At 42.1% G+C, this 119,944-nt stretch overlaps 3 protein-coding genes and 1 long non-coding RNA gene across 9 annotated transcripts; 2 read left to right on the forward strand and 2 right to left on the reverse strand.

Moving 5' to 3' along the window:
* The first annotated feature begins 402 nt into the window (after positions 1 to 402).
* On the forward strand, positions 403 to 9,911 carry LOC135187892 (uncharacterized). Its single transcript, XR_010307484.1, has 4 exons — positions 403 to 624; positions 5,197 to 5,287; positions 8,775 to 8,892; positions 9,501 to 9,911. It is a non-coding gene; the product is annotated as an uncharacterized LOC135187892 (long non-coding RNA).
* Positions 9,912 to 12,144: 2,233 nt separating this feature from the next.
* On the reverse strand, positions 12,145 to 19,322 carry NUP42 (nucleoporin 42). The gene is made up of 7 exons (XM_064166945.1): positions 19,160 to 19,322; positions 17,779 to 18,028; positions 17,595 to 17,689; positions 17,226 to 17,302; positions 14,746 to 14,832; positions 13,056 to 13,140; positions 12,145 to 12,925 (listed from the first exon to the last, which is right to left on the reverse strand). The coding sequence occupies exons 1-7, from the start codon at positions 19,275 to 19,277 to the stop codon at positions 12,381 to 12,383; spliced, it is 1,257 nt and encodes a 418-aa protein (XP_064023015.1). The 5' UTR covers positions 19,278 to 19,322; the 3' UTR covers positions 12,145 to 12,380.
* A 3,523-nt stretch (positions 19,323 to 22,845) lies between these two features.
* On the reverse strand, positions 22,846 to 48,917 carry KLHL7 (kelch like family member 7). The gene is made up of 11 exons (XM_064167292.1): positions 48,605 to 48,917; positions 44,094 to 44,196; positions 43,154 to 43,247; positions 41,935 to 42,059; positions 40,319 to 40,494; positions 36,153 to 36,327; positions 34,499 to 34,641; positions 29,148 to 29,388; positions 26,107 to 26,308; positions 25,676 to 25,773; positions 22,846 to 24,068 (listed from the first exon to the last, which is right to left on the reverse strand). Exons 1-11 carry the CDS (start codon positions 48,722 to 48,724, stop codon positions 23,785 to 23,787), a joined length of 1,761 nt encoding a protein of 586 aa, XP_064023362.1. The 5' UTR covers positions 48,725 to 48,917; the 3' UTR covers positions 22,846 to 23,784.
* A 20,555-nt stretch (positions 48,918 to 69,472) lies between these two features.
* HYCC1 (hyccin PI4KA lipid kinase complex subunit 1) lies at positions 69,473 to 108,314 on the forward strand. Of its 6 annotated transcripts, XM_064166860.1 has the most exons (13): positions 69,473 to 69,594; positions 70,593 to 70,688; positions 85,728 to 85,807; positions 86,819 to 86,920; positions 90,712 to 90,891; positions 91,867 to 91,947; positions 92,760 to 92,875; positions 93,210 to 93,305; positions 96,662 to 96,778; positions 98,004 to 98,091; positions 98,585 to 98,744; positions 105,972 to 106,339; positions 108,054 to 108,314. In XM_064166860.1, the coding sequence occupies exons 3-13, from the start codon at positions 85,757 to 85,759 to the stop codon at positions 108,078 to 108,080; spliced, it is 1,386 nt and encodes a 461-aa protein (XP_064022930.1). In that variant the 5' UTR covers positions 69,473 to 69,594; positions 70,593 to 70,688; positions 85,728 to 85,756; the 3' UTR covers positions 108,081 to 108,314. The 6 variants fall into 6 exon arrangements, with proteins under 6 accessions (XP_064022930.1, XP_064022927.1, XP_064022925.1 ...); XM_064166857.1 differs by having other exon boundaries at positions 70,593 to 70,734; positions 105,972 to 108,314; XM_064166855.1 differs by having other exon boundaries at positions 105,972 to 108,314.
* Positions 108,315 to 119,944: the final 11,630 nt, after the last annotated feature.

The following is a 119,944-nucleotide window of genomic DNA, read 5'->3' on the forward strand; positions in this document are numbered from 1 at the left end:
CAGCCTAGACCTACCCCGGCACAACTTGAGACTGTGTCCCCTTGTTCTATTGCCGGACAGGTTTAACCCTGGCTCTCCTGTTGTGCTGGGGTCCGGGAATGAGTAGATTGAGCAAACAACAACGGCTCCTCCCCAGCAAAGCCCGGCGGGCTCAGCACCTCGCCTCAGGTGTTTTGCGCTGCTCTCAACGAGCCTGCTTAGCCAAAAGAGGCAGGGAGCTGTGAATTCATTGGCCAGAACAACGGTGCTAGTGCCTATTGGCCAGTTGGGTTTCAAATCGGGCTTGTAAAGGGGAGGGTCGAGGTAGAAAACCGCGCTTGTCTGCGCCGCGCCTTACCGCACCGCGCCGGTGTGCGCCAGCCTGTCTGCGCCAGCCTGTCTGCGCCTGGCCTTACCGCACCGTGCCTTACCGCACCGTGCCTTTGTGCGCACGGAGCATCTGCTCGTTCGCCGCTCGTTAACAGGCGCCCGGGCGTAGGCTGCTCGCACTAGTGCCTTAGCGGCATCTCCTTCCTCCTCTGCCTGAAAGATTTGTGTTTTACCCCGGGAGCAACGCGAGTTTAAAAGCGTCTTTCATGCAGGAGACTTACTCAGGGCCCAAAGGCGTCGTGAGTATATGCTGGAGTAAGTTTTCAGGCTCCATAGGCAGTAGTTAGAATTTTCCCTGTTCTCGCGTTGTTGTTTTCCAAGTTCTGATTGATTCAGCTGTTTAATTCTATGCAGTTGCTTCCTGTCGACCAAAAACCTGAAGAACCTTAGGGATTTTCCCCGATTTTTTAATATTAATAGTAAAAAAAAACCCAAAAACCTCATACAGAAAATAATATTCACAATTTATAAGCGATTATTACTTTCTGATACAATATGCAGACTCTCTAGAAATCTGTGTTGCTTTTTCGTGCTGCAGTTGTGAATGGTGCTTGGATGAAGGCAAAAAGTTGTATTTATTGTGGCCCTGGTGAGGCCACATGTGGAGCACTCTGCTCAATTCTGAGCTCCCCAATTCAACAGGGCCATAGAACTGCTTGAGAGAGTCCAGTGCAGAGCCACAAAGATGATTAAGGGAATGGAACATCCCTCCTACGAGGAGAGAGTGAGGGAGCTGGGGCTGTGCTGCTTGGAGGAGACTGAGAGGTGACCTCATCAATGTTTATAAAGGTGTGCAAGGTGAGTGCCAGGAGACTGGAGCCAGGCTCTGGTCAGTGATACCCAATGACAGGACAAGGGGCAATGGGTGGAAGCTGAGGCATAGGAAATTTCATGTAAACATGAGGATTTTTTTCACTGTGAGAGTGACAGAACACTGGAAGAGGCTGCCCAGGGGAGTTGTGGAGTCTCTCTCTGTGGAGATACTCAAAAGCTACCTGGATGTTCCTGTGTGATCTGGTATAGGTGATCCTGGTCCGGCAGGGGGGTTGGACTGGATGAGCTTTCGAGGTCCCTTGCAGCCCCTGACATTCTGTGATTCTATGATTTAGAATATAATGGGAAGTCAGAGCTTCTTTACCTTGCAGTGACGTTTGTTGTCTAGGTTGAAATTCAAAAGGTTGAACCTGTGAACAGACTTGAGGAAGCTGCTTACCTGTTTTGACAGCTGAATTCCTGAGTTTCACCCAGATGTATATTTCTGTGCCTTTCTTCTCCTGTGTCCTTATACTTACACTTGGCACATACAAATGTTTACGTTTTTAGACAGCAATAATCTACTGATCAGTAAAACTCACCTGGAGGTCACCCTTCAGTAAAAATGAGCAAAGAAACCTCATGATGAGCACACTGTTTCATGTGCTTAGCTGTGGTGATGTTGCTGCTTGGCAGCAGGGTGAGAAGAGTAAGTGGCATCACTGAGGCACCACCTCCCTAGGCTGGAGCACTGGCAGCAGCAGCACTTCTCAGATGGGGCTTTGGCATAGATGTTGTTTTCACCAGTATCTCAGGGAAAAAAAAATCCAGCTCTGGGTTCTGGTAGATGTCTAAACTGTAAGACCCCTCAAAATTGTGGTGTTAAACCACAGTTCAACCTTCAGGACAGTGGGATCAGTTTGCTTTAGTTTCTTGCTTGTGTCTTAGCACTTAGCACAAAAGTGATTTATGAGGAGTACCTCCCTCACTGAAGCAACACAAAAAGCTTCATAACGAATCACAGGGACACATGACTGAAGAGAGAAGGCAAAAATAGTGTAAAAGGGTTCAAAACACTGGAAGGCAACTTCAGTTTATTTCTTTAATTCATATGAAATTGGAAGGTTCTGAAGAAAAAAAGTGATCAAAGGTCACATTTTTGGTCACTGAAACATCATTAACCAGCTTCTCTTCCCTCTGGATAACCCAGCATGTTCTTCCCGGGAGCTAACACAGCCTCTCCCCAGGGTGAACACTGACAACTGCCCCTCTGTTTGAGCAGCTGAAAATGCTTCTGGCTGTCTAAATTCAGTGGAAATCTTCAGGGCTCTTAGGCACAGCAGTCACAAATAAAGTAATTAAGGAACAAGCTGCACTGTGAAATTTTTGAAGTCAAATATAGTAAGTCTTAAGAACTCTATCTGTTTTGAAAGGCATAGGGAGAACATTTGCCCTCTTCTATAGACACGTTTTGGACATCAGGTGACATCTGTTGGTGTCCTGGGTTAGGGTAGATCCCTCCCCCGGTAGAATAAATTCACTAAAACATGGATTTTTTGAAAGTCAGGGGGAAGTGAAATTTTATTCCTTATAGTTTAAATATAACAGTATAAGGAGAATAAACTACTCGAGAAATATAATAACCTTAGCGAAGATGTGGAAGGGGTCAAGTGGTGGCAAAGCAGCAGAAGCCAAAACAGCAGCAGGGGAAGAGAGCAGTGGGCGCAGCTGAGACGGCAGAAGCAGCAAGGGGAAGGTACAAGTTGTGCTCCCACACGTAAAGCACTTGATGCTGCAATGAAATTACATTAACTTATCTGTTGTTTCCATTATATGGCCTATCCCTAGAATGTTCACCTCTCCACTCACAGCTTCTACTTCTAAGTTTCTCTGTTCTGAATATTTTTCTGTCAGCTGGAAATCTAGCTCAGACGGCCACAGCTGGAAAACTTCAAGGCTGTGTCTTCATGCAGATGGCAGTCAAAAGCTCCATAAACACCATGTTGAAACTTTTGCTCAAATTAGAGAAGCTGCCTCTTCACCACAACTGTGTACTGAAAGGAAAGGGACATACAAACTCTGCCTTTTACTTCTAACAATAGTTTGTAGTTTTCGTTTCTGAGTGCATGTTCGGATTACACAGAACTCTCTCTTGTGATGTGTTTGTAATAGGCACTAGTTTAGTTTGTAATAGGCACTAGTTTAAAAGCTTCAGGTTATTTACCACAAAAGAAAGGTGATTTCCTCTTGGGTGGGAACCACCAAGTCATCCAGAGCTTTGAGACGGCTTCTCCTTAAATCAACAATCCCTAAGTCACAAGAAAGGCTTTGGCTCTCCAGAGCTACATCTGGTTAGAACATTGGAGTAGCTTAAGGCTTATTGGAAAATTTCACTAAGAGAAACCAGGACTTTCCTGATAGCCCACTGCAGGGTCTAAATAAATTAGAGTATTGGTTGTGAAAGAATAACAGTGATACAGTATGTGTCATTCTTTGGTTTGCTAAGAGGTGTAAAAAGCCAACGTATAAACTACTTCCTTCTCTTGGCTTTTGGGCGCTGGCTCTGTTCACTGTTCCTTCACTTCTCTCTGACTCCTCCACACTGAATACTAACCTTGGCTGACCAGATAGCATGTGAGTTCTTGCTGGTTTTCTATCTCAGGGGAGAGAAGAAGGTGGCATTGAACCCTTCTGGACTTCCTTTGACTGGGGGAGAAGATTTGATTTCTGTATTATGTCTACATTGTATATAATTGTACATACATGTAAATATGTATGTATATGGTTGTAAACTTAGCTTTGCTGTAAAATCTAGCTTTATCTTCCAAGCCATTTCAGATGGTCTGGTTAATTTTATTTGGTGGGGGGAAGTTCCCAACTCACCATAAACATAAATGAGAACTATTCACTATTTAAACTAGAGACTAAGACAAAGCAGGTTGTAAAAGAGACTCCATCCCTACTCATTGCATTCTCAACAGACAAGCCCTTTCCTTTTGCTGTGCCTCAGTCCATTTAAAACGTCTGTGAGGGCTGCAGTGTCGGTAAGGGTCTGTTTCCCAGTAGTTACCTTTATTAAGTTCCTTTCTGGATCCCAGTTCTGTTGGTATTTAAGTCAGTTCTCTAGTGCTTTTTCAGAAGGTGTGTGGAGGAGGAGTGGATGAACATAAGTTTTCTGCTAATAATAATGTGCTGCTTCCCAAGTTTTGCTACCTGTATTGGCCAAGCCACCACAGATTACCTGCTGGTCAGTCACAAGATCTTGAGTTAATACAAGTGCAACCTTTACTTACAGTCAGTGAATTCAATAATATGCAAGTTCTAGGTAGGGTTGCACTTATCCAGGACATCAAAACTGGCATGGTAGAACACTGGGTGAGCTGAGGCCATACTCTAAAACCCTGAGAACACATGACAATGCTCCTGAAATCCTAGCACTCTGCTGCCTGGATGATCACTGTATGATGATGAAATGCCTAGTACAGAGCAGTGATGGGTGATTATGCCCACTAAGTGCTGCTGTGGTACTAAGTGGTTCTATTAGCAAGTTTGTTTTGCCTGTTCTTAATTGCACAGAAACTTGTGAAGATACAAACATCAAAGGAACCCTTTTCCCTAACCAGGTAAGTCTCATCTTGACAAGGCTGTAAGTATTTAAATAAACTCATGTTTATTTGGAGACTTTAAAGGTAAGCGAAAGGTTACAGAGACTTGTTCAACAGTGCTTCAACAGTTTGTAGGTACACAGGAAATAAATACCTTCTGGTCTCCCAAACTATCCAGTACAATCCCCCCAGGCCAGTCATTCTTTAACTGAATTTAAAAGCTCTCTCTAAAGACTGTGGTGTATCTTGAAGCATAATATGACTGTTCTCACCATTATCTTTTTTCATGTGATTGTCACTTTGATGATTCAAGACACAAACCTCAGTGGAACCTACATGCATACAGAGAGATGATACACAGAGATGTAATCCTCTGCTAGGGCCCCAAGCAAACTTTTAAAGTGATCTTTTTCTCATTAACATTGTAAGGGACTTCTCAGCACCTGAGTCCTTGTTTTCACCCTTTCAGGCTGCAATGGGCCACAGCTGAAGCAAGCAGGAAGGAAGGCTCTGCCTCTCGGCAATGCAGGCATTCTAGGAGCAACGCAGCAGGGTTGAAGGTTTGCTCTAATGTTTCTCTGCTCTTTGCATTCTCTTGTTTCACATTTGAACAGAGACAGTTTTGTCCAACTGTTTCAAAAGTTTCATTGAACTTTATATGATAACTGTAAGTGGTCACCATCTGGAGATGATGGTATATGAGCAGGCAGAAGCTATGCCAAGCTAGAGGAGATGTGGTTACTGCTTCAGCAGGTTTTTTTTTTTCTTGTGGAAAGCCTATTGGAGTTGTGATTAACATGAGGAGAAACTTCTTTACAGTGAGGGTGATGGAGCACTGGAACAGGTTGCCCAGAGAGGTTGTGAAGTCTCCTTCTCTGGAGACTTTCAAAACCTGCCTGGATGCATTCCTGTGCAAACTACCCTATGGGATCCTGCCCTGGCAGGGAGGTTGTACTTGATGATCTCTGGAGGTCACTTCCAACCTCTAAAGTTCTGTGATTTTGTGCTGTTGATGATGCATGAGTTTTAGTTTAGTGGTGAGTCTGGATATTCTTACTTAGACCTAGGTTGCCTTTAATGTTTTGGAGCATTTTTGAGGGGCAGTGGTTGCCCTGCAAAGTAAAAGAGACTGCATGTAGTGATACATGTTCAACTCTATGCAGTTTGGAGAGAGTGAGCCAGCAGCTGTTTGGTCTTCTTGAGTCTGCCACGTGTGACAGTGAAACATCTCAAATCATCTGTGCTCATTCACATTCAGACTCTTCTGTATCTTAAGCCTTATCAAGTAAGTTTTGCTAAGTTTAAAATTAGGAGATGGATTTTGTTTCAATTAAGTATGAAATTGGCATCAGTTAGCAATCCACTGTGTAGTAAAGAACCTCAATTCTTGTTCCATATGTATTTACAAACCAAATATAGTCTTGCTACTTGTTCCTAGGTTTTTATATTTGAACATGGAAGAATTCCATTTTTGAAAGAAGTTGGTATTTGTACTGACTTGTGGAATGTGTGTATGAGACTTGGTTTCCTATAGATTGCTGCCCTTGTAATACCCCAGTGGGGCAGAGGATTAGCAAACTAATCTAGACACTAGATTACATGTGTGCTGATCACCCAGCCAATTGCTAACAGTATTCACAGCAGCTGAGTTTTGCTGGTTTTCTTTCAGTTGCAAGACTAATTTTGTTCTCCTTCCTCATCCAGCTGCCAGCCCTTACAACAGCTGAGAATACAATTATCTTCAAAACCTAAGCACTTGAAAATTTGCCGTGGCATTAGAGAAAAAGCAAATGGTGTGGAAAGAATCACAGACAGATTATCAGGCAGTATAATCAAAATAATGTTATTTTCTTAGGGGACCTGCTAAATTTGACTAATTTGAGTATACACTGGAAAACATAACAAATTGGACTTCAGCAGTTTTCTGGCCCCTGTGTACTGTGTTAGAAACTTGGCAGTTTGGAAGTCTGGATTCCATGGGGAAGTTGAGATGGTTAACAGCCACCATCACAGCTCTGGGGCATCTTTTCTAGAGATGAGTCCACAATGAGGGTCTGTGAGAGCTGGCAGGATGCACAGCATGCACTAGGGCTAATCAGCCCTTAAGTCCTCCAGCTGACCTCTAGGGCTGTGTGAATCACCATGGGCCTGGTGTCGGAAGGAGGAATGCTCTAAAAGGCAATTTATTCCCTGTATACCAAGTGCTGCAATATATAGAGGCTCCTAAGGAAATGATCTGGGATGCATGCCTGTAAGTTACAGCCACACACATACTGTTCCCAAGTACTTTTTAGTTACTTTACTGGGAGTCTTTCCGTTCATGACTATTTCTGCTATGTTATTGTTGGAAGAATAAACCTTCTTAAAGTAGATCATCATAAGGATGGAATGTGTCCAACGACTGCTTAAGTAGGGGAAAATCTCTTTGCTGCCAGAAGCAGTTTACTGCAGCTGTGATCAAGAAGCCTCTTGTGTGCATTTGTTTGTTCTCTAGAACTGTATTTCATACTGAAACAGTCTGGTTAATCTTTTTAATGTTATCCAATATCTTTTCCAACTGTAGGCAGATAAAGACTCAGAGAACCCCTTGCTTTTTCAGACCCATTAGGACAGCTTTATATGTTGTCAGATGACAGTCCAGCATTGCTTGGTTACCTCAGTATGGACCTGTTGTTGCAAAGAGATGCATTTCCTGCTGCAAGGGTTAATTTAGATTGCTTGTGTTACTTGTGCAATGTGTGTTCTTCGATGGGCATTGCTCTGTAGTTTCACTGTGAAAAGAAGGATGGACTCATGCATCAACTGTGTAAAGAAAACTTAGGATTTCCAGGTGTCTTTCCCTGGCAGTATCATGGATTTCAGCAAACTTTAAGTACTTTGTGCCCTTTTCCTCCCTGCTTTTCCTTACTCTCTGTAGAGCATTGCTAAGAAGGGAAAAAAATAGAAGATAGTTAATCTGATCATTAGCAGATACAGAAAATTGAGCAACTATCAGCAGTGAAGCTACAGTTGTTATTGTGTGGAGGCCACACAGACATTACTGGGAGAGAGAGGGAAGCTTCAGTGTCCCTGAGTTTCAAGGTGTGGTCTTGAGGAGTCCAGGCAAAGACAGCTGTGGGGAAGAGCAGGTGGGAAGAGGTGACCAGCGGTTGCAGAATGTGATTAAAGGCTAAGTGGGATTAATTTTCCTAAAATTCTCATGTGATATGGAGTTTGTATGAGTTGAGGACACTAATGGGAGATTGAAACAGCACCAGCTGGAAAGACAAACCACACTGGAGCTGTATCAGCACCCACCTGTGGTGTACAGCTCTGCTTGTGTTCTTGGGCTGGCTTGGAGATAAGTACCATTTGAGACAGCCTTACCTTAAGGCATGATCATTCCTGAATACTATGTCCTGGCAGGTCATCAGCATTGCACGCACAGGTGAATTCCCATGGAAGCTTCAGGAAGAGGCACAGACTTCTGGAGAGGGGGGGATTCTGGTGGCCCTTATTCTCTAGAGAGGAGGGGATCGTGATGGCCATTTTGCCTCCACAAAACCTGAATGGGGAGACCATGGGAGTAATGAAAAAGCAGGAGTCCAGGGAGTTTAGAAGTAGTGGAAGGCATGCAGGGCAGGTGATGAAGCCATCAGTCTCCAGAAAGTCAGGTTCGATATGGCTGAAGCAGACTCCAGCAGGACCTACAGTGAAATGTGAGACAGCCTTATCTCAAGGCAGGCAGATCTGCCTGCAGGCTTGGTCCCTCTTTCATGCTCTGCCAAACTCCTACAGTGAAGCTCAGGCACTGCTTTGCTTTGCCCTTGCTTGTTGGTCATCGGCTCCATGGGAGCTGCTGAGCGAGCACACAGACCACAGGAGAATGCTGAAGGCTCTCCTCTGCCCAAAAGTGATAACATATTGAATACAGAGAGCTCTTCTCCACCTCCTCTACTGTCCATTTATCCCACAGAAACATGAACTGGTAGCAGGCTTTTAAAATATGCAAGGTGATGAACTGTTATTTCTGGTTTGTATGATTGTAGTTCTGCTTCATCATTACAGGTATTTGAAGAGAGGCCCACACTGACAGAAGTCAGCCACTACAAATTCTGGTATGACTGTGAGGAGGGCTGTAAGACTGAAGTGCATCACAAGCCAGAGCTGTACTGATACTTGCCAGGTGAAGAAAAACACAAGAGCACTGGTTAGAAAGGCTAAGCTGTCAGAGATCAAAAGTGTACCTCATCAGCTTCCCTTAAAAGTGATGTGATGCATGGATTTACATGTACACAAGGCAAATGTTGCTTGTTTGGCTCATAGAGGAGGGTGGGTTTGTTTTGCATGATTAGAACTAATCCAAGTACTTTGTGGAGCATATGCAGTGGGTACATTTAATGTGATTTGTAGATACAAGTCTCCACAGAAAACTTACATGACTTGATGTGGACTAGCAAGCAGTGAGTTTGTTATGAATGCAGTGCCATAATGGAACAGAACTTCAGGTGGAACAGGGTATAATTGCTGCAGGTAATTTAAAACCACCAGATCACTCTTCTGACAGCTATCATGCAACTGGCAGCATAACAGATCTGCCTGCTGGAAGGAGTAAGATGTAAAACTTAATTCTTATGTCTCACCTGTGCCATGGTAAGAACAAGTTCTATTGTCCGTGGAGGAAGGGCAAAGCAGTCCACACACTTAAACAAACATGTTGGTCAGCCTGTGGACATTTAACTCCTCCTTGCTGTTCTTTCCTCCATTTTAAAATCTGAGTTTGTTCTTTTGCAGGAGATAAGTTCCACCAAGAAGCCCATTGCATGACACAGTCTTCTAAGAATGTGCCTGGCTTCGTTCTGCAGATCAGACTGAAAACTTGCAACAGCAGACAATAATATTGCCCAAGGTAGAGTTGCTGGGAACTATTCTGTTTTATGACTTGGTTCTTCTTAACAGCAAGCTCAGGCAATTGCATGTGAGTTTCAAGACCAAGAGGCATATTTGCTTCCAGTATTAGGGAGCTAATCTGTCTCTAACTTGGTGCAGGGAGGCTACATCTTTATGGCCAGCCTCCTAAATTATTCCAAGGAGAGCTGGTAGGCACATAGAGCTGACTGCCCCAAATGTTCAGCATTGTGCTTTTGTCACTTTCTTCACAAGTGCTGGTGTGTTTTGACTCAAAGGCAAGGGATCAGATCTGCTTATGTTGACTGCTGGACCTCTGAGTACATGTAGGGATTTGTTTCTAGTGTTGTGGTTTTGGTTTGGACAGATCACACCAGAGGAAGAAAAGGACTTTCTCAGGTGGGGAACTTCCTTAGGCATCTCTGAGGAAGTACTGCAATATTCCAGTCATCAGAATTTCCCTTTCCTCCCTTTGAAGAGGGTATCCTTTCAAAAAGATGCTCATCCCATGTCAGAGCCTCTGCTTTCACCAAGCTGTAATTATGCAGGTCTGCAGTTTCACAGAATCACAGAACGTTAGGAGCTGGAAGGAACTTGAAAGCTCATTCAGTTCAGCCCCCTTCCAGAGCAGGATCACCTATACCAGATCACAGAGGAACACATCCAGGTGGGTCTTGATATCTTCAGAGAGGGAGACTCCACAACTCTCCTGGGCAGCCTGTTCTAGTGTTCTGTCACCCTCACAATGAAAAAATGTTTCCTCATGTTTACATGAAACTGTCTATGCCTGAACTTCTACTCATTGCCCTTTGTCCCTGCCCTTAAGTTTCTTCCTATGTCCTTATTTTCAGCCACTTTGCTCTCTGCAGCTGGCAATTGTGTGCTCAAAATTAAGCACAGCATTTACTGCAGCTGTAGGAGTCTTCTGAAGTTCAAACTACCTTTTGCTGTGCCATACACATGACAAGTCTTCGATACCTGTAGCACATGCATTACTTAAAAAGCCAGGTAATGTGTCTTTGGACTTTTCTCCAATTATTCATAGTCATCAAATCTGTGCCTATCTGTGCTAAGATAAATTATTTACCCAGTCTGCTAGCACATCCCTACCACTTCATCACTTACCTGAATAAGTATCAGAACTATAGCAAGTCCATAAACCAATTCTCTTACTGACCAGTACAGCAAATAATCTGGACTCTCTCTGTGCTGCAGTTAAGATCACACTTTACAAATAGTTTCTTACTTGCCTTTTATTGGTTCCCATGTTACAGCCTCATTGATTTTGTCTGTCCCTCATTTCAAGTATTCTTAAATAGGCTGCTGCCATTTCAGAGTTATCAATCTCACTTCAAGGCTCCTGTATTATTAACAAGGTTTTTGTATTCCCCACTTCCTCTGACATGCTTCAGAAAGCTCTTATCCTTCTGGCTGTTGTTAATTTACTGCTGTTGATGCCCTGAAGCTTAAATCGAGTCAGTTGACTGTGTGCAGTCCATCTTCCCTCAGTCAGTGTAAGGCTACTTTCCCCTGCATATGGTGACACTTGAGAGCACATGGCTGCTCTGACACCTAGTTTTAAAACCCAATTGTAGGTCTGCTTCTAGCTCACATTTTGAGGTCTCTGAGCTCTGCTAGTTACACCTGGAGGCAAAAGGGTGGAGAAAACTCCATCTGTGTTATGCTAGGTTGCTTCCTCTGCTGGAGCAGTAGAGATTTTTGTCTTCTGTACTGAGACAGTCTCACGTGCTGCTGCCTCATGATCTCTTGGAACCCAAAACTTAAATGCAGGCAACTAATCTGAAAAATTACTTCTATTAAGCATGCAGAGACTGTACCCATGGCATATCATTTGAAACTTTACTTTTATTCATGCTGGTTTAGCAAGCCTTTAGTAGGAAACAGTGATGAGGACCACAGAGTCCATAGCAAGAACTAAAAGATTATCTTCAAATGTTAAACCTCTATCTTTGTATCCACTTTCCCCTTAAATATGAGGTTTGGCAATTTAAAACCATTAATGGGAGAGCCTGGTCAAGAACAAATGCTTTCTTCATGTCACTCCAGTACCTCCTCCAGAAGGCATCTGACCCCTACTCTGTAGCATCTTAGCAGAATATATACTTCAATAACATTAATTCAGGAAGGGTACTGCTAGTACATGTACCAGCCATCAAGTTTGGAGAAATGGACAACAAACATTCTATCCATTCAGATAAATGGAGTAACTTTGCAATTAGTTTTGCAAACAGTTTTGCAATTGCTTGCAGTTTTATCTAAGAAGTGTCAAAACAGCAAACCACCAATTCCTTATTCATGATGAATGCTCTGAAGGTCATCTTCTGCTGTGTTACATTAATGCAAGCATCATGACCTCAAGCAGAACTGAAGGATGCAAGGCACTCCACTGACAGTCCTGTTCCTTACTAGCATTCTGTTCAGGGTAGACACCAACACATTTTTAGTTTTGACAAAGCCTTTTTAAGGTAATTTTTTTCCTACAATTTCACAGCACAGAATACAAAAGAACTTTTTTAAAAAAAAGTCACTTTGTTTATTTCCTGGATGATAAAAGGACATCCATTCCAAAATGATCAAGGAATGATAAAAATCAATGTTCAGAGGTTTATACTATGTGTTTGTCATTACTGAAGACTTTAAAGGAAAATTAACTCAAATGGATGCATTTTGTTTCATTGTCTCACCACAAAATTGTATGGTTAAGTTGAGAAGTTACAAAATCATTTTAGAATAAACTTAAAGGTCCTAAATATTTAAAAATTCTAATGGTGGAGGCTTAAGAGGAATCTTTCCTAATGTAAACTTCTTTGCTTCAAATTGTTTCAGCTCTTCAGCTGATAAGTCGCTTTTCGGTGTAAATAACTTCTCCAATGTAGTGTTTGTGCCTGCCAAAAACGATGATGTTACATTCTGTCCAGAGGCACTGGCAGCCTGCCCAAATAAAGTACTGCTTGAATGCGAGGAAGAAGCTGCTACTGCTGTATTAAAGGATCCAAAGGCAGTAAATGGAGTAGTGCTGGAAGAGTTCATGGCGGAAGAACTGCCAAACCCTGAAAACCCTGAAGTTCCAAAACCACTCGTTGTTTCCGAAGTTTTAAATGAGAAGGAGGCTGCAGATGGAGCTGTCGGGTTGCCAAAGCCAACAGAATGGGACATGCTTGGTGAGGACGTCATGCCGGCAGAAGAGCTCCCAAAAGCAGGGGAGTTCCCAGATGATCCACTGCTGAGACCGGTGCTTGTTTTAAAGGAGAAAGTGCTGGCGCTGTTACTGCTGCTGCTCCCAGGAAAGCCTGCCATTATAAAATGTATCAAAAAATGTTAGCCTGTGCACACCTGGGCCATAAACCACTGCTGCATTTTGATAATGCAAAGTAGTAAAATTCAGGAAAATGTTAAATGGTTCTTAATGCAGGAACTTACTTGATGACCCAAAGCTTGGTGTTACCTGCCCTCCAAATCCAAAGGCAGGCACTGGCTGAGTGACTGTGTTCTTTAGTTCAGACAGCTTTAAAAATTCAAAACAAATAAAAGTAGGTTCCAAAACAGGGAAATCTCTTTCAATAAACGCTTAAAGCAAAAATATTGCTGCTGTGTCCAACTTAATACAACTGAGACTGATTTAGACCCTGATCATTGTTCATTATGACTGCATGCACTTGCACCTATGAACCAAGTGCTTTAAGGCTATACACTGCTTTCTGCAAAACACTCCAGAAACACAAATACCTTATGCTTTACAGACTTTTTTTGTCTGTCAGTCACTGACTTGAACACCACTTCCAGCTCTCATTCTCATCTCTTACCTATTTCAGTTAGCGCTTTGTGACCCTATTGATGCCATAGCTTTGACTTGGTGTGTTTCTTCACCTTGGTGCATTTAGTCTTCTATGCTAAAACCTCACCTTCAGTATCAAACACACAGCAAAGGGTGTGACCATATCACTCAGCCTTTCATGTACTTTGTGGAGACTCTGCTTAAACCAATTACTCTGTCTTCCTGATTATTCAATATTGACTAACTCAAGCATTCTTTTTGGACACATCTAGATTCACAAGTCCTCACCTCAGGAGCAACTATTAGTTACACATTCAAATTTTACTCAGTTTCTCTCCCACCTTTCTACTAGTTTCTCACTGTGGCACAAAATGGTCAATCTATTCTAAGACATCCTGGAAGATAATTCTAACTCTGTCTGCTGATTATAGCTTGGGAATGTTAACATCACCACAAGAGTACTTGAGTAGATCCCGACTTTAAGCTGTGGATACTTCCATATGGTTTGCAATAACAGTATTCCACACCCAAGATCCAGCTGCTACCTTGCTAACACAGAACCATCACTATTTCAACAAAAAGGTTTTGTAATACCCCCTTGCAGTTCACAGATTTCATGATCCCAGAGAAAGGACCCAAACACTTGTGTTCACAGCCTTTCATGCTCACCTGACTCAAGCAGTGCTAGGCTATTCAATTACATTGCTATCACCTATGAAAAAACACAGAGATAGCAAGATAGGGCAGTTTGAAAACTGCAATCACTATTCTCTTATGTCACTCTCCCTTATACCCTTTCATTTTGTCTAACGTTCTCAAGAGCATTCTAAGATTACTGTCCAAGGTCTTTGTGCTGCCAAATGGCCAAACACTTTCAAGCCAGATGAAAGGCTGCAAGCACCAGAATATAACACACCATGGTTGAGATTTTCAGAACAGTTCATAGACCTGCAATAAAATGGCCAATGAATCTAGGTACCAAATATTTTTGTCTCTCTGCTATTTAGAAGCAAACACAGATGCCCTAAAAGAATCACATATATTTGGTTGCAAAATACAGCATCCTGTGATCTTCAAACCAATACTTATCACTTAATACTTTGGTAACAGCTGTAGTTTCTATGGAATACTGCAAGATTCCTCCATGAAAAACCAAGTGGCACATTACAAACTGCCATGTCTTAGAAATCTGGCTACCAAGAACTAAATATTTGCATTTCAAAGGCAGTTTGGTGGAATGTGTAAAAGTTACGAGTCAAATAAAAATACGCACCCAAGATTAATGAAAAAAATGACACCTGGAACTGAAACATTTTACCTTTCATTGACACTTACCAAAGCTGCTCTTGTTGATGAATCCAAAGCTTTCAACTGAATCAGGCGATTTTTCCATTGTGCTGCTAACTGCTGGACAGAAGCGATCTAAAAAGGAGTAATAAAAGTGTGGGGTTAGAATTGGTGAACACTTGGGAAGAAAAAGAAAGAAGGAAAAGAAAAAAGGAAAGGTAGAATGACTTGATGACTACTTGAGAACTATACTGAAAGAAGAGTTCTAGAATTTAAAAAAGAACTTCATTATCTGGGAAGAACCATAGAATGGTCTGGGTTGGAAGGGTCCTCTGAAGGTCATCTAATCCAAGCCCCTCTGCAGTAAGCAAGGGCATCCTCAACTAGATCAGTCTGCCCAGAGCCCTGTTGAACATCTTCAGGGATGGGGCCTCAACCATCTCGCTGGGCAACTTACTCCAGCGTTCCACATCCCTCATGGTAAAGAACTTGTTCCTAACATCCAATCTCCATCTACTCTAGTTTGAAATCATTGCCCCTCGTCCTATCACCAAAGGCCTTTGTAAACAGCCTCTCTCCAGCCTTCTTGTAGGCAGCCTTCAGGCATTGGAAAGTCATTATTAGGTCCCCTCAGAGCCTTCTCTTCTCCAGGCTAAACAACACTTACTTTTCTGAAACTTCAAGGTGAGAAACTGAAATTTTTGTTACTAACACAGAATTCATCTACATTCTCTTACTATCACCCTTAAGTCATTATCTTTACTTCACATAACAGCAAAATACTTTTTTCATAATCTGGGGTTTTCTAAATCTAAGTTTTATCACTACCTGAATGAGGTGCTTGGGAAAAAAACACACCAACCAACCACCCCAAAACACAACACATACAGATAATGCAGTTTTTAAGTGTAAGAGAACAAACTCTTCAGCCCTTGCTTTACTTCTGTGTTCACTCATTAAACTGAAGTCCCAAGAGCTGCCTCAGCTTCTCCCACACTTTCAGGAAAAAAAAAAAAAAGCTCATTTTCAAAACACTGCAATCCAGAAGACTTTAAGAGCATCATCCTATGGTATTTAGCTTTGCAGAAATTAACTTCCTGATTTGAAATCAGCTCCTTTCTTTAATGTGATCTCGCAGGTCACTGTGCAGAACATAAACCAGACTCTTTGTCTGGTAACTATGACTGAAGTATTAAGAAAGAAACTGTTCATTAAAAATTTACTTTTCAGGAATTTCAAATCTGAATTTCCTCTATTTATCAACACATCTTATTTGAAGCCTGGCCTAACTGAATTGTCCTTAAAAATGTACCAAGTAAAGTGTAAATTGTCTAAAATGCCTGCAGAGCTGAATAAGTCATCTTTTTTTCTAAATAAATCCCTTCATTTTACCAATGAGTCCTACATCAGAAACATCAATAATTCTTTTGTATCTTGTCACATGCTGGGAGATCATGTTGCTCCCTGTCAGCTCTTACCCAACAGACTGGAAAAATTCAGATTTTGACCTAGTTTAAGAATAGAAATGCATGCTTTGGAAAAAACATACTGTGCTTAAAGTTGTACTTAAAGTGTTTTGTGAGAAAACTCTATCATACAGTTGTCACCTACACACAGACCTTCATGACCTTGCACTCAGTGCTTTAGCAAGGCCACAAATGGTAGTTTTTTTTTTTAATAGCCAAGCATAGTGAGTTGTTTAATTTAATTCTTTAATTGAAGCTGTTCTAAAAAAAAAATCAGTCTGTCTCTGAGAATGAATCTCTGGTACTTCTAAACACATGAACTAAGAGTGGTGACAACAGTAAATCATTCTGCAACACAGAACAAAGAGGAAGAGGAAAGACTGCAGCACAGCTTGCATAAGTTTTCACTTGAGTCTGTCCAACTGTGCTAGCTTCCTTGGCATTGATAAGACTCTGAAGGAGGAGCAACATATACAAACTTAGAGTGAGAAAAAGACGTTTTTTGCCTACAAATGCATATATAAATACTGCTTTAGAAGCATCTGCTATTTTCAGCATTAATTCCCTGCAATAAAGGTATGTGAAAGAACAAGGTCAAATAAACTCACATAGTACTCAAGCTAAAGCACTATAAATCCAGCTGTGACAATAAATCTCACTAACAGTATACAAAAGATTAATCTCCTGAGACAGGATTAAAAAACTACAAATAATACAGAAGAACAGGGACAAAACTAAGACAAGTAGTGTCTAGGTTTAGAAGGATGATAAATTTAGGTCTATTGACACCACTTTTTGTAGGAGCTGAAGCATCTAGACAGGTAGGCCACCAGTTTTCTAAGCCCAGATCTGACCACTTAACCTATGATCTCAGACAGAAGGTTACAGTACAGCATACAGAGCAGCAGGTATTTTTGCAGTCTACTTGGAGTACCCTAAGTTTGGCATTCTGACCAGTATCTAAGTGCTTGGTAATGAAATGAGTCACAAGTTGCCAGCCAAGAACAGAAGCAAGCTCTCTTGTGTTCACGTCACAAAAAAAGGCATGTTCTAAATACTTACATAGTTTTGAATGTTATTGTTTGCTCTGCAGGTATAGTACTCCAGATGCAACTCTTCTGGTGAGAAATCTGGGAAACCTGTAAGGAGAAAAAAAAAGTAAGGCTTCCAATTGCCCTCTGCAGTCATGAAGAAATGGGCTTTGGTATATTATCTGTAAGACAGTTACAGGCGGAGACACAACCATGACTCATTAGAGAACTTCAAAGACTTGAAATATCCAGAACTGCCATAGTCCAGTGTTCTTTTCTGTTGCATCACAAGGTAAATCATCGCCTTACAAATGGTTCTGGAGAGGTACAACAGCATAGACAAGTCTAAGAAACATCCTGAACAGCAGCACTAAGCAGCAACACTAAAAACACTACCTACCTGAGATATTTGGCTTTCCTTTCATGGGTGAATAAGATGAAAATATCCATTGTCCTGAAGATTCCCAAATTTCCATGTCTTTCACTACACACTCTCTAGGAAACGAAACAAAATAAAATCACAGATAAAGGTGAAATTAGATGGTTACAAGAAAACCAGCAAAGGCAATTGGACTGTGACTTACAGAAGTCTCTCCTCTTCATCTTTATAGCCATCAGCAGTACTTTGACTGGTCAGCAATGCAGAGAATCTGTTCTGTGAAAAGCCTGCATTTGTGCTGTTGTCACCTGATGATCCCAAGTCTGAAGAGCCAAAAAATCCTCTTCCTTGATCTCTGCTGCCACCCCATGAATTAGACTTAAAGGTAGATGGCTGGATAACATTAGTGTATCTCTGGTTAGTGGTACCCCATCCTCCTCCTCCTCTGCCAGTACCTTCCATTGAAAACAAACAAATCAAGACAAGTCTTAAGTCATTAAAATATGAAACAATATGACACAGAACCACCGAGCATATGGGGTTGAAAGGAACCTCTAGAGATCATCTATCTCATCTAGTCCAAACCCCTTGCCAAAGCAAGCTCACCTAGGGCAGGCCACACAGGAACACCCAGATGTGTTTTGAAAGTCTCCAGAGAAGGAGACTCCCACAACCTTTCTGGGTAGCCTGTTCCAGTGCTCTGTCACCTGCACAGCAAAGAAGTTTCTCTTCACGTTGAGACGGAACTTCTTGTGTTCCAACAGAAAGTATAGCTATTCTTATTGTGCTGTTAAAACGCCTGAAAAATGCATTTGTTGCCTAATGACTTAAACTGGTTACATAGTAAGCTTAACCCATCAAATCACCCAGGAGAGTTCTACCATCAGAGGTAAATGTGAAACCCATCAGCACGCCAAAACCAATTCGTTGGCACTACAGAAAAACGACTGTTTCAGTCCTGCTGGTATTTTATCAACTAACTACCTCAGCAGAAAAAGAACAGTACAGTAGAGGGTCCTGCCCAAATAGTTAGAGCAAAGGCTGTTACACAGAGCCCTGCCCAGCTCAGTTTTCAGAGCCTGGGCACATCCATGCGCGTTGCATGCAAACTCCGACGCTCCCTCGGCAAGCACAGCAAAAAGCACCCAGAGCCGCGCTGCTGTCCCGCCGAATCTGCCTCTACCCGGTCCCCAGCGTGGCTCCTGCGCACCGAGAGCTTCCACATGCCCCTATCTAACTACGAAACAACCTTCAAAAGGTACAACGCGAGATGCTTGAAGCTGACTGCCGTCAGAGCTTGGCTTTCCGAAGCTGTTTTACTGTTTTCTCGGTTCCAGAGCCGCTGCCACAGCTCGTCCGCCACAGCCCAACATCAGACGCTTCCAACAACATCCCAAGGCAGGAGGGTCGGGAGCGGGACTGCTTCGCTCCGAAGCTCCCTTCTGCAGCAGCCCGCACGAAGCCCCGGGCAGACCCCTCCGCTAAGCATTCAACAAGCACCACCGCCCAAGAGGCGGCCCAGGCAAGCACGACGGCCTCCTCCTCCACCCTCAGCGCCGCGGAGCGCCAGGCCGTCGAGCTCCTACCTTGGTGCTGGGCGGCAGAGGGCCCGGCGCGGCCGCGGCCGCCGCCCCGAGGATGCTCGTTCCAGCACCTCTCGCCGAAGCGGCAGCGGCCCTGCAGGAAGAACTGGCAGATGGCCATGGCGGCCGGCGCCCGCCGCGGCCGTTCTGACGTCCGAGGCGAGCGCCGCTGGCGGGGCGGGGCCGGAGCCGGAGCCCCGGGAGAGGGCGGAGCCCGCGAGCAGCCGCCGCGCACCGCCGCCCGCAGCCGCTGGGAGCTCCGCCCTCGCTGAGTGCGGTCCGGAGCAGGCCAGGCAAAGAGCTGTGGGGGAACAGCAGGCGGGAGGAGGTGAGCACTGGTTGCAGAAGATGATTACAGGTTAAGGGGGATGCATTTTGCTACAAGTCTCATGCGATGCTGGGTTTGAATGTCTAAATCAAGGGCACTAACGAGAGGGAAGCTTGGAACAAGAGCAGCTGTAAAGGAAAACCGTACTGGAGCTGCATCAGCACACACCTGTGGTGCACAGCTCTGCTTCCAAGTTCTTGGGCTGGCTTGGAAGTGTCTCAAAGCAAAATTTGAGACAGCCTTATCTCAAGGCAGGCAGATCTGCCTGCAGGCTTGGTCCCTCTTTCATGCTCTGCCAAACTCCTACGGTGAAGCTCAGGCACTGCTTTGCCCTTGCTTGTTGGTCCCTAGCCCCGTGAAAGCTGCTGAGCGAGCACAAAGGCCATAGGAGAACGCTGAAGGCTCTCCTCTGCCCAAAAGTGATAACATATTGAATACAGAGAGCTCTTCTCCACCTCCTCTACTGTCCATTTATCCCACAGAAACATGAAGTGGTAGCAGGCTTTTAAAGCAAGGCAAAGTGATAAACTGTTATTTCCAGTTGATATGATTGTAGTTCTGCTTCATCATTATAGGTACTTAAAGAGAGGCCCACACTAACAGAAGTCAGCCACTACAAATTCTTGTGTGACTGTGATGAAGGCTCTAAGACTGAAGCGCATCACAAGCCAGAGCTGTACTGATACTTGCCTGCTCAAGAGCCAACGTTTTCTTCACTTCAGAACATCCTCTAGAAGGCTTCTTAACAAAATATATATCCCAATATCACTACAGAAAGGTACCTACCAAGCTTTGAGAACCAGACAACAAAATTCCATCAATTCACATAAATGTAGCAAGTATTTTTGCAGTTGCTTACGGTTTTAGATAAAAATATCAAAACTGCCAACCACAATCTCTTTATGATTGATGAATGCCTTCAAGTTTATCTCCCCCCTGACCATGTTAACATCAGGAGTTTTTCACTTGAACTTAGAAAAAAAAATACAAAAAAAAACTTTTGAGGGTGACAGAGCACTGTACCAGGCTGCTCAGAAAGGTTGTGGAGTCTCCTTGGACAGAACTTCCAACACCCACCTGGACAAATTCCTGTGCAAGCTGATCTAGGTAGACACCTGTGGTAGTACAGGAGTTGAAGTAGATGTTCTTCAGAGATCCTTTACCGCCCCTACAATTCTGCAATAAAGTTGCAGCAGGGAAGGTTCAGATGGGATATTGGGAAAACTTTCTTCACCGAAACAGTTGCCAAGCCTTGGAACAGGCTGCCCAGGAAACTCGCTGTCTCTGGAGGTACCTAGAAGGGATGTAGTGCTTAGGATCATGGTTTAGTGGTAAACTTGACAGCAATAGGTTACTGGTTGGACTCTATCTAAATAAATTGTAAACATTTTAAAGTTCTGATGGTGATGGCTTAAGAGGAAAAGGGTTTTTTTGCTTCAAATGGTTCCAATTAATCTGATAATTTGCCCTGTGGTGTAAATAACTTCTCTGAAGCAGCACTGATTGTGAATTCAGTGTTGGTTACCCATTGAAACCAAAAAGGTGGCAAGGACAGAGTGATCCTGTTCTTTAATTCAGACAGCTTTAAAAAAAATGAGATTCCAAAACAGGGAAATCGCTTTCATTAAGTGCTTAAAGCAAAAATATCACTGATGTGTCCAACTGAGACTGATTTAGATCCTGATCACTTTCATCACGATGGCATGCACTTGCACTTATGAACAGAGTGCTTTAAGGCACTGCTCTCTGTAAAACACTTCAGATTCCTCACACACACACAAAGATCCTGTAAAAGTGTATCAGTCACTGACCTGAACACCTCTTTCCAGCTCCTATTCTCATCTCTTGCTATTGCAGTTAGTGCTTTGTGATCTTATTGATGTAATTGCTGTGACTTAAGAGTCCCAAGAACTTCCCTCAGAATTTCAGCTGAAACTGCCCACTTCGAGAACACGAATTCGAACACTTCAATAGCAGCATCCTCAAGTACTTCGCCACGCAGATTTTAACTTCCTGAACTGAAATCAGCCACTTTGTTTAATGTGATCCCACAGATCACTGCACGGAACATGCACAGCAACGAACCGTACCTGTGCCTGTCAGGTACCTGCGCCCAGTGTGGGGCCGAAGGTTGTTGCAGCACCTCCGGCCGGACAGGCTGCGATCCCGCCAGAGGCGGGCTCCGCTGGGCGGGAAAGTGGCAGAGCCCCGTCCGGAGCCCAGGCCAGCACTGCAGCAGTAACTCCGCCGTCGCCACGGCCGCTGCGAGGAGCCCGCGTCTGCGAGGGCGGTTCCGGGCGGCGCGGCGGGAAGAGACTCGGAGGGCAGAGGGTCGACTCCCTTGCGCCGCGGGAGCCCCAAGAGCTCCCTGTCGGCAGGCCGGCCCTGGGTGAGCGCTGTCAGCACACGCGGCTCCGGACCAGGGACTGTCGTCCAGCGGCCGTTTTCAATCCGAGCTCCAACTTGCGCGAAGTGGAGCGGAAAACTCAGCTCCCGCGCTGCACAGACGCCTGCGTTGTCAGGGTGCGCGGAGCGGAACGCCGAGGGGGTACTACCAGCCCTGCCTCAGGGTCGCCACCCAGAAGACGCGCCCTGCCCTGGGGCAAGCCGCTTTGTCCAGGTCCTCTCCTCCTCTGCACTTCCAAAGTTCCCAGTAGTTTAAAAAGAGGCAACGTAGAAGGTGCTTTAGATGGAGTGACTCAGTTTTTAAAGGCAGGTAGAGAAAAAGGCAAAGTGCCTGTATAACCTAATTCACACTTCACTCCCTTTTTTTTCCAGTTTAGAATGAAAGTAGGTTTGTTTCATGGCTCAGAAAAACAAAGAGGATGAGAGAAAACATCCACCAAAAACTCCACCCAAAAGCAGAACCTGTTTTATAGCAGGAACTACTCTTAAAACCTATGAATGCATCTACTACCTTAGGTACATGCAGAGTTGCTAGGATGAGCAAGAAAACCAGAAGGGAGACTACAAAGCAGCAGCAACTTGGGAACTGACATTTATCGTAGGAGAAATTGGGAGAGTTTTCAGAAGGAACAGGCTAAAAAGATCAACCCAAGGTACAGATGGGCAAGTATCAAGTTAACTCAGAAAGTCTTTGGAACAGATCTGAAAAAAAATCAGAAAGTTTAGAGGGAGATGAAAAAAAAGAAGATAAAGCTATTAATAAGTCAGCATGGGTGCAGGACAGCTGTGCATACATCATTTGTATAACCTCCCAGAAGCTGGAAAATGTTAAGCTATACTGTGCACAGGCTGAACTTCTCTACTGGAAGAAATTCACTAGTGTGTTGGCTGGAAACATTTACAGAAGTATATGCTTACAAACCAGAGATTAATAACCATGTGCAACTTTAAAAGATATCTTATAAAGTAGCTTTAATGACTCAGTTCATGCCATTTTATAAAACAGTCATTTGAGAAAAATCAATACATTTGTTGTATTGACTCTGCTTGCCCATTCCCATCTTTGCTAATGGTTTGGCATCTGCAGTATGTACAGTCTGATGCCTGGGAAGATACTGAAAAATTAGTCCCAAGTGTCCAGCTTACTAACTGTTGTACACAATCACTGTGGACTCCCCTCACCATCCGGTATCGCAGTATAATTAACAAAATGAGTCTGAAAGCTCTCCAAAATGGCATAGATGTCATTAGCCAAGTGTTTCTTCTAATCTCCCTAGAAGGCCTAACTTAAAAAATTGATATGCAGTCATGCAAGTGATGGAAAAGTCAATGGAGGAGGGCAGTCATCACCACCTAGAGAGATGTAAAACCTATCCCCACCACAGGAATCTGCTATGCTACTGTTCTCGCTCTTCAAGGAAAAATCTTCACTGCATCCTAGTAAGATTTGTGCAGGTAGGTATGAGAAAAACTTCTGCTCATTATTTCTTATGACCCACTGCATTTACTCACCTTCATTTAATGAAGAATCCCTGCAACTGAGCACAGTAAAGTGTCACCTAACCAGAAATCAAAAGACTTGAGTTGTTTTAAATAACTGGATTGAGTCTCATTTTTGACAAGGCCACACAGAGAATCCTTTTAAAGGAAGATGCCATACGAACTCAGCTACCCAAGTAGATTCTCAAAACACATCCCATCTCTTAAAACAGACAAGAAAATGGGCATGACAAAATCCATGTGATACGATATGCTATATATACACAACTTGAAAGACTGCATTTCAGTTTCTGTTAACTTGACTTAACAAGATTCATTAAAACAAGGAAGCAAAGAACCAATGGCCATCTTTCCCCAAGTCCTTGAAGAATGTCTCAACATCTCCTACAGGTCTTCAGGTCTCTAATGTTTCTTCATTTGCCCCACAGGTGTCCACAACACAGATTAAACAACTTGTCACTGGGAAAGCACGGACTTTGGAGTTGGCTATCCACTTGTCCGTCTCAGTATTGTACTCAAGAATGTGCCCTAATCGACCGACACCCTGAAAGCCAGCCAGGACATAGACTACAGATCCCACAGCAGCACACTTCACGGTTACACCTTTCCATGGCATTGGAGACACCATCTTCCATTCATTCATCTTGATATCATAATATTCTACATTATCAAGGCCACCTACAAAGCAATGAGATAGATAACTGCTTGTTATGTTGTGTCCTGGATTGAACTAAAGCTTACAAATGATTCATCTAACTTTCATTCAATATTTTCAAGGTTTAGATTAAAACAAATATCAGTATGTGAAAAAAAGTCCCAGGCTTCTAAATGAGCTATTCACTGAGTTATAAACACAGAAATACACAAAGGAGACCTAAAGTGAGAGGTGTGACAAATTTCACATTACATTCTCTCTAGAGATGCTGCTATGTTACTTCATGAACAGAAGAACTGAGTGTTGCATTTTTTAGCCATTTGTGGCTAAAGAAACTCAAGAAACTTCCCTATAGTGAAGGCATTTTATTCTAGAGAGATCACCTGTGCCCTTTACCTAAACTGTTCATTTCCTGATTGACTTCCAGACCTAGATGATTTTAGTATTGTAACAGAGAGAGAGTCTAAGTCCTTTTGAAATGGGTCAAGGGAATCAAGAGGTACCAGAGAAGAGCAGATATTTTGACTAATACTTGCCTTTTTAGAGCACAGGCCAATAATTGCAAGATCTACAAACACCCTATTATCCCTGTTTAGCAGTTGTATTACATGTCAGTTTTCACTTCTGGTTCTGAATTGTTAGATCTGAGAGAATGAGAAACTTTGTAGTGTTGAGGCACAAATATTCCACCCTGGACATAACTCTGCCCCATTATATCAGAACTGTGAATCAGGCACTTTACAGAATATGAACAGCATAACTTACTGCTTCTGGAGCTTGCACTTCTGAAAGGAGCATTCAGTGAGTAAGAGTTGGCCAAATGGTGGCTCTGGCTATAACTAATTAATGATGTTTGCACAAAAATAAGATGCTTCTACTGGTGTTTTTTGCAAAAAATCATGCTAGAACAGTTTTAGTAGCTAATTCAAATATAAACTATGTTCTAAAATAGCATTAATCAGAAGGAAAATATTCCAGTTGCCATAAATACTGATTAGTCCACCTCATAATCTAGAAGCTTCCCATTCTGTAAAGCACTTCAAAAAGCCCTGTGTAATTAAAATTATCATTGGAAATAAACTGTTACTATTTCACTTTGAAAGTTAAGGAGACAGGCAGGTCATCCTGCTCAGGACAGCACGTCATATATTTTAGAACTAGGGCAGTCAAAAAGAGTTCTCCCTTTTCCACCACTTCAAAATAGCTGACTTAGGAACTTCAGTCTAAAGGTTTAAAGCTAAACAGTGCCTACACCTTTAGCTGTGTCTCAAGGCTAACATTTCTCAAAATGCAAAGAAGAGTTTTAAAAGCCTTTAAAATGATCTCTTTGCATATGACTAGTTTAGCCACAGTAATTGCTGCAGAACTGGGCTACAAGATGGGTGTACACCTGAATTTGACAGCACTGTCATTAGAGAAAAAAAAAGTCTGAAAAGCCTAAAAATACACTGAAGTAGGGAGGTGAAAGAAGGCAACGATGATGCAACAACAGCACATGTTTTATGGTATTGCTTAGTTTTTCAGCTGAGCAGAGTAGAAGGAATTAATTGCAAAAGAATTCCTTGAAAATAATTCCTTGCCTCCTTAAAGCCTTCTGTGACCACCTAGAGAATAAACAGAATTAACATACCTGAGCCGTTTTGTCCACCCACAGCAAATATTTTGTCCTTTACAAACACCAGCCCATGATTCTTCCTGGCTTCAATCATTGGACACAGCTCAGTCCACCTAGGGAAAAAAGAAAATCAAACTATGAAAACTCTCTATTCCTAGAAAATTAAGTACAAAATATCTAAGTAAGTGTAAACATAAACTAGTATTAGGAAAATAAAAGCTAGAAGCAGGCTGCCTGAGAAAAACTGAAACTGCTTTGACTAACTACAATATACAATATGCTAACTACTAAATACAATACATGCTTTGCTTAGCTACAAATAATTGATTACTGGTTAGCTCAGGAAATTTTCTTACCACGTACAGTTCCTCCTATTCCTCTATAGTTATTTACAGAGTGAGGAAAGAAAAGCGACCCAAAATTATCAGAATTGCTACAGTACTTACGTTTCAGTGGCTGGATTATAAACTTCACAGGAATTTAGGACTCTTCCAGAAACATTGTTTCCCAAGCTTCCTCCACACACATAAATGAGACCATTTGCTTCTACCATTCCATGGCTGCATCGCTGAGTGAGCATGCTGGGCTTTGTGTGCCAGCTTTCTGTTCGTGTGTCATAGCACTCAAATAAATACAGTGCAGAATTTCCTTTAAAAAAATAGAAACCCACCAAAGTGGCATTAATTTTTATGGCTGTCTTTCAAGAGAAGTGTCTAACAGTAATTAACAAACTAATGCTTTACTTGTTAGTTGAAAAGGGAAAGCTGCTTTCCCACCTCCAAAAGCAAAACTCAACAACTCAAAACTTGGGGCTGTTCATACGGTATGTACTTGCAATTCTTGACTCTTGTTTTAACATATTCAACTATGTTTACAGAATTGCTATTTGCATTTAGAAACAAGAATTGGGGATTTGGGAAGAGAAGCTCAGTGGGGGATAAAGATTGAACAGAGATGTATATATAACTAACTGGCTGCACCTCCTGCTACTCTGACTTCTAAGCAACACTGAAATTTCAGATGCACAGATGAAGCCAGCTTTGTCACAGAAGTCTTTGTTTCTCCAAGTACTGGGACTTGCTGAATTCCCATAAAGTATGTTGCTTTTGGAATTTGATAGCTTATGTCATAACATAGGCCTGAATTGTTAAGCAGCACAAGACAGCTGTCCCTCATCATTTTACTTTCTTCTTGGGGACTGGCAGACACTTGTTTTCTGGAAAGTGCAAGGTCTGTGTACTCCTCCCTCAAGGGCCAATAGGACTATTACTGAAAGCAAAAGCAATTTTCCTAATGAAAAAAGATAGCAGCTTAAGGACTTGTGGTCAGGTAACCACCTAAGTCATATCCCAAGCAGAAAAGGCTAAATACAACTTCCTGAAAAAAGAACAAGGATCCTTGTCCCTTCTGTTTCCATATAGTCACCTATAACGGGCAAAGGGGCTTCTTCCTCTGCTCCACTTCCCTTGACTTTCTACTCTGAAAAAAAATGTGTTGCTCCAGAAGCACTCACTACCACCTGAGGATATGGACCCTTAAAAGTGCTACATTTCCACACCTAAACACAGGAGCAGACTTCTACAAACTGTGCATGTTTACTCCCACTACGTAATTCATGACCACTACATAATTCTTGATAGTATGAGAGAAGTACAGAATGGGAATTTTTTCCCCCCTTTATATAAATACACATCACATTGAAGTTACAGACATTCTCAGCTATAAGAAATACAGAATTCTCCTTAAATGTCTTTTTACTAAAAAAAAATAAATGTAAAAGCTTCCATTTTCAGTATGCTGTGGGAATAATGTTAAGTATCATTCCTGCACCTAGTGGAAGAATTTTACTATGTTCCTCTTCCAAACTCTGCTAGCTGTTGCAAAGAAAACAGTTCTCCAACCAACTCAAAAAAGGGAAAGATGCCTTGTTTTCTCTAATGGACTGGCACAATAATTTCTTCTCCAAACCCTACAATCAGTTCAAAAAGCAGGCCATTTTTAGATTCCTCCACAGCTAAACATGCTGCAGCATTCTGTCCAACTAATGGTTTCCCCATAACTGCTGGCTCCAAATTAAAGAATAGGACATAGGATAGACACTTTTCCAAACGGTGTGCACTGGATTCCAAGCACAATAGATTTTGTTGTTAATTTGTAGCCTTTGCTATTCTATCTTGAATGATATTTATGGAAGTTAAAAAGTCAATCTGTACAGTGATGGAAAGGTAGATTTAAAGAAAATGCCTACATTAAAATTCTCATTGGTTGTATTATGCAACTATAATGCATTTTAGAAACTACGGAGTTTTTGCCATACTTATTAACTGACATGTGGGAAACCAGGAAGATTGACTTCCCCAGTTTCCCAAAGCCTGTTTCATGGAATGGGAAAGATGCCATTTCATGTGGACCACACTAGGTGGCGACGAGGAGCTGCGGGAGCTCCTGCTAAGCAAGACCCCAACCTTACATGCCCATCTAACATTACCTCAATGGCACAACTTCCTGTCCACTTATCAATGCCAAGGCGATGATGACACTTTCCCCCCCACCTCTGCTCACCTCCCTCGGCAGCAAGGCAGAACTCAAAAGCATCTACTAGAAATGTTCTCCCTGGATCTAAGCTTTAAGACTTGTTTTGTGGGCTTCTGTTGTTAGCCTTGGTTTTGAGGGGTTTTGTTTCTTTTTGTCTCTAGAACAGAGCTCTTTCTAAAGCTCTGTTTTCTTACAGACACAGTATACCTTCACACCAAATTTTGGGTTGCTGATAAGTTATCTGATTTAAAAAATAAATCAACAATGGCTTCAGTCACCCACTAGGTCTCTTGGGAGAGACAATGAAAACAACCCAATGGCCTTAGCTTCTTTGCTATGTAATAACATCTAAAGAAGGCAGCAGTTCTCCTTACACTGAGGGCAAACCAACAGAATAAACTAACAGAAGATAATTTCTGTCATTTGACAGAAAAAAAAAAGGGACAACTGCCTTTAGGGGGCCAGGTGTGATTTCACCACCTACAGAAGCAGTTGCAAAAGCTTCTTTTCACTCTGTTTTCTTTAAAGAAGCCCTCATGAAGCCTAATGTATGTTGTGTACAAAGGAAGTCAGTGTCAAAATGCATCTACTGTGGCCACACATCACAGGATATGTTAAACCATGTTGACTTCTGTGAATTTATCAAGTAAGCCAAAAACAAAGTGGGACTCCTCAAATACATTTGCTTTCCCCTAGTTAGGAGCTGCAGTGTACTTTATGCTCTACAGTAAATAGAAACAATTTCAATCAGTGAAACCATTTTAAAACCACAACAGAAAGATGGTTGGATTGCAGGGAGGATACTATTCTAAACATGGAAAACCAAAGTCATTAGGCTAACACAGCAACGTGCAGTTTCTTTTCAACAATCATGCAAAAACCAGAAAACTTTCCAGGTATCTTTCTTTGTGCTTTTTTTTTTGGTTTGGTTTAAAGATTTTTAGCGTCTTACCCACTTCTGAACCACCAGATGTATAAATTTTGCCCTCAGCAGCACAGGCTGCAAGGCTATCACGAGGTGTTGGAGGTCCTAGCTTGGAATACCAGCTATCCTTCACCACATTGTAGCAGTCCATTCGCTTTATAGGGAAGAGCTGGGAACCACCCAAAATATAAACTACGTTGTCCCAGAAGACACAAGCTGCATCCCTGCGCTTTTCAAAGGGACATCGGATGTCTGTCCAGCTGTAATCCTGCATTACAAAGAACAAGTAATGTCTAATAGATTATAACACTTACCTGCACAGCGAGTGTTTGCAAACAGAGCTTTTCACAGAGATTTAGACATGGTCAGTTTTAAAGCTCCTTTTCAAAACAAACATGAACACTGTTTATTGAAGAATACTCCTCAGGCGTACTCTTGAAAAATTCCCTTAGACACAGACATAGTTAGCTGCAATGAACCATGACATTATGAATTTCTATTTCCTTATTCCCTGTTTACAGCTGCCCTGAAAAACAGATGGGTTTTTTTTTATCCCCCAACAGAACTGACCTCATGCTGCTATCATGTCAGAAACAATGCATGTGATCAATACAGTAGGAGTGCATTTTCTTTCAGAGGAATAGAAAAAGACATCTTACATACAGTAACAGATTATTTCTATGAGGAAAAAAAATACAAAATGTACCAAGGCAATGGAAAAAGGAGTAGATAATATCCAAATTGACAAGCAACTCAGTTCAAAAGCTCTGATACATACTTTATTACCATAACAACTAGAAGCTTATTTACAGAATTTACAAAACACAAGTGATCTATAGCTATCCACAGTCGATAGCATAAGAAATAGGGTAATGCTCCATCACAAATACTGGCAGTCATGTTGCCTAGAAACTGATTTTGCATGAATCTGCAAAATCAGTAAGTATAAAATATGGGTAATAATGCTCCCCAAAGCCTTAAGAACAAATTCAGCAACTGATGGCAGACTAGAACAGCATACAGCACAAGTAACACTTCTTAAGTAATAGCATCTCACATATTCCATGAGCATAGCTTGTGTCCTGTACTGAACAGCAAAGTATGAGACCTTAACTGTTATCTGTGCCACTTCAGGATGGTCTAGATCAACCTGCTTAATGACCTTCATTGCAATGGTTCACATAAAATGTTACATTACATTTTCCTTGCGAGGACATACTTCAAACACCTTGGTCAATGAGGAAGAACAGTGACTCCTACATGGGGGTTCAAAGAAAGAGGCAGAGCGTGTTATAGTCCAAAACATCTTACAATCTTTTCTTGTAGCATCCCCCATATCAAGAAGAGCTGGCAGGTGCATGTGGCCCTTTATGATGACAAACAGGTCCTGGGACAGCCTAGAAAGGAAAGCCATACTACAGCATGGCAAAATAAATAGCTGCATAAATCTTAAGAAAATGTCTTAGTGCATTGTGCAAGATCAATATATTTCCTAGTTTAAATTTCTGGCACTTTCACAAGAAAAACACCCTGTCTTTTTCCTTTACTGTTGTAAGGGGCTGTAATCTGCTCCACTTTCATGGGTTTGGTTCTTATCTACTATTTCATCCACACCTTTATCAAATGAAAAGCCGTAACCTGAGCATACTCAGCAGTATCCTTCTCTTTCAGCAGGAAGCAATTTAAGTCACTTTGTTGTAATGCTCTTCAGTGTTTATCTGCAGCACATAGAACTGATTTCAATTTATGCATTTTATACATTTAAAGAAACATACAGAAGAGTTTATTTATACTGTAGACAAGATCCACATGACCCTGGGCAGTGGCAAGCCTCATTTCTGGGTGGGGGTTGCCGAGTAGGGAATGGAAGACAGAGACAGCAACGCTTCCCCCTGCTGCCATTTGTTTTCAACAAATTATGATGCAGGACACCAAAGGCGGAAATAATACCTTTGTATTTACTAGTATGTGAAAACTTTCCTCTCATGAATTCATTTAATCACCTAAACTATATCTGAACTCTGAGCAGCCACGAGACCCTGTGACAAGAACAGCACACACCATTGTGTGCCTCCTGTTAAGACTTCTCCCTTGATTTCAGTTGATACCTCCTCTTCCAAATTTGTCACAGGAAACAGCCAACATGCTTATTATGGACAACCTCCCAATCGACAGCTTATTGATTACAGCTCTGTCTCCTCATAAAAGAAATGCTAGTTCCCTTAATCATCAAGAAACAGTGATATCAGGCATCTGTTACCTTTTACTTGCCATTGCTGGTTTGCACTGTTAAAACCTCCAGCCATTTCTGGTCACTAGGGACAGCAATTCCAAGAAAGTTAACATATTGCTGTCTCAGGATCCCATAAAGTCATGTATAATATTTTAACAAGAACTCGTAACAAAAAACTGTTTTCCCCAAGCTGGGGAAAAAAAGCTGTCAAAACACATTCTGTGCAAAATTCAACAAGATAAATGTTTCCCACCACCATTAATAGGATGTGTTCAATTTCTAGTAGTATTCTGAAACAAACATCTGTACTCAAAATAATGCCAGATTGCTCCACAAGTTTTATGTCCATCTGCATCTGTCCTGTTGCATCATTTTGCTCTTGATGAGGTACACGCATCAACAGAAGTACCAGTTACAGTGCAAAGGCAAAAAATGTGGGTTCAAAGTAATACTGCTAACAGTCTCAAATAACACAGTATTCAATCAATTCCTATGTAGAGAACTTTCTGGCAACAAGGAAATGAAGATCAACATCAGAGACCAATTTTGCATGCAAAGCAATCAGGGAAAATTAAAAAGGGTCTGCACTAGTTTTACAGTGTTAGAATTACTGAAATTTGTATCATGACTGAGGAAGTATTTTCAGCAGTAGCATAGCCTTTGTTCTGAACTGTTTGGGGTTTTCCTCTCTTTTTAAGATGACATAAGAATCCAAATTATTTAATTCAAATAAAAAGGACTAGGTCACTATTCCATCAGTTCCACAGACCAACACAATTGCAAATTCTTTCATGACATCCTAACCTTGCAAGAGCAGATACACAATGGTTCTCTGCTCTGTGGTGCTCCCATCATGTTTTGATGAGACCAGCTAAAGTCTGGAGCCTTACTTCTCACACTTATTTTTACATGCACATGATGCTAATCAAGCAGGGATTGTGAATCCTTGGTTTGTTGTACTTAAGAAGCTACTGTCACTGTTAAAGTTCAAACTCCCATGCTCAAGCAAAACACCCAGAAGACGACCTTTAAACAGATTAGGGTTGGAAATGAAATAAGTAAAAACTATCTAACACACAGGACAGGCTAGCTATGAATACCTAAGAAAGCATATGCACTAGGGAAACATTCAAGGGAGACATGCCTGTAAGAATCGGTATTCCTAATTAGCCACTTTTTTCCCTCCTACTACTTCTGCCCCTCCCTTTCCCCTCATTAATCCACATGCAAGATCATAAGCTTGATCAGGTCTGCAAAATTTCTTCCATTATGCCTAGTCTATTAAAAAAAGGAGCTATTTTACCCTATGCTTTATAGACAGTTATATAAATACAACTTTTTTTTTACCACAAAGCAGATTCCTTTGCAATATTAAAGTTTAGGTCTGACTTAAGATCATTTAAGTGCACATGAAATTTTCCTTTCAGTTTCTTCTACCTTTTGCTCCCACTCAGCATACACTGAGATTAGAATTTTTGAAAGAGGTTTTCAGAAAATACATGGTGACAAGTATGGGGCAGGGGGAGTGTATTAGCTTCTGCAGAGTGATGGAGCAACCATCTCCTTTTTCAAGTTCTGAACATCGGTGCCATGAGGCACCTACAGAATTTAACCTATCAGGTTAGTAGAGAGACCACATGCACAATGTGCTGTTAATGCAAAGCCAATTAACAACTCGGGCAGTAAGTCTCAAAGTAAGTTTCCATCCTGCCTGAAAACCATCTTTGTGCCAACATAAGCAACCGGAGATTAAGAGAAAAACTTTGTTCTGATTTCCGTCTAATAAAAAGGAAGGTGAGAGCATATTGGGTGAGTTGTAAGATGTTGAAATGCCTAAACCAAGTAACTGAAAACAATGAATATCCCAACCAAAGGCTTTCTCAACTCAGACACTGGAAAGGAAAGAATTTTCTGCTCTGCTCCTTTTACCTCCTTGTCCCCCAGATGGAGTATTGCTTTCCATACATGTGCTCAAAGTAAGAAGGTGGTAATTATTTAAGAATTTAGAATTTCCAATAGAAATACATATGAAATGTCTCAAACTACATCACCAAAGCTGGTATGTTTTTATCCCAACTCGAATTGCACTCAAAGTAGGCAGCTTCAATTTTATCTTATGTAAGAGAACCTGAATGATGAGTTCAACACATCCCAAGGGCTCTTCATTCCAAATTAGATTTGACAGGGCTCACACTGACTACAGACTTCACACAGGTAACACACAAAAGGGCTTGTAATTGTAACAAGCACTTAATATGCTGAGTTACAATCACCAGAACCTCTGCAACAGGATATTACACGTATGTGACCTCACAGCCTAGAGAGACCTGGTTTACATAGCAACTTTTCTCTGCATTACTGCACGTGCTTGCCTGGTAAAACAGAGCATGGATAATCCTTCTGCATGCAGCTGATGTTTCTACACCTAGTCTGCATTGCCACACCATTCCTGTGGCATCATTTCTCAGAACACACACAAAAAACTACAGGCAAAGCTTGCTTGCTCTAAGTTAAACATATCTAAGTTTTAGGTTGTAGAAACTTACTCTTTTCCGCTTGCAGAATATTTAGCTCCTAATTCTCCTCCTTATATATCCTCATAATAGCAAACAAAACAGTGAACCATTGTTCTTTAAAAGTGCTTATATATTTATAATAAATGCACTGAAAATCCATTTTACACTCTAAAATCTAGGCTCTACACTAGCATACAAGCCCACAATGCAACTGACACTAGAAAGAAACTGCTTCAAATTATTCTCTGAACACCTACACGCATGCACATGCATACAGTCTTTCATATTCCTAACCAATGACTTGGTATTTTGGTGACCTTTTATTTAGCTCCAGCTGTGGGATGCACACACCAATCAAACCTTAACTCAGATGGATTTATCAAAACTCTGTATCTAGTCGCTAATAAGCAAACATAGTCATTCTATTTACAACAAAGTATTCCATCTAGATACACAAATGTGAACACACCTAATTACCCACACGCTTCCAACCGGACACCCAAAAGGCAGGCAACGTATCCTTCCTAATACCATTTTGTTGATCATTGCATCTCAGTCGATGACATCAGTAAATAAAACAGATAAGGTTACAAACAGTGAACCTTCATGCATTCTGAGGTAACGATTACCTTTGGGTTAAAGTATCTGCAGGACTGGGGCTGTGAGCCTCCGAAGAGAGCAATGCGATAATCGTGCTTTTTCCTTCTCGGCCGGGTGCCTTCCACTAACTCTTCTCTGTCTTCTGGGGAAAGCAGATGGTATCGCATCCCACCTGCAAGGAAGACAACGACTGTTTGCAGATCCAGCATAGCTCATCAATGAAAAAGGATGTTTTAGAGGCAGGAATGAGAGGAGAGGGAAGGAAGAGAAAAAAGGGAAATCAAGTTTTGCCATTACATCTGTACGACTTTGATTTAAAAAGGATGAATATGCAGCAGCTCAAGGCGATGGGAGCACAGATCCAGATTTATACTCTATTGCAAGTTACCTGTTCCAAGTGAAAATAGGACACTACATATCAACTGTAACTATATATCATGTTAATGTTGCGTACTAACTGATCAATCTGCTCATTAGGCCAATATTAAGCACCTAAATTTCTTGCATTGAAACAGGCAAAAGGAAGCAAACCCAAAGAAAAGAAATGGCTGAACTGGGAGGGTAAAGAGGACAAGGTTCAAAAGGACTTGAATGCAATGAGAAGCCAACCACGCCTGCATCCTCACTCTCCAATTTCTGGTAGGGACAATATCTCTAGCATACTGTACCTCATGAGAACCTCTCACTTTTGTTCTTAGCTCAACAATGTAAAGCATCAGTTAAAATTGGTACAAAACAATAGGTGCTCTCCTAAGAAACACTCCAAAAGATGCAAAAGTTATTACCATTGCAAGGCACTAAAACCAGACAAATAAAAAACTTGATTTCTTAGACAACTGCAGTCAAAACTCCACACCATATGAGGAGTACAACTGAAATGTCAATGGTCAGCAAATACTTACCAACATATAGGTTAATGTGAATCTTGCTCATTAAGACTGAAGGAAAATAGCTGCATACTATTTTAAGTTCTAAGCTAAAATGAAGTCAGCTAGTTAACTGTTAAGGAAATGAAAAACAATTCTTTCCAGGATGTTCATCAACACCCAGGCTTTTCTTTCTTACAAGATGAAATCTTACAAATAGTGTCTAAAATCAAAAGAAAAGCTTGTACCCCATCTTATCTGTGCTTTCAGAAACAGACCTGTTTGTAGGCTCAATGGTCAGTATAAATTAGAAAGGAAAATAAATCACAGTATCACCAAGGTTGGAAGAGACCTCATAGATCATCAAGTCCAACCCTTTACCACAGAGCTCAAGGCTAGACCATGGCACATATGCTTAAGATTAGTTGGCTTCAGAAGCTTTATAGTATTTGTAATCTTTACATAAAAATATTAATTCACTTAGAAATATAAACAATATTGGATCTACTGTGTCTGGCCCAAAAGCACAATAACACTTCCAACTACCCTAACTCCTCATGAATAGAATCCTCATTCCACTACTTGCCATGGAGTTCATGTCACTTGCTAGAAGAAATAGAAGTCACAGTCTGTTACATAAAGTTTTATTTACATTATTATCTGTTAATTCAATGAAATACAGCATCCTAGAGGGAACAGAGTCAAGTTAATGCCAAAAGGGCCATCAGAACATTTCAAAGCAAACAATTCTCCAAAATGCTACAATGAATTTTCAATTATACAGAACATTAAAGATTTCTGCTAGAGTTCAACTTACTGATCACCATTTTAAGGCATTCTGGGTTATCCTGAATAAGTGGTTCAGCCTGAACTGTTTTACTTAAGAAGTTCTTTGATATAAGAGGAAATCGGACTTTAGCGAGAATATCGACCATGTACGGCTGGCGATTTGCCTCATCGTACTTCAACCATCTGACTGCTGCATCATACACCTTAAACAAGAGAAGGGAAAAAATAGAGTAAGATATGTCACCACACAGTAAGACTGTGGTAGCTTAAAACTAGCTCACTAACCTAATTCTAAATCATCAGCACAGAGTTGAAAAATCCAGATGTTGAATAGAAAAAGAGAGTAAATAAAATAGGGGATTGGATATAAAAGAAAAATGATAAATCTCTATCATTCCATTCACTTGCAGAGTAGGATAAAGTGTGCTGCAGAAACTAATTTTTTCTTTTCTTTTTGCTCTGGCTGCTGCTTTGCATGACTTAGCTGAACCTCCTGTGTGCTGGTTTGCAGCTAATTAGAATACTTCAATAAAAGAAATTAGATCATTGGCTGTGAAAAGAAAATAATGATGAAGTCTACATCATTCATTGGTTTGCTTAGAGGGACAAAAGTTAAAATGCCAACAATTTGTTCCACTCTGCTCTGGGATGCTGCTCCCATTTGCTTCCTCCTCACTTTGCTCCAGTATCTCCCCTCTAATCTTGGCTTTGCTGATTGTTTTGTTTGCCTGTCTGGGATAGCAGAGGGAGAAAGAGAGGGTAGCTTTGAGCCCTTCTGGGCAGTCTCCTTTGCCCAGGAGGGAGTTTGGATTTCAGCATTATTTCTAATTTGCAAATAATTGTAAATACTTGTAAATATATTTGGTATGTATGCTTGTAAATTTTGCCTTCCTGTATATATAGCTTCATCTTACTTTCAAGGTCTCTGAGCTAGTCTGGTAAATTCCAAGAGTGGTGGTGGGGAAGTTCCTAACAGGATGTGATGGGTTATAACTAAGCAGACAGCAGTGAGCTTTTGATGATTTCTTTTTCTCCCTTATACAAGGTGGGGGGGCAGGGAGCTATTTTATATTTCCCTTTGTCCAAGGGGCTCCTCCTTGTCATTTCTGAATTGTAAATAACTATGTAAATATATTTTGTACATAATCATTGTATTTTATGCTTCCAGGTTTTTAGCTTGCTTGTAAATATAGTTTCATTTTGCTTCCAAATCTGAGCTAGTCTAGTGATTTATTTTGGGGGTAATTTCAAACCACCACAAAGACAAATAACTAAACCTCAATGCTCCAAACTGATTCTTCTGCCTGCTGGATGTTTACATTTTACTATGTGGAGATCCACCACTATCTTCCAAAACCACCCAAAACCAAACCAACACCAAAACCTAACAAAACCGTCAAAGCAGCCCCCAAAAAGGCAATAAGCAGACATGAAGCAAAACAAATACACAAATACAGAATTAAAATCCATCTGCAAACATGACTTCTGCTGTTCAACCTTCTTCAAATGGAAAGCATGAATCTGCAATTCATATTTATTGGTTTTGCTACACTGGGTAACCCCTATACCAGGTTAACATGACACAGATAATACTTCAAAAATGTGGAAATAGCATCTACTTGATATAGTCCCCTGAGCTGATAAACTGCTTCTGTTAACAAATCAGGATTGAGGATCCAAATATATTGCTATTATTGTGTCTTGGGGGATAGTTTATATTAAAATTTAACTGCAGACTAAGATAAATTTACTATTCAGAGAATATCCTGTCTCCTCTTCAGGAAAAGGTAATGTGCTTTATTAGGGGATAGGGAGGACAGAACAGGGAAGGTAACCAAGAAATCTGCTTCATTTATGATTGTTCTCTGGGTCAGGAAAGAAAGAAACAAAAACCCAGTGCTATCTATATACTAAGATACCTCCATGCTATTGCTCTTAGACATAACAAGGTTATGTACTGTGCTGCCACTTCAGTCAACACTAATATCATTACAAGTGATAGCACCCTCAATACACACTCCTGTAGCTGAAACTGATCACAGATCAGTGATGAGTGCTCAGGATGTAATATGGAGAGACATTTAATGGCAGATTATTTGAAGGACTGCTAAATTATCTCACCTATAATCCTGTAAAATGACCAGGGAGCAAGGAAGAGTAAAGAAATAAAAAGAAAATATTTAAAGCTCAATCTCATCAGCTAAGGAATTTCAACAGAATGACTAAGACAGGAACATTTTATCTCATCAACAGAAGCATTACTTGCATAAAGGAAAAAGGACAGCTATTAAATCTGCCTTCCTTTTTTCCCTCTAAATGTAAATATGCTTTAGACCATTACAAAATTTAGAATACAATGTCAACTCAGCAGTACTCCTGAGAAGTAAGATTCCCATGAGAAAATAACTAAAGATTGGTGAGGATTGTAAACATGCTCAAGTGACTTGCAGCTGGGCTGCTGAAAAAACAAATCATACCCATTGTTGCTTAGTTTTGTGTACTTGACAAGAACATCTACATTTTGATAACACAAACCTCTGACAGACTCAGGGACACCTTATCAAACATACTTGAGATTCCTGCCATGCTCTGGGAAAGATGAAAACAGTGAAAAAAAACCCCAACAACTTAGCATGCAAGATTCTCTAACAGTGGTGAAAGCATAGGTCCAAAGCTTTTTCACTGTAGCAATGACAGAATTCCACAGTGCCTGTGTTCCATCTTGGGTACCTCTGCCAAGTGCTGTTTGAGATCCCCCAGTTCAGGAAGTAGCAAGAATAAATTTACCCTTTTCATTTCATCTCTGGTTTTCTGGTTGTTCCTCTCTCCTGCCTGGATCAACCCACACACCACTGCCAAAATTCTGCAGTCTCATGCTTCACACTGTCACTTCCCTAAAGGAATTCTAATAATGCCATGCTGCCTACACAAAATTTCTATCACTGCTGCCAAGTTAAAGCATGTCCCACTACCTTACCCACAGAACTGAAAGAATGTAAATTTTACTGCAAGCCAAATAATATTTCCAGCTTTCAGAACATTACCTTGTGACCAGGATTTTTTCCATCACATGGCAAGAAGGTTGAACTGTGACAAACTCAGGTTTATACTTGTAACTAGCCAACTATCATAGTCAACCACCTGATATTATCCCCTCATTCTCAGTAACTCTTGTTTACACTGGAGCTTGTTAGTGCAACAGATACACAGAAGAAAACACAATAATCCTGTAAAAGCTAAGTCTCGGTCAGGAAAATACCAACTTGTAACTGGTTACACTCATTTGGCTCCTGCTGTTGGACTTCAAAGGTATGAGTCAACTTAAGATGACAAACAAGTTACCCAGTTCAAGCACCAGAAAAGCATAGCTAGGAAGGTGAAATTTCAGTTTGCTTTCAACAGATTTAACTTAGAAGTTACAAGAGGTAATCAGTAGCTAACCACCCTGCAATCACCTTAGGGCTGCAGTGCTTACACCTATACCCTGTTTTCCAGCCGCAGGAAGAGCAAGCTGGTGAGCAACCGTTCAGGGCACTACTGAAAGCTGAAGCAGGCTTTACAAATGGGACAGCTGTGAATGTCATTTCTATCACAGGTTACAGTTATAAATTGACTGAAACTCCAGGCTCCTTTTAGCCACCTAGACCTTGTCCATTCCCTAAAACAAGGGCCTTCCACTAATCCATCACTGTCAATGCATCTCATTTTCAGTGTTTTGCTCATCTGGCTTTCAAGTCCCTCAGTAACCCAGGACTAAATTGTGTTTGCATATATTTCTATGACAACCAACTCTGAAATGGGTTGAAACCACATTCAGATAACGACCTAATAGCCATCGAGGAGTAGTCTGCTTACCACTTTGAAGTAGGTAGCTTTCACTGACAGCACATGACCCCAATCTAGGAGCAACCGATTTAATACATTAAAACTTCATTCAGCTCACATACTATGGAGTCAGAAGCCCTATAGCTAAAGGAACTGACTTCCTTAGACCCTTTAAGTCTTCTTTATTCTTAGTTTGCTGAAACAACACATAGTAACCACACTTCACATTCATTAGTTCTGGGTTTCAACCAAGTAAGGACACACATATTACAATTTGGCAAGCACCACATGCATTACACTGTAGAAACATCAATTCTTGATTGAAAAATGTGAAGTTCAGTGCTCTAGATAGGAAAACAAGGATCTCACCTGGTCCTCTGCCCTCACTGTCAGTGTATCTTGGTTCAAGAGATGAGTCACACGTTTAACATCAAGCTGAAGAAACTCGTCTGTCTTGTAAACTTCGGTGAAATGCTGATGGATAAAGTCATCTGCAGTGGCTTTCAGCTCTGGACAGTCTAGGCATTCTGCTAATACACTAATACCTATGAAAAGAAATTAAAACCCCTTCTAAACTTGAACTGCAATTACATTTTATATATTAAAATAGAATAAAATTGCTGTAATTTCACTGACACTTGCAATCCCATTTTAATATTGATTGCCATGCTTTTTCTTTTATCCCCATTAAAACACATGCTGTCATAATTCAACTGCAACTCAAGATAAATTAAGAAAAGCACAAGCTGTTGATCTCTATGCCTAGGGAACTGGAGAGTCAGGCCTGCAGCACTTGCTGTATAAATTACCTCTACAGCAGTATTTCCTCACTGCTGCTTCACCCTTATGAAGAAGATATCAGCACCTTAACCAGGTTTGAGCCATATTATAAGAACAAAGTCCAATCAGAACAGCTTGGGAAACTGGATCCAATTTTATGACCTCCCCTGACCTGCTCACATCCAATTTCCTTCAGGAATAGTGAACTAAGATTTCTCTATAAATGTAACAAGGTCAGCTGCAGACCAACACAAAAAAAGGTCAAAGTTGCTGCTGCTATGTGGCCAGAAGGTTATTGTAAGGGTATAAAAAGCAACTGCTACTGAGAAACACCCTTTCAGACCTTCTCATCAGAAACCAGGGGCACACAGAACTTTCCAACAGCAGCTTTTGCTCATCATGCTACAGTCTTCCTCCTTCTGCAGAAGAGATGGCTAATGAGATAGAAGCCACTCACCAACCTACAGGCTGCAACTAAGCCTGAGCTGCTCTACAGTATTAAAAAGTGTATTTGAAAAATAAAACCCAAATATATAATCTATGACAATTTCAGGAGATTCCAAATAAATCAGTTTTTTCCACATACACTTCAGGGGAAAAAACCTCAACACAATAACAACAAAATTCAAACAAGAAACTGAACTTGAAACTTGTTCTCTGCAGACCCATGAGCATCTTGTAAACAATGCTTTGAAATGTTTGAATGTTTTTCAATTTCAGAGAGTATCTTCTAGGCTGGATAGGCTTCAATATTACTGAGACTGTTGCCAACTCTAGTTTTAATAAGTCAGGAAATAATACAACTGCCAGCATTTATTCAACAGCTTTAGTGTAAGTAATTTTGCCTAGAACAGACCTGTCAAATCCCTATAGCACATGCTTTACATATGTAGTACAGTGGCCTATTTATCATGTGTGATCTTAGCCCTAATAATTCTGGATTTTGCACTAATGGTAACATTATGCATGAAGAATTTGAACGTGTGTACTTTAAGAAACAAGGCAAGACTCCTTGTAAACTAACACAGCAAGACAACTGCTAGATGCTTTTGTTTATGGCCAAGGACAACAGTTCAGCTATACAGAAAAACTACTGTTACATGCCTGGATTTATATAATTATTACTGTCTTTTAGACAGGATTTATTTTTCAGGAACAGCAAAGTTGAAATCCAAACAGTAAATTTAAGTCTGCATTTCTCTTACCAAGGCAATTTGAAGCATCGACTTGTTCCTTTAAAAAGTCCACACACATCTTTTTCACAGGTTCAATCTGATACTGATTAGCTGCATCTAGTAAAGACTGGACATTATTGCTGTTAACTGAGATTCTGCAAGACAGAAGGTATAAGATTATCATCATTGAAATGACACACTTTGTTCAGTAAACAAAAAAGGCAACTTACACCAATTCACACAGATGACTAAATTGTTTCCCTGATATTCACCACACAGTCTGAAGACATAACCTGCCTTCATGATTTCTTCAAATATCTTTCACTTGCTTTGCTTTTCTGAGAAAGGGCAAAGAGTAATCAGTCCTGAACTCTGAAGAGCAAGCTTTCAATACAGCTCCTCTGTTGTGGCTTTGGCTTGTGTGGTTAGCCACTTTCACAAAACAGAAAACAAACAGAACCTTTCTGGCAGTCTACACCCGAACAGACATCAGCAAAAAGTCAGTCTAGACTCACGATCAAGACTGCTCTGGCTGAATTGCTCAGAATGCATAAGCAGAACCACCAGTTTGGCAGTGCTTCAAGAGAAGGTACAGGGCCCACAGACAAAGGCATAGGCAGCAGGGAAGGCACTGGAGTGCTGGCACTGATTGTCTCACCACTGATGAATTATACCAGAAGATGCCTCTCAAAGAAAGGAGAAAGCCTCCCTAAAGGGAGTTAATCCCATTAATACAAAGATAAAAGCCCTGCCATCTGTCCTGAGAGCTGATTAAGAAGTGCTGTTTAGAATTCTAGTCATCTGCACAAGCCCTGTTTGGGGAAAAAAAAAAAAAAAAGAAAATCAGCAACACACACATGGACAATCTGAGATAGAGGAAACTCTGTTCACAGAACACCTACACATCCTGCTCGTCCCAGGAAGAAGATACAACTCCTGGAAATGGTTCTGAGTGACAGCTACCACAGCCATAAAAGAGAAACCCTTCTGATGTCAATTACGGTCTGAATCTCAGAAAAGATCATTTGCTTTCTGGAGACAACTATGGCTCTCTTTAGTCTGTTGGGCTTCCTGACAATTAAAAGGAAAATGGGAAGAAGGATGAAAGGTTTAGCCACATCAGGCTTTAAACACAGTAAGGCACTGTAGTGGTAACAAAACTGGTGAATCACAAAAGTGCTATTTTAAGGTTTTACCATTTACAGTTGGCAAACTTCCTAGAAAAAGCATCAGTTTGAAATAAAACTACCTTGCAGTATAAGCAAACTCCACAAGCTGTTCAATAATGTCAGGTTCTGCATCTTTTAGCTCCACTTCAAAGGATTTTGATTCAAGCATATTTGCTGCAAATAGATTAAAATACAAACTATATCAACAAACCACTCTACTGTACACTTTGCAAAGAGCAGAAATTAAAGTCATTAGACAGTGATTACATACAGTTGATGCTGTTTTCCCAGGATTACTAATGCAAGTCAGGCAAGAAAGTAGGCAGTGGGACAAACAGGGTAATTGGTGTGTGTGCATGCTTGTACTATGTAAATTATAATGAACTGCATCAAATAGAAAAGGTCATAAATGATGTTGACTGCAGTGCAGACTGCTAAATGAACAATACCAGAATGAGAAAGCATAGACTGTACTGTCAAAAACCATTTACACATTCAAGCTGGTAACAACAGCTACAGCTCTGAGCTCCCCATATCCAGACACAGCACCAAGTTTGCCTGCACACAGTTACAAGCTGATCACTGGAAGGCATGGTTATTTTACTTCTACTCAACTTAAATGTGTATGTTACATAGCACAGTGCTTTTACACTTCATGGGTAAGGCATGTAAAAGACAGATAACAGAGATAACATAAATGCAATATTTACATTTATGAAAGCCTGCTTCATAAATGGAAGTGTCCAATGGTGGGAAGCAATGGGGCAAACAAATTCTGTCATGAGATTCAAAACCCCCAACTCTAGTATAAAGAATGGGCCCCCATTAAAGAGCCAGCCACGTGTAAAGTAACACTAAAACAGTTGAAAGGAAGGTGAAGGGAAGGGTGAACAGATGAATGGAAGATCTTCACTTCCACTTGCCTAAAATAAGTTATTTTCATAAAACAAGCAGCTTACCAGCCACAAATCAAACAGGATATCATCACAAAAACTTACAATCAATGTCAAAAGGACTTACTAGTAAACATCAAGTTAAAAAAATGACTGGCTGAAGCAAGTACAACACGGTGAGCTGGGATCTTTCTGTCTTGAACCATAAGAATGACATCACACAGAGTTTTCTAAATCAGAGGGAAAAAACACAAAAAGTGAAAGATCAGAAATTTCAAGAACCTTTCAACAATATTTCTTCTAAAACAGTTTAGGGAAATTGCTTGTCTTAATCCACACAACTGAAGAGAATTCTGTGATTAAAGAGTTTTGTGAAAGTCAAAGAGAAGTTTGGTAACCTAAACAACCATCAATATTCATTACACTGATGAATTTATACCTTAAGAGGGTCATGATTAACATGAACTTTGGTTCTTCTCCTGCAGCATCTACATCAGCCTCCAGTAACAGGCTCTGCAGCACCTAGCAGAGTTCACATTTATGTTACACTCCCCTCATCCATCAGTGCTGATGCCTTAAAATACCTCAAGGAACCTCATATCTGAGAACTGGCATCACATTGCCCAACTGTAGTTGGAAGTCATGAATATCTTCAAAGCATCTAATGAAACATTTAGAAGAAAATGTATAAAAAAATACCACTTCCATGGCATGCTTGGACTGGTCATACCTGATGAACAACTACCTGCCAGACTAAAAAAAACAATCTGCCTTTGCTATTTGTATGTCAGCTAGTTAGTTTCTCCCCTACAAGTGAGCTGCCATGCAGTAGGAGAAAGGGAAGTGACAAAACCCTTCAAAGTTGTCAAGAGACGGGAGGAGAGTAGGTCACTGGGGTTAAACCATGTAATTTGGATAGATTTGCAAACAGTATCCTTCCTAAGAACATATTTACTGAAAATAAATGCACAACATAATAAAATGGATGTTAAAATTAAGAAAGAAAAGCTGCACAGCACTGCTCCCTAAATTAATAGTTAAAAATTAATTTCTGTGTTTAAGTTCATGGAACTACTTTCACAAACACCTACCTACACCCATCCCAGCACTAATCCAGGAAAAAATTACTCCTACTGTGAGAAGTAAACACTTGCTTAGAATAGTGGGAGACTCAGAATGTTATGAGTTGGAAGGGACCTTGAATGTATTTAAATACAGTCCAACCCCCCCCCCAGAGCAGGATCACACAGAAACGCATCCAGGTGGATCTTGAATATCTCCAGAGACTCCCCAGCCTCCCTGGGCAGGCTGTTCCTGTGCTCTGTCATCTTCTCAATGAGAAAAAAAAAAGTTCCTCATGTTTAAATGAAACTTCCTATGCCTCAACTTCCACCCATTGCCCCTTGCCCTGTCATACTTCCACATTCAAATAATAGTATCACACCTCAGGAGGCTGGTGATCCATATATGCATTCCCTTCAAATAAACCTTTTTGTTTGGTTCTTGAAAGGACACTCAGAAGCACACAGTGGATAAAATAATTAAGTTTTTTAAAGTATGTTTTAATTAGTAGCTAGATGGGGGCAGGCATACAGCCTCCTTTGTACATCTGTAGCTATAAACCATTTAAGGTAGAAAGAAGAATAGAGACCATTCGAGAAAGGTTTCAGAGGAAATTCTTTAAAGCTGAAATTCTTAACTCATCTGGTTTGAAACAGGCTTTGGAAACTAACCATACAAGATACCATAAAATCCTGCAGCCAAGATTTGCCTTGAACTCCATGATGCATTTCTAAGATATATTTAGTATTTCAACTTTGCATTTGAAGTACCTCAGATATTCTAACAGCCTCTCTGGGTGTGGGAAGATGCATCTGTCAACCAAAACAGACCATCATTCTCATTTCTTTCCCTGGGTGTGACTCTTCTATTACAGCTAATGCTCTTCTGACAACTTCTGAACTTGAGTACTGTGTACAGTTCTGGGTCCCTCCACTTAAGAAAGATGTTGAGGTGCTTGACTGTGTCCAGAGAAGGGCAACAAGATTGGTGAGGGGGCTGGAGCACAGCCCTAGGCAGAACAGCTGAGGGAGCTGGGGTCGTTCAGCATGGAGGAAGCTCAGGACAGACCTTATCACTGCATACAACTACCTGAAAGGAGGCTGTGGCCTGGCAGGGGTCGGTCTTTTCTCCCAGGCAATCAGTGACAGAACAAGGGGACAGTCTCAAGCTGCACTAGAGCGGTTTAGGCTGGATGTTAGGAAGAAGTTCTTTACAGAAAGAGTGACTGACATTGGAATGGCCTGCCTGGGGAGGTGGGGGCATCACTGTCCCTGGAATTGTTTAAAAAGAGACTGGATGTGGCACTTGGTGCCATGGTTTAGTTGATCAGACAATGTTAGGCAATAGGGTTGACTTGATGATCTTGAAAGTCTTTTCCAACCTGACTGATTCTGTGATTCTTCCCAAACGCACCCACTGGCATCCCCAAGTCACCTCAATGAAGCAACAGATGACTGGTGTTACATCAGCCAAAGGATACACCCAAGCACGAGCTTGCATTAGGGTGCTTCATCTTCCAAATAACAGGTTCAGCAACACCTTGCAACTGTCCCAGCTAGTGTCTCAGTTTCTTCACTCTTGGCTGACCTTTGCTCAGAAAAAAAGGATTCATGCACATATGCTGTCAATAGCTCTGTAACACTCAAAAGACCTAGGCCATCTCATGCACTCCATACACTAAAGATACTTGCCTCCAACATCTTACCACTACTAAGTGTAGCTATGGCCAGTTGATGACCAACTCCCATACACATGGAGGCTGCCCTTTGATCCCAGCTCACACAAAGTAGCCTCTCCAAAATTAGCTGTACTTTCTAATCAGTCCATTTTCCTACAGCACTAATGTATTTAAATAGCCAGTGCTCCACATGCACATTGCTATTTCCATCACAAGAAATTTCAAATTTATACCATATTTAGGTTTAATAACCACAGCAGTGTCCAATTTATCAAAATACAAGAATGAGCTGCCTATAAAGACTCTTAAAACTTTAGCACAGCTCATCAGCTGAGCTAGTTATCACCTCAGATACACTTCAGTTCTTACAGAAACAAAGCCTACATTTAAAACAAGTAAATACAATGGGCTTTAAGCCTCAGCTCTCCTAACTGAAGTCTTTGAAACCTATTTGGTTTCTCATACACAGGAATTTAGTTGCACAAAGTGGTTTACACAGAAAACATGGCAGATTGTGTATTAGTGAGACAACAGGGCTGAAATGCTGGTGAAAAGCAGAATTAGTAGTGGTACCACTTGCTAGAACAAGACCCATGTTGCTGATGAACACAGCAGTAACACAAGCAGCTAAGCCCTAAGAGATATAACCCAGGACAGTAGTGAAGTTCCCAGCTGTTCTTGAGCAGCTGGTTTCAGAGTCATCTTTAATTCTGGCATTGCATCATTGCTTTTAAATGAAGAAGTGTACCACAATCCACATAGCTTCTCCTTTGAGGGTGCAGAGGTTGGAGAAGATGATCTCTGAGGTCCCTTCCAACCTAAGCCATTCTATGGTATGCAAGAACCTCCACTGATCATCCTTCAGCTCTTGTATTAAAAGTCTGAGATTTTTAAGGGGGAAAAAATAGAAGTTAGCATTTATTCCAGTTTGGACAGCTCAGCTGAAAGCCACTCATGTACTTGCCTTGGTTTTAACTCTTGCTCTGTTGGTAAGCCACCTTTAACAAACATTAGGCTATCGATTTAGGAATCTGATCCACCCAAAAGGTGAGATTTTGCAAAGTGCATTAGCCCCACCACTGGCTTCTCAGGGAGATGGCCAGATGTATTTGATACAGTGTGCATGACAAAATGCTACCTGTGAAACTGAACTATGACTCCAAGCTGCCCCTCTCCTCCCACTGCAACTTCACTACACTGATACTATGCCTGGGGAGTAGAGAGTCAACTTGTCCAGAGTCCTTGGGCAAAAATTACCATCTTTACACTCCCTGCAGGCCTCTGTTTGAAAAGGGATATGTGACTAATTGGAGAATCTCAGCCATCGATTGCTGCTTAACTTCAGCCCCACCACAAGCAAGATATTATGCGACATGGAAGCAGATCCACCACGTCTTCTGCCTTCACCACCAGCAACATGCTGCTGCTGTACGATCTAAACTTGTTACACTTGCGTCGGTGCGCAAAGGTACCTCTGAAAAGAAGTACGCTGGCAGCGGCCCAAGCCTCCCAGGGCAGCTCAGGCCTATCCTCCTGCCCCGGAGCTGCCGTGCTCCCAAGCGCGGTAGCTGGGGTTGTCCACCGCGGTCACACGCAGACGACAGCAAACCCGAGCAAACCTTCTCGCAATACGGGGGCGCTGGCTACAGGGCAGTACTGACTCCACTAGCGCCGGCTAGCATCCCCAGCGGGGCCTGCGACTTAACACTGGACAGCGCGCTTTGGTTCGGCTCCGCGGGAGCCCGAGAGCATTACAGACGGCGGAGCCGCCGAACAAAAGGCCACTCGCCAGTTGCCGCCGATAAGCCTCGGGCCCCGCCGCGGTCCGCGACTGAGTCGGTGGGCAGCTCCAGGCTCCAGCGGGCCGGAGGGGAAGCCGGCCGCCGCCGACACCGTACCTGCTTGCGCATGGTGTTCATCACCCCCATAAAGCTCGCCAGCAGCTTCGCCTCCTCGCGGGCGGCGAGCTTCTTCTCTGTCTTCTTCTTGCTGCTCTTCTCCGACCCAGAGGCGGCCATGCTCCTGCACCCTCACAGCCGCGGACACCGGAGGCCCGCCACCCCCACCGGAAAACATGCGCTGCCAGGCGGCAAGAACCGGCTCCCGACGCTCAGCACCGGGACCCGCAAACAGACGGAGCAAAGCGCACCCGCACACGCCGGCTCCGGCCGAGCGAGCGCCGCGGCGGAACAGGCTCCGGGCAGGGGCGGGGCCAGGCGCGCTGACGCCATCGGCCGGCGCGTGGCCCCCACGCGGGATCAACAAAGCGCGCAGGGTGCGCGTGCGCGTGCTGGCGCCGCTTGTGTGCCGCTGGGGATGCTGCGGCGCCAGGCCTGAGCGCGGCAGGGGCGTCACAGGGCCGCTCTGGTTGGAGAAGGCCTCCGGCATCATCGAGTCCCACCATTGACCCAAGCGCCACATCTAAACGACCTTTAAGTGCATCCAGGGGTGGTGACTCCACCACCTCCCTGGGCAGCTCATTCCAATCCCTGACCGATCTTTTCTGTGGTTTTTTTTTTCCTAACGTCCAGTCTAAGCCTGAACTGTTGCAGTTTGAGGCCATTCCCTCTTCTATCGCTACTGAGAAGAGACTGGCACCGACCTCTTTCTAGTGCCCTTTATGGGTAGTTCACAGGATCACAGGATGTTAAAGAGATTGGAAGGGACCTCTGGAGATTGAGTCCAATGTCCCTGCCAGAGCAGGATCATCGAATTTAGTGCAAGTTGCACAGGGATGCACCCAGATAGAACCAACCAGGTTGGAAGAGACCTCCAAGCTCATCCAGTCCAACCTAGCACCCAGCCCTGTCCAATCAACCAGACCATGGCACTAAGTGCTTCATCCAGTCTTCTCTTGAGCACCTCCAGGCACGGCGACTCCACCACCTCCCTGGGCAGCCCATTCCAATGCCAATCACTCTCTCTGTGAAGAACTTTCTCCTATGATCCAGCCTATAGGTCTTGAAAGAGTCCAGAGATGGAGACTCTACAGCCTCTCTGCAGAGCCTGCTCAGTGTTCTGTGAGCCTTAGGCTGAAGAAGTTATTCCTCATGTTGAGGTGGGACTTCCTGCACTGCAGTTTCCACCCCTTGCCCTGTCACAGGGCACAAGTGAGAAGAGCCTGACACCCAGACCTCATACATTTATAAACATTCATTAAATCACCTCTCAGTTTTCTCCTTCCCAGACTAAACAGCCCCAGCTCCCTCAGTCACTCTCCAGAAGATTTGTTCTCCAGACCCTTCACCAGCTTCATTGCCCTCCTCCGCACTCATTCCAGCACCTCACCCTGTCTGGAGGGGTTGCAGCTGCCTGCCTGAGGGGCTCACCAGGCCTTTGCTATCACCGTGTGTGAGCAAGGGTGGAAAGGGAAAGCGCGCAGGTGGAGGCGCTTTTGGCCTCCTCCTGAAGGACCTCAGCCTGCTTCAGACTTGCATGAATTGAGAAGGGGAACAGATGTGAACCAGTGGCAACTATGGCCCCTTTGTGTTAGCTGCCCCTCTTCCAGGAACAGTTCACTGGCTAAGGTATTTGGTTCTTCAGCTGCCATGTCTTGAAGGGGAAATTTGTGACAGCCAAAGCTGCATTGTAGTTTAAGTTTACTGTCTGAGGTTCTGTGTGACATTTCTAACTGTAATTCCTCAGATAACAAGGTGTTGAATAGCTTAGTGTCATGACTTGAAGGGAGAAAGGTTTGTGCATGGAATAAAGTGAGGCTTCGTTCTGTTAAAGGAATGAGCTTTTTTGTTCCTGATCTCACTTTGTAGTAAGCCTTAATCAGATGGACTTTGATGTTATTGTGTGGAAGTAGTAAGAATTTTCACACATTTATCCTTTATTTCACTGAAATAGACAGAAACAGCTACCACTTGACTTTTCAGCAAGTTTGACAGAACGGATAGCATCCAGAGGCACTTGGACAGAGAGGGGTCTGTGTAAACCTCATAAAGCTCAATGAGGCCAAGTGGAAAGTCCTGCTCAAGGCAATGCCAAGCACAAATACAGGCTGGGTGATAAGTGGAATGAAAGTAACTCTGCAGAGAAGGTTTTGGGAGTGTTGTTTGTCAAGAAGTTCACTGTGAGGCTGAAGGAGTTGAGGCTGTTCAGCCTGGAGAAGAGAAAGCTCTGGGGAGACCTTAGAGTAACCTTCTAGTTCCTGAAGAGGGCTAGAGGAGAGCTAGGGAAGGACTTTTTCCAAGGGCTTACAGTGATAGGACAAGTGGCCTTGAGGTGGAGATGGGGAGATTTAGACTGGAGATTAGGAAGAAATTCTTTACAGTGAGGGTGGTGAGACACTGGAGCAGACTTCCCTGAGGGTGGTCAAGGCCAAGCTGGATGGGGCCTTAAGCAACTTGATCTAGTGGAAGGTGTTCCTGACCATCATAGTGTGGTTGGAACTAGATGTTCTTTAAGGTCCTTTCCAACCCAGACTATTCTATAAATCTATGAGCATGCACTTGCAGCCCAGAAAGCCAACTGTACCCTGAGCTGCATCAAAAGAAATATGGCCAGCAGGCCAGCTGATGTCATTCTCCCCCTCTGCTCTGCTCTGCTCTGCTCTGCTCTTGTGAGATTCCACCATTGTCACCTTAAAAATCAGGCCTTAAACCTCTTTTACTACCCTGTGCTTATGCTGCTTAGCCTCACACTTCCAACAGCAGGCTTTGTTTTCTTTACATATGGGTTAGTTCCTATGCTTTTACTACCAGTTTTGGAATACATTGCTTATCTCTGGCAGTGTGGGATATATTCTGTCACAAAACATACTGGTTTTGTTATGGATTGTTTTCAGACTTTTTCCTTCACTTAGTATGTAAGCTAAACACAGATAAGAAAGTTTATGATTTGTAGTGTAAGAGTGGCCATGTTGCCCACAAAATGCAATTTGAGGAGGGAGATTGAAAGATCCCAGACTATTCGCACAGGCACAAATATTTTGATGTGTCATACTCCATGAGTATGTAATAGGTAGGAAGAATTAGGTAGGTGTGGCTTTATAAAAGCTCATGTATAAGTAGCTGTGGAAACTTCACTTTGGGGCAGATGAACTTTGGGGATGCCCTCTCTGCCGATTACAGAAGTGCTACTTCTTCTGCACAGTGGTGTCTAGAAGTTCTTTGATTCCAGCGTCACCATGAATAATGTGTTCAGCTCTGGGGCCCTTAGAATAAGAAAGATGGGCGTGAGTCCAAAGGATGGCCACAAAGATGATCAGAGGGCTGGAGCACCAGTCCTGTGAACGTAGGCTGAGAAATCTGGGATTGTTCAGCCTGGAGAGAAGGCTCTGGATGAACATTATATCAGATTTCCAGTACCTAAAGGGGACCTACAGGGATGGTAGAAAGAAACTCTTTCATCAGGAAATATAGTGATGGGACAAAGGGGTAATGGTTTCACACTGAAAAGGGTAGATCTAGATCAGATATAAGCAAGAAATTCTTTACTGTGAGGGTGGTGGGACACTGGAACAGGTTGCCCAAAAAAAGTTGGGGATGCCCTTTCTCTAGAAGCATTCAAGGCTAGGTTGGACAGGGTTTTGAGCAACTTGATTTAGTGGAAGGTGTTCCTGCCTATGGCAGTGGAGTGGGAACTAGGTCCCTTCCAATCCAAACCACTCTCTGATTCTATTTAACAACAGTAAAAATGAGAAATCTACACCTTCTTGCCACAGTAATAGCTTGAGAAAACTGGGAATGTACATCTTACCGATTTCAGTTATGACCACGTAAAGAATTTATCCACAGAGTTTTAATTTCAGGTCAAAAACAATCATGAGATGCCTACTTCATGCATGGGATACACAAAAATAGCTATGTTTGGGCTGTGACTGCATTCCTCACTTCTGGGAGATTAGTCAGCTTAGTTAAGGAGTTTAGCTTGCTGAGTCCAGGGTCAGCTCCTGTGCTTATAAGAGCTGAGATGAAGAGCTGCCCTAAAAGCAAGGAGCTGCTCTCTTTTCCCTGGGGAATTGTCTTCAAGCAGAGAATTTACTGCTGGCTCTTATTACACTGATGGACACCACCTGAGCACCTCAGTGCGCTGCCACCGCTCTTGTGTTACCTGTACTACACTGTCCCTGGGGTGGGCAGTGTTAGTTCACCTAATGAGTAGCATTAGTCATACAGCATAGTCCTATGGAAAAGTAGCATTAGTAGCACAGTTCTATAGCATTAGTCACAGCATCAGAATAGGTGTCCAGGGAGATGCCTCTAACACAGACAGGTGGCTAACATGAGCCAGATCAGGCTCAAATGAAGGGTCAGCTGTATTCAAATCCTGCAAGCAGCTCCAGTGGGATTTCACACAATGTAGGGAACCTCTGTACTCTGTAAGGGGCAACATACTACAAGCTCAGTTTCTTTCATTAAGCTTTCAGTTCTTCAGGCCATTGTATGAAGTGAACAGCCTGTGAGGGAGCAGTGGGGGGCAGCTGTTCCTGGTGATCCAAGAGCAGAATGTGATACCAAGGCAGGTGGGAATAGTTGCACCACCAACAGGGAGCTGACATGCTATGTAAGAGAGTTCTAGATTTACTTTAAATATTCTTAAGATTAAATATAATTGTAGCCAAGATAAGATTCTATATTCCTTTCTAATGAAACCAGCTGTCATGTGTGTGTATACATATGTGTGCATACAAGCACTGCTATGCAAGTCATACAGAATAAACATGCCAGATTACAAAAGCCCCAAATATATAGAGGTCCTTGATTCCAGGTCTGAGATACCAGAGTCTTGAAGGGATGGCAGAAAACACTGTAATCTCACAAATAATAATCTCTTATTAAAGCTTTTGAGATGTGAGTTGGAAAGAAGAGTCAGCTCCTTGTGAAATCTGAGAAGTTAAATGGAAGTAATTTAAATGAATAGGCAGTTTGTAACATTTAATACAAATGAAAGCATCGTAATGTGCTGTGTCTCTTCCAATACTGTTAAAGCACTCTACAAACATTACCAATTTAATTATATCCCTTGATTCACAAACCAAGGTCGAAATTAAAAACTGGAAAGGATTATCCTCTTCTCTAAAGCTCATTTTATTTCTGAGTTTGACAGGAAAACCATTGGCCTGGCATGAACAAAATCATTTCCATTGTGGTTTCTGAAGTGTATCAAATTGCATTTTGAGCGATCTGCTAATGCTGCTAAACAGGCTGGTGCAGGACAGCTGGATATCCTGAAGTGTTTTAGCAAATATTGTTTACTTAATCCAATAATCTCTAATCCATAGCGTGGCAGGGATGTGTTTCCAGTAGAATTGATAAGTATATCATGCTGAAATGTGGAAGATTAGCAAGGCCTAGCTCTGCAGTACAGATTCAGAATGACACAGGTGGGTCATGTTCAGCTCTTTATGCTCATCTGGGGCTGAAAATTAGAATGTCTACAGTATCCTTTTCTTTTGGGGGTGCATGTGTTCCTTTGGGCAGGAGGAGTGCTCCTCAGTTACTTTGGAATTGAGATGAGACTAATTTTTCTGGCATTAATAAATTGTTATATATGGGCTAGAAGTGGTGACAGCTCTGTGTCTTCTTTTCTTCAATATACAAAGTGGGACAGAAAGTAGAAGTTCTGAACCTGAATGTATGTGATAATGTGGTAGTTTGAGGGGTTGCAGGTCCCCCTTAAACAAAACCATAGGTACAGAGGCCCATCCCAGGGAGATGGACCTGCTTATCAGCATCCACAGCCCTCCCAGCAATCGTCTGACCACTGGAAGTCACTATTGCAATGATGTGGACTTAGTGTGGAAGTTGCTGCCATGGTACAGATACATCTGTCATTTCAGTTTTGTGTCTTGTTTTCTTGAGCCTGGGTCTACTCACCCATCTCTCCTTGCCTCTTCTTCATTCAGGTGAAGCAACACTGCTCACAAGGCTCCTTCTTTCTTTATCTGTCCTTTTACTAACAGTGCCTCTGCCTTTTGAGGGCAACATAAGCATGTTTGGGAAGATGGGGAAGCTGAGGAGTGTTGTGCATCCTAGTAGGGACATGAGGGAGAAATGGAGGATTGTGCCGAATGTGGAGAACATCCAAAACTGCAGGGCAGCTCTTACTGTGAAAGGAAGGCTCCCAATGGAGCTCTGTGATCTTCCCACAGAAGTCAGGAGAAATCCCTCCTGCCTACATTGAGCCACCTTCCTGCAAAACACAGTGACCCTATGTGAATCATTTAATGTTATTGTGACACTTAGCAGTATCCCCACCCTATTCCGTTTCAGTACTGTAGCGGAATACTCAAATGCCTTAAGTCAGCTTTTGTGGCAGGTTGGATGCTCTCAGCTTATGCTGGTGTGCTTGACTGATTGGTGCAAGCAGTGCTGCTGTCATGAGTAGAACTGGGAACCCAAATAAAGAAGTGAAATCAAACAGAAACTTGGTAACAGGCTTCATTCAGTGTGTATTGACTGAAAAAGAATTGGCATATCTGGAATGAAAGCAATATTGTTCAGATGAGGCCCTAATTATATGTTTGATAGACACCATTTTAAAAAATATTCCTCCTCTTGAGTCTGTGATCAGTTCATATTTGTTGGATTAGAGAAATAGGAGCAAACGTGACCCAGGAGAGATGAATGGCAAGCACTCAGATCAGACACTACCAGATTAGTGGAAATATGACATCAAGGATGGAAATAGCTGCCTTATTGCATATTGAAGTATGTCAGCAGGTGTGGCTTTTTCAAGTGGACCACATCAGCCAGGGTGCCTTACTGTGTGCATTAGGGAGATCAGATGTTTATCTGCTTGTGCTCCCAAGAGTGACGAGAGAACTTAAGACATCCTAAAATCAATATTCTGGTTCTGACTGACACATTTTTAACTATTGCTGTCTTCTCAGGAGCATGCTCTTGCTGGCTGCCAGTGGCCTCTTCTGAGCAAGTAATTTTTATCAGTGTCTCCAAGATGTGCCAGAGCATGAGATAAATAGGATACTCCCTCCTATACAGTTTACTAGAGGTACTTCTGATTTCTTGGCATGGAGCATTTTAATGTCCTGTATTTAGGCTGCTTGTTTCCAGAGTCTACGTACCCTTTTCACATGGCTGTATTTTGGGGTTTTTTTTGTTAATGAAATAGTTCCTTTCCTTTTCATTTTTCTGTTTTTGTTTTTTTCTTTCTGTTATGTTTTAGAATTGTGTCTCTAGTATTAATGGAGGGGAAATTTGGAGTTTTTTTCACCATGCTGTAAACTGTGGCTTATGGTTTTCACAGATTCATAGACTGTATTGGGTTGGAAGGGACCCTCAAAGGCCATCTCATCTAACCCCCTACAGGGGACACCATCAACTAAATCAAGCTGTCCAGAGCCACGTTAAGTCTGAGCTTGAACGTTTCTGTTCTGACAGATGTGTCAGATGCATTAAAGCTATAAAGGCAGAGGGAAGAGAAATTAAAATGGAGAAAAGAGAAATTAAAATACTTTGTTGCTTATTCATGATATAAAGAAACCGTAGGAGGGAGATGTTGCATCTTTTTTGCATTACGGTCACCTCTGAAAACTTGGATCACAGAATAATATATAAAAGTGCATCTCCAACAGGCAAAGTGATTCTTTTTCACACCGTGTAACTGTTGTCTGTACTGCTGGATTGTTAACCACTTGCTCACTCAAGCAGTAGTGTGTATCTGAGGACAACACATTTGTGCCAGGGAGCAGGAAATGTGTGTCTGCACCAGAGGGGAGCCAGCTACTGAGGACACCCCAGCCCAGCAAGGCAGTGTGGGGCTAGGGTGGTGACAGGACCTGCTGATGGTAATCAGAGGTGAGAGGACAAGGAGCTCTGGCCTCTGGGCAGCAGACAGGGGGGCCTGGAACATGGTGGTCATGACACTACAGCCTGCCTGTGCAGTTCAGGCCCTAATGGGTTGTATGAGGGAGGTTCTTCCAGCGAGATGCATTTGGTTTTGAAAGCATACCTCCTGCATTCTCCCAAGCTGAATTTCATGCTATTTAATTGGACTGTTGTAATAGAACTCATTTGTATTTCAGTGGTGAGACTTTGGATGTGATGGGTTAAGGAGTAAGTGGAGCTTTGCCCTGGCAGCCCGGGTTGGTACGTGCCTTTAGTCAGGCAGTGGTCCTTTTTCACAACAGCACTTCCATTTTACCTTATTGTGGAATGATTTATTGCCAGAGCCAGCCAAAGAAGACAACTGTGACAAATGCATGTAAATACTCTGAAAACAATTTCCTTCTGGGAACAGATAAAACAAACAAAACAAGGAAAGCAGAGGACTCCCAGTAACCCTGTTTGGCTGACCCCAGCTGGTGGGTGAGAGGAAGTTAATTCTGTCACAGGAGATGTTGCACAAAATCATTAACATCCTCCCCTGGCTGAATACATCTGTGTTTTGGCAATGCTTGGAACTTAATTCCAAACCTTTTCCTCCATTTAGCCTTTCCACTCTGAAGAACGATAAATATTTAGGCTGCCTGCAGTACTTCTAATCCAACCCACTTCTCTGCCTTGTCCTCAAGGAAAAAAATGTTTAATGTGTCTTCAAGCCAGTTCAGTAACTGCTGTAGCACAAGTTGTAACTACAGCAGTGAAGCAGCTGAGCATAGCAAGCGTGTCTCTTGAGTATTCAGGGTTGGCTTTGCCATCTCCTGATAGAAGAGGCTGCTGCCCTCCAGAGCTGGCCTGTGGGAGCTTGCCAGGGTCAATGCATCCTGAACCCACTGCTGAGTTTCTGGATACTGCAAAAGCCCTAGGCTTCCTTGCCTGTGTGAGGGGAATGCAAGGAGCCCTAGAAAGGGAGATTTTGTAGCAAGGTCATAATAAATATAGGATTAAAAATAATGAAGTCCACAGGGGAATAAACTAAAAAGTGGGGAAAAAAAAATGTACCCTTCTTGATTCTGTTGCTTAAAGTCACTGAGCATCTTTTCAATGAGTTTGAAATACCATAACCTTCAAGTGACAGCATGCAATAGGATATTGCCTGTCTTCTTCCAGCATGTTTTGTCCTACACATTCTAGCCACCAGAGCCCCTCTGTAAGGGTTTTCCTCTCAGGAATTAGGCTTTTCTTGAGAGAAACATAACAACAAAGTATTACCTACACCTAAATAGCTCCTACCAGGCATTACTCTCACTGTTAATGAATGCACTTGCTAAGTAGGGGAATTCAAGCACTTTATGTTTAAGTGTCTGAACTTGTTTAAGCCTCCAAACTAGAAAGAGGATCACAGAGGAGTAGAACTGTTCGTGCAAATGCCCGAATTAATGAGTAAAACTGCTGCCTTGTGTTACAGAGGGCATCAGTCTTGCCACGGCTAAGGTTTCAGCAGTTCAGAGATTTACTTTAACCAAATAATAAATGTTACCTGATCTTTCAGCAAACAGCTGTATTTGAAATTCCTGAATGGGGCTGTTTTCTGGGCTTCTCAATTCAAGAGAGATGTTGAGATACTGGAACGTGGCCACAGGAGGGCGACAAAGCTGCTGAGAGGCCTGGAGCACAGCCCTGTGAGGAGAGGCTGAGGGAGATGGGGATGTGCAGCCTGCAGAAGAGGAGGCTCAGGGCAGAGCTCATTGCAGTCTACAACTACCTGAAGGGAGGTTGTAGCCAGGTGGGGGCTGGTCTCTTCTCCCAGGCAACCAGCAACAGAACAAGGGGACACAGTCTCAAGTTGTGCAAGGAGAGGTATAGGCTGTTAGGAGGAAGTTTTTGACAGAGAGAGTGATTGGCATTGGAATGGGCTGCCCAGGGAGGTGGTGGAGTCCCCGTGCCTGGAAGTGTTCAAGAAAAGCCTGGATGAGGCACTTAGTGCCATGGTCTGGTTGACTGGCTAGGGCTGAGTGCTAGGTTGGACTGGATGATCTTGGAGGTCTCTTCCAGCCTGGTTGATTCTAGAGAAAACTCTTAGGGAAGGACAACTTAGTTTTTTTGGTTTATTTTTGTAGTAGTGAACATTCACACACTAGTGAATAGCTGAACTGTCTTCACAGTGATGGCAGAGTCTATCCTTATTTAAAAGATCTCCCAGCCTCTATGCTCCACCATTACACGTGATGATAGTTCTATATATACATTTTAAAACAAATAATGTTTTTCCATGCCAAATGCTGCCTGGAATAGGATGCCTTCAAGGAAATAATCTGTGAGTCATCCTCAAGAGACGTGCAGTTTAGGCATCTCCTTTGGAACAAATTCATGTATATCCAGCTAAAATATCTAATTATAAACAGTATTATGTTACTCACATAATTGCCTCGTGGCCTTAAGAGCAATCTGGGGGTTTTATGACAGTAAGAATTAATGTTGAGTTGTTGATGTTGAAAGTTAGAATAATAGACTAGAATGCCATTCCAGTGATAGTTTGTTCTGGATTATGTTAAGAAAAGAAGCATGAGCCTGTGATTATTTAAGACTTGTAAAACTTTTACTCCTTGTTAAATGTTTGTTTGGATGTCTGAACACAAAAAATACTTTCTGAAGGTTAATTCTTGTGGGAACCTGAGTGGATGGAGAGCTCACTATCACTTTTGCTGTGTGGGATAGCAGCACTCAAAAACTTGTGTGGATTTTTTTTTTCTGTGTACCTTTCTGTACTACAAAAAACCACCAGCTGGATATGGGAGGGTGCTGCCTTGTCACAGTCCTAGGGCACTGTGACTGCTGCATTGCTAGGTGACAGCATTGTGACACAGGGTTCCTAGGACCCCCACAGCAGCCCCTCCCCTCTGCCCAGCGTCCTTCAGTGCAAGCTCAAGGAGATCTAGGAGGGTGTCCCTGCCCTTAGTGGCCATGCACTGGCCATAGCTACTAGGCATCCCTAACACATCTTCTGCCACTGATCTAAAAGGACAAACTGTGCTGCTGCTCTTCTCTCAGACCATGGCAGAAACCAACTGTCCAGGTATTCCTGCAGGGTGGCTTTCCCTTCTGGCATGTCAACCTCCCCATTCATTTTGGTGTTTTCTGCAAACTTCATCAGGGTGGTCTTGGTCCCAACATCCAGATCACTTATGAAGATATTAAATAATGCTGGGCCCAGTATTGATCCCTGGGGGATGCCCCTGGTGACTGACTGCCCGGTGCCAGAGCTAATGTCCATCAGCACGTGCAATGAGGACAAGGAACTTGATCTTTTTGTACTGGAACTCTTTTCTGAACATGTAAGGGGGGTGACTTTGGCAGCCACAGCCTGGAGGACAGTCAAAGTGTAACCAGTGGCTGGGATGGATGATGCTAATATACCACCATGGAAATAAGACAGGCTTTAAAAACACAAAGTGAGCAGAGGCTAAGCTGCAGTAGTAGACAGGTTGGTCATTTTCAGACATATGGATCCATGGCCAGAGCACAGTGCAGTAAATGACAACTCTTCCCAGCTGCTGGTTGTCATGTCTCCTTTTCCTACCATGTACAAGTAGTGGTATTTAAGTAGTTAGTTAGTAGCATTTAGCACCATCCATATTTGTAAGCTGCCAAGCATTTACAGCATGATTCTAGTCAGCAGGCCCTAATATAAAATTGTCAAGGCTGGAGGGGACCTCAAGGATCATCTGGCTCCAACCCTCCTGCCATGGGCAGGGACACCTCACCAGTGACAAGTACAGGGGGATAGTCACCTCCCTGTTCCTGCTGGCCACAGTGTTTCTAATGCAAGCCAGGATGCCACTGGCTTTTTTGGCCACCTGGACACACTGCTGACTGTCAACCAACACCCCCAGGTCCCTCTCCAAGCCACAGCTTTCCAACCACATACACCCAGGTCTGCAGCTTACCACGGGGTTGTCATGAACCAGACAGAGGATCTGGCACTTGGACTTGTTAAACTTCATACAGTTAGCCTTGACCCATTGGTCTGACCTGTCCAGGTCCTGTTGCAAAGCCTCCCTATCCTCTAGCAGATGGACATGGCCATCCAGCTTGGTGTCATCTGCAAATTTACTGAGGGTGCATTCAGTGCCCTCATCCAGATTGTTGATAAAGATACTAAAGAGAAGAGAAGAGGCCCCAGTACTGAGCCCTGGGGGACACTGGGCACCAGCCAGGCTTAACTCCAACCACCACTGCTCTTTGAGACCAGCCATACAGCTGTTTTTTATCCAGTGCAAGGTGCACTTATCCAAGCCATGTGCCCTGAAGGAGAATGCTGTGGGAGACAATGTCAAAGGCCTTACTAAAATCCAGGTAGACAATGTTTGCAGCACTTCTCTCATCCACTAGGCAGGTCACCTCACAGAAGGAGATCAGATTAGTCAGGCTGGACCTGCCTTTTGTAAACCTATGCTGGCTGGGCCTGATGGCCTGGTTGTCTTCTAAGTGCTAAGTGATGGCACTCAGGATGACCTGCTCCATAACCTTTCCTGGCACTGAGGTCACCAGTGAATAATATCTGAGTAGGCCATTTTATTTTATACATATTAGATGAGGTTTGGATAATTTCTTCTAATCCTTTTTCATTATTTGTCTCTTGATGGGGTTGCAATTTGAAGTCTCTAGAACACTAACACTGTTGTGCTGCTTCCCACACATTTCAGTGCTCTAGTAGTGCTCAGTATGTGGATTTTTAACCAGCCCTGCTGATGTTAGAAGCTTTAACACGTGGACAGAGAATTGTGTTCAGCCCTATCCCCTCCAGTAGATGTCATCATGACAACTGAGAATACTGCTGGGGATACTGGTGAGGAGGCCTCCTGTGCCAAGGCAGGAGACATGTAGTAGACATGTTTCTGTCAAAACAAGGTAGTTCTGTCAGTGCTTAGCGTTTATAGAGAGTTTTTACTTTCTATACCACTTTGAAAAACATGGCAACTGTTGAAACAGTTTCCAGTCAGGTCAAAGTGGTCCGTGGCAGTGGTGTCTGTAAGGTCTGAAAGTGGCCATAACTACAGATATACAGGGCAAACATGCATGTGCAATACTCAATCTGTCAACTGCTATCACATCTACAAAAGAGTTTGAAAACCATGCTGAGACTGTGTTTGACTTCTGTTAAGCAGCTGATCTGATCATGAAGTTCTGCCTTAGAAAAAACAGTATCAGGCATCTTTTCCCACTTGGGAAGTCCCAACAGTTTTGATGGAATATGTGATACGTCTCTAGTGTGTGTTGTCCCCTTTCATTTCAGCCCGTGCTACAGCTGTGTTGTTCATGACAGAATGATAATATGTAAGATGTCATCAGACAGAACAGAGTACAAGCTGAGCCAAATGAAGCAAGAAAGCTACTGAGCTGAAATGTGACTTGCTAAAAATCATCAGGGTGCAACTACATCAAATAATAACTCCATAATTTGAATGTTCTCTTTTGTCTAGATAATAGCCCTATGAATAATAAAGTTGTCTTCTTTGAAATGTCAGGCTTTGGAGAAGCAGATAGCAAGAAAGCAGAGTACTAATGGCCTGAATAACTTAAGAGTCTGCTTCTCCTTCTTAAGTTCATTCTTCAAGACTGAGGCAAGTCTCTGTGATCAACATTACAAATTTGAGGGAAATAATTGGACCAAATTTGTGACCACCCATAAGAAAAGGAAAGCAACTCTTATTGGCAAGAGTTTTCCCATTGTTCACATTTTTATAACAAGAAAACATTGGATGGAATTGTGTCCTTGACCAAGTGGAAAGGCTCTCTGCTGGCAGGAAAACAAACTAGTCAAAACAAAGCAGCAGATGCTCTTGACAGATCAAGAACAGGCATTTGTCTGGTTGTTCTGAGTAAGAAAAAACATCTCATATGAAACATCAGAAGAGCCCCCTAAAATTCTGTTAAAATAAATGGGTTAAGGAGAGGGCTACAAAGGATGCAGTTTGTGGTTTTTTACTGGGGGGAAAGCCATGCCTTTATCCTCAGGAAATTTAGAGCACTTTGTTTTTTAAGTCAACAATGAAAACAAACTGTAAAAAAAAAAATCCAACAGCAACATTTTACGAACTGGGAAGATGTAATTATCAATTATAACAGCAGGAGACAAGTTTAGCTATAATCTATCAGAAAAGGTAACAAAGATAACTACCAGCCTCATGTTTGCTTTGGAGTTTGCTTCAAACACGTGAGATCTTTGTTACACATATATTCCTATTTAATAATACTTATGTTCCCATTAACAGTGTTCCCATACTTAGTCTAAAAGCACTTCATAACACTGTAATTTAGCACTCTGAGTTTCACTTAAGTCTTGAAATATCCAGTCTGTAACCCATTATTTTGAGAGGAGAAACTAAGCATGGCTGATAAAAGCCCAGAGGACCAGAAAATAATCATGAAGAGATATAACTCAGTCCACAGGATCACAGGATGTTAGGGGTTGGAAGGGACCTCCAGAGATCATTGAGTCCAACCCTCCTGCCAGAACAGGACTACAAGATCTAGCGTAGGTCACACAGGAAGGCATCCAGAAGGGTCTTGAAAGTCTCCAGAGAAGCAGACTGCAACCTCCCTGGGGAGCCTGTTCCAGTGTTCTGTGACCTTTACAGTAAAGAAGTTCCTCTTCATGTTGAGGTGTAACCTCCTGTGCTGTAGTTCTCTGTCTTAAAGCAGAGTCAAATATATCTAAACTGTTCTTTAAAAAAAGAAGAGCCAATGCAATTCCACATTTTCATGCAGTGATTGGCTCCAGTTGCAGTGTTTTTTGTACAAGTAGAGCAGGACTTCTTTAGCCCTATAATTTGTCACCTTATCTGTTTTAAAATAAATATCATCCACTCCAAGGGGCATGAAACTTAGTCATGTAGCTGTAACCTTAATTTTTCCTGGGGAAGTAGCTTGAAATGTGGAATCTTCAGACAGGAGCTAGTTCTTGTACTCTGGAAGAGCTATAGCTGGCAGGAGGATGGGGCCATGGCAGTTGCATTGGCTCAGACCAAAACCTTGTTTCTGTACTGACACACTTCAGCTGCTTTTCAGGGCTGCTTCCACCAGTTCTGTATGGAACCAACCGAAGTCCATGTACTAAGGGCTTACTAACAGAGGCCAAGTGTCAGGGCATCCAGACACCTTGGGCTAGAAGAAGACCCGTGCACTTGGTAGACTCGGATCTAGTACCCTGATTTTCAGGGCCAATGTGATCACACTAGAAGGGGGAGCTTCCATTTTTTTAAAAAGCATGTGTGTGCTTCTAGCTCTTCTGATTCAATGGAAAAGCTGACAAACATGACAAAAGGCTAAGCAGCAGTGAAATGTCAGCTGGTGGCTCTGAGCCCAGCTGCACCCCCTTCATCAGCTAACCACAGGCAGAGGGAGGAAGTGGTGAGCACAACTGGGTTGGTCTCATGCACACTGAGCACCACCTGGGCTGTAGAGTGGCTCTGCCCTGCCACTGGATGCTGCCCCAGGGTGGGTGGGATGTGGCTTCGTTTGCTCTCTGGGAGGTAACTCATGACTGTAAGCATCTCCTGAAAAGAATATGCAAGACTTGAGCTAATCAAAGTCTCTGACAGCCTTTGTAAAGTGAACTGTTAATGTGCCACAGTCCAGCAGCAAGGCCATAAACACACACGTTAAAAATACAGGCATGTGTAGGCTGGGAAAGGAATAACAAATTGTGAGCATCTGAAGAACCATGAAAATGTAAAAATCCATGGATTGCCTTGAATCATTTTCCCCTCATCTTTCTCCCTTTTACTTTCACACCATGCCCACAAGCCCTTCTTGCTCCTCCTTGTTTACGCAGAGAGAAGGAGCTCCCAGTGAGGCACCATAAACAGATGTGGTTAGGGAAGAGGAAATCCAGCTCAGCTGTGATAATTAAAATAGCTGTGATATTTTAACTGAGCTGCTAATACCAATGTAGGAATGTTGCATAAAAGGCCTAGTGGTTAGCAGTATTTCTTTTGGTACTTTGCTAAGCAGAGGACTGTAGTGCTGCAAGGGGACTGTGTGGCAGGACTTACAGGAGGTACTGTGCTATGGTAGATCCTTGTAATCTCCCATCAGCTTCCCTCTCTCAAGTACAGCATTTCCTGTTCTCATTCCTATTGCTATGTTGTGTGTTTGGCTATAGTTCTTATGAGGGTCTCCTTTTCCCCTTCTGTACCTCAAGGGCTTGTTTCTAGGATTCTGGACTACATGGGCTTTGGTGCAATCCTTGTGTCTTCCTGCTCAAATAATTAATCCTGTAAACTGCTGCACTTACAAACCTACATATATGCTCTTAACCTCTGCTTTTAAAGTGTGAGGAAGAAAAAGTAATGGATTTCCTGGCTATCATGTAGTAAGGATACTTTATGCATCATTTTGTGTTTATCATCGTTTGATTGCCATGGGTTTTTTTTTTCCCTTACATTGCTGGTACAGTAAAAAGAAGCTTTATCTGTTATCAAATCCTCATGCTAGCTTTTCCTGAAAACTTAATCAAAATCAAGAGCTATGACATTTTATTTCCTAGTGTGGTATGCATCATCCCACAGTGCAAAATGCTAATATGGAACACATGTTTTAGAGAACTGGCCTTCCACAGCAAGGCAGACTTGGGTTTAGATTTTAGTGATGTGACTTCCAGCTTTCTTTTTTTTTTTGTTTAATTCCCACTGTAGTATTTTTGTAAGAAATATTTCTTTGTAATATTAGCAAAGCAAGGCATGGTAGCATTACAGTTGTGTGCAAATTTTGCCAAGAAAGCCTGAATAAGGAGGCCTAAGGAGAGTTCCAGGTTGCCAGGAGAACTCCATGTCAGTAAAAAGCATAAGATAAAAACTATTTTAACTAACTCCTACATTCTGAAATGATTTTTTTATGTACAGTTTTATGCCTATGTATGATTTTTATTTTGAAATGCTGTTAGAAGAACTGAATTCAATTGACCCACGTAGAGTTTATAGAGGCCTTCATTCTTGATCATTTCCCTTAGAAGTGTTTCATGATAATGTGAGAAACCTGAGACTGAGATCTTCATTGTTTCAAACAGATGTTAGTGATTTTTCCACTTTCCTGGAAAATCTGTTAAAGAGCTTTCTGCTAGAGCAGTTTTCTGTCAAAATATGGATTTGATAAAAACTTCCTGCAGGAAGGTATCAGTTTCATTTATGTTTTCAAGAGAAAGCTATCTAAATATTTTATTTATGGTTGAAACTAGAATATTCAAGAGGAAAACCTTAAGTCAAAACTAAACAACTGACACTGTCAAAATATTTTGCCAGTTGTTTCGGAGCTCCCAAAATATAAGGATTGCAGAATTTGTGTTATTGCAGAAAGTGTTGACCTCTTTTCTATTTGAAAAGAAATTTTAGTATATCTGCTTTTTATTCCTAGGTCAGAATGATTTTTGTAGGTTTTCTTCCACTGACTATTTACATGCTTTGGTTACTTGAAGCTGTTTTCATGGAGGATGTCAGACCAGGAGTCTCCAGAGCCCTCTGCATTTGATACAGAGCTCTTGGAACTCTGCTGGCTCGAACAACTGGACGCTTCCTTGTAGTCCCAATTAGCAGAGCTATCAAAGGCTCTGCAGGAGAGCAATGTGAATTCTGGGCAACTTTGAAAATGTTAGCTGAATTTCTAACTGAGACTACAGACCGCTCTTAATTCTGCAGCAAGTGTTACTCCATCCTAACTGAAACAGAGAGGCAGCTCTACAATGGTGCTGCTGTCTGTCTAGCAGCATGTGCAGTTGTTATGGCCGAGGCTGGCACTGGGACAGAGGAGGACCGGCAAAATGTCACTGCTGGAGTTCTGTTTCTCTCCCTGAACAGTGCCCTTCTTGGTGTCTTACAGGCTACAGATTTGGTATGAGGTCAGATGACTGGAAATAACTGCTATTTTTTTCCCAGGGTCCAGATGTAGTCTTTTAAAAATGGACTGTGTTCAACTGAGCTTTAAGAACGTGGTCATATGACAGAGATTACATATGACAGAGAGTTATGTATTTATCAAGGATTTCTATTTTAAAAGAAGCTTACAACTCCCATATAGTTTGCAACCTAAATAGAAGGACTTATAATTAAAAGATGCGGAACAAAAATAATGAAGCAGGCAGAAGCTGCAGGTTGCAGATTATGTTCCTGGGCAATGAGAATGTTTTATGAAATCCAAAGAGAAGTTCATCCTGGAAATACTGGTTTTGAAACAGCACTGTGCAGCCCTGAGTGCTGGGAAAATGGAACAAAAGGTCTGATTCTTTGTAGCCCTCTTTTTAGAGAACAATATGAAATGGAACGCTGGTAGCAAAAAACCCTGCCATAAACACAAGGCTAAAAGAGGGTAAGTGATGTGCAGATCTATGCACAGAAATACAAACACAGTAAAAAGAATGTATTGCATATTGTTTTGTGCATTTAGAATATGAAAGGCTGATGTGGTAAGGATGCCTGAAACACTAACAGAATTTAGGAGTTACTGATATCTGTGCAAGTAATACAAAGTGAACTCTTTTCTTTGGATAATATGACCTTAGATTGCAGAACTATTACTGTATGTCACGTGGGGCTTGTCAAGAATTTGCCTGCCTTTTATTTGTGGATGATTCATTACTTTTACTAATCATTAGTCATAACACATCAATAACAGTAAAATTAATAACTCAAGGCAGTATGATCTCAGTGCATTTCTTTGCATTTTTCAGGGTCACTTAGTGTGCCATCTGTTACATAAGCCACATCAGTACCCAGTACTGGGTCTGAGGGTGCAGGAGAACAAACTCCTCCTACACTGCTGTATCTTTACTTCCAGTCACAGAATGCCAGGTTGGACGGGACCTCAAGGTTCAACTGACCCAACCATTTGCTCCCATTGCTTGTTCTTTGGTCTGTGCTGTTCTCAGCTGCACTACTGAGTAAACCCTTCAGTAGGAATAAAGTTGTGTTAAAAAAAAAAAACCAAACCTTTTTTTTTTTCTATTTAGTTCTCTTCAAGCAGAATTTATTTGGTGGTTTGTGTGACTGTTGGGTCACAAAACACAGAAACATCTTGGGAACCAGGTACAAGCAGCAGGTGGTAAAGACATATATATGCACTGTTGTTGGCATAAATAGTGGTGGAAATGCAGAGAAACTCAGATAAAGACCTTTTAAAAACCCACCCCAAATGATTAAGTATTCTGGCTGTGATTCAGATATGTATTCTTTCTAAGGCAGAAATTTATTATCACATTCAAAGCCCCATTTGATTGTTCCTAAGATGATGACATTTAATTGTCTCTCTTAGTAAAATAATAAAGCTCTTTACACCTTTGTTGGAATCAATATTATCTGTCTTCTCAGGAAAACAGGCCTGTTTTATCCAGGGTTATAGAAATGAATTTAGACCATAGCACAGTGGGAGTAATCTACAGACAAGAGGCTTAGTAAGAAAGGCATATTCTAAAAGCAGGTTTTGTGTTAATATTTGCATTATAAAAGACCCTTGAAAGCAATGTGTAAATTTTATTTTCAATATATTAAAATGACATACTAGATGAATGGCACAGTAACACTAGTCTAGATACAGAAAGCTACTGGCATGACCAAGAGATCTTGAAGAAATGCATTGAACTTGCCATTTTCTCAGGTTCTGGGCTCCAGGGACACCAATAACCTTTTTTGTGTGAACACATTGTCTACCTGTATAGAGTAATTTAGGAAATTCAGACTGGTAAGACATAGAGGAGCTTGGCTTTTTAATTAGCAATTGCATGGGACAGTGCTTTGTGACAGTAAGTGTTGTTGGAGCTAATCTGGGCTCCGTTGTTACATGGTATTTGACCAAATCACAACCTCCTGGCTTTGCTTTCGCCACAGCAATTAGATTAATGACTAATTAAATCCTTATTAATCCTGAAGATTACCATATGCATGTCCTTCTGAGGATTAAAATTTAATCCTCAAAGCATACTTGCAAAGAAATTCTGCTTGTAACAAAAATGTAAACCGAACTTTAATTTAAAGTAGCTAATGATTCTATAATCAATTGAATTTCAGTACTCTTCAGAGCAATCAAAAGATGAAGTCAGCAGAAAAAACTGTTTGGTTTTTTTTTTTAAAGTACTTCTAATTGAAAAAAGGCCTTAAGAGTGCTGTGCAATGAGACTTGGCCACAACTGCTCCACATTGGGCAGGCTGATAAGAAGCCGGTATCTCGATAATAAAGACACGCTTGATAAAAGCAGTTACGAGGGGATCTCATTAAGGTGCCTGGACACATCCTTCGCGGAGCTGTCAGCCATTGTGGTGGTCTTTTTTGTTAGGGCTGAGGAAGTTGCGGACTTTGTTTTGCTTTGCAGTCTCGTTAGCCAGCCTCTCGACCGCTCCACTTGCCCTTCGGAGAGATAGCAGCCGGAGGTATGGGGACGACGGACGGTGCGTGCAGACAACGGAGAAACGCATGCCTCTGATGCCGGCTGCCTCCAACCCATCTCAAGCGCTGCCGCTGCGGTTTCTGTTCTGCGGGACAGCTCCCACGGGCGCTGGCACGGTGCTTCCGAGCGCAGATGCTTCCTCTGCTCCGAAGGGAGCATCTTTCACCGGAGCACGACCCTCCCAGCACCTCGGGCTCCGCCTCAGCTTCCCCTGCGTAGAGGCTGGCTGCTGCCCGGCGCTGGCTCACGTTCCCAGTTCAGCCCCGGCGAGGAAACAATAACTCGCTTTACCCCCGGAGCTGCCGCCGCCTGTCGCGCCTCCAGGCCTGCGGCGGACGGACGCGGCGATGGCCGCCCCACGAGGCTCCTCCACAGCCTGCCGGCCCCCACCAGCCCAGCCCCAGCCCCGCCACCGCCCGCCCGCGGAGCGGGGCAGCACCGCCCATTGAGGGAGAGGAGGGCGCGGGCAGCCCCACGGTCCGCTCTGCCATCCTATTGGCTGACGTGACCGCGCTTCAAACTCTGGTTGGCTGCGGCCGCCGCCAGCCAGCGCCGGGCCCGGGCGGTGTCATCCCGCCGTTGCCCGCCCTCGCCGCTGTCGCTCCTGGCGGGCGAGTAAGTCCGCGAGCGCCCGTGGCGGCCGAGGAGCCTGCGGGCGGGAGGGGTGAGTTTGAGTAGCGGCGGCTTCCGCGGAGCCAACTTTTCATGCGCGGGACCGGGGCAGCCCTCTGCGCTGGCGGGACGGTTTGCAGCCTGTGGGTAATTGTCGGCTGGCTGAAGAGAGCTCCTCCACCTCGCCCTGGGGCAGCCGTCGGTGCGCGGCTGCAGTGACTGTTACCCGCGGGGGCGGGGGGGGCGCGGCCGTGCGCAAACGGCGCGAGGAGGGAACGGGCGGCGGAGTCGCTGTCGCTGGGCCGGGCGAAGGGGCTAGCACCCAGGCGCGGTGGAGGGGCAGGGCGGGGGCCCGTGACGGGCTCAGCGGGCCCCACTCTTGTTTTGCTGGGGGTAGCCTTTCTCTGTCCCGCCGGGCGGGGTGAGCGAGGCAGCGGGGCGGTACTCGTGGGACCGACTTCGAGCCTCCCTGCGTCTCGCAGATCGCTCCGAAGCGCTGCCGGTATCCTGGCCGCGTCTGGCCGCCTGCTGGGCTCCTCCCGCGCCCAGTCTGTCGCTCGGTTCCTGGGCGGCGATCGCGGGGGGGCGGAGGGGGAAGCGCCGGGGCAGCTGGGGCTGGCGGGGCAGCGGTTACTTGTGTCGCTTGGAGAAGGCAGCTGGGAGCGCGGGCAGCCGGCTGTGGGCGAGACAAAGGAGCTGCTCCCGCTGGTCTCCCCAGAGCAGGGAGCAGGCGGCGTGGTGCGCGGCTGGAGACCTCCTGCGCCTGGTGCCGGGCTCTGGAGGTCGGCTCGTGGAAAGATTCGGGTCGTACTTTAGTGGCGTGCTGTGAGATGCCTGCATTCTAACCTCTGTTTTTCCCGTGTTTGTTTTCTTGACGCGTTCGGTTCGATGTCCGCGGCAGGGATGCGAGAGGTGGCAGCAACAGTTCCATTCGCTGAGAGTTTGCGGTTGAGGTTCCCAAGTAGGAGGTGCCGCAGACTGGCAGGCTTCGCTATTTAACGTAACGCACATTAAACTGAAGGAACTTTAAATGTGCTTTGTGTTTTCAAGGTCATGGTAAAAGCAGAGATAGAGCCTGTGGATTTGTCTTGTTCCCTGTAATCCCATCCGATTGAGTTCTACCTCTGTCCTGAAAAAGCACCTGAAGTAAGTTCGCAAGGAGAAGAGTTCTACCCGAGGGTCGTTAAGTCGTGTTAGTATTCATCTTCCATAGTTTTTAGTATACGTTACAAGTGTGTGTGAAGACAACTATAGAAGACCATAAAAGTTTCTATTAAGTGATTTCTGTTAGACTGTTTAGCTGCCAATACAGATTTGGTGATTAGATGCTTTATTTTCCGAGGCAGCTTGAGCAAACGGTATGGCAAAGAAGCAAAAAGCAGTTTTACATAGCAAATTGTGGAGTGATACTGGTGATGGCTCCTCATGGCATCTAAAGGGCTTTCTGCAGTTTTTTCTTCCTGTAGTGCAGCTGGATGCTATAAAATCTGTTAAGTTTGTGCTTTCCACAGAGTGCCTTCCTCTATGTCAGTATCTTGCTTGTGTTCTCTTCTGCACCTTCCAACAAGTTTTTTTATGTTATGAAAAGCAGTTAGTGTTGTAAAGCTTGGTCAAATTAATCTGCAATCTATTTTACTTTCATCAGTGAAATACTTTTGGTTAGTGTAAGGTACTTTGAACGTGAGTTTTAGATCCATCTAGCACTGTTCGTGGATGCATCTTTTCCTCCAGAATAAGACAATATAAAAACTCTGAATTGTGAAATTCAGCTGCTTCTCTTCTGTGGTAATTTCTTTGTGGGACAGGGTACTTTGATCAGGGCTTCTGCCAGAGGATTTGACAATTTTCAGGAAGTTCAGCGTTGCTTGATGATTTATTAACTGGCAATTTACTTCCTTTCAATGTTGAGCTGTTTAAAAGATACAAGTAATTTGTTCAGAATGCTTCTTACAAGGAAAAAGGCTTTTGCAAGCAGAATCATGTTGAACTTCTGCCATAATCTCCTGAATGGAAGGGTTTTCTTTTCACTTGAGAGAGTCCATAGTAGATGTGTTCACAGGCATAACTGGGTAGTGAAGTCACTGGGGCTCTAATTTTGCAAGAACTTGTATGGTGAACAAGCATGTGCGTGAGATATTGGAAGGCTAGGCACTACAAATGGTGTGTGTCATCTGTATTTTACTTAGCACAATGGGTCTGGCTCTAAGCTGGGAGGAGAGTCTGTTCACTGATGCATGTTATGACTGCATCAAACCTAACAGTAACTTGCTGAGTGAAAGTCTGATTCTTAGTATGTGTTAGTATAAACGCCCAGTTGTCTTGACCCTTCTCTGTTCATGTCAGGAAATACATTTTCATTAGATCCTCTCAAGATAAATACAGAATTCTCTCTTAACCTGCCACTGACCTGAATACATGCAAGGTGAAAGAATCACCTTGTTCATTCAGTGGGCTTGAGTGTTGACTGATGTCTGGCTAATTCAGTTAGAAAACAAGCATACATTTTATGATAATATGACACAGGTTTGTTTCAAGTTGTATGAAGGATGTGTAGTTCAAGAAATCTGCATGAATTATGAGAGAAAAGTCAATTTCCAGGCCTTTCTTTGGGACTAAGAGCCTGTAGAGTACTCTCTGTATTGGAGGTTTTCAAGTGAAACTTGCATGAGGCTTAAATGTTTATGTCGGTGAGAATATGAAAATGCAGTAGGACTTGAACTCTTAACGTGGGCTCTGCAAGCATACAAAGCCTATATTGGGAACAGCTTAGACTTCAATCCCTTAGGTGGATCACCAGGTCAGCTTTTGTCTCAAGTCTTCACTTAGACAAATACACTCTCTGCTTAACCTGACATGTTTCCTCTCTGAAAAATGCAGCACTGGGTACAAAGCTGATACTTGAGTCTGCCATAGCATTCGTGTGGGTAGTTTTGTTAGCATAAATGGAGATTATATGTATGAATCACTGCACTTGTGTATTTACAAATGTTCCCAGTTACCAAGCAGTCTTCCAGGAGCAATGTGCATGAGGTTTAAGCAGGGGATCCTATCATGCTCTTTAGGAGATGAGATGCATGATGCTACGACCTTCACTGTGTCTATGCACTTGTCATCTTTGAAGTTAGGAAGACTAGAGTCTGAATCTCTCAGGGCTAGAAAAGCTGAAGACTGCAAATTGATCTTCTGAGGTGTAGTAGCTTGATGACTGGAGTGACTGTGTAATCCCTACAACTTCTTCCACAGCATTATGAAAATACAATCTGTGCCTAAACGCTGTATTTCACAGGCAGTGTTTTTCAGTGTTTTGATTTGTACTCGACAGGATGCGCTTGAAAGTATTTGCTGTTTTGCTGCTTTCTGATAGTTTTCCTGCTCAACCAAATTGTGACTTTAGATTAATGATGTTCTGTTTAATTATGCTGCTTGCATTAAAAAAAAAACCTCACATTTTAATGAGGATTGTAAGCATGATGTATTTTTCTTTAAATACATATTTTCATTTCAGAAAATATGATCTTTTTGACAGTTTGCTGCGCTCAGTTGCCAGAATTGAAATAGTGGCTTCTCAAATGGGTATTTGGAAGTGGAGAATGTTTTGGAATTAAAGGGTGTTTCTTTGGTTATCATCAGTTAAATGGGAACTTAAACTGCATTAATTTGTTTAAAGTATTTCTTGAAACAATCTTGGAAGGTGACACCAAAGCAGTGTCAAGATACAGACTAAAGTTGTCAGATCAGTGTTGAAGACAAAGCACTAAAATCTTTTGAATGAGTAGCAACAGTGTATTGCTTCAAGGCTGTGCTTGAAGTTTCTAGGCTGCACTAGCTTTATGTACCATTAAAATGTCCTATTAGTTCCTGCATTGACCTGAATCTTCCTTATGCTCTATAATGTGTGATTTTACATGCTCACATTTAAGTACTTCTGCAGGCTCTCAAGATTTTCTTTATAAATAAATGACATTTAATATATTTGAAGTTACTGGAAAACATTGGTGAAATTTATTTTTCTGTTCTGTAAACCTGAGGGGTGAAATGCTTCTGTGTTTGCTTTTGTTGTAAGTGATCAGATTTCTGTTAGAATTTGTGCTGAGAACTCAGATACTCCTGGATTAAAGAAAAAAACCCAAAGCACCATCTGAAAGATCCAGCAGCTATCATAGTTTTCAATTTCTAGAACATGTGAAATAATGCAGGATATGATGTGTTTTCTTGCACTTCTGGTGAAGCTGTTGTGAAGCCTTTGTCCTAATTAGGACTATGTTCAAGAGCTGCAGAATAAAAATAGAGTGTTGGCTTAGTCTGTGAGGGCCACTGTTGTTTACAGAGATTCCTTTAGACAGATCCCGGCATGAACTTACATGCTTTGGTAACAACTGGAAAGATAGTGAATGAAAGCAGCCTAACTTACAGCTCAAGTGAGTGCTGAAGTTGTCTGAATGTGACCCTTTCTTGCCTTTGCAGTGCCAGAAATAGGAGGATGTTGGTCTATTTGTTTCAGTGTGAATTAAGGGCTCTTTAAGGCTTCAGTGTAACTTCTAAATGCTGTACAAGTTCAATACAAGTGGGTTCAATAAGCAGTTTTCTAGGACTATTATTTATTAGAACTGGAACAGATAAGGCATGTGGAATTTGGACAGATACTTAATCATTATCATGCTTCCGTGTGGAGAATGCCATGAAAAGCATGAATCATAGAATCAGTCAGGGATGGAAGGGACCACAAGGACATTTCTGCCTTTATTTTGAAGGACCAGCATTGCTGAAGAATCATCTGATTGTTGGGAAGACGACTGGTGGAAAGGCGTTAATCTCTCCAAAACAGATAGGTGCTTGCATTCTTTCATCTATGCATTCCTTCTGATGGTATGAAATGCTGTGTAGCAATCAAACCATAACAAAGAAGTTTAGGTAAAAGCAATAGCAAAACCTTGCTGATGCAAAAGTCACTATTTATATTCCATCCTGATTGGCACAAGAGCTGTCGTTCTAAACTTAATGACAGAAATTATGGGCACTTTTTATAGCTATTGTAGACAGCTCTCTCGAGTAAGACATAAGATATCCCTTATATTTTGTTGCTTCTTTTTTCTTTAATTTGGAAGCTAACCTTTAATTAAAAATAGCAGAGTACACTCTGAAACGGCACGGTATACTAATTAACTCACTTCAGTGCTTAAAGCAATGCTGTCTCCTAAGGTTTCCTGCTGTTTGCACTGGATAAATATTTATGCTTCAGCAAGGCATTAACTTCAACCTGATGAATAGTGCCTACCGTTTTAATATTTTTCTCAATACTAAACTATGTGATTCAATACTGCTACTACAGTTAATTGCAGTTGTTTTTTAGAAAGAGGGGAAAGAAGCTATTACACATAAAATATGTGATAGAGAGTTAAAAGTAATCATAATGAGGCTGTCTTTTACAGAAGCTAGTGCTGGGTAATAAAAGGTTTTAGTGAGTGTCTGCCTAATGACAGGGCTGGTGATTTGTTTTCATGAACTGCAGTCCTGTTCTCAGATGTAAAGACAATTGGTTTGTATGTTTGTTTTTAATGCTACAGTATTTGCTGTGTTAAAGGAAATTACTGGAATATGCATCACTGTAAAAGCAGTAAGTTGACTTAAAAATCTTAGACTGTATTTAAGAGGTTTCTAATACCAATCACATCTCTGAAAATTTGGATGCTGTAAAGTTGACTTAAAAATCTTAAACTGTATTTAAGAGGTTTCTAATACCAATCACATCTCTGAAAATTGGGATGCTGTGAATATTTTCAGTTTACCATCTAAGAGGTGCTGGGTATGCTTTCATGACAGCTGTATCTGTGGAAGCAGGCTGTAGGATCTTCATGTACAACCCATGAACTCTTCTTTTCCTTGCTAACACTCCTCAGTGTTTGCTGGCTGAAGGAAATTGTGATACTCTTCCACAGTTGAAGTAAGCTTCAAAATCAAATGACAACCTCATAGGTTTTTTGTCAGGCTGATGAAGAGAAATTTATGAAAGCACAGGGAAGAGTGATAAAAGGGAATTGTTTTGCTCTTGGTACTTAGTGCTAAAGCACAAGTTTTTTTTTCTTATAGTAGCTTTGTGCTGGATTTTGCCAGTGAAATTCTGAATATTCTACAGTTTGTGGTTAGAGCACATTTGGCTGCACCAATTGCTGTTTACTCAGTTAAAATGATACCTTTCTTACTGACTTGCTTTAGATTGTGCCAAAACACCAGTTTCATGTGCTGTGGGCATGCTATCGCTTTTACTCAGAGCTCTGAGGCTCAATAAATTGTAGTCTTTCCACTCGTATCTCTCATGTGTCTAATTGTATTGACTCCCTCTGTCAGAGCTAGAAAGGCTGATAGAATCCTGTATTTTGTTTTTTTCCCCACTTTGAACTGAATTCCCACTGCAGCAGCTGGAGGAGCAGGTGAGAGGCTTTTGACAGTAATTCTGCACATCCACTTATATATGCATCCTGCACTTTTACCAGTGCTGGCATAGTATTTACCAATTCCAGCCTGTCTTGAGAGAACGTGAGGTACATTTTATTGTTACACTGAGGGGGGGGAAAAAATCAAGTTCCATTCCTTCCCTCTCTGTTTTCTGCTCAGCATTTTATGTCAGTGCTGTAAATGGTGCATATTTTCACCACAGTGGGGGTGTGATGGGACACTACATTTTGGGCTATGAAATTTGTTATGTTACTCAGTGACACACAACAAAGGGAACATCTGTTTTGTCAGGTACTTAATGACACTGCTACAAGTACCAGGATTCCATTGTTTCCACTGGAATTGGTTGTAGTTTTGGTGAATTTTGAGTAATGTGTGAAAATATGTCAGAACTACTCTTCTAACACTTTAGCATCACGTTAGAGATTGGCTGAGTGGATTTGTAGTCTTTGCTACTTCTGATATTTTTGCTGCCTTAGTCACTTTTGGTGTATGTGTTGTCAGTATTCATGACATTCTGTGATTCCATGATTCTTTTGTTCTTTTTGTCTTAGCTAAAATTAAAGCGTTTGAAGCACATGCATTTGCCCTGCTTACCAAGAGCTCTTGCTAGAGTGTGGTGGTTGTTGGCACAGTGATATTTTTGCCCCAGATTGTTGTAGCTGGCAATCTGTAGCTCTACAGGTAAAGCTGATAAAAGATTGTTCTATCTGAAACTTAACATAGTCAGAGAAGATCTCTAAACTGTGTAGTTCCTTTGCATGCATAGTGCATGTATTCATTCCTTGCTTAAGGAAGTAATGGAAATCTTTTGTTTATTCCTCTGATACTGGGATTTTAAAGTGTCTTGGATATTTTCTCCAATTCTGGCAAAGAAATGGACATGGTTCATCTGTGTTGACAGAGTTGCAGCAATCCAGTGAAGCAGTGGCAAAGACTAAATTGTTTAACCATTTATAGCTACTTTTCAGTGTGATAAAATAAAAATCCTGTATGAATTCAGTATAGAATCATAGAACCAGTCAGGGTTGGAAGGGACCACAAGGATCATCTAATTCCAACCCCCGTGCCATGGGAAGGGACACCCTGCCCTAAATCAGGCTGGCCACAGCCTCATCCAGCCTGGCCTTAAACACCTCCAGCTGCGGGGTCAGGAAAGAATCATAGAATCAACCAGGTTGGAAGAGACCCCCAAGATGATCCAGTAGCAGCAGTAGAATGTGAATATACTTGATGCCAAGGGAAGAAAGAACACCTCAAGGTAGTTCTCTACTTGTACAGTAAACAGGAACTGCAAAAGCTTGAGTAGGAAGTTAATTGAGTTGTGATGGAACGTTTTAATTCTGTAACTCAACAGGAAGCAATCACAAAGCATTCAAAGCAAACTGAGTCTTAAGATTATTTTCAATGTTGATGTACCCATCCTCTGGAAAATGGTTTTTGGTTTTGTTTTGTTTTGTTCTGTTTTGTTTTATTCTTTGGTCAAAATGAGCTACTAAAAGATATCATGGGCCTATCCTTGCATCCAGCTCTGGAGCCCCCATGACGAGAGGGATGTGGACATGCATGTCCAGAGAAGGGCCACAAGGATGCTCTGAGGGCTGGAGCAGCTCTGCGATGAGATCAGACTGAAAGAGTTGCAGCTGTTCAGTCTGGAGAAGAGGAGACTCTGAGGTGACCTTATTGTGGCCTTTCAGTACTGAAGGGGGCCTCCAAAAATGCTGGGAAGGGACTTTTTAGGATATGAGGGAGTGACAGGACTAAGGGGAATGGAACAAAGCTGGAAGTGGGTAGATTCAGAGTGGATGTGAGGAGGAAGTTGTTCAACATTGGAGTGGTGAGGGCCTGGAATGGGTTGCCCAGGGAGGTGGTTGAGGCCCCATCCCTGGAGGTGTTTAAGGGCAGGCTGGATAAGGCTGTGGCCAGCCTGGTCTAGGGTAGTGTATCCCTGCCCATGGCAGGGGGGTTGGAACTAGGTGATCCTTGTGGTCCCTTCCAACCCTGACTGATTCTGTGATGCTATGACTATCATTAACCTCTCTGCTATAAAATCTGGAGTGTACCTCTAACAGCAAGGTTCCTGCTTTCCTCCTGTTTTAAGCAGGGCTGATAAAATGGTGTACTGGAGATAATGGTGCATTGGTAGAGTTAGGGTAATGGGGTGTATCAGCACTCCTTTAAAATAATTGCTCTGGAGTAAAAGTAAAATCAACTCAATTGCAGTCATAATAGCATCATAAATGATCAAATATTACACTATTGTTGTTCTACCCTGGGTAAGTCATATAATGGTTGTTCTCACAGTGTATTAAGTTCTTCAAAGGCTGTTTCTGGGAAGTCCAAATCATTGACCTGTCCAGGATTCATGCCAAAAGCACAGTTCATGGTTGTTTCAAATGCAGTGTATTGGGCTTCCTCAGCTACAAGTGAAAGGATAGTTCATGTTTGTGGGTACACGAAGGCTTGTGAATGCCCAGTGAGTAACTACTAGTAAAGGTATATAGTGTGTAAGTGTTGAAGTTTGGGGAGGCAAGGAACTAGACATCAAAGCATTACTACCAAAATAATGCCCTGTGCTCTTGAAAAGAACATTGATTCAAGACTTCTATGCAACGCTGAAATGAGAGTTGCAATGCGTTCTCTCTAGATAATTTATTTTATTTCACTGTGTTGAATGTATCTTTGGGTTTTAGGGAAACTTTCTGACTTCACAGGGATGTAGCATACATTAGGCTTAGGGAAAGTGGGGTGTGTGAGATCATTCCATTTAGTTTGCTTGGGGCTCTGTAGAGAATTCTTCTTGTAAGTGCTAATTTCTGTACCAGGTGTTACTATTGCTATGTTACAGACGATACAAGAGCTAACACTTGAGGATGTAGTGCAAATAAAATAGTTTGAAGGACAGTAGGGCTTCTGCAAGCTGGAGAATGGGGTGTAACCAGAGTAACAAACTTCTAGCTCCTCTTCAACATAAGGAAAAAAATCTTTACTGTGAGGTTGACAGTGCACTGGAACAGGCTGTCCAGAGAGGTGGTGGAGTCTCCTCCAGAGATTTTCAAGACCTGCCTGGGCATCTTCCTGTGTGGCTTGCCCTAGGTGGTCCTGCTTTGCAGTGGGGTTGGATTTGATCTCTGGAGGTCCTTTCCAACAGCTACCATTCTGTGATTCTAACTTGACTTTGAGGTGGCCAATTTTGACTGGCTCTGATTGTCAATGCGGCCGTTGTAGTTAACATGTGCTTTTGTGCAGAAGGCAGCAAGGAAGAAATAGTGAGGTAGGATTAAAAAAGGAAGAAAATCAAGCTGTAGAACTTAATTCATCTTACTGCACTTCGGTGCTGTACTGCCAGGACTGCTTTTCTACTGCTTTAACAATAGAAATGTGACTTACTGTGACTTGTATAAATTCAGGTGAATATATCAATGTGTAATCTCATATCTCTTATCTTGGTGAGTTGTTTAGCTGGCATGAGTCATTTAGCTATCTCAAAAGAGTTATTTCCTTGCTGATAAAGGGCAGGTTAGTTGCATACAAAAGGTAGCTTGTAATTGTTGTTTGCTAATCTTAAATTGAGCAAATAGAATTCCCAGGAGTCAAAGGTCAGGATTACAATCTTCAAAAGGTTACAGGCGTCCTAGCTCCTGCTTTAAGATATTTTAGCAATCTTTTATCATTGGTATTTTGGGTCATATGTGCCCATATGACTATTTGCCGGCATTGTAAATGGCATTATTATCTCAACTGTAGGTGGGGGGTGTGTGTCTTGGTTTTTTCCTATTTACAGAATTGAAACATTCTAGAAGGCTGAGTTATAGTTTGGTATGCCAAGTATTTGTGTGTAGGTTTGTGGACTGCAAAGCATCAGTATTGTGTAGTGCTGGATCCTTTGCACAAGAAATAGCTGCATTTAAGACTGTTCTTTACAGTTTCTGGATGGTCTGGTTAATGTATGCTTTCTTTCTGTAAAATAACTGATTATTTTTCCTTACTTGTGGTCATTCAGGAGGATTTTATTTTAATTTGATGGTCAATATCTATCACTTCGTCATATTCCATGTGTAAACTATTCATGTGTGTATAAGATCAAGAGTACTAACTTAAATCTCCATAATAGACAAGTCCATTGACCCCTGACTCCTCAAGGCTGAAGTTCCACATTGTGATTTAAACTGTAAGCTGCACATGAGATGGTTGATTCCAGCACTGATGGGAGGGGTGGGTGGGGGAAACAGCAGAAATGAGTAACACCCAATTCAAATTTGCTGCAGTTTCAGTTCCTAGAGCTCAGTACCCTTCTCAAAACATTGGGAACAAAGATGTTCGAAATAGTTACCTTGTGTATATTCACTGCTGTGTTGTGAAGAAGACAGCAGTAATGAAGAAGAAGCAGTAATGACCACACTGAATCAGAGCAGAGTTTCTGAAGCCTTGTCTAACAGTGGCTGTCAATAGAGGCCTCGAAAAGAACTGAGGGGGGAAGCTGGAAGAGTGTTCTAGGGGAGCAACTTCTTCTGAACTGGAAGAAGTGCTTTTATATTTAACAGCTGTGGATGGATTCTTCCATGAATGTGTCCAGGCTTCTTTTTTTTTTCCTGTCCATTTGTGCAAAGTTCATGCACTTGAAACTCAGCACATACTTCCTTTGCATTGCTTTTAGGAAGTCCTTCTGTTTGTTTTGAGCTTGTCACCTCTGTTTCACATGATGCATGTTAGAAGGCACTAAATGTATTCTTGTTGTGGTTGGAAGGCACTGAACAGCCATCTCTTGTCATTTTAGGAGTTTGCTTAAGCCTGGGTCAGTGATGGCTTGGTGCACTATAGCCATCTTGTTGACATTGTCTGATTTTACACTGAAGATAGAAATTATCAGAGAGTATTTAGCACTGTGTGTCTGAGCACTGCTGCTTGTGTTGTCTATATGAGTAGAGCACTCGACTGTTTGAGGCTTGGCACAATGAGAGGCTTGTTTCTTAGTGCAGCTTTGGAAAAAGTCAAGAAGTCAGACCTGACCTTTGTCAGAGTGGTTTTTAGAGTCCACAGCAGCATTGGTTTCTTATCTCAAGAGACTCTGGATGATTTGCTACCCCTTACTGCATCCACATACTCACTGTGTCACTAGAATGAGTTATGCATGACCATCAGGAAAAGGCATTGGCAGTTTATTCAAGAATACAATTGCCTGAAGACTATTTCCTGTTCTTAAGTTCACCAAGGATTGTGTTTTGGACTCTGAAACGAGTTGAGAGAGAAAGGGTTCAGCAGTGTCAATTTTAAGTGCAAACAGTAGGCTTTGAGTAAACCTGATGTATGATGTACAGCTGGTTAAATTTTTATAAAGACTGTTCCTACCACTTCAAAGAGCAAGAAAATCCAAATCTTGTTTTCATACACCTAAATCCCTGCTTCTGTATACAAGCTACTCTAGGATACAAGATTAATGTGTACCAAGGACTCCATCTCTTATGGGTGTGGTACATCCTAAGAGAAAGCTCTCAAGTTTACTTTGTTCCTCTTCTGGGATGAGTTGACAAATTTGGCTGATAGTTCATGAAAGTCTCAGCTTTCTGCTCCAATTTTCCCCAAGGCAAAAAGAAGTAATTCTTAGCAAATAGTATAAACTTCTAAGTGGATATTTTTCAGATTGGGTAAGGATGTTGTATATGCTTTTCCCTCCTATTCCAGCAGTTCCCAGAGGATGGGACTTGAGCAGTTTTTGGCTCTTGGTTTTGTTTTTTCCAGCTCTGTGACTTCCACTGGCAAGTTCCTAATACTGTGGTTCCAGGAGGTCAGTTCTGTAGAACTCAAGAGTTCATTCTTCATCCAGTTGCAGCCTCCTTGTATGTAATCCACATTTAATTTGCACATGTGTGCTCTGGATGCATTCTGCATAGGCTGGGTAGCTTTAAAGAATAGAAAAGCCACCTGGTAGCAGCATTTCTTTTTAAAGAAGAGCCTATGCACGTGTTGTCTGTGATTCCATTCAGAACTATGAGTTGATATTCTTGTATTAAAGTCTTGAGTGACAGGTGTGAAAAGCTGAAGCCATTTAAGTAAATGAATCCATTAGTAATTTGGCCAGAGAATACATTTTAATTTGTCTTGGCATGCTCAGCACTGGCTCAGTGCATCGCAGCTTTTTTCTCCCCCCTCTATTAAAAATGGTAAATTTGGTAAGTTCCTGCTCCATTTGTGCAGAAACTGAAAAAGGAGTGATCTTTGTAGAAGTATCCTCCAAACAAGACTCAATGTTGTCAGATAAACTTGCTTGGTGTCTTATTCTACTTGTACAATTTGAAACAAAGCAAAAATTGGTGTCTCCTATTTTATTATTAGAATAAAGCAGGATCAATTTACAGCTCTTGGGCTGCTTATTACTTAGGAACAGATCCAGTTTTACCTCAAGCTGTATCAAAATGGATTGCAGACTTTGAGTGGAATGCTAAGTTAAACTTGCTCTCCTCTTGTTGATAGTAGAGTTCAAGTTGCACGTGTTCTCGGGTTCCAGTGTTAGAGATTAGTAAGGGCTGTCTGGCTTTGTGCATGCCTACTTTAAACAGATGTTCTAGTAGGAAAGCTAGGTGGTTAATTATGCTTTAGAATATGTCATGTTTCTTGCTGCTAATCCAGGCTGAGGGCCTTGTTGAAAATACTCCCAAGTGCTTTTACCTCACAAGGCATGAACACGCAGATGAATTTGCTGTGTGTTAACTGGCCTGCAGTAGCTATGTGTAATTTTATCATGTGGCAAATGTGAAGCAATGCGATAAGACCTGCAGTAAAAGCGTCACCTGAAGTTGCTTTACTTCATTTATCATATAAGCTAAGAATATATATGTCTAATGGAAGTACAAACAGAGCTGTGACTGTTAGCTGATGTAACCTGACTGAGATCCCCCACAAAGAGTTTTTTGAATCTTTGAGATGCCTTCCTGCTTCCTGCAACTGTTTTCCATCAGGATATCCAAATGACTCTGCCTCATAACCTCTTGGAATGAGGAGCATAAGGACATTCAGAAGTGCTTGTCACTTGTGGTCAAAGTATTGTTTGATTTGTGAGGACAAAGGCAATTTGGGTTTAAAGACACTCTCAGACTCCACTCGTCTGAACTGTTTGCAGGGGCTTAGGAGGAAAAGATCAAGGGAAAAAAGAGTTCAATGCTTACTGTATGATTTGAATTTTAATTGCAATTTTGGTGTTTATAAGGCACATTCTCAATTCTCAAAGTATCATGTATTTACTTTATCCACTTTGTTGCTTTAATTCCACAGTGACTGGGGCATCTAATGCTTACAGTGGCCTATATCTTGCAGTTGAATCCACTCAAACAGAGCTGTAATTAAGGCATGCTTTTTTAATCCTTTAGGGATTTTTTTTTTCCATAAAAGCTTAACAGATGCTGTAAATTAGGTCTTACTTTGGCCTACTTTGTGCTAAAAATTCTTTTTGAGAGTTACTTTCTATGGGCTCAGCAAGCCTGGAGCACAGCCCTATGAGGAGAGGCTGAGGGAGCGAGCCTTGTTTAGCCTGGAGAAGAGGAGGCTCAGGGGTGAACACATTGCTGTCTACAACCAGCTGAAGGGAGGCTGTAGTCAGGTGGGGTTGGTCTCTTCACCCAGGCAATCAGCAATAGAACAAGGGGACACAGTCTCAAGTTGTGCCAGGGGAGGTCTAGGCTGGATGTTAGGAGGAAATTGTTGGCAGAGAGAGTGATTGGCATTGGAATGGGCTGCCCAGGGAGGTGGTGGAGTCACCATCCCTGGAGGTGTTCAAGAAAAGTCTGGATGAGGCACTTAGTGCCATGGTCTGGTTGACTGGCTAGGGCTGGGGGATAGGTTGGACTGCATGGTCCTGAAGGTCTCTTCCAGCATAGTTGATTCTGAGATTTTACATTTTTCAGTCCTTCCTTTAGAACTGTCTTGCATGTCCCAACTCTTAGCATACGTTGTTGTAGTCCTGGTATTTAACTAGCACAAAATGTGACAATCCTCAGCAGAACAGGCAGATTGTCTGCCAGGTTTAATAGCTCACACACACCTTATGTGTGGAAATGAGGCTCTTTTGACTCTGAGGAGACATGTGTCTTAACAGATAATCTTTATCTCCAGGGAGAATAATTGCAAAGTTAGGCATCTTGTGACACTGAAATGTGTATTGCTGTGCATAGGCATGTCCTTTTGCTCTGCATTTCTGAGTAGTCATATCATAGAATCAAGCAGGCTGGAAGAGACCTCCAAGATCATCCAGTCCAACCTAGCACCCAGCCCTAGCCAGTCAACTAAACCACGGCACTAAGTGCCTCATCCAGGCTTTTCGTGAACACCTCTAGGGATGGTGACTCCACCACCTCCCTGGGCAGCCCATTCCAATGCCAATCACTCTCTCTGCCAACAACTTCCTCCTAACATCCAGCCTAGACCTCCCCTGACACAACTTGAGACTGTGTCCTCTTGTTCTGTTGCTGGGAGCAGAGACCATTACCACCTAGCTACAACCTCCCTTCAGGTAGTTGTAGACAGCAATGAGGTCAGTCCTGAGCCTCCTCTTCTGCAGGCTGCACACCCCCAGCTCCCTCAGCCTCTCCTCATAGGCCTTGTGTTCCAAGCCTCACAACCATGTCCCATGTACGGAAAGCTCTTGGTCACTTTCTCTTTAAAGCCTTACTTGAGTATTTATTTTTCCCTTTGCTTTGGAGTTTTATAGTGAGCTTTCACAGTTATCCTGTCTGGTTCTTCTCCTGTGAGGCTTCTTAAGATTCTCTGGATATATTCCATTACAGTCTGGGTTTCAGAGCACAATATCTGTGTTATACCAGGCAGTTCTTCCTTGGCTCTCTTGTCATTCATCAACTAGCGGATACTTGGGCATCAATACTTCATAACTGATTTTAAACTGACAAACCAAGGGGATGTCTTGCATAAGTGAACGTTTTGCCACTTAAACGTTCATTTTTGTCTTCAGATGAGCATTTAATTCAGTTGTTTGAAGGCCCTGGTCACAATTTGGATAGGTAATGTGTATTGTTGAGTGGTTCACCTGTGCCTGAGGGTCTCCCCTTCAGCATGCTTGTGTGTAATAGTTTAGTATCTTAGTGATAGGTTGCTCTTTTGTTCAAAATCTGCCATTCCAAAGGACTGTTGTTTTCAAGTGTTTTCTCAAAAGAAGCAAAAAACGATTTTTGAAAGCCACTCAGCATTTTCTGTGTTCAAGTCTTGCTCAGAGATTGTGCAGGCTGTTGGACTTCTGTCTGTCTTGAGCCGCATGCTGAGGCAGCAGGCTTGTTGTCTTGCAGTTGCCATGGTAGGGAGGATTGAAAGGTTTTCTATCAGTCTTTATTGACCTTTTCCAAGTCAGGAATTGCAGTTGGCTAGGGAAACCCTAAACAGTCATTTCTCTTCAGAAAGTCCATACAGTTTTCTCTCAAGTTCTGTAAGCTGAAAAATAAATTGAACTAGAGCAAGTAATATTTTCTGGTTTCAAAATGCCATTGCTGCAAATCTTTTGACTTACTGGTCTGCCCACACAAGGCATACTTGGAATTCATTAAACTCCTCTGTCTGAAGACTCCCATGCCTATACTTCCAGCAGCTCGTGTAAGTGAGATGGAATAAGAAATTCAAAGTAAGGTCAGCATGTGAAATAGTCACAAATGAAAACACAGTTGGATTTAAAAAGTATTCTCAGGGACTTCGTTTTTTTCGTCATTCACAAGTGGTGTTTGCTTACACTTTCAGGCTGAAGGTTTTGGAACAGATGTTGGAAGATGTTAGCTGTGGATACTGGGATTGTGGAAGAGTGGTTATCAGAGTTCAAGGTAATGTATTCCCAGCTCCTTAGCTAGTAGCATTTGCATCTCTGTTGCAGCAGCATGCAAGAGTGCTTTGATTACTGTAGGAAATGAAGAAAAATAAGAGCCTTGGACTTTGCAGAGATCACAGTATCACAGTATCATCAGGGTTGGAAGAGACCTCACAGATCATCAAGTCCAACCCTTTACCACAGAGCTCAAGGCTAGACCATGGCACCAAGTGCCACGTCCAACCTTGCCTTGAAGTGCCCCAGGGACAGCGACTCCACTCCACCACATCCCCGGGCAGCCCATTCCAGATAATAGCATATATACACATAGCTATTTGAAAGGAGGTTTTCACTTGTCCTCCTTGGAGTTACTTGCCTCCTGATATGGAGCAGTGAAAATGTGTGTAACAGATGAATGGTCTAGTTGATTTGAGAACACACTAGACTTGACTAAGTTTTGCTGCTGGTCTGCTTAAATAGATGGGAAGACATTCCCAGTGTGTATAATGGAATATCATCTCCTTTGAAGGGCTCCAGGTAAGTACTGTAAGCTATGAATAGTAAGTTTAAATGTATGGCTTCTAAAGCACTGTTAGATGAGATTTTTACTGTCCTAAGTACTGGAAGAAAGTCTTTTTTAGTGTTAGAGGAGAGCTGCTCACATAAACTGGCATTTGTGTTCTTTTAGAGTGATAGTCTGTCCTGTAGTAATGTTCACTAGCTGTGTACAATGAGTCTTTAGAAAACTTACTAAAGCATGAAACTTCCTTTTTATCCCTTTTCCATCCTCTGTCATTGCATTTTATATGTAACTGTCTGCAAAATGATAAAATACATTGTGTCTTCTAGCAATTTTGTTGTTCTGAAAACATGGTGATTTCTGCAGTGAGGATATTTTTGTGGAACAAGTTTTAGTTTAGAGCGAGCTCTGATAAATAGTAACTTTTAACAGAGTGTTTGTTGAAACAGTTGAATTTTAGTGATAAAAATTACTCTTTTTTTGATAGCTATAATATTTTTATTTCAGACCCTGCCAGAATCATCCATATCCAGCTATGCTACAAACTTGAAAGACAAGAATGCTTTGATTTCATCTCTTTACAAAGTGATTCAGGACCCACACAGTGAAGTGAGTATCTCTCACGCAGAATGACAACATGAGCAGGATAAAGTAGGACCTTGTATGCTACTTCATTGTGTTCTAACAACAGAACTCTACACTAAGAACCTCAGTCAAAATGTTTGTCACTAATGAAATGTTTCTATGGCAGTAATTCATAAACTTCTAGGTCATATTTGTGGTCTCTGGGACTTGGGTATAGAATTAAGAAATCAGTTAAGCAATAGAAAAGATATTTGATAGAATTCTTTCTGTGGTCCAGTATGACTTGAATGTGAGTCTGTATCAGAAACTTGTCTATTGCAACCCAAGGGAGCAATGTTAGATAGGTTTAGCAGTTCTCTTAAGTTACTGCTTAGGTTTTAGGTCTTGTGTTGTTGTTTTAAATGCATACAAAATAAATATATGCATTAATATGGAAGGATGTACCCTTGCTGAAATGATGGGGGGCAAAGCAAATTTGGAGGGAAGTGGGCAGGTTTGCTCTGTACCTGTGTGAAGAATGACTCCATACTCCATGACTGCACTTGTTTTAAAGTGTCCCAGTGAGTTTAGATCATGCCAAGGTAGTTTTAGTTGTGTCTTGCTAGCTGTGTTGTCTCTCTTGCTACCATCCAGCAAACCTTTGTGCATTGCTTTAAAATTACACTAAGTTCTTCATTCCTTTTCTGAAAAGACTCAGCATAAAGAACCTTTCCAAAGTTGGAGGTGATGCCAATAATGGTTAGAGGTTAAGTACTTTCAGCATATGCATTTTTAGAGAGAATGCAGGTAAAGAAACTCCCAGATTGTCCAGCAAAAGAGAAATGTAATTTTACTTTGCTGCCCAGAAAGGCATTCTGAGTCATTCCAAGCACTGAGTCAAGCCTGTCTGGGTTTCAGAATGTGTGTCAACATGTAAATTAATCTGATGAGTCTCCCTGCTGATAGCCAAAATGATACTTTTGCCTGTTCTTCAATTTCTTACTACTTCTGGCTTCATTAAGCTTCTTAGGAATCCTAGCAGCAGGGTGGTCAAGGCCCTGCAGATTCTGCTCAAAAGAGTTTATGGACGATTCTATGGCAAGGGATCAAAGGTTTTCTTGTTAATGAGATTTTTGAACTGAAAGAGAAAAGCCAGTGCTGACATGGAGTGCTGTGCTGCCCTGGGACAACAGTTACTTCAGTTGTTCTCTGAGTACCTGTCAACTTGTGGAAAGGGCTACTTGGAGCTTTCCACATTGTGAAAATACTTACAAACTAGCAGTTTAAAAGGCGAGTAACTTCTTTCAGCTGGGTTGTTTTTGGTGGTTTTGTTTTGAGATCTATTTAGCTGTGTTGTGCAATGACAACTTGCTTTGCAGAGTAGGATATGTGCTGTCTTTTATCTCATTTGTGTAATGCAAGGGGGAAGGATTAATGCATGAACACTACGAATACTGCTGACATTAAAAACAGACAAACAAGCCTGTCTGTATCCCTTTTGAATTGATGTACTTCAAATAATTATCTGTACCTTGAAGTTGTGATTAGTCTTGTTTGGAGGGATGTATTCCTTTATTTGAGCATTTGAAAAGTAGTGATGTATTTGAACCTGTGACTGCTTTTTCCTGCTGGTTCATGTTTCGTGTTCATGTTTTGAGGGTTGGTTTGTTTGCTTTTCAAAAAAAGAATATTTACAATCAATTTGTGTGATAAATGAAGTACTTCTTTACTATAGCAAAAAAATATCCTATATTTAGTAGCTTTGTTAGTAAAGACTCTGAAGTAACTTTTGAAGTTCCTAGGCCACTGATAGGACTAGGTCACTGCTACTCAATACAAGCAGACTCCTCACTAAATGTAAAAATTCAAAGAACTTTTAATTAACTCAAGAATCCCAACAGTAAAAAACAAACAAACAAAAAACCTGAGATTTGTCTCTTCACAAATTCCAGATTTCTTTTTTGCTTTACTAAAGCCACTATTGCTGTCCTTTTAGATAGCAGCCACCCAGGCATTCTCATTAGGCAAGTCTCTAACATACTTGGATGAAGCTTAAAAGGGAGAGATGAAATTGGACATTCATCTGTTCCAACATTATTTTTCCAGCTAAATGCCTTTTGGAGCTGTTCTAGTGTAAACCAGGAACAATCATTAGTACGTTTTGATGTTAGGTTGTAGCATGTGGTGGCATTTTGAAGAAGAAGATCTGGTTTTGTACTGATTATGCATTGAAATATGCTGATGTAAAGCTGTCTCAAGGGAGATAACGATGTGAATGTGGATACCTGTCCCAGCTGTTTGTGTGCCTTTTAGAGTTCAAGCACATCGATGTGAACTGCTGCTTCATGAAAGGAAGCATGCAAATTGTGTGAAAACAGGAAGCTGAAGCTGGAAAGCACTTGTTCTAGCAAACTTTTCTGGAAGTATCTTTGATATTCTGCTCTTAAAACTGTTGACTAGCTTGGCCTGGCACAGTTCTTTAGCCTTTAAAGTAGATGTTTCAGAGATGGTATTTCCAAAGAGAAGAATGTATCTGCTAGAAGCTAAAAGTTCCTCTTTTTTGAATGGACCAGGTTGCCCCAGATGACTTCTTACAAAGAACCAAAACCTACTAAGATACTTCTGAATGCAAAGGGACATTGGGTGGTAGGAAATGTTGACTCAACTCTGCAGTCAAGAAAAGCAGCTTGGGAAAACAAGATGTTTAGATTTTTCCTAGTATGCTGTTCTGGTGGTGGTGCCTCCTGTGCTGCAATAAAGGGAGGAAAATAGAGGAGAAGCACTTTTTTGAGTGCTTGCTCCATTGGAAAACTGAAGGTGTGACCAAGTAGCAGGAGAACTGAGTGCTGTAGTTAAAGTGAAATGGAAAAGGTGATCTGCATATTGCTACTGGTACAGTACAGGTCTATACTCCAGGTTTAAGGATTTTGAGAAAGATGTCATACTTTGCTTTCTGAACTCAAGTGTGGTGGCAGTTCTAATGATGATGGTATTTTGTCTCAGAGCAGTCTGTTAAATACTCTAAAATGTGTGGCTGGCTTGGATTCAATCATTCTCATGCTGGAACATTGGGAGATTTTGTGCAGGAATACATCTTATAGAATCAACATAGAATAGCTTAGGTTGGAAGCGACTTAAGAGATCATCTACTCCAACCTCCCCACCATGGGCAGGGGTGCCTCTCAGCTGGACTCAGCTGCTGAAGGCCTGGTCCAACCTGGCCTTGAACAGCCCCAAGGAGGAGGCATCCACAGCCTTCCTGGGCTTCCTGTTCCAGAGTCTCACCAGCCTTGTACTGAAGAATGCACTTTAAATCCTGAAATACAGTGCAAGCTGATTGCTTAATTGTTTTTTTAACTTGTTCTAGCTCAATGTATTACTTCAGTGTAATATTTCCAGTTGTATTAGCTTAATGAATTTGATTGCATAATTACTCTTTAGGCTTCCCAATTCTTTCTCAAACCCAGAAACTTCAGTCTGTTTATAGAAGAATTTAATGAGTAGAAAAGTGAATTAATTTTGCTATATACTAAATTATTGTACCACTTGGAATTTGAATTTTAATGCAACTCTCCTTGATTTATAAGTAAAACTTTCTATCACTTTGTTTGCACACTCAGGGAGCTCTAGAACAGCAAGGCCTTTTGTACAGATAGTTTTCCTGTATATACTAGATACACTGAGAGCATGGCATGAGGTGTGATGACCACAGACAGTTATTTCATCAGCTACTCCCTAATAGCTAAACTACAGCATTTGTTTAGTTTTCTCCAGACCAAGCTGAAATTTCCTGTGATGTTTCTTTCATTCATTCACAATTGTCCTTCACATTTCAGCTCCTGGAGCCAGTTTGCCATCAGCTTTTTGAGTTCTATCGCAGTGGGGAGAAGCAATTGCTACGATTTACGCTGCAGTTCCTACCCGAGTTGATGTGGTGCTACCTCGCTGTCTCAGCCAGCAGAGATTTGCAGAGCAGTGGATGCATAGAAGCTCTTCTCCTAGGAGTTTACAACTTGGTTTGTATTCACAAATATTAATTACTCAGGCCTAAAAATATTAGTGTGCTTCTAGGGGATACTATAGAGTGTATTAATGAGAAATGATTAACAATATTGTTTCAGAATTGAAGTTAAGTGATTGAGTAGCCCAGGTTTGAGTTGTCAGTGCTAGAAATCTGCAAAATGAACTTGTCAATCTTTTATTTTGGTGACTATTTTCTCTGCTCTTTTTGTGATTCCAGGAAAGTGTTAACATGCAAATGTCTGAAGAACCCACCAAAGTCCTATTAAGTCTTTCTTTTATTGTTGTTATTTAATTCTTGCTATGGTGATGAAACTTTTCATTCTGCTTGAGAGCTGTTAGTAGACATAGAAGTCAGCCACAATACTGCTGTGGTGGTATCTTGCAGGAAGGTAGTTTTTCTAAAGCTTTGCATCAATGCTTCTTTTAACTCTTTCTGTAAGTATGGAATTAGCTTTTCTCTGCAGGTATGGAATTACATATTTGCTTTTGCAAATACTGTGATGTTTGCTGCTCTCAAGCTGTAACAGGCTACAGCCGTTCCAGAGCTGTAATGTTTCCTATACAGATCACTTGCAGAGCCATTACTGGATGGGTCAGTAGTTTTCAGAACAGAATTATTGAGCATCAGGCTTCACAATTAGCAAGTAGTGTATAATTTAAAAAGCCCAAACCACTGCTTAAATGTATTGAGATTTCTGGTTAATGCTTTTAAGGTGGACTATGTGTGCAAATGTTTGTGACTTTTTCTAAGTCATTTGAGTAGTTTTCAGAAACAAAGCAGTGCACTGTGATGGAAAACAAATTCAGAGATAATTTATAGGCTGTAGCTTTGATTTGTTACAGAATCCATAACTGCATGATAATTTGTTATCTGTCTTTATCCATTTATCCCTACCCAGCATTTAACATTTTTGACTGCATGGTTTTCAAAGCACAGGGTAACTGTCAGTGTCTTCTCTCTCTTTCAGGAAATAGTTGACAAAGAGGGGCATAGTAAAGTGCTGAGTTTCACAATTCCATCTTTATCCAAACCCTCAGTCTATCATGAAGTAAGTGCTATCTGCAGCAAAGCTGTTACTGGTCAAGAAAGGCTGCATGCTTTGGGGGCCTTTTATTTGTTATTAAGAGTAAAAAGGAAAAGAGGTTTTGAAATGCTGTATGATGACATAGGAGCATAACTGCTTGAGAATCCAGCACAGAGCCACGAAGATGATTAAGGGAGTGGAACATCTCCCTTCTGAGGAAAGGCTGAGGGAGCTGGGGCTTTTTAACTTGGAGGGGAGGAGAGTGAGAGGTGAGCTCACTGATCTTTCTAAACACCTGAAGGGCAAGTGTTAGGAGAACGGAGCTAGGCTCTTCTCAGGGATGCCCAATGGTAGGACAAGGGGCAGTGGGTATAAGCTGGAGCATAGGTGGTTCTGTGTAAGCATAAGGAAAAACTTTTTCACTATGAGGGTAACAAAGCACTGAACAGGCTGCCCAGAGAGGTTGTGGAGTCTACTCCTTCACTGGAGGTATTCAAAACTCACCTGGATGCGTTCCTGTGTGACATACTTTAGGTGATCCTGCTCTGGCAGAGGAGTTGGACTAGGTGACCTTTTGACTTTCTTTCCAACCCCTAATGTTCTGTGTCTTCTGAGTAATACTATCTGGTCTTAGAGGCCTCTTCAAAACTGAGTAGTCATAACTCTATATTAATCTGTGCACCAACTTTGGTTGTTTTTTTCTCTATTCTATAGCCATTTATCTTACCTAGTTTAACTTCTGAAATCTAACATCGATCGTTGTCTATTCTCACGTGCATTGATTATGGCAAGACTTCAGATGGGCTTCTTTTGAGTGATCCTTTTTTTTCCTTTAGCCTTCCAGCATTGGCTCCATGGCTCTCACTGAAGGAGCTTTATCACAGCATGGTTTGTCCAGGGTTGTGTACAGCGGACCACATCCTCAGAGGGAGATGTTAACAGCACAGAACAGGTGAAACTGATAAGAGTCTGCTTGAGGATCACTAATGAATCTCAACTTATTTTTTACTGTATATACTGAAGGCATATAGATGCACACTGTTAGTTTTAAACTGTTAGTTTTTAAACATGTGTAAGTGTAGATGCAGAAGGACCAGCAGTGTGTATTACTGCATGAGGAGGAAAAGCTTACAGAACAAAACTGCTCACTTGTCAATTTTCTTGAAACAAAATACCAGATCTGTTCAAATAACTCTTGCAAATCTCTGCATAAACTTGTTGCTTATTTTTTTCTTTCTCAAGAAGAAAATTGGTAATATAGTTCTACTGTTTCTTCTGAACCCCAGGTTTGAAGTGCTGACTTTCCTTCTGCTCTGTTACAATGCTGCCTTAACCTACATGCCTGCAGTTTCTCTTCAGTCCTTGTGTCAGATTTGTTCAAGGTAATTTCTGTAGGTTGATGACAATTAATAATATTTTCAAATTTGAAATGCAGTTTGAACTAAAAAAAAAAAGTTTTGTGTTCCTATAAGGTGTATTGGGTGGGAGGTGTTTAAGTGAAACAAAACCATTTACAGATTCATCTTTTGCTTTTAAAGTATTTCTTCTGTAACTTTGGATTGAGAGCTCAAGATGGGGAAGCAATGACTTTGCTTATATGCAGTGCTGTGGAGTGGAGAAGTGAAATTAAGGGAACTTGATTTTTAATCAAAGCAGTTGTAGGTGTGTTAACTAAATAAAATCAGAAATGCCTTCTAAAAATCTTGGTGAATTTTGCATTTGCAACCTTACTAAATAATTTGGATGCTGTTCAAGTTGAAACTTTCTTGAAATTATAGTAGATGTTGAAACTAGAAATGCATCCATTCCTATGGATGCTTCAGGTATTTCCAAAATCATCTGTTACTGCAAAAAGCAACCCCCCTACTCCTCCTGAGCTTCAATTACACTGTTGTGGTTTGGGTTTTTTACTTGTTTGCTCATGTTGGGGTTTTTGTTTGTTTATTGGGATGCTTATTTGGTTGGTTGGTTGTTTGCTAAGAGAAAGAGCTGGTGTTAAGCATGTCTGTCTCTGGATTTTTGGAAGTGAACTCTGGGTTAAGGGGAAAATAAAGGAAAAAGAGAATGCTCTTCTTAACACAGAAAATCAAGAGAGACTTGAAGTCAACTACAGCAGCTTTTGACCTTTCATAGTTTGCAGGTTCCCCACACAAATGAAACGTAGTAATGGATGCCTATAAGGTTCTCCTTTCTTCAGATGAAGTGAGAGAGCGTTGGAGCACTTGGCAATATTTACCAAAGTCTTTGTAAGATACATTGGCCTAAAATCTAAGGTAGAAAACATTCAGCAGCTGAAGACTGCAGACAGGAAGCTGATTTTGCTTATTCTGCTTGATTACATTTTGATTGAGTTTGGGATAAATAATTTTTTTTAAGTCTCCAAAAAACCCAAGCAAACTGCCAGTAGATGCAGTTGAGGCTTTCTACTTCTAAATGCTGAACGTTTGGATACTGAATTATTTGACGCTATGCAGTTTGACTTCTGTCTTAGTTATTCATACCCTGCTGGTTTTGGCATCCACATTTCTCTTTCTCTGTTTGCTGAAAATCTCTCCTTACCAGCACTTTAAACAATTAAGAGGAGTTTGAGAAGAGGAAACTGTCTTTCAGTATCCTCTTTGGATGTGGTGCTGAGAGAATTGTCAGAAAAATCTGTAGAATAACTCCTTTATTTTGAGCAGGCTTCAATTTAGATTTCTCTTAGAAAGTAGGTATGAAAGCAGTCTGCAATGAACAAACTTCCTTCCAGTAAGTCTAGTTGGTTTTATTTAAACCTCTCTAAAGAAGCAAAAGCTTTTTATTTACAAATGTGCATTGTAAATATGACAGTTGCAGCACAAAATGTTTGGTGCTGTCTCAAGCATTGTAAATTGATGCATTTGGATATCTTCAGTTGCTAAGTTTCCTTTCATAAGCATCTTATCTTGCTCTGTAAAGTGAGGCAGTCCTGCTGATACTGCTCTAGGCATTTTAGAGGAAGTAACTCAGAGTAGGGCTTTTTAAAACTAATCAATGCTGGCATTAATGAAGTGTTTTTACTAAGGTCTTTCCTGTGCTTCCAGCCAACTTTTCCAGGGGAAAAGTGAAGGGGAGAAGGCCTTGAGAGGTCTCATGGAGGATGAAAGGAAGGCCATGAGCCAGCAGTGTGCTCTACTGGTCAGGAAGGACAATGCCATTCGGGGGTGTATTAGAAGGGCTGTGGTTAGAAGGTCGAGGGAGGTTCTCCTGCCCCTCTACTCTGCCCTGGTGAGGCCTCATCTGGAGTACTGTGTCCAGTTCTGGGCCCCCCAGTTCAAGAAGGACAGGGAACTGCCTGATAGAGTCCAGTGCAGAGCCACAAAAATGACTAAGGAAGTTGAACATCTTTGTTTTGAGGAGAGACTGAGGGAGCTGGGGCTATTTAACTTGGAGAGGAGGACACTAAGGGGTCACCTGCTTAATGTTTATAAATACATAAGAGGTGAGTGCCAGGAGGATGGATCCAGGAGCCAGGCTCTGCTGGGTGATGGCCAATGACAGAACAAGGAGCAATGAGTGGAAGTTGAGGCACAGGAGGTTCCATGTGAACATGAGGAAGAATTTTTTCACTGTGAGGGTTACAGAGCACTGGAACAGGCTGCCCAGGGAGGTTGTGGAGTCTCCCTCTCTGGAAATATTCAAGAACTGTCTTGATGTGTTCTGGTGTGATCTGCTCTAGGTGATCCTCATCTGGAAGAGGGGCTGGACCAAATGATCTTTTGAGGTCCCTTCCAGCCCCTGACATGCTGTGATTCTATGAAAACTCGTGATTAATTACAAATTAAGATGCTTAGCTACTCTTGAAAATCAAAATTCCAAACTAAGTTTTGGAGGTCTTATAAAGTAGCCAAAGCAGATGAACTGCAAAACAGAGGTGTAGAAGAGAAAATGTAGCATGCTAGTATTAATGAGAAAGGCTCCTGGAATCTGTCCCAGATGTAATTGGAAAGGTACTACAATAAAGCTTTTTCTTTGTGTGTGTCTATGTGTGTTAAGATTTAAGGGTAATTTTAGGAGCTCTCTGGTACTGAAGCTGAAAAATCTAAACTTTCTGAGACTAAATGTTCTAGTGCAAGCTTTGGAAAAGAAAATACTTTGATTAGTGTCATTAAAAGTAATTCCAAAAGTCCAGAAATAAACAGTGAATTGAACTACCCAATGTTTTTGGTCTCCCAAATTTTTGACTACAGCACCTGCTGTAGCTTGCTTCTGCTGGATTTTGGAATGGTTTTAGGAGATGGCACTTCTGGTCTCTGCATGAAAACTTGCTTGCAGCATTCAGATTACATGTGATGGTGCTTATTTCTGGCTGTAATCTTAATAGTTGTCAGGCTGCTTTATTTCAACATTGTGAACTTGGTTGGTTGGTTGGTTTGGGGTTTTCTGAGGGGGGATGTGGGTTTTTGGGCTTGGTTTTTTTATGGTCTGTTCTGCACCAAGTTTATGGCTTCAAAATGGCTTTTACTGGCAGTTTTCTTTCATGTTGCAGCTGTAGTATAAATGTACCAGGGGCGTCTGAGGGTGTCTCCGTCTTGAAGGATTTGAACTACCAGTAGAGGGCACAGCCTGCTTCCACAATGAGAGAGTCGCTGCTTCAGCATAGGGGTGTTGATGGACACCTAGCTGTGGGATCTGGTGTAGTTAAGATGCATACCAAACACCCGGCTTGTAAAAGGTGGTTCTGAGTGACTTGCTAATGACAACTGTACGGTTTCCTTAGGATTTGTGTCTGCGGATATCCTCGCCAACAGGTGAGAAAGTACAAGGGAGTCAACAGCAGGATTCCAGTCTCATCGGAATTCATGGTGCAAATGCTGACAGGGATTTATTATGCCTTGTAAGTTGGTCTGAGGTTTTTTCTTTATATGCATACAAAACAAACAACAAAAAAATGTCAGCTTAATGTCTGCACTCATTCAGGCAGGCTACCTTTAAAGTATTTTATCTTCTAGTAGACAAAAAGCATACATAGCAATAAGGTCCACAGGAAGGAGACATAGAATCATAGAATCAGCCAGGTTGGAAGGGACCTCCAAGATCATCCAGTCCGACCTAGCACCCAGCCCTATCCAGTCAACTAGACCATGGCACTAAGTGCCTCATCCAGGCTTTTCTTGAACACCTCCAGGGATGGTGACTCCACCTCCCTGGGCAGCCCATTCCAATGCCAATCACTCTATCTGCCAACAACTTCCTCCTAACATCCAGCCTAGACGTCCCCTGACACAACTTGAGACTGTGTCCCCTTGTTCTATTGCTGGTTGCCTGGGTGAAAAGACCAACCTGGCTACAGCCTCCCTCCAGGTAGTTGTAGACAGCAATGAGGTCAGCCCTGAGCCTCCTCTTCTCCAGGCTGCACACCCCCAGCTCCCGCAGCCTCTCCTCACAGGGCTGTGCTCCAGGCCCCTCACCAGCTTTGTCACCCTCCTCTGGACACGTTCCAGCATCTCAATCTCTCTCTTGAATTGAGGGGCCCAGAACTGGACACAGTACTCAAGGTGTGGCCTGGCCAGTAACATGGTTTTGCAGTCAGCCAAATTACTAGAGCAGCACTTGCCAGGTATAACTGATAATGTGAAAAAAACAACCCTTTTTTAATTGTCTGCTGTCTGTGTTTTTTTTTATGGTTAGTTTTGACATCAAAACTGAGTCTACTTAAGGAAAAAAGGCCTTATTTTTGACTCTGAACAGCTGATGTAATCTACTCTTTGAGAGTTACATTAGTGTGTGAAGCTCTTTTATTAACTGTAATAAAGAGATAGTAGTAGCACAGGGATACTCAAAAGGTAGAGTAATATTAAAGCAATGCTTCTCAACCTTCAGAATATTTCAGGATCAATGACTAATTATGTCACTTCTGAACTCTTCAGGATGAACAATGAAAAAATGTGTCTTAACTTCAGAACAAGTTCTCTAAACAGGCTCACCAGCTGTTCAGAGTTTAGCTCCTCTGGTTTAGCTTATTTAAACTGAACTCTCAAGGAATGCTTAAATCTGTGAAAGTTATGTGACCAAGAAGGTTAATTTGTTGCTATAGATAACTTATTTGTTTCCCTTTGTAGTTATAATGGAGAATGGGATCTGGCTCGTAAAGCTATGGATGACATTTTGTATAGAGCACAGCTGGAACTGTATCCAGAACCTCTGCTGGTAGGTACTGTATTTCAGCATATTGAAAGTAGAATTTGTAGTGTAGAAAATCCTTCCTATGAACACATAGCATACAACATCATGCCAGGAACCTAAATCCCACGAGGTCTTACGTGGCTGTGCTCATGTGAATAACTAGATCTGTAAGTACACACACACAGGCACAGGTGTTTTCAGTCTACTTATTTTGTCATCTTCCCTAGGGAACAAACTACTTTCAGTAGAACCCTTCTAAGTCTCAAAAGTTTGAGTGGCAGTGCAGAAGCATTCTGAAGTAATAGCCACAACTTTAAACAAAACCATGGCAAGTGTTAGTTCTGAGAGGTGATTGCAAGCAGCATTCTTTATAACCTCTGCAAAAAGCTAGTGTGCTTTTGGACCTTCAACTGAAATTGTACAGTGTTCCCCCTGGAGTAATAACAGCCTCCTGACAGGATTCTTCTGAAAAGTTGGTCTTCATGCTAAGAACCTACCTACACCTATTCTGTTCTAGGTTGCTAATGCAATAAAAGCTTCACTGCCTCAGGGTGCCATGAAATCTAGTAAAGAAGGTACAAGATGCATCCAGGTTGAAATTACACCTACTTCATCCAGAATATCGAGAAATGCTGTGACTAGCATGTCCATCCGAGGGCACAGATGGAAAAGGCATGGTAAGAAACACACATTTAGCAGTGAATTCTCTACTCTTGCACATGTTTCAGTTAATATTGAGTGTTTTGGTATTGCACATCTTCATTGCTAGTAAGTAAGTAGCAATTTAGAGTTTATTTTTGTGACTGGTGAAGGGGAGCCTCAGTGCAGTTCAAATGAAGTATATTCTTTACTTCCATAATCACAGTCATAGAATGGTTTGGAAAGAACCTTACAGATATATCTGGTTCAAATCCCCCTCCTGTGGGCAGGGACACCTTCCATTAGATCATATTGTTAAAAGTCCCATCCAGCCTGGCCTTGAACACTTCCGGAGAGGGTGCAACCACAACTTCTCTGGGCAACCTGTTCCAGTGCCTCACTGACCTCACAGTGAAAAATGTCTTCCTTACCCTTAGGCTATATCTACATTTAGGTTGAAACTGCAGCAAAGTGATCAGTTCTTTGAAGAACTCCTGTTTCCTTATGAAAAGCAGTTTATAGTACCTGAAGCACAGCAAGTATTTAACAACTTTATCACAGGCCTTCATCTGTCTTCAATTACTTAAATAAAATTGGTTTTAAGGGGAGGGAAGTGACTGTGCTTTGGTTTGTGACCTAACTCCAGCTGATAAATAAGCACCACACAGTCACTTACCTCTCCATGGTAGGATAGGGGACAGAATTGGAAAATTGAGAGTAAGAAAACCTGTGGGTTGAGATAAAACCAGTTTACTGGGTAAGGCAAAAGCTGCCTGTGAAAGGAAAGTGAAGCAAGGAATTAATTCACTACTTCCCATGGGGCAGGCAGGCATTCAGACATCTCCAGGAGAGCAGGGAGCTGCTTTGTGTGTAAGAGTTATTTGGGAAGACAAACACCATTACTATGAATGTCCTCCTTTCCTCCTTCTTCCCACAGCTTTGTGTGTTAAGCATGATGTCATATGGTATGGAATATTCCTGTGGTCAGCTGGGGCCAGCTGTCCTGGCTGTGTTCCCTCCTAGCTTTTGCATCTCCTGTCTACTTGCTGGTGGGGCAGTGTGAGGAGCAGAAAAGGCCTTGGCTCTGTGTAAGCAGAGTAACTAAGCATCCCTGTGCTATCAACACTGTTTTCAGCACAGATCCAGAGCACAGCCCCATACCAGCTACTACAAAGAAAATTAGCTCTATCTCACTCAAACCCAGTATATTTGGGCAAACTAATATACTTTCACTAAGTAGAACCCAGGTCTGGGCTGAGAGGTAATAAAAATGGTGCTCAATCTAGTGCAAAAAGAGAAACATTTTACTCCATTTATTCTGTTGTCTTCAGATCAGGAAAGAGCCACTGGACCAGCAAGGAAAACTGGCAAAGACTTGCTCTGTGGGTCTTACAGTTCTGATGACAGGCTAAGGCAGTGACTGTAGATGAGAGTGCTCTTTCGATGGCTTCAATAAAGATCTTGCAGTAGTGCTGTAAAAATGATGTGCATGATGTGTACTGTTTGAGCTTTTGTAGTATGTGAACAGTTTGGTTAGAAAAACGTTGCCACCCTAATTGTCATAAAGGACCGAGAGGCAATTCAGGTGAGTATGGAGAAAATTATTCATCAATATGTTGGTAGAAGATGTTTTTAAAATAAAAAGAGAGCTTTCTGAGCAGCAGTGGTACACATTGGTGGTAGTAATGCCAACAGTCAGCTGCTAGAGGGGCATGAGGGGCAGGAAAAAGGTAGAATAACCAAAGTTATTGATTGAAAAATGCTTAAAATTGTCAGGTAAAGCTGAGGAGCAAATTACTGGTGCTTAACCTGAGTGAGGCCCATGTCATTGTTGAACTCTTAAGACTGCTAAGCATCATTTTAGTCTTTATTTCTTTTCTTCAAGCTTGCAGTTTTTAAGCAGGGCTTGTTGACCTGGTGCAAGAGAACTGTATGGTAATTCAGCTTTGAAATGAACAAATGCCCTCTGGTGCTTGGCAATTTCATCAGCTATTATTTTTGAGTGGTTCTGTTGCTTGTTCAAATGATGATGTAGTAAAGTGGACAGAGATTTGTGATAATTCCAGAGGAATGGAGAATGTGTTAAAATACTCCTTTTGCATTGCATTTACAGAAAAGAATGAACTAATGTCACAGAATCAACATTGGAGCCATCCTTTTAAGAATGCGAATTTTTCAGCAGATACAGAATTCTAGGAGGTTTTGCAGTTGCTGCTTTGTCACAGGCAGTGATGCTTTGTGAAGAGCAAGGAAAAATGGAGGGACAAGTGTGTCCTGCAGCAAAAAACAGTAAGGTGAAAGGGAAATGAGAGTAGTAGTGGGACTCAGAGAAGTGGGGTGGAATTCAGTGTTTTATGGGAGTCTAAAGCTGGACAAGTCAAGAGGAACAGTGCTAATCTAGTTAGCATGACCCAAATGAGAAGTGCTCTGTATTTAGGGCTGAGGATTGAAAGATTAAGGATTTTTACCCCCCCAGAAAAGCAAGCTCTTGGTAACATTTTGAATAGCAAACAACACTTTGTTTGGGAAAGCTTTGGATTTGTCTTGATGGTACAGGATTGAATGAAGAAGGAGGAAAACACTTGTGTAGGACAGGAGTGGAGTGGAACTCACGTTGCAGGTCGTGGGAGCAGTTGTAAATTCCAAGGCTAGTTTTGAAGGCCAAAGCTAGTCTATGTATCCTTCACTGACTGTCTGATTATTTTGTTTTAAAACCACTTTTTTTTCCCCCACCGTGTACAGGAAAAAAATATATATATTTGGGAATTTTATTTTTGTGCTTCAATATAATGAAAACGAGTTGTAGAAATGGATTAAGAAGCTAGAGGAGACAGTTTAGAGGTCATTTGACCTGTCGATTTATGTGGATCAGAAGACCTGATGAAGCAAAATACCCCTTGGGGAAGCCAGTGCAGCAATTTTCAATCATTAGGTATTTGTGTCAAATAAAAGAATTTCAAGACAGTTATATTTCCAGCTAAGATGTGTGGGCTTTGTATTTTTTATACATATAAAAAAAAATCAGTTTCCTATAAAAGCTTTTCAGGTATTAGATCTTGCTGGCCTTTGCTAGGACTCTAATAAAGCTTTCAGAAAAGGTCAGCCTAACTTTTAATCTTGTTGTGGTACTCAACCCTGTGACCTGTTCATTAGAGCTGTTACTTAGAGTTTTAAAAATCAGATTACTGTTGTGAATTTGGACTACTAAGGCACTAAAGGTGAAGGTTATTTGCAAAATCTAGTCGTAAATGGATAGTATTTATCAAGTCAGTTGATACTAGGTACCACTTATATTATTTAGTGGTATTGAATTGGACTTCCTATAAATCATGAAGCTTAAAAAAGAGGAACGTCACAGAATGCATCTGGTTGGAAGAGACCTCAAAGATCATCCAGTCCAACCCTCAGCACTGAAGGGTCAACACTAAACCATGTCCCCAAGTGTCAGGTCTCCACACACTGCTTAGACACCTGCAGGGATGGTGACTACACCACTGCCCTGGACAGACCATTCCAATGTTTGAGAACCCTCTCTGAAGAAATATTTAGCTCTTCTATCTAGCATTGGTTTTTTTTGTATTGTTCATGTTACAAAAGCAAGCCTTGGGTGGCATCTCTATTTCATTCTCAAATAGAGGAAAACAGAATAACCCAGAGTGTGTGAGGGATATAAACACCTAAAGGAATGGTTATTTATGGAGGCTAGGAAGAAACTCAAGCCCTAGCAATGCTTTCCTTGCTAATCTAAAATCTGCCCAACTGCCCTTTGTGTAGTGGTAATGTGTGTAAGAGAAATGGAACAGACTGAGTAAAAGGAGCTAGGCAGATGTTGGCAAATGTCACAGTAACAAAGATGTCAGCTAGAGAAGAAGGTCAAAGTGTATCCTTTTTTTCCCCATTGCAGAAAATGACTTTAGTGTAGGACAGTAGGTTTAGAAACTCTAGTCTTTGAATCTCTCTGGAGAGAATGTTCTTACTTTTTGAGACAGTATTAATTCCTGAAATAGCTTTAATTTTTAGGAATCTAGAATGAATGTTAATTTTGGGATGTAAGCTTTCTGCTTTTGAGAATAATTCAAAGCACTTAACGTTGTGCAGGAAGTGCAGCTTGGGCTAGTGGTTAACAGGGGATTACAATTCCAAAGGGCAGTTTGCTCATGCAGTCTGAGTTGAATGTTGTGGACAGCCATAATTATAAGGTAGGCTATAATTGAAATGTATCTTGAATTAACTCTGAGCTGCTAGTAATTATGAACTGTATTTATCAAGGTTGGTGGTAGTGCTCAAATCATTCAGAAATGTGACTCCAAATGCATTTTCCTTCAACTGCATATTTATATTAATTTTCAAACTGACATTGTTGCTCAGTTTTGCCTCTTCACCATTTAGCAGTGTCCTTTGTTTTCTCCTATGCAATCCTCAGGTCTCAAAGAGCTGAGTTGTGGGTAAAACACAAGAGTTCAGTTGGGTTTTATTCTGACCTGTGCTGTCAGTGCATTTTCGGTCTTCTGAAGTTTGTAGCCCCAGTGTTTGCATATAGTTTACCTACGTGACACATATAAAATACAGAAGCATATAGCAAATAGTGCAATTCTTGCTGCTCTTGGCTTGTATTTCCATGGTGCAAATCTTCATGGAGGGTGGGCTGTGACTGTCTGTAACTGATGCCTTCTCTTGTTCTTTTTGTTCTTCAGGTCATCTAAATGCAGTTTTGTGGTTGTAGAGCTAGTGCTGATAAAGCGATTCTGAATACTTTTTAAAAGACCTTCAGAAGCTTGAGAATGCGGAGCTGACATGTTGCTAGGATTGGATTTGTTACTTACATGCACTTGGATTTTTTTGTGGAGTTTCAACTCCCATTTTTATTTTCACTAATTTTCCTTTCAGGAGTTCATCCTTCTCAAACTTGCTTTTATCTAGTGTAGATGGAAATCTTTTGAGTTGGAATTTGTTTTACCAGGACCTTGTAGGAACTATTGCGTTCTTAGCACTAAATTTCATTACTAAATCTCATGTGCTTGCACACAAGCATTATTCTCACACTTTGAAGTAGCAGTAGAATTTTCTGTTTGGGGATTTTTGGCTACATCTACAGCAATCTTTGGGTTGAAATAATTCCTTGACTAGGCTGAGCTGTTGTTTATTTGCTGTTGACGACTTACTCAAATGAAAAGAAGTAATCTTAGAACCAAGGTTTTGCCTTAATGTTTTGTTGTCTCTTTTTTTCCCAGTGCTACAGGAAGTTGTGGTGCTTTCCCAACCCTCCAGCTTAATCCCTCTTTTCTCAACTCTACTTAGTAACTCAATAACTTAGTGACTTGTGTGACGCAAATAAGTTTACTGCAAACTAATTTAGTTGTAAGCTCACATAAGAAGCTTAAAAAGCCTGAGGAGATCAACATTTATGTAATAGTAGGTAGCAAAAACTGCAGTAAAACTTGACAGGCTTTATCTGAAGAAATTGAATTTAGTAATGGGAGAAGTTTCCTACTCATAAATGTCTTTGTACTTGAAAATAGGTTTTTGGAATGAAGAAGGCAAATAGACGTCAAAGTATGCTTGAGTTGGCTAAATGTTTTCACTGTTAGTTTTCAGGCTGACCACAGTGGAGCAACATGACACTGCATGTGTAGAATTTCTGATCTTACATGATACCAGATGAAGTTGAATTGCCATTTCATTGTGAGAATGAGTTTCCCTTTAGTGGGGTGAATATAGTCAGATGTATGGGGAATACAGTCATAAAGTTACAGAGAGTCTTTTGGTTTCTGCTCATCCCTGAATGTTTGTTCATGATCCTCAGAAATTTCACTTTTGAAAGATCACACAGGAGGCATTCCAGATTGTGGGTACAGGTCAATAATTGCAATTTAGAACTAAAGTAAAATTCCATAGTTGCTAATGCTGTTAATTAACAAGAGATTAATATGTGACCATCTGCTTTAATTTATAATGCTTTTAATCATCTGTATCTGTTGGCTTTTGTTTCATATTTTGTTTCAGACATGTTTTGGTTTTTTGTTGTTTTGTTTTTGTTTGTTTGTTTGTTTTTCTTTTTTTTCTTATCCATCTTTAATTCTAGAACAACCAGAGAATGGTAATGATGCTACTGAATTGGGCAACTTTATCATACCTGAGATTAGTGTCACAAGTGTGGCTGGAGAGAGGACCGGGAATGGGGAAAAGAGCAGAGCACTAGCAGAGAATGATGTTCAGCATTTACAGGCAGTACAGGAAACAGCTACAGATCCTAGAACTGACAGCAAAGGCATGCCAGAAATCAGGAGGCAAAAATCTGTAAGAAAAATGATGGAGGATGGAATAAACTCATCTGGCAGAGTGCAGTTTTAGCAGAGCACTTGTAGCTGCACTCTAAGGTACCGCTGTTGGTTGAAAGGGTCACTGCTGCATGTTTGGAGAGTTGAAGTATGCAGTTAATTTGCATGTGTAATAACTCAAGTGCATGTGTTGCACACAGCTGCGTCTGTGCCACAGACAAGGACCACATACTTACAAGTAGATTTATTTGATTTGGAGAAAACATACTGTGAGACTCAACAAACCTTTGAGCTTATTAAACGTAATTACTTGATTTACAAAACCCAGTGATCAGTGGTTCGAAGAATCCACCAAAATGGATGTGAAAAGCATCCCACTATGAAGCTCAGGTTTCCCAAATTCCACCATCCATGGTATACTGGAGATCTCATGTCATACTTGAGTTTCCACACATACCACCAAACCTATGATGCAGAAGGTGACCTTTCAGTCCTAAAGCATTCTTGGGTTGCTAAACCTGTAGATGCCATATTGGGTGTCCTGAGGCATTGATCACACGCCTTTATAATTAACAAGCTTTGCAAAATCATGTGTCAGAGCACTTGCTCAGAATAAGATTTACAGTTTTATTCTCTGTGGTGTCTTCTAACCTGTAAGTTTCTAATCTGCATGAATTAACAAGACTGCATTTTTTTTCTTTGTTACAAAATCACTACAAAATGAGATTGTGGGCATGCTTTCTGATCTAGTTAATGCAGCATTATTTGCTGTGACTTCATATCCTAATGAACCTTAATTTCAAAATGTAATGGAATAGGTAAGTGTTTTGTCTCCTGTTCTCTCTTCTGTTGCTGTATGGCTTCATGCTTGTAAATACAAAAAATCTAGCAGCACATAAAATCAGTAAAAGTGAGAAAGTCAATTGCTAATTCTTGGTTTCTTTCTTCCTCAATTGCTAATTCTTTCTTTCTTTCCCTGCCATACAGGTAATACTGATTTAGCCATTCAAGAAGAGCTGATGGAAGTATCTGAAACTGATGAAGGGTTTTACTCTAGGGCTACTTCTAGTACAAGTCAGTCTGCCCTGTGTAACAGCAGCAACGTGAGCAGTAAGAACCTTTTGGGGAAGAGCCAACGAAGGTCTGGAGGAAGCAAAGCTGGAGTAAAAGAAAAAGAAGGAGAAACCTGCAGAGAACACTTGTCACGAAAACAAACTCAGAGAGCCATGAGTGAGAATCTAGAGCTTGTCTCTCTGAAGAGACTGACACTGACAACCAGCCAGTCCCTGCCTAAGCCTGGCAGCCATAGTCTGGCCAGAACAAACACCACTGTGTTTAGTAAATCCTTTGAACAGGTCAGTGGTGTCACAATTCCAAATAATCGTGGTGGTGTATCTGGTACAGAGTCAAACAGGTTTTCAGCTTGCAGTCTTCAGGAGGAAAAACTGATATATGGAACAGAAAGAACAGATCTTCCCATTTTAAGCAAACAGCCTAGCCAGCAGCGGCCTCCTAGTATTAGTATAACTTTGTCAACAGATTGATAGGAAATGGATTGGTAGGAAATGTGAAAAATAAAATACTGGAGGTCTATGCTTATATTGGTACATTGGAACATTAAGCTCCTTAATATGCTACACATTATTTTCTTAAACCTCAAGCCCATAAATTCTTACTCGGCTGATAGTGAGTAGGTAACAGCTGTAACTATTTTGCATCGGCTTCTAATAGCTTGGAAAGTTCCTCCTTGACTGTAGGGGGTTTACACACCTGATAGCTTACAGCTTCATGTGAAGTTTACAGCTTCACCAGTTTAACAAGCTCAGCCTCTGACCCCAAAATGTGTGGGTTTTACAGGTGCACAGTATGGGAGCAGACAACCACTTCCCAGATCCTGCTTTTTTACGACCGGTGTGGCATAGGCAAAACTGTGTTATTTAAGAGGAGCCTTACAGTATGGGCATTGGAAGAACAGTCATTCTCTTACGTTAGCCATGAGAAAGCTGTGCTTACATGTAAGGTTAAAAACTAGAAGCATCAGTTCAGTGTTTGATGTTACAGCAGGTTTTGTAATGGTAGTTAGTACATGTTGCAATGTTGATACTTCTTTAAGCCTGTATGAGTCTGAATTCTAGATATATATATTCATTTTTCTGTGTCTTCGAAACAGGGCCAAAAGTCATATATGAGCAGTACTTGTGAATGGGAGTTCCTATCAGTTGCTGTAGGAGTCACTCTTCAGACTTACAAATTGTGTGGCAGACTGATTTTTTTTGTTCAGATTCTTAAGTACCAGGCACAAAGCTACTCATCGGAGAGTTGCTGTCATCAGTATTTTTATTTCTGGGAAAGAGATGTGCTTATGTCACAATATTATGTAGGAAATTATATGAGCCCTTTGCACTAACTCAAGCAAATCAGGAGTGTAAATGTTTTCAACATAAACTTATTACTTGAGACTAAGAGAATACTACCAAAGGATGTGTACTTTCAGCAACTTGCAAGCACAAAGGGAAATGACAATGTAAATACAAGTAGCACTGAAATTCCTAACTCTTTTATATCTGTTATTTTTCTAGTTGGAAATTCTAAACCAGCAGTCTGTTCAAGGTTGCCTAACCTTTAACCTTCAGTTAGTTTGGGTGACCTTGTTTGATACCAACTTTTATAATGTTGAGATTTTACTTAAAAAATGGAGATTAAGACTTAATGCAGAAATTTGGAGGAGCTGACAAAATCCACTCCTGTAACAGTGATTAGCCAATAAAAAGGCACTGTTACTGTGAGTGGAGAAATAGGATGAAGGTCTGAGGCACTCCCAGTCGTTCGCAACCATGATACCTGAACCTTGTAACAAAAACACTAAAACTCTGGTAGGCTTTTCTCAAGTTCTCAAAATGTAGATATCTCTCTTTGATTTTCAACTGAAGCACAAGAAACTTTCAAGCAGTTAACATGATTCAGGTTTAAGCAGGTTGGTTAATCAAAAGAGATGAGGAGATGTAGTTGATGTTGTGTACTTCTACTTGTAAGACTGCAGACTAGATGTGTACGTTTCTTAATACCCAGGTACGTGGAATAGCTGCACCAGTCTAGAAGTGATTCTCTTCACCTGGGAGCCTGAGTTGAAATGAATGTGCCACACTTCCTCACGTTCTGCAGTTTGTTGTGTGACACTGTTCTGTTCTGGTAATGCAGTATTTCACTTTTTTTACAGTGGAGTGTTTTCTTTCTTGTTCATGAAAACTTAACATTCCTAATGTATACACTGCAAGTTTGTCCTGTTTAATGTTTAATATTTTGACCAGTGAAATAAACTGGTTCTTTGAAGCTGTGTGGTTCTGTAAATACTTTGTGCAGCAGAATATTTTGCCTCTTTGTTTTTACAAAGGTTTTTCTGCAAAGCACATTAAGCAGTGTTTCGGACTGACTAATAGGTGTGGCTGCCAGAGCGGGCATAGCCACAAGCTGTAGAGAGGTTTCAGGCAGCTGATGGCAGACAGGAGCTAGCACTGCACATACTGAATACAGAGCTCTTCCTTCCCTTCAAACTTGTTCTAGATACTAAGAAGCTGCAGAACGTGCTGCTGCCTCCTGATCTGCTTTTGCAGAGTTGCATTTAAGAATAGTTTGGAAACATTTTACAGTAACTTAAGTCAAAACATAGAACAGATAACACTTGTCAGTGGCATTTTTTCTCGTGCCAGTGGTCATTGTGAGTTAGTGTAAGAAACTAGAATTCTAAATTCTGCTGGAACAGTAGTTGTGAATCAGAGTTAAGGGACTAGAATACTTTGCTGAAGGAGAGAGGAAGAGGAAAGAGTGGAAGTAGGGCTGAAAGCAGATATATTAATTATTTCACCATTGCTAAGTGCTGTCCTCCTGGATTTTGAGAATTGACTGATTGCTTCATAATGATGAGTGAAAAATGTGTATTAAAGAGGTCATCTAACCTATTAAGCCATCCCATACTTTCCTCTGCCTGGAAGTGGGTAGTTCTGATGAATATCCACCAAATATCATACATGGCTGCAAACATCTGCAGGTAAAATGCTATGCAGGAGAAATCATCTCAAAATCAGAGTTGTTTCAAAGCTGACATTTGTAACTGACCTTACTGTTCTAGATCAAAGGGCAGTGTTTTGTCTTACCATTTTGATCAGCAACACTCTAAAGGTTCTGTTGAAGCTGAGAATTATTATTTTTCATATGAGGATAGGCAGCATTTTCACAAAGCCCATGTGGCTTCTAACCACTTGCTTTAGGGCTGCAGTGACTCTCCTGAAGGGGGTAAAATATCTTGAATACCTGGCAGATAAGACAGGGACAGAAATGGAGCATCTCTGCTATGGAGACTGACAGAGAGGCCTGCTCAGTCTGGAGAGGAGAAGGCTCCAAAGAGGCCTTATTGTGGCCTTCCAGTGTCTTAAGGGGGCCTACAAGAAAGCTGGGGAGGGACTTTTTAGGGTGTCAGGTAGTGATAGCACTAGGGGGAATGGAGCAAAACTAGAAGTGGGTAAATTCAGATTGGATGCTAGGAAGAAGTTCTTTACCACGAGGCTGGTGAGACACTGGGACAGGTTGCCCAGGGAGGTGGTAAAATCCCCATGCCTGGAAGTTGTTACGGCCAGGCTGGATATGTCTCTCAGCAACGTGATGCAGTGTGAGGTGTCCCTGCTTATGGCAGGGGGATTTGAGCTAGATGCTTCTTGAGATCCCTTCTGGCCCTGACAATTCTATGATTCTATGTATGTATGTTTTAGTTACACACTCTCTAAGGAGATCTTTTCTGATTTCTAGCTGTTTTTACCCTCATTACTATGTCTGATACCTTCTTGCCATTGTTAGAGGCTTACAGTGATGTATACAGATGTGTCATGTGTCACCTTTTGTATTTGTATGGTTCTGAGACTAGATGTTTACTTTTTTTTTTAGTATTCACCAAAGTCCCTGGAATAGCTCTATCGGTCTTTAGACGTCTGTCTTTGCCTGGGAACTTGACTTTAAATGACTGTGTCACACTCTCAAATTCCCCAGTTTGTTGTGTGTGACTCATTTTACTAACACAGCATCTCACCTTTTTGCAGGGAAGTGTTCTCTTAATTGTACATGGAACCCGACATGTCTAATGTGCAAACTACCAGGTTGTCTTGTCAGTGTTTAGTAATTTGGGCAGTAAAATAAATGATTGTTTTGGTTGTTTGGTTTTTTTTTAAACTTGGGTGCTGTTGTAAATACTTTGTACAGCAGAAAAATTTGCCTCTTCTTTACAGGCTTTGAAATGCAGTGTATTTGTTCAGCTTTCATTATACACATCTGGAATGCACAGGAAGGTTGACTCTGTTACTTCAGTGAGCTGAATGCTCATTTTACAGAGCACAGGCTCTGCAAGTGCAGCTGTACCAAGCAGGACACCATGCCTAAAGCACTTGGCTGAGAAACGTTGACAGGTGAAAGGTGAGTCCAAGCAGATGAGCTGTAAACTGGTTGATGGCAGTAGTAGGTGTTTGTCCTGTCACTAATGTAGCACTACCTGGGCAACTTGGTATTTTCTGATGATCTTCATATACCAATGGTTTGATACAGGACCGTTATCTGCAGTGTGTCTTTATCATTAGATCTTCTGTCTAGCAGCCTTCATTGTGTTTCTGTGACCTGCTGGTGTTCTAGAGGCTGTTGGCTTCAAGGGTGCATGTGGCTGGCTCATGCTTCTCTTGTTTATGAAGACCCCCAGGGCTTTTTCTGCAAAGCTACTTTCCAGCTGCTTGGCCTCTGTAAGTGCTGGTGCCTGGGGTGGCTTGTTTCAAGGAGCAGGACATGGTGTTGCCCTTGAAGCCTCCTGAGCTTCATGTGCTGGCTCACATCTGCCTATGGATGTCTGTGTACCCTCTGGGGTACCAGAATCTCCTCCTGGTTTTGTGTTAACTGCAAACATGCTGAGGGTGAGCTGTGTCCTATTGCCTGTCTCATTAATGAAGGTGTTAAAACTGTCCTGCTCTAGATGTGCCCTTAGTGTGCACTAATAAGGCCAGGTCTCCAGCTGGGCTTTGTGTTGCTGCTCACTGCCTCTAGAGCCTGGCAACTAAGGCAATTTTCTGTGCTCTGATGGCTGTTCTTGCTGGTAAGGACAGAAGCACAGGTGGCAGTGAGTACCTCAGCCTTTTCCTTCCCTCCTGTCAGCAGGTTCTCTTGCCTGCTCTGCTGTGAAGCCCTATTTTTCCCTAGTCTTCCTGTTGATGGTGTCTCAGCTAAAGCTTTTGTTAAGTGCCTTGCCAGATTGAACTTAATTTCAACTTTGGCTTTTCTAACCCCTTCTGTGCATGCTTGGATAGTACACCTGCCATCTTCCTAGGTCCCCTGCTCTTGCTTCTCCCTCTTGTATGCCTCTTTTTCATGTTTAAGTTTAGTCAAGAGCCACTTATTCATTTATCCAGGCCTCCTGCCACTAGTACTTGATTTTCTTTGTGTTGTGATGGACCATTCCGGAGCCTGGAGGAGATCAACCAGCTTCCCTGCACCTCTATTCTTTCTGGGGTAGTCTCCCATAGGCATCGGATTCCTTGCTCAAGACAAGTTCTGTTCTTTTGTAAGTCCAGGGTTGTGATCCTGCATTTTGTTCAAGCCTTCTTTCCTCTTACAAATGTGTCTGGTAGGGAACCTGGATCAGTGGAGGAGCTGTAGTAGATGGCAGCAGTGTGGGAGAGAGATCTCGCTCTGCAGTTTTTCATTCTCCAAATGTCAGTTTTTAACCTTTTCTTCCCAATAGGCAGCACTTTTTAACAAAGGGGTGAGAAAGGAGATGATGGATTCCTGACATCTCACTTGATCTGTTGGAAGGTAGGAGAGCCCTGCAGAGGGACCTGGACAGGCTGGATGGGTGGGCAGAGGCCAATGGGATGAGATTTAACAAGGCCAAGTGCAGGGTTGTGCACTTTGGCCACAACAACCCCAAGCAGCGCTACAGGCTGGGGACTGAGTGGCTGAGAGCAGCCAGGAGGAAAGGGACCTGGGGGTACTGATAGATAGTAAGCTGATGATGAGCCAGCAGTGTGCCCAGGTGGCCAGGAGAGCCAATGGCATCCTGGCCTGGATCAGGAACAGTGTGGCCAGCAGGACAAGGGAGGTTATTCTTCCCCTGTACTCAGCACTGGTCAGACCACACCTTGAGTGCTGTGTCCAGTTCTGGGCCCCTCAATTCAAGAAGGATGTTGAGGTGCTGGAACATGTCCAGAGAACGGCAACAAAGCTGGTGAGGGGCCTGGAGCACAAATCCTATGAGGAGAGGCTGAGGGAGCTGGGCCTGTTTAGCCTGGAGAAGAGGAGGCTCAGGGGTGATCTTATTACTGTCTACAACTACCTGAAGGGACATTGTAGCCAGGTGGGGGGTGGCCTCTTCTCCCAGGCAACCAGCAATAGAACAAGGGGACACAGTCTCAAGTTGTGCCAGGGCAGGTCTAGGCTGGATGTTAGGAGGAAGTTCTTCACAGAGAGAGTGATTGGCATTGGAATGGGCTGCCCAGGGAGGTGGTGGAGGCACCATCTCTGGAGATGTTCAAGAAGAGGCTGGCTGAGGCACTTAGTGCCATGGTCTGGTTGATTGGCTAGGGCTGGGTGCTAGGTTGGACTGGACGATCTTGGAGGTCTCTTCCAGCCTGGTTGATTCTATTCTATGATTTGAACAAGCTAACAGTTTCTGTTCCCCAGAGGTGCTGTGGCAGTTTGAGGGGTCCCAGGTTCCCTGAAGAAGAGCACAAAGTCCCATGCCAGGGAACAGACCTGGTCGTCCCCAGGAATCATGGTTTTGTTATCAGGCCCGTAATCCTCCTATCGCTTAGTAAGTGGGCAGCAAAGTCAGACCTTTCTCTTCTCTCTCTCTCTCCCTGCCCAGAGGGAGGCTTGTCTGGGTAGCTGGCGGAGCTAAGCTGCCTGCAGGCCCCGAGGCCGCGGCTGCCGCCAGGTTCAGTCCTGGCCTGCTGGAGCCTAACGGGAGACGGCGGGGGGCAGGGGGAAGAGACAAGCGCTGCGGCTCAGGGCTTCAGCCTGGCGGGGGAGAGGGTTTGGGGGGAATTCTTATGTGTCCTGCCGGGAGAGCAGTCCTGAGGAAAAGGACTTGAGAGTCTGGGTTGGCGAGAAGCTCAGCCTGAGCCTGCAGTGAGTGCAGCCCAGACGGCAGCCGTGTGCTGGGCTGCAGCCAGAGCAGTGTGGGCAGCAGGGCAAGGGAGAGGATCCTGCCCCTTGGCTCTGCTCTCAGCAGACCCCTCCTGGCGTCCTGTGTGCAGTTCTGGAGCCCCCAGCACAAGAAGGACATGGAACTGTTGGAGTGAGTCCAGAGGTGGCCACAAAGATGCTCAGAGAGCTGCAGCAGCTCTGCTATGAGGACAGGCTATGAGAGTTGGGGCTGTGCAGCCTGGAGAAGAGAAGGCTTGGAGGAGACCTTGTGGTGGCCTTCCAGTGTCTGAAGTGGGCTACAAAAGGGCTGGGAAGGAATTATTTACAAGGTCTTGTAATGACAGGATGAGGAGCAATGGGTTTAAACTGGCAGAGGGGAGATTCAAACTAGATGTTAGGAAGTTCTTTCCAGTGAGGGTGGTGAGACACTGGCACAGGTTGCCCAGGGAGGTTGTGGCTGCTCCCTCCCTGGAGGTGTTCAAGGCCAGGTTGGATGAGGCCTTGAGCGACCTGTTGTAGTGGGAGGTGTCCCTGCCTATGGTGGGGAGTTGGAACTGGATGATCCTTGAGATCCCTTCCAACCTAAACCATTCTGTGATCCTGTTTTAGGTGTTAAGGATTCACGTGTGCTGTGGTGTTTTTTTTCCTTCCTGTACACTTTTAAATACACTTATTTGTATTCCTAACCACCAATTATTGTATTGCCTTTTAAAAGAGTCAAATAATTTCTGAATCTGTCCACTCTTAAGCAAAAAAAGTAGACAGGTACAAATTAGACTTAATGCTGTGGCTGTCCTGTGAGTGTGTGAGATTGCTGTTTCAGTGGGTGAAAGACAGTGCTTAGAAAGGGCTTTTGGATGGTTTCAGGTAGGAATAGTTATTGGTTAGTGAAAGACAGCATGGGTTTGAATACCTCCTCTCTTCCCACGATGTGGGAGGAGGTACAAAAGAAAGTAGTAGTACCTCAAAATACAACACTTAATGGAGGATGAGCATAGCTGATGGCCTGCTGGACAACTTGCAGTGAGGGAATGTTTTAAGGTAAGACAGGCAGTTACTAACCAGTTAAACTGCATTTGTTTCTACAGACTTTACAGCCAGCTGCCTGTATTGATCTTGTAAGAGTTGTTTTTCATGTGTTATGTTAATCTAGCTCAGTATTAAAGATGACTTTGGTATGGGAGTTTTCTGCCAACCTGCAGCTGCCAGGTAATAAATACATCTGCTAATTCAGGTTGGTTGGAAACACATCACTGTGACTCCAGCAGCCTTTCTGAAATGAGCCTTTGCACTGCACAGGCCTTGCTTTGTTAACTTTCTTCCTAAAATGAGGCTGTGTTTAATCATCTGCTCCTCTAAATATGCTGGGACAGTACTGAAAATGTAATGGTGTGGAAAGAAGTGGAAGTTGGTCTGAGTCACACTGTGCTTCTGACAAGCTATCTAGTTGTTGTTCTTGTCATTGATGCTCAGTGATACTGGCAGTCCTCTCTGCAGGGTTTCTTGATCTGGACTACAATGGGAGATTTTTCTCTAGTGTAAGAGAGACTTAGCAGTGTGCCCAGGTGGCAAAGAAAGCCAATGGCATCCTGGCTTGTATTAGAAATGCTGTGTTCAGTAGGAGTATGGAGGTGATTATGCCCTTGTACTCTGCTCTGGTGAGGCCACACCTCGAGTATTGTTTTCAGTTTTGGGCACCTCATTACAAGAAGGATGTGGAGGTGTTGGACCAGGTGCAGAGGAGGGCAACAAAGCTGGAGAAGGGCCTAGAGAATAAATCTTACGAGAAGCAGCTGAGGGAGCCGGGGCTGTTTAGTGTGAAAAAGAGGAGGCTGAGAGGAGACCTCATTGCTGCCTACAGCTACCTGAAAGGACATTGTGGAGGAGGCTGCTGCTGGTCTCTTCTCACAGGTAAATAGTGACAGAACAAGAGGGAATGGCCTCAAGCTGCGACTGGGTGGGTTTAGACTGGACATGAGGAGACATTTTTTCATAGCAAGAGTGGTCAGGCATTCTCATTTTTGTTGTGAAAATGCATTGCAGTTTCATTACTGCTAATAACTTGCAGTTCAGACTTTGCTGATAATTGATTGTTTGGGTTGAATAATTGAACTCAGATAACATTGGAATCAAGTTTGAGCCAAATGCCATTCCAAACATCAGCTTACAGCAGACCATCCTGCCCCTGAAAGGTTGGTGTTTGAGAGACCTGCTGTAATGAATTACAAAATGAAAGACTCCTAGGTGTAACAGCATCAATACTCTTCAGATTGTTTATTGGTTAGTTCATTGGGATTTACATTTCTCATTTCAGCCATTAAAACCAACCCAACTGCTGTTCAGTTAAGCAACTAAATTCATCTCTTCCTGTATTGACTAGAGAAAGGTACAGACACTGTCAGACAGATGCAGCACCTCCTGAAATAGGGAGGTCCTCTCTGGCACCTAAAAGTTGTTTATCCCATCCTGATCAACTGTCTTGGCACTGCTGCCTTGCAGTGCTTCCTACTGCACCAGATCCCTGCATTCCCTTCTTGCTGCACGAAGCTTTAGCATAGCATCAGTCACTTCAGCATAGCTCCAAATGTCAGCAGCTATCCTATTTTTACTAAAGGTCTTAAAAGCAGGCAGATGTCTAGGGAGAGTAGATCTGGTTTAGTGGTTCTGCTAGCCAGGATGTAAAGATCAGCTTGAAATCATGTGGACAGGTGTTGGGAGTTAGGATTCAAACTGCATCTGTCTGGATTATTCAAGTAATCCTGAAGTAGTGGCACTTCTAAATGTTTAAAGTAGGGAAGAAGCAAAGAACTGGGGCACAGCAAATCTCTATCTGGTTTCTGCTGGTTTTTGCTTCCTGAGCCCATTTAAAAGCTTTACCAGCTTTTTAATTTAAAGGTAGAATAGCAACAAGGCTGCTAAAGCTTCCTTACAGCTGAATGATACCTGTTCAATTCTAGCTGAGCCCTCTGACAATTCTGAGGCTTGGTCCCAACTGTTCAGCCTGGGAAAGAGCTCCTTGGCTGCCTCATTTGACTTCAGGCTTTGGTTATCCATGAGAACCATTTCTTGCTAGCAGCACAGGAAGCCATGCTGCAAAAGCATTGCCTGTGAATCTAGCACGAATCTGAATGTTTCAGGTGTTTGAGCCTTCTTCAGCTCACTAAAGAGCTGAGGAGGAGAGATTTTCTTCACTTCTTCAGCCCTTTCCCAAGACAGGTTTCCTGTCTATTGGATGGAAAGATGTGTTCCAGTGCTGCCAGCCTTGTACTGAGGCGTTCTTAGGGCAGCCAGTTCTGTGTGCAGGAGTGAGGACAGAGGCCAGTGCAGTCACCAGCTGCAAGGCTTTTCCACTACTCAGCCTTTTCGTGGGCAGACCTCTGTGGTGTGGGGTAGCAGGAGGCTGGATGCACTCCTAACTGACTGGCTGGAGAGACATTTTTACAGAAGGCTTGAACTGGACACTTGAGCCCAAGCAGAGTTTCAGCTGCTGATCTCTTGAAACCCTGTGCTCTGTTTTCTAAATGGATTTGTTCAGTGTTTTGGCATCGTTACCCAGAATCAAATATTCTCATGGACAAATAACTTGAAGAAAAATGTTCTGAGCAAAGGATTTCTCCAGTTTCCCACATCATATGATCCATCTTTTTTGTGAAGCCTGGCATGCATTACACATACTGGAGCACCATAGGTGTACTCCATTCTTGATGGTTTTGTACCTTAGGAGCAGCACTGGATTAAAACTTCTGATGCTTGCAAGCATATGAAGAGCTTTGATATATTCTGGTAATGATCAGATGGGTAACTTAAATATGCCAGCAGAACTAGTTACTAGGTAGATACATTTATAAGGTGCTTGAAACCATAATTTGATTTCAGGCAGAAAAGCAGAACCTTGGAAGAATCTTTATTGAATCTTGATATAGAGAGCAGCTTTAATAAGCCTTGACATTCAGTACCATGTTCATAATCCCTGTCATTATTTCTTCCTGCTCTAATAAGAGCAGGCACTGTACAGCACAAGTGCCGGGTTTTGTTTCATGCTTGAAAGGAGGAACACATTGTATGAAGCACACTCTGTACTGAGCTGTGGGAAAAGAGGTGAATGGGAGGCTAAACCAGAAGCTTCAAAAGCAGTTCACAGTGTCTGGTATGCTTCTGCCCTGCCTGTCTGTGTATGAAGTTCAGAATGAATGAAGAAGCTTCACAGTACTGGGAGCTACACTCTGCTGTGTAAGTTTAAGCATTGGTGATTTTTCTTGTCATGCTTCATCATGCTGATCAGTGGCTTCCTGAAGCTATGAAGAGAAGTAAATCAGCCCTCAGCTGGAGCTCTGCTAGTGAGCATGCCACGAAACACCTCATTCAGAGAGGTCTTGGTAATTCTACAGAAGACTTCATTGCACCACTGTGGAAGTTTTATAGTGAAATAAGATAGAGTTATAGAAAATTCCTTTGTTGTTACTTTAGGCAAACAATAAACAAAATGCCTTTAATGAAGAGACTTTTTATTTCAAAAGTGTGAAACTGGGAAATTCAGATGGCTGGACAGTGAAGTCTGCTGTCCCAAGAGAAAGTAAGGAACCCTCATAGGTTCAAATCAACTTTAGTTGAAGGACAGAGTCCCTAGCATTTGCACCTTAAGAAGGGGAGAAATCTTGGCTGGAAAGCTTGTATTGAAATGTAATTAACTTTAAAAGTATACTTAAGCACCTGTAAGGCTCTCATTGAAGGGAGAGCAGGAGAAAGTGTACAGTTTAGTGGGATCAGAAAGTCTTTGCAAAGGACTGAGTTCCCAGAAGACAAAACTGAATTTCCTTTGCAAAAGTTAAATTACATGCACAGGTTGCTTAACTACAAAAAGAGAGGAAGGGAAAAAAGCATAAAGGAGGAGAAGCAGGAACCAGAGACGAAGCTGGGACCAGCAAGCGTAAGAAAACGTTTTCAAGAGGATTGACATTGCCACCCAATGGCCAGTCAGCACAAGGACATAGCAATACACATCCAAGGGCTAAAGCACAACGTAAGGTAAGATCGTGCTTCTACAGTCTGTGTCACAGCTGCTTCTCTCAGTTGACAGGGAAAGGTCAAGTGTAGTGCACAGCCTGAGCTGTTCATCATCCCCACAGCAGACATCAGCATAACCTCCACAGGTTAATTTACGTGCCATGGTCTGTGGTCTGAATAGAGTGGACTCATGCCAGGAACAATCCAGTGCCTCACAAGGTCAGTGGCTGATCTCCTTTAAGCTTCTATTCATCACAGGAGATTATATTTCCTTCAGGCAAATTCAATAGAAACCTCCTTAAGGATTGTTGTTCTGTGCTGTGCGAGAATACTGATTTTAAAGTTTGCCTTTGCAGCTTTCATTACCTGCACAGATGATGTGAAGCACAGGAGGGTTACAATCCTGAAGTCCTGCTGTAGGTCTTTCTAGCAGTCAGAAGGAAGATGTCCCACAGTGATCTGGCTCGGCCACATTTACTCAAATCTCTCAGTACCTACCTAGTGGGGAAATTATTATCTTGCATAAACTCCCCTAGCCTTGCCTGTTACTTCTTCTAACCTCCATGCTTCTGACAGGCAAATCAAAATGTGAAGTCAAATGAAACATTGCATGCCTATGACAGCAAGCTGTCACATGGAGCACAGAAGAAAGTCAGCAAGGAGGTTCAGGGTGCCCAGACAGCCTTTTTCCTGCAGACCAGTACCCCAGCAAGTACTCTTAGAAACAGCTGGAGAGAAAATATTGACTCTCATTCAAGAGCAACCATGGAGCACCTGTATCACTTTTTACATATCGCTCTTCAGTGTGCTTGTGACTCATCAGCTGAACTCATCCTGCTTTGTAGTTCTTGGGAAAATATTATTTTTCTGTAGAGTTATACAGAAGGTGAATGAATGATCTGAAAAGACTACATGGGACTATGTGAGAGTGTATGAGAAAGGAGAATTGCTGGTTAGCTACTGATAAATCCCAACTTTTCATAAGCTACTGCTTGTATAGGTGAAATGAGAGTTTTACTGTCATAGCTGATCTCAGCTAATTACAGCAATTTTAATGCTGTATGTGGGGAAGGAAATTGCAAAAAGTGTATTAAGTGCTCAGCACTCAGCTGCCTGTCAGTGGAAAGGAAGGCAAAGTAATTGAATGTAACAGTCTACCCTCTTTCTGTTGCAAATCAGTGGTTAATTATAAGGTGCAGCTACGTGGCCTTGTGTCACTTGCTCTGGCACATCAGTAACACGTCATGTTATTGATCACTGCGCTGCTGCAGCTCAGAGATGCTCTACCCTTGTGCCTTGCAGAAATCAGTATTGCATAAAACTAATCTTTGTTTGAAGTGTAGGAATTAACTAAGCCAAATGTCCTACCAGAATCTGGTATACATTTAGTGTGCTGTAGAAGTGTGGGGATAGATGAAGGGGCAGAAACATCCCCTAGGAGCAGGCATGGAATTACTGGGAAAAGAGCTGTTGCCAGTTCAATTTCTCTGTGTATTCCTTGGAACTAAGCAGAGCTGTCCCAAACTGTTCTAACATTTATAGATACCTGGGAACTGGCTGCTTGTATTCTGTAGCAGCTTTGGCTGCTGACTGGGAAAAAAAACAAAACAAAACAACAAAAAAAAGTCTGCAGGACTCATTTTCTCAGATGCCTGTTTTGGATTTCATACCATACTTGTACCTCTCTTGAAATACTGTTTAGAAACTAAGCATGGCTTTCAAATTGGTGCCCCATAGAAATAATTTCCCTATATCACCTCTCCTGATGGATTTTTCAGGCCAGAGGA

Source organism: Pogoniulus pusillus, chromosome 28, assembly GCF_015220805.1.
Source record: "Pogoniulus pusillus isolate bPogPus1 chromosome 28, bPogPus1.pri, whole genome shotgun sequence".
NCBI classification, from domain to species: Eukaryota; Metazoa; Chordata; class Aves; order Piciformes; family Lybiidae; genus Pogoniulus; species Pogoniulus pusillus.

Bases quoted from the DNA above. Each gene is read 5' to 3' on its own strand.
- KLHL7 (XM_064167292.1), bottom strand. From the start codon at position 48,724: ATGGCCGCCTCTGGGTCGGAGAAGAGCAGCAAGAAGAAGACAGAGAAG. The intron at 34,642-36,152 runs GTAAGTTGAACT...TCTTCCTTGCAG, and splicing joins ATGCCTTAAAATGGTGATCA to GTGGGATGCGATACCATCTG. The intron at 26,309-29,147 runs GTAAGACGCTAA...ATTTTTTTAAAG, and splicing joins ATCTGGTGGTTCAGAAGTGG to GAAATTCTGCACTGTATTTA.
- HYCC1 (XM_064166858.1), top strand. From the start codon at position 85,757: ATGTTAGCTGTGGATACTGGGATTGTGGAAGAGTGGTTATCAGAGTTC. The intron at 91,948-92,759 runs GTAAGTGCTATC...TTTTTCCTTTAG, and splicing joins AACCCTCAGTCTATCATGAA to CCTTCCAGCATTGGCTCCAT. The intron at 98,092-98,584 runs GTAGGTACTGTA...ATTCTGTTCTAG, and splicing joins TGTATCCAGAACCTCTGCTG to GTTGCTAATGCAATAAAAGC.
- NUP42 (XM_064166945.1), bottom strand. From the start codon at position 19,277: ATGGCCATCTGCCAGTTCTTCCTGCAGGGCCGCTGCCGCTTCGGCGAG. The intron at 14,833-17,225 runs GTAAGTATTTAG...ACTCCTTTTTAG, and splicing joins ACAATAACATTCAAAACTAT to ATCGCTTCTGTCCAGCAGTT. The intron at 12,926-13,055 runs GTAAGTTCCTGC...TTATAATGGCAG, and splicing joins ACCAAGCTTTGGGTCATCAA to GCTTTCCTGGGAGCAGCAGC.